We start from the raw sequence: 144,179 nt of genomic DNA on the forward strand, positions 1-144,179 counted from the left end.
TGGAAACTATAGTCGCGGAAACTACAGTCGTGGTCAGGGCCGTGGTTGTGGTCAGGGCCGTGGTCAGGCGAATCAGCATAGAGCTAAATTTGTGACTGAATCCCAAGCAACTGAAATTCAAAGTGAGGAGAGTGCTTTTCTAGTAGGAGAAATTATAGCGGCAGCAAAAGAATGGCTCATTGACAGCGGGGCAACTCGTCACATGACTCCTGAAAACGGTGAGTTCAGTACATACACAAAGTTTGACCAGCCTGAGAAAGTTGCTATAGCGGACGGCAGAGTATTGGATGCCATAGGCTCAGGTAACATTATGATATCAGTGTCCGTTAGCCGGAAAGTGAAAAGAAAAGCAACTCTCCACGATGTACCTCATGTACCAGATTTGAAACAAAATCTATTCTCTGTACAGTCGGCCGCTAGTAGGGGTATGATAGTACAATCTGGCCACAGTAGATGTTTGGTTAAGAACAAACTCCACCAAATACATGCTATGGAAACGCTCATTGGGAAACTTTACTATTTAGATCTGGAGTCGTCTGATCATAAAGCTAATCTAGCGTCGTCGTGTAACGATATATGGCATAAGAGACTCGCTCATATCAATCCTACCAGCATCGGACTTATGAACCGTGAACAGCTTGTTACAGGTGCCGATCTGTCTAACGTAAGTGTAGGTACCATATGTGAATCTTGTGTGAAAGGTTAAATGGCTCGAAAACCGTTTATAGCTAGAGATGGTATTAAATCTACTAGAGTGCTAGAACTAGTTCATAGCGATGTATGTGGTCCAATGCAGAATAAATCAATTGGTGGCAGTAGATATTTTGTGAGTTTTATTGATGATTTTAGTAGATTTTCATATGTGCATTGTATCAATGAGAAATCGGATGTATATTCTGTATTTAAAGAGTTTGAAGCCTTAGTGACCAACCAAACCGGCCAGCCAATCGGAACCCTTCGAACTGACGGTGGAGGGGAATATGTATCAAGCGAATTTGAAGAATACCTGCGCTCTCAAGGTATTCAGCATCAACTAGCCGTAGGATGTGCACAACAGCAAAATGGTGTAGCAGAACGGTATAACCACACTATATGTGAATTAGCCCGCTCGTTAGTAAGCGACGCTGCATTACCGAAACATTTCTGGGCTGAGGCCATTTCAACAGCTGTTTATGATAGGAATCGTGCCCCCCCTACTGCTTACCATGAGCCCACAACTCCATACCAGCAATGGTACAACTGTAAACCAGATATTAGTAATCTAAGGGTGTTTGGTTCTTTAGCCCATGCTCATGTACCATGTGAGCATCGTCAGAAACTGGATGATAAAGCAGAGACAATGATGTTTGTTGGCTATAGCCTTAGATCGAAAGGCTATCGTTTATATAATCCTTCTACTAAGAAAGTCGTAGTACGCCGAGATGTCGTGATAGATGAAAATAGGTTAGGGTTACCAGAGTCCGAGACTAACCAATGTGAGGGTGAAGAAAACTCCGAAAAGCTGACAGTTGAATTACCAGAACCTGAAAATCACTCAGCAGTTACACGAAAATCACAGCGAAACCCCAATCATATTGTAAGATTCGGGGTTGATGAGTATGTCAATCATGTGGCTTGCCTCACCAGCAATATAACCGAACCGCTAACAATGTCAGAGGCTATGTCTAGTCCCCAATCGAAGCAATGGATGAACGCTGCCTCCGAAGAATACACCGCATTAATCGATAATCAAACGTGGACATTAGTAAAACTACCGGCTGGTCGTAAAGCCATTGGTAGTAAGTGGGCGTTCAAAACCAAGTGCAAACCCGATGGAAGCGTGGACAGATTCAAAGCTAGATTAGTAGCCAAAGGGAATAGTCAAAAACAAGGAATAGATTACGATGAAACATTTGCACCAGTAGTGCATCGGTCATCACTTCGAGCGCTTCTGTCATATGGCACGGATAGAGGCATGTTGATACATCAAATGGATGTAGTAACAGCTTTTCTCAATGGTAAAATTTCTGAGGAATTATTTATGACACAACCTGATGAATTTGTATCGCCTGGAAATGAAGAGTTGGTATGCAAATTGAATCGCTCTCTGTATGGCCTAAAGCAATCATCACGATGTTGGAATCTAGTCCTCAATGAGTATCTGCGGCAGCTTGGCTTCTCTCCTTTGAGCGTTGAATAATGTGTCTATGTACGTAACGACCATGGCGATCAAACGATATTAGCGGTCTATGTAGATGATATCGTAATCCTAAGTGACACTGATCAATCGATGAAAATAATCAAAGAATCGTTAAGTTCAAAGTTTCAGATGAAAGACCTAGGGCAACTGCATTTTTGTCTAGGTATAAAGGCGGAATTCAAAGACACCTCAGTGAAGCTGCACCAGAAACATTATATTCAGCAGATTCTTGAGAAGTATGATATGTCCGACTGCAAAAGTGTAGCAACCCCGTTCGCTACAGATATACAACTAGTGAAGGATGACGGCAGTAAATCTGTGGATCACACTCTATATCAATCGATCGTAGGCTGCCTTCTCTACACATCTACAGCTACACGACTAGACATCGCACATTCTGTGGGAGTGTTGTCGAAATTCAATTCCATGCCAACCAAAACGCACCTCACTGCCGCAAAACGCGTTCTCAGATACTTAAAAGGCACCATGGACTATGGGATTACATTCAACAAAACTGACACACAACCCGTTGGTTATTTAGATGCTAACTGGGCTGAGAACGACGAATCTAGACACTAGATATCCGGAAATGTTTTTATGTCTAGCAGTGGGCCAATCAGCTGGTTCAGTAAATGCCAATCGACAATCGTGTATATCGCAGCTTTTGAAGCTGCAAGAGAGGCAGCCTGGCTACGGCAATTTTTCATTGACATTACTCGAGAGACATTACCACCAATAGTACTCCGCATAGACAACCAATCGGCCATCAGCATAGCAAACAACACTAACGTTAGTAAGCGCAGCAAGCATATAGATATAAAATATCATTATATTTGACAAGAAGTCCAAAACCACAATATAGTCACAGAATATTGCCCAACTGATGATATGATGGCCGATATCTTCACCAAACCCCTACCTAAAATTCGTTTCGAGAAACTTCGTGTTATGTTAAATGTGGGATAGACGCCTGGCTGGCCGGTAACTAGGAACATTATTATTACAGGGTGTACGCTTCGTATTTGCATACATTATTTTGTTGTGAAATTATCAAAATTATGTGGGAGTGTTCAAATATTATTATATCATAGTAGTTTAGATAATTTTGGATTATGTTTTAGAGTTGTCTGCTCGTCTTCATAATTATTCAACTTATATTTTACCCACAATTTTATTTCTTCTTCCCTTGCTCGATTGTATCCTGATAATGGTGGCTGTATAATAAAAGGACTCAACTATAATTCCCTTATAATCACGTATAAAACAATAAAACAAAGGGTGTCAGAATTGAAACCTCCCATGGAAAGTGAAATAGATTTTACAAGATCCGATCTGGTGTGTGGTCTGAACTCAAAGCATTTGTATGCCACCATGAAACTCTATCATTGAGCAATGCTGACCTAAATATTAGCTAGATGTTTAAGTGTAGTAGAACAATCATGGTGCTGCCAAGGAAGTAGCAGCAATATGGGAGGATAGAACATTTGACCATGAAAAGACAATGAGTGTGATTATATTTATCAATAATGCAGAATCACGTTTGCAGTTATTGTAACTACTTCTTTTTATTGTTGCACAATGTGAAAGTAGGTGATGGCAAGATTGTAATGTCTAAAACTGTAATATCATTATGAAACAATACAGCGGGGAATGATGCATAGACAAGAGAGCTATGGAAACAACCTGTATTTATGAGTGCGTGTGTAAATATAGTGTAATAGGCTATAACAGCAATGTTGTGAACATTGTGGTTGCCATATTAGTAAAATGCAATATCATATTCTACATGGCAATACTTTCAGCGGAATCAAAAGCGAAAAAAAACGAAAACCCAGAAAAAAGTCATGAGTAGATTCAAATTCATACTTAAGAGTCCCATCACGCTATTTCATCATCAATTGTTTGTACCATATCTTGGTAAGCTTTGCTTTGGCATCCTTAAAGTTTTGCCACTTCTCCTTCTATATTAGTGGCTATCCTTAGTGCTTGAGGTGTGATCTAGAGATAATATAGTAATGGGAATCTAGTACATAATGGTCCTCATGTTTAGAGACTTCGTTTTTGAGGTAATTGTCCATTTCCATCCTCTATTGATTTAGGTACAAGGATAAGTTTACCTTAAAGGGTTTCATTGGTAGTCAGTTTAGCATTGTATTTAATTTGAAAATACCACATATAGGCACAGTCACTGTATGGTACGAATTTTATACTACGACATATTTCTTGTCCTCCAGGTGAGTGTGTGATTGTTCACCCTTGAGTTTTCTTAGGTGTGTTTTCACGCCATCAAAATAATATATGGCCCTCACATTAATTGACAGCATCATCAATCCCAGGGATATGCAGTTCTTTCTCATGTACCCACTCTCAATAAGAAGGACAGGGAAAAACGTTGCGCAGCAGTCCGTTCATCTCTATAGATGAGACAGCATTCATTGGTGTTAATTTTGAACTTCTCTTTTACTAGAGTCACTAGCTCTTTGTAAGTAACCGACTTGCAGACAACAAAATCCTAGACTTGGTAACTGCTGTCCACGTACCATCCAATTTTAGTACAATGCTTCACACCACTTGTGATTTTGTAACTCTACAGTTGAAAGATAAATCTCACAGTTAGAAGGTGATGCGAAAATAAATGCAGTGGAACAAACATAAATAGATTCCTCAGGTTCAGTACACCGATAAGAAAATTTTTTCAATTTGGGACTAGTTTGTAATTGTAAACTGCAGGTAGAATGGTGTAGGCGAAATCGATATTGCAACTTGATCGCTTGCTGCCATTTTTTTCTTGGACTTTCAATGAACAAAGCTATTTAATTTTGCGTTTTCGCTCATTCGTTATGATAGTTTAGTTTTGCACAGGAAATTTTCGTGAGATGATGACTCCGCGGAAACATGAAAGTTAGATTAGGCGAATACATAAATGTCCTAGGGTAGCTTCATGAGATGGTTAAGGTGGTTATCTACATTGTCTACAGATTATAATTAACTTTCAGTGTATTAAGTGAGTAACTATTTTAACCACAAGCTGAGTCACTGTGAATACCATGAGCCGAGGAGTGTGGCTTACCACAGCATTGGCATATGGCCAAGGGTCAATTGGTAAGGCTTTAATAGGCTTTGTGCAAAGTGTTTGATTAGTGATAAGTTGATTGCTTAGCCTATCATACCTGTACTTGAGCCAAATAAAATATGCCTTGAGTGAGTGGAGTATATGTTTATATCCCATCCCAAAAAGTAGTTTCACTTTGCGAAAACTTTGTTTTTTATTGGTATTTCTTCGTAGCTGTAACTAGCTCTGTCAGGTAAACTACTGTTACAGAATTTTTACTCAATGTAGATCAATCATGGTCTTTGAGTGATTTCTATTGACCGATAATACTTCTGCCAATGATTATTTTATTGTTAGCTGTAATAATAATGATGTAATAATATTGCTAACTCGTCCAACTCTGACATGCTCACAGTAGTAGGGGAAATGGCTGAAAATGTGTCTGAGCTCATTCTGCAACATATTTGTGGTTTTTCAAAGGCATCATCTAGTATGAAAAGTTATGCTGAGTAATTTAATGTCAAAAATTTTTTTTTATAGACGGTGATGTACAAAATTAATAACAGTTTATATACCTTTGGTCAAATATTAGGTTTTACCTCTGCAATTATCTCTCATTAAGAAAATTAACTTGGTAGCAAAAGAGTTGAGCATGAAATCTTTACAATAAAAAATTCAGTGTATTTTGAAGCCGGTATCAGAAATTAAAATAAAAATTGCCCCGCACAGGACTTGAACTCATGATGTTTAGCTTAGTAGGCAGACACAGTAATACCTGCACCAATCAGTTTGCCTAGTCAGTGATTTATCATAACACTTGAAGATCTTTCACTACACTCTATAGATTTTCAGGGTACTAGTTGATATTTATATTTATTTGGAAGTTTAAGTTGAGGCTTTCATTCATTTTGTTATTGCAAATCATTTTCAAAGGACATTTTTTAATTCTGAACTATTAGCAATATATTTTAATTCATAGTATTTTTTTCAAAATTTGCGGTCAAGTGTGATTTAAAACTTTAAAAAGGTACAATGTTTATTGCATGGTTATTATATATATACTATTTTTTCATTTGTTGAAATATTCAACACAATAAAAAGGAAATTGCTACTTTTACAAACTGCTCAAGGGTTGACTGTTTATTATAACTTTTACCATTGTGCACATCTATGGGTATACATTAGAAAACTGCAGCAAAAGGCAACTCCTTTTACTAGCCAACTTTTACCATCAGGCCTGTTGGTACTAAAACAGTAAACTTTCATATCAATGTGACTAAAGGCTGTCATATGGACTCATCACTCTAATTATATTAATAACTAACACCCTGGTAGTCTGGTGTGATGTGAGAGATTGTCATGTGTAATAGCTTACTGCATGATTATCACAAATTCATTGCTATTATATACAAACTTGCTTAATTTTTTGAAATCTCTATTTTAATGAAAAGCCTCTCGCTGCTTTAAGAAACAAAGGATCTCGTCGCTTTGTTCAGCCGCAAATAAATTAGTCCACGAATATGCATGAAAAAGGCAATTTTCGCGAACTTAACTCTGCGAATAAATTCATCCTGCAGGGTATGTTTTTGTCCAATCACCGAAGGTTTCATCAAAATATCTAGAACATTAGCCGAATTTCTTTACAGCTTATGTACAAGCTAGGGCCGAATTACAATGCCCCTTTATGACAAGAATGTTTCGTTATTTTATTTATACTTATTTGGGTGTTTCAGCTGTTCATTCATTCCTTCATTCATTCATTCATTCATTCATTCATTCATTCATTCGTTCATGTTCATTGAGATTTCCTAACCAAGCTATCTACCACCGGTGCCATGTGACCACCTTGTTGCTAGTTTAGAATAGCTGTACACATGCTTAATACACATGATGGTTTCTCATAGTGGTGAGACTGCCAGTTACTAGTCTGTGATCATTGCTTCATATATGTTTATGATTTAGAAACCTTTTCTCAATTCTGACTGATAGTATAACTTGCTTACACTACATGTCTTGTTAAATACTGTAATTTGGTTGAACTAGTTCATGCAATGCTGAACAATAGCAGGCTACATATTTATGTATTTATAATTACGTTTTGGAAGTTGGAATAAAATATTGCTCTGTAGAGGATTTGAACTCACAACATGCTGCCTGGTTGACAACACCTTAAAAACTGCACTAATCGCTCATTCATGAACTTTACAGAATAATTGTACAAAAAGCTGTCGTCTAAATTTTATCGAGTGCTTGATCTCTCACAGCACACTAGCCTGTCACCGTGTCAGAGTACTTGTGATGTGTAATTTTAAATTTTTAATCTTGTATCAAAATCTTTTTTATAGGCGGCGTGGTTCAAAGGTTATGACAGCTTATATGTACCCTTGTCAGATATTGAGTTTTACCTATTCAATTATGTCTTGTTGAAGAAATTAATTTATTTTCAGAAGAGTTAGGCAAGAAATATTTACTGTAACAAAATCAGTATATGTCTGAAGCCAGGTGCTGAGACCAGGATAAAAAATTGCCTTGCACAGTACTTGAACTCATGATGTTTACCTTAGTAGGCAGACACTGTAATACCTGCACCAATCAATTTGCCCGGTCTGTGATTTATCATACCACTTGACGATCTCTGACTACACTCTAGATTGTCAGGCTACTAGTAGATATTTATATTTATTTGGGAGTTTAAGTTGAGGCTTTCTTTCATTTTGTTATTGCAAATCATCTTCAAAGGACATTTTTCAATTCTGAACTATGAGCAATATATTTTAATTCATAGCATTTTTTTCAGAATCTGCTATTAAGTGTGATTTAAAACTATAAAAAGGTACTATGTTTATTAGCATTGTTATTATATATAAACTTTTTTTCATTTTTTGAAGTTTTAACACAACAAAAAAGAAATTGCTATGTTAATCAACTGCCCATGGTTGACTGTCTAATATGACTTCTACCATAATGCACATCTATTCGTATAAACTAGAAATTGCAGCAGAAGGCAACTCATTTGCCTAGCCAACTTTTACCATCAGGCCTGTTGGTAGTAGAACAGTAAACTGTCATATCAACTTGACTAAAGGCTGTCATATGGGCTCATCACTACTAATTATATTGACAACTAACACCCTGGTAGTCTGGTGTGTTGTGAGAGATTGTAAGGGGGAATAACTAACTGCACGAAGTTCACTAAATGTGAAAGGGTGATCAATTAGTGCGGGTATTGGTGTGTTGTGCAGCTGAACTAAAAGTAGTGAGTTTGAATCCCATGGGAGGCATTCTTTTTTCATATCTAACATTTATACATTTGGATGTGGCAGCCATGTGGATAAAACTAAATCAATTATCACGCACCTACAGACTCCTGGTGATATGAATTCTACTGATAATCAATATCACAATACAAACAGTAGACTCCCTCATCTTTTTCTCTATAAGTATACATGGGTCATGTTTGAATATTTTATTATTATATAGGGACACAGCAAGCCATAGCAGGTTTTTCTATTTTCCTACTGTACCAATATCAAGTGCAAATGCTCCTTCACTAGATTATAGTGCAATAGGTCTCTTATTGTGCGCACGGAACATTTGCTCTGTAGCTTAGGGTTTGTTTTAGAAAACTAATTCCTGTCTGCACACTCATCAACCAACCATTAAACAAATTAAACAGTGAGTTGATTCAGCTGCCTTTATGGTTGTATATGATAAGAGTAGGCAACTCTTTGAGCAACTGCATGCATATTTTTAAAACACTAAATGAAAACTTTAACTCCTCTAAAAACTCTCTGGGCTTTGCAGCCTTAGGCCCCTTCATTCATTTTATTGAAATATTTTCTACTCCCAAATAAAACTACATGAAGCACTGATAGACTAAAAAGTGTGGGACTTGTGGCCGTAGAAGCAACTAAAGGACATTAAGGCATTGTGTCAGTTAGTTTGTTGGTTGCCAATTGATGAACGAACTGATATTTGTTTTGTGAAAGTTATAATTGTTTTAAATCTGTAATGCATCCAGTTATGTTAATACATTATTGACTGTGTTTTTTTTGCGGCCATCATATTTCTTCATCACTTCAATAGAACAGACAATGATTTGAGCTAGAATACAATAGCATTCACTTCAATAGAACAGACAATGATTTGAGCTAGAATACAATAGCATTCACTTCAATAGAACAGACAATGATTTGAGCTAGAATACAATAGCATTCACTTCAATAGAACAGACAATGATTTGAGCTAGAATACAATAGCATTCACTTCAATAGAACAGACAATGATTTGAGCTAGGATACGATAGCATTCACTTCGATAGAACAGACAATGATTTGAGCTAGAATACAATAACATTCACTTGAATAGAACAGACAATGATTTGAGCTAGAATACGATAGCATTCATTTCAATAGAACAGACAATGATTTGAGCTAGAATACGATAGCATTCACTCCAATAGAACAGACAATGATTTGAGCTAGAATACGATAGCATTCACTTCAATAGAACAGACAATGATTTGAGCTAGAATACGATAGCATTCACTTCAATAGAACAGACAATGATTTGAGCTATAATACAATAGCATTCACTTCAATAGAACAGACAATGATTTGAGCTAGAATACAATAGCATTCACTTCAATAGAACAGACAATGATTTGAGCTAGAATGGAATAGCATTCACCCTTTCAAGATTCATGAACTTAAAATCACTTCTATCTGATCAAAGCAAATCAAAATATTTCTTTAGCTAATTTTGACAGTCGGTTGAATACATTTAAAAAAAAAGCTTGCTGGGCTGTTGCTTGATTTACCCCATCTCTCACCAACTAAAGACCTTGTAATATCTCTAACCCTTTCACTACTGTGCTAACTTTGCTATTCTCATTAAATTAATTCAATATATCAATTAGAGAAATTGATATATTGCTAGTATTTATGGAATTTCTCGAGAATCAATGCAGATATTGCTTTACTGCAAAATGTAATATATATATCCATATTAAATTTAAAAAGAAAGCAATATTCTAACAAATGATAATGTTTTAGTTTTAGAAGTTAATAGATGAATTAGATTAATAAATTGCAGGTTATCAAGAAAATTAGTTTCAATTTTAAAAAGTTTAAGGAGTATCCTAAATATTGTTAAAAAAGAAAAAGGCAAGTTTTTGTTTTCAATGATTGCGGTATGCAAGCTGTTTGAAGCTAGCTGAGAGCTTGCACCTCAGAGGAGTCGAAGCCATACAATTGTCCTCAAAAAAATGAACCCAAGCACACTTTGATTGGTAACCGTAATCATACCATGGAATAGCCAATTGTACATGTTGTGAGATGGTTGGATATGCATGCCTATGGAATTTGCAGGTATTGGAGTTCAAATTCAGCTCACGTGTCAAATAGATTTTTGTTGTTAAATTTTATTTGCTATCACAGAATAAACAAATGGCAGATGACAAAAACTAACATTTATACATTTAGATGTGGCAGCCATGTGGATAAAGCTAAATCAAACATCATATACCTGGAGACTCCTGGTGATATGAATTCGACTGGTAATCATTATCACAATACAAACACTCTCGTCTTTTCCTCTATATCTTATATTATTTTTTCATGTTTTAATATTTTATTACTGTATAAGAAGCTCGCAAGGCGTCGCACATTTTTCATTTTTGTTTTCATTTTGTGCATGGATGAAGTGCTATTGCGTCTTCACTATATTAAGGAACAATGACTCTCTCATTCTGTGCAGAAAGCATTTGCCCTGCAGTATGAAGGTTTTGTCTGCACTGAGAAAGCACACTGTGTACAGAGCAGCGGTATGATGTGTTTAATCATTTCTGTGGCAGTTAATAAAATTATTTTTGTTGTAACCTAGTGCATATTCTTATCTTTTCGTGAAGATTAATAATGGTACAGTTTCATACAGAGTTGTACTTATAACAATCTTATAGAAAAATAGTACTACTTATATAGTCATGGGGAAACATGACAAGAAATAATTAAGAATTACTGGTCTAGACCAGGGAACAGCTTCCTGTCAGCAAACCTTTAACCAATCATATATAAAAATTGAGCCATGGAACTAATTTGACCCAGCTATCTTTATGGGTATATACGACAAGAGTAGGTAACTCCTTGAGTTATTGTGTTCATAATTTGTAAAAACAGAAAGGAAATATTTTTGCCTTTCAAGTACATTAAATATTGTAGCCTCAGGCCTCTTTTTATGAGTCATTTTATTGGAATCGTTTATATAATTAAAGGGTGCAGAGGACTGGTGTGCCACAAAGAGTTGGAAGCTTTTGAAGAGCGTTGAGGGCTAATCTTCTCAAATATGAGCGTGGAATGCTTGTGCTGGTTTGTTAGTTGGTTGCTAGGTGATGCGCAACCTGATGTTGGTGTTCTCAAACTTATATTAGTTTTAAACTTCAAGTGCACCCAGCTATATGAATCTTGAATGATTTAAATGGTAATTTAATTTCTTTGTCTTTTCAACAAATAAAAATTATTGGGGTCAAACCTGCTATGAATTACATTTAGTCTTTCACAGCCTTTCAATAACTTCAATCTACTTGAAGATAAACAAAACCTTGTGTGTTTAGTCAATTCTCACTACCAGTGGAATACATTCATTGAAATAAGGTATTATTCACAGTGTAATGGCTTCTCCCCTTCTGGGCTGTATCATTATTAACTCTGTCTCTCACAACATGAAGGCGTGTTCAAAGGCTATAGTACTACTACAGATTGAATTTACAGCAAATCACTTGGTTTATAACCCACTGGATTATGTCTGTGGTTCTATTACAATTTCTGTCAGAAGTCATCTTGGCAGTCAATCTGCTCTCATATCGGTGCTCATATCGTTCATCACAATGGCTTTCCATAGGAGTTCATATCAACATATCATATTTAAATAGAGAGCAGACATTTTACAATGAGAGCGAGTTGCAGCTCTGGAGTAGGCGACATTTCTGACTTTAACTTCACCCTTTTGAGCAGACTGTTACACACAGTTACAAGTTATGTACTAGAGTAACTAGCTCTTAGCTGTTAACTAAAGTTTACGAAGCAAACCACTTATTTTCATGAAAAATGCCAAATTAACAAAATAGTTCCCTCAAAATAAGCATAGCCCGAGGTTCTGTCCTTAAGGAAAGTCTGGTTATGTTCTGAAGTTTTGAGCTTGCCTTTTAGGCTTTCAGTAAATGCTATGACATAAAAGTAATTTCTACTAGTTGTTTACAGAGCAGTGGAAACGTTATGAAAGATAAGACTAATATTCATTTCCTGTTTAATATTATCAAAGCTACAGATACTATTATCAGTTATTAATGGTTCCAATCATCAGCCTCTACAGCAACTTCAGAACAGAGAGAGTATTTATACAATGTAGTTGGAACTGGTGATTAGTCAGGGGAGATGATTAGACTGACAACCTGGCAAATCTGATCTCAATGTTTAGTGAAATTGGTGGGCTGGTGGCAAAGATGGGATTTATCCTATATTTAGATTTCCTGGTTATGGTGTGGACAGAGAGAGAGAGAGTCATTTGAAGCTCTCACTACTGTCAGGCATTTCTTATGTTCAAAAGTTTTTCTCAAGTTTTTATAAAGCTCAGCCAAATACTAGTAAATACACGGGATATGGAACAGAATATATGCTTAGAAGAAGTTGCGATGAGTTTGCTAATAAATAGTGTTTATGGCTGATTTCAAAACCTGCAGACATCGGAAGCGGCTAAATTCATTGTCCAGATGAACATAGGCTTTTAAGGTGCAAACACATTAGTTGGAAATATCGCCGGCAAGTGCCCACACACATTTTTTGGGCGGTTCACTAGCGACACATAATGTCGGTGCGCTTAAAAACTGCTAAAAAAATTCTGTGTCACCAGTTTCTTCAGGGTTGTTAAATAATAAATAAATATGGTGTCTTCTATACAATGACATAAACATATGTGACTGTCGTGTCATTTTCAATACAAACGAAGTCAGATCACAAAATTGTTTTTTAGCTCAATGTAATAGAAAAATTCCTCAGCTTTTCAAAACTGTTTTCGGAATTGAAATCAAAGCAACCTAACCTGAGATACAGGTTTTTATCAAAAAAGGTGTTGGTCAATATGGTCATCACCACAAACTGAGAAATTCATCTTTAATGTTGATGGATTGAATTTTAAACAGTATCATTTGTTGACATTTTGGAATGTCATAGCAACCGCATGCTACAGACATTATATTTTCATGAATGTTGAGATCTATAGGGAAGAGAACATGGCGAACGATATGAAATGGGTCCCGATGATGTCACATCAACTCGAATACATAAAAACAGTGAAGTCAAGGTCACATGTTGTGTCGTTGTAAAGGAACACATTATTACGCAGTAAAAGAGTTACTACCAAAATGTGTTGCACCTTGAATTGATTATTTTGAGCATAAAATAGATGCAAACGTATCAGTGTTAGAATATATACTCAATGCACTCACAGAACTTTTACTGAGATGAATGAGTTAGCGTCTTTAGGGTAGACGGATCCAAGGCTTCTGAGCCCGGGGAGACAATTTGATATTAATGTTACCTGTTTAGTAGATAAATTAGGTTTCAGTTAAAGCAGGTTAAAATTGATTAAAACATTTTTAAAATAACATGATTATAATATAATACAAATAAAAAAAATAAATTAATAGCACTGCTGCTACTGTCCATGATTGACGTTTACATTTCCGTATCAGGGCGATACAGCTAGCCTTAGTAGACTTTTTAGTAGTCTTTTTGGATTCTGCAGTCGTTGCAGCAGATGTATTGAGCTGTGATGGCTGTTGAATGGGTGCTGGGCACACAATATTTCTTTTGCTCTCATCACATAACTCTCTGATTTCTTTGAAAAGATATTGCTGACGTTCAACACTCAGACAAGGTGGCGGAATGATTTCAGGCATGACCTGGCTGACTCTGCAGACATAAGATGTATATCTTCACTCTCCACGCTATTGGCATGCTTTTTACTTGGACACTGCCTGCAGCAAAACAACGATTACTGCACACACTGTCTATTAGTATTACATTTATTGTACAACATTATCGAATTTCTCTATGTTGTACTTTCAACTCAGATTAAGTAACCAAGATCTTCAGATAGTTTGTGTATAGATAGCGCATGCAAGAATTGCAAATTCCTATTTCACTAATTGACAAAATGAGAAACATACCTCAGCTATATCAGAAAGAGAGGAACTCGGTTAGTTCTGTATTTCCTTTTTAGCAGACCAAAGCAGTAATCACAGCTAAACTTCATGTGACCTGCGACGAGAAAATTCAGTTCAATCTCCTTGTGCAGCTCGTTTGCAACGCACCAAGCCATGTACTGTATTACTGCGTTGTTTTTGTTCTGGCCACTAAAAATGGTTTGATATGTGTACATAAATTTATCACTACATTTTCAATACAAACATGAAACTTCAAAACATTGATTGTTGCTTGCATACCAACAGTTGTCAGCCTGGAACAAAGCTTTCTCTTCACCAAGGCCATAGGTCTCTAGATAGTGATGAAAATTGGATACGACGCTGTTGACTCCTTTTGCTGTACAATCAGTCTCATCAATCAGATAATTTACTTGTGCAGGGAAGGTGTCACAGACTACTCCAAATAGCGCACACCTCCGAGGGTTTTGAAATAGAGTGGCCCAGGTTGCTGTAGGTTGGCAGAGTAGTGGACCTAAGAATTAAACAAAAAGAACATTTGTTGTTTTTTATAGGCTTGCAAGTACATTGTACATTTACTATTTTTATTTTTAATTGTACATTTTTATTTATAAACTTGATTGTTTTTATAATTCTTAATTAGCATTTGCAATTGGCAATTGCTAATGATTAAAACTCAGCAATGTTCAAACTTAAAACACTACATTTATAGCCTTAGACCCTTGTAATAGTCAAGTAATTATTATTATATTTCGGGCTGTATGTGTTTGTTTTTTACTAAAATAACGTTTACGTTTTGTAACAAGCAACAATAAATGTTTTAAGTTTTTTTGACTTACCTAAATTGGGTTAGATTGGTAATGGAAAGTGCTAGTTAATCGTTTAAACCAAACTGTGGAAGAAGATAATAATACTACAAGAGAATTCTAGTAAAATAATACCTTGTTATATCTGATATCAGCCATGTACAGATAGACGTAAAGAAATTGGCGAGTTATACCACCATACGGCTTACATAACAAACTCCCAGAGTTACGACATCCACAAATCTCATCTTTGGGATTAGTGCCATCACATGACAACCCACTCATTCCACTGTCTGAACATTAAGAACGTTACATTGGAAGGCTCAAGATTATTGCAAAAAGCCAGTAATGGAAACCCAGATTAAAATCCTAAAAACGGCATCACACCCCCAGTCAACGACAACACCCAGACGATAACAACTTTCGTCATGCGGTACGAAGATCCGCGTCTGGTGCCAAGCTACACCAGACAAGGATTAAAACTGAAGATTAAAAGTGATGAAACCCTTGCTGACGGAAATACAACAGGACATAGCTAGGAACCCCCAAAATTACAAAACCCAGAATTGAAGAATAGAAACTTATAGTTCCACCATTGGGCACTTAGGCTAACTCTCAACCCATATATAAGGACGCGTATTTACCCATATACTTCACTCTTCAATACAAGCTTCTTCACAGCGGTCAGACGTGTCAGCAGAAGAAATGGAAGAGTCAACTTTAGGAGAACAAAAGGGGGTGACTATATTCTAAGTCTCTAGAAATTACTTTTATACTTTTATAAGTTTAGTCTAGGGTGCAACTTATTATATATCTTTCTTGTTCTTAAATAAACATAAGGTATGCGAAACCCTCTTCGCATAACTTAGTGATTCCCATCTCAGAGCATAGTCTTAGATTCTCACATCTAGGAAGGTCTTTTATAAGATCCTGAATACTTAATCAACAAAACATTGGTTAACAGTCATTAGTCAGGATTAGGCCTATCTGAGTTTATTATAATAATTTAGCAGTGCATCTGCTCGTGACAATAAACCTGAGCTTACTCCCTAACCGTTGTAAGATTACTTGGTAGGATAATCCAATACTATCAATAATCAACACAACATTTCTGGTGGAGACGCGGGTTTTGAACAAATCTCACACAATTTTTTTCTAGCAAAGCGTTTACGGATCCTTGATAAATAGTTTGAATCTGTGGAAAAGATTCTTTGTAAGACGGGGAAGGACACGTGTCATTATTATTACTATTGAAACTGATTGATTATTGAAATTTATTCCTGCCCATTTCCCCCGCTATTAATTGAAACAGAAAATTATTGAAACAGAAAATTTTGAATTTATTATTTGGCAGAAGATAGCTAGCTGGAGTAGTCAAAAGTGATCGACCTCTCTAGGTCGTACACCGCACATAAAGAAGTGCCACGGTAGCTTTTATTAGTATTAGGCTCTTGTAAAAAGGTACAGTTACAACCCTACACCACCCGTACGACCTATACTGCCCTGGTGGTAGACTAGATCACTTCTCATTCGAGTACCCAATTGACTTTGACTCCCATATACATTTAAGGACACTAGATCCATATTGAACAATTTATTCGCGCATGATTACTTTTCATCCTAACAAGATTAAATACTGAGCTCATTAACAATAAACTGACAAGACGAAAGCCGCCAGAATTTTAATATAGATAGGTGACTATCAAACCTATAACTAATATTCTAAATATTTTGGGCCTACATTCAGATATTCTTGTGCACATTTCCGGAAATAACAGACAAAAAAAAAGAATTCTTTTCACTTCTATGTAGTTGGTTGAGCACCACACATAATACTTAACGCTCACTTAGCGATAAACTCTCGTACATTTGCTATTATAGCATAAAAACGTATAAATTAGATTCTTACTAAAAGTTGATTGGATAAAACATCCATACGCTTGAGTAATTAGCAGACTTAGTAAATTCCTTAACAACGTTGGTAAAATGTCTGCCATGCCATATCCTATTATTAACCTAACTATTACTTATACTTAAAAAAAAAGTTTTTTTTTCAGCAAAAAAAAACTAATTCTGTTAAGAATACATCATTTACATATTGATACATATGATACATTAACCCTTGACACTAAATGTAAAAGATACTATATTAGTATTACTACCTAGCGCGCCTAACGATATACGACTGTTAGAGGTATAGTAATAACACTAATCACAGTATTATCTTGATCTGTTAAGGAGAACCATTTGTTTACTATTTGATTACTCCAAACCCTATTAATATGTCCAGTCCTGCATTTTAAATATCTAAAACAAAAATATGTTTAAAAAAAAACAGTTCTAAAATATAGCTCTTCATTTTAACGAATTTCGTTAATTGAGTTAATTAAAATTAATTAAGTCTTGCAAGTAAACTAAATAAATTAAATTTATAAGCCTTCTTTACAATTTAATAGAGTTTCATTAAAAATTAAACTTGGTGAAATATCTACCATTATTACAGTGTGTGCTAGCAACCACTTAAATGCTCTTGAAAGTTTATCATGATTTAGGCTGTCTATCTGGCTTACTGGGCAGACTGACAATACCTAATTGTCAGTTATGGGCGGATTTTATCACGCTGTGCTAGCTGAGGCTTGATGATAGTTTCCTAATTATGAGAACCTCCCTATATATGAAAGGCTTGCTATTTAAAAGAATTTAAAGTGCAAATACCTATTTTGTGACAATATATAAAAAAAATTGATTAATTTGAGACAATGCAAAATGACGGACCCATAATAAACTGTACATTACCTACATGTACAACCCACAAGTTATTTTACAATCTTTGAACAATAGCTAGCCTACAATGAACTGCGCGACAACAACAATCCCATGTCGGGTTAATAACAAGGCAGTCATTTCTAAACTAGATTCAGTTAGATATTGAGAGCATCCTCATACAAAGCTGCGCGGAACTCAGCTGCTGCAAAAGTTGAGCACCTTAATTGATTGCATTCATTTAGCTCATGAGTATTAAATGACCATGCAGTTCTGAGACTCAAAATGTCTTGTCATATCTACTCTTACATGCATCCTATGCTGGTCAGAGAAATGCATTACGCATCATTTCAGATATCAGCAGGAAAATTAATTAGCTCTGGTACCCAGTACGGCCAACTGGGAACCACAAAGCTGATAAAACTTTGTATTTCATCCTTTATGTACTTAATAATGGTAACAAATGGATGTATTCAATACCACATCATCGTAAGCACATTTCTATTAGACACAGAAGAATGTTTATATTAGACACCCAGTTTGATTGACTTATTAATGTGCAATCATTAGTATTTAAGCGGGAAAACGCCAAATGTCTGTTTCAAGGTGATGTGTTCCTCTTGTCCCTCTAGCCAGAACCAGGTGCTATCATCCTTGGCAAGGCTCAGGTAACGTGTGTCTAAAATTCACAAAGGTCTAAAGCAGAGTTTGTAACCATTTTTTTCAGTAGTAAAATACTCCTTAAAATGCAACATTTACAAAAAAAACTGAAGTTGAAGTTAGAAATAAAATCTTTAAATAACGTTTTTAGCTAGATTGATAAAACAAACATTTTATTTGTCTATATTCTCATTAAATTCTAACAAATAGCTATGATAAACTTGCCAAAACAGCTTTTGATTAAAACTAAAACTCAATTGTTTCGATTAGTAAACACTTTGTTAATTCGAATCACATTTGCTTAACTCTAAAACTTAAACCTCGACAATTTTTCTACATAAAAACCATAAAATAATATGTTTCATTTTTGAGAATAAAATAAAAATATTTACCAAAGTTTTAATTAAACAGCCGTCTTACGTTCTTTTTGTTAAATAGCAACATGTTCATTACTTGGAAAAATTACAGAATTAAAAATAAAGGTTTCACTTCAACTGCTTAATATTGTACCAGACACTCTTACTACAAATTCATTTAAAACAAATTTCATTATCAAATTGCATATTGATGAGTCAAATACGTTGAAAATAAGTAAGGTGAAGATATTAATTCTCCTGAACATTTGCGTTAGCTTCAGGTCACGCTCAGTTTGTAGTGACAGATCAACTAATCCGGATAGTTGATCTGCCATGCCGCAGCTGCTTGGCTTGATCTCAGTTATTAATATATATAACTTCCATACTGCACATAATGCTAAGACTAAGCAATCGCTTAAAACTTTAAGCTATAACACAGTAAAACCCCAAATAAAGACTCGTTACTCAGTTGATATTAAAATACATTTCTCCAAAAGAATGTCTATTTTCAATTGAGTATAGTAAATTATGACAATCGTGTTATTAACTTTCAGTTTTATATTAATTTTAACTTGTGAAGTAGAACAAATTTGTTTTGTTTAAAACTCTTTTGCCAGGAAGTCTGTTTACATGAGACTGTTTTGACTGAATGACAAATAATACTTTCTCAATAGATTGTAAGCCAGCTCTATGTAACTTTTGTACATATATGGCTGCTGTAAAACAGTGTCACTACTGTTTTGGTTATTATTCGTCTCGATATTTCGCTTCCAATTGACAACAAATGACAGGTATTACACCTTATCAATTTATTCAGTTACACTAATTTTTGATTTTTGACACAAAATTACTTTAATTTTTCGACTTAAAAACTGTTTATCTTTTAACTGTTTAAATACTAAAACAATAATTTCTATTATTTTAAAAGTTATTTTGCTACAAGTAAAAGCCCTTACGCTTTGATGCACAATAATAGCAACCCATGGACCCCATTAAATATAAGAAAACTTTCGAACAGAAGAGATAATGTTGATAAAAGGTTTTTAGTGAAAAACTTTGAAATAAAGATAATTTTTGAATGGAAAATTTAAATTGCAGATTGGTATGTTTTCAAAAGTAAGAAAATAATCAAGTATTCTTTAAAAACAATAAAACAGTAACCCTAATTTTTTTCAGCTAAACTTAGCACAGTGCACATACCTCTATACCATTTTTAAAGCTTTCAGAATCAAAAATTATTAAAAACAAAACAGAAAAGAAACATTGTTACCATGGATAACGGAAACCCAGTCATAAATTACTAGGCTGCCAACTACTATTACAGTTTAATAATACACTTAAAAATAGTTTGAAATGAGTTTTTAGAAAGTAATATAAATCAAGAGAGTTATCTCAATGGTACGGCAAAGTAAACACTTTCGACCAAAATGTACTAACTACTCATACGGAGACAATGATTAATAAATTGCAGTGATCAGAAAAATGTTATAATAATTACCTGTATGCTCAAGAGAATGAGTGTGATGTGTGTGTATGAGAGAGAATGTATATCCATGTGTGAAAGTATGCAGAGCAGTGTATGTAAGAGATTGCATGAAGTGAATGATGAATTATGAAGATTTCAATGTAAGCACTGCATGATAAGCGCAGTGGCTTTGGATTAAAGTTATTAATCAGGCTTAAACATAATCTTAACCCAGTCTTATATATGCTTTCCATATGCTGTGAGCGTGTGGCTATGAAACAGTGATTAATCATGAGTGACAGATCTGAATGAATGAACCAGAATGAGTCAGTATAATGCGTGACAAGCTAGTAGCTTTTACTATATTAACTAGGCTACGTGCGTGATTTGATTGATTGTGTGTATACATGTATGCTCTATACAGTTCTGACTGTTAAAAAAAAGCAAACTTTTTTTCTTCCATTACAATAATTATGCTTAAAAAGCTTAAGATTTAATGATTCTATTACTTCCTTTCCATGATTTGCTTTCCTATATAGCCTTTCACAAATTAAACTTTTAAACTCGATAATTTAAAACCTTGGTTAAATACCTTGCCACGGCTACAGAAATCTAACTTTTGGACTTAACCCTTGAAAAACGTAAAATGATTATACTACATGTAATGTACTATCAAACATGAATGATAATTTTTACTAATATCAGGACTTGCCTGCCCAGTTACATTAAAATATACCGAAATGAAAACTCCAAAAACAGTATCAAATCTTTGGACTGACATCCACATATAGTTCAATAGAAATGGAAAAACATTACCTTATAACGTTTTTCAATCAAAAAAAGGAAAAGCAACTTCTCAATGGTACTTCGGGTACCCATGAATATTGCTGGATAACTGACTGGTGACTATGACTCACTGCTAACATACCCTAGCCAGATATGAAAGGATGGCATAGAATTTTTGCATGTGCTTTATTAACCAGTTACCAACCTAACACTACTTATGACTGATGACAACCTTCTTTATCACTGAGGTGACTTTGCATGTTTTACATTAATTTGCTAAACGTTTTAATCTAACACTGCTTATGAACAAACTTGACTTATTATTCCATACACAATTACTTCCATTAACTTGTCTTACAGACTCATCTGACCCTCAAAATTATTTTTGCTATCAAGCTGAATCTTTGTTACCCACTTTTCACTTGAAACTATCACAAGTCGCTTGCACAGATTTTTCTTCACCGCTAAAATTGATGTCTTTTGCCAACCAAACTCACCTAACCTTTGATAAACCTGACCTTTTCTTATTAACCCCAACCTCGTCTTTACTGCATTATATTCAAAGTTTTCTAGATTCATTTACATTCATTCTTCCTTTCACCTAACATATACACCCTACTGAAACATACAATTCTCCCCTCCCCATCGCAATCACCCCTTTAACCTTTTTTTCGCTTTATACTTGAACTACATAAAAGTTCTACCTATTATTCGATCTGTTTGGGTTATCGTGTTCCTGTAGGAACTCCCAGTAGTCTCTTAATTATGAAAATACTTGAGAAATGTGGAATATTTGAACAAAAAAACAAAAAGAAATCCAAACAGAAGAACAGAAAATGAAATTTTAAGCAGGTAAAAACAAAAACTTTTTTATACCTTCTATGAAGATTAGTGAAAAAAAATTCAAGTTAAAAATAAATAGCTACTGCTGGATTAATGATAACTATTAAAAAAAAATGCTGTATTATGACAGATCATTACCGTTCATCTTACGGTAAACTGTTGTGCAGAAACTTGTATTCTCTTACAGGTATTGTGCCGTATATTTATTTTTTAGAAGTGGCTAATTGACTGTAAATAGAAATTTACTATTAATTGATTTTCTGTTTAAAAAACCCTGTTGCCACATTAAAAGCTAGTGGCGTGCCTCACCCTAATGTTATAAAAAATTTGGTTTCCAAATTTTTAGGATAGATCCTTTGTTGTAAATAGATCGGCACATAGCAAAAAAGACGATCGCTTTATTATATTTTTTTAATTTTTATCTGTGACTTTCAAATTTTTTTAGGATAAGATAGGCTAGTCAAAATATTTATGAGTGTTTGAAGTAAACTATTAGGTAGCACCCCAAAACAAACTTGCATATTAAATCATTCATTTAATAATTACTGTTGAATAGTTTTTAAATTAAGTAAAGGCACGCCAATTGATGTTTGAAATTTATGAAGTTTCTATTTCAAGATTTAGCTCCTTTTCGTTGACCAACAACCACAGCCCACTGACAACTACCCATGCATAACGACAAATGGGAGGACCCATTTACTTTACCAAAGGAGGTACAATACAAACTGCAAAGCAGTCACAATTGACTCTGAAACAATAATTGACCGTTGCCTAAACTGCGTGGCAAACCAACTATTTTTGTTAGTAGGAATTGGGAACTTTATGTTTATCACTGCTTATGACTTTTATGACCAGTTTTTTTTATGTTTACTGTCGTGAGGCAGATAAGATGATTTAGTAACACCAAGTATCTACAACATGAAGATTGACCTCGTAATCACAGGAGGAAATTAACACTATTCTAGAAACATCGACATAACAATATTTACACATAGGACGAATGCCTCATGACACTTTTACATAATCATACATACCTATATGTGGTACATTATTCATAAAATTTGCTAATTTTTTAAAAAAAATTTTATATTTTTTTAGAAATTATCTTACCTACTATACCTATTTTATTATCTTACATTTTTCAAGACCCTTTTGTTCTCACACTGCGACAGCTATATATCAACAACACCAGAACTTACTACATTGAGGACAATGTTCTTAAAGCCGGGAAGGATGTTATATCTGATATCAGCCATGTACAGATAGACGTAAAGAAATTGGCGAGTTATACCACCATACGGCTTACATAACAAACTCCCAGAGTTACGACATCCACAAATCTCATCTTTGGGATTAGTGCCATCACATGACAACCCACTCATTCCACTGTCTGAACATTAAGAACGTTACATTGGAAGGCTCAAGATTATTGCAAAAAGCCAGTAATGGAAACCCAGATTAAAATCCTAAAAACGGCATCACACCCCCAGTCAACGACAACACCCAGACGATAACAACTTTCGTCATGCGGTACGAAGATCCGCGTCTGGTGCCAAGCTACACCAGACAAGGATTAAAACTGAAGATTAAAAGTGATGAAACCCTTGCTGACGGAAATACAACAGGACATAGCTAGGAACCCCCAAAATTACAAAACCCAGAATTGAAGAATAGAAACTTATAGTTCCACCATTGGGCACTTAGGCTAACTCTCAACCCATATATAAGGACGCGTATTTACCCATATACTTCACTCTTCAATACAAGCTTCTTCACAGCGGTCAGACGTGTCAGCAGAAAAAATGGAAGAGTCAACTTTAGGAGAACAAAAGGGGGTGACTATATTCTAAGTCTCTAGAAATTACTTTTATACTTTTATAAGTTTAGTCTAGGGTGCAACTTATTATATATCTTTCTTGTTCTTAAATAAACATAAGGTATGCGAAACCCTCTTCGCATAACTTAGTGATTCCCATCTCAGAGCATAGTCTTAGATTCTCACATCTAGGAAGGTCTTTTATAAGATCCTGAATACTTAATCAACAAAACATTGGTTAACAGTCATTAGTCAGGATTAGGCCTATCTGAGTTTATTATAATAATTTAGCAGTGCATCTGCTCGTGACAATAAACCTGAGCTTACTCCCTAACCGTTGTAAGATTACTTGGTAGGATAATCCAATACTATCAATAATCAACACAACAACCTAATAAAATAATACTCATAATAATACATGTATGTAATGCTTTTCTTAGACTACACCTACCTGCTTGCAGTAAGTATTCATCATCACTGAGATGAAACTCTACATCTGTTGGCAGAGCTGTACTTGTATCATCTGAGCAGGGCTGAGCAGCTGCATTCTTTTTAGAAAGGGTCTCTAAACTACGACTGGTATCAGTAAAATTGGCTGAGTATTCCCATCATTTTCAAGATTTAAATCGATCTCACTGCTTCCAAAATCACTATCACTTTCTTCTCTACACTGTGAATCTAAATAATCTACATCTACCTCCTCAAATTTTTTCCAAAAATCACCACCATTGACATCGCGGTAGGACTTTAAAAAAAATGATACGTAGACCGAATAACCGGAAATGAAATATCGCCATTTTTATCGTCCTTAGCAACCACTTTAAAGCCTGCAAAACGGTCTAATAAGGCATACTAGCTAATCAAACACATCAGAAAGTGATTCCTGACATATGATTCGCCCTAGAAAAATCATGACCTGAAAACACAAAAGTCTAAGCCGCATGGACGAGTTTCGCTTTGAGAGCCTATTGTGCGCTATATGAAATGTCGCGTTTGTATTGAAAATGATACGAGCCGTCACATATTCTCCTTTTGTTAGGTATCTCACTTTCAAAAATAGAACCCTACAAAAAGAAAAGAAAAAGGAACAATCTGACATTGCTAACTGCAATATTTAACAATTTTTATATGAAATAGTTTTTAGTATAATAGATATTGTATTGTTTTGTATGGAAATGCAATACCCTGCCAAAGTATTGCAGTTCTATTGCAGTTCTAAAAACCGTCAGCGTTACATAATGCCTGTCATAATACAACTGTCACTATGGCTACCCGTAAGCTAGTACAAACTACCTTCATTTGATACATCAGCAATGTTCATGACAGATAATGGTGAGACCTCCATAATTGCAATTGCTTCTTTCTTCTAAAAGCTGCCATTCCTTAGAATTAAATTTTAAGGATATTTACTTGATAAGCTCTGCTGGTTATTAGCTGTTTATCAAACTTTTTTTGAATTTATGTTATTAAAGTCATTCGAATGAAATTAAAACCAACATAAGAGTAAGAGATCAACTACAAGTTGACATAATTTTTGTCTTTGTAAATTAGCCCTGGTCGGAGAAATTCGAGTTTTAATGAGATCATTTTTCTGAGCGGGCAAATATGGAGCGAACAGTGTCATATATAATCAGCATATGTGGAAAGATACCGTAATCTATACATATACGATTTTTCTTTTGCCAAACATAAGCACAAAATTTTATACAGGTTATAATAAATATTATTGCAAGCAAACTCGTTGTTTGTGATCTTTAATATTGTCGTCGTGAGGAATTTTACTGATTTACTAGATCATGAACATTGAATCGGCAGATTTTATTGGCGGACAACTAAGAACGATGCTGAAACCACTGAATTGTTCACCTTAGTTTGCTTGACCTAATTTTCAAAGACCAACATGATCATAGTCTGGTGCGCAGATGTTTACACAGCCTTGAAGACTAATAATACAAGTTTTAATAAACTTATTAGAGACATTAGAGACTGCTAAAATAATGTGTCTGTAGCTAGACTTAACATTTTATTCTAACTATCATTAGCAAATACAAAATAAAATATATGCCAATAGAGCCGCGTAGGTGTAGACTTTTATCGCAATAGCCGATGTGAATGCGAGAGCCAGAAACAGGATACCCCACTATGTAAATCATTTTGTGCATATCTTGGTGTATCTTTTTCTTCTGAGCGTTTTTACTGGGATCAAATTATGTCTATTTTTATATTCAAATATCATGACAGGCAGGTTGCCTAAAACAACAAAACACATCTTGAATGATAAAAAAAACATTTAAACCTTCTTTTAAAATCAACTAAAGGCTGGCAAAATCACAGGTTTAAAGAACAACTACTGATTTATTAACGGAACTAACATTACAAAACTACCTGCTATTAAATCATTGCTATTCAATAATGTCAGCATCTTTGGGAGAATTTTTAGACCATCCCAAAAATGAAACTAATAATTTTAAGCATGAGCCATAATTTTAATGGTTCAGAAGGCTACAATTATTTTTTATGTTTACTATGCGAGCTTCAAAAACAGGAATTAGATAGATTAATGCTGTATTTATTTACTTCCTGTTAATAATTTAATTTCAGTCTCAGTATTTAAAGTCAGAGAATACACCCTTATGTTTTAGTAGGGACTCGATCTAGTCTTGTGAATATATGGCTTCATTTTGAGAATGAAGTCAGCTGCTTGCAGATAGGAGAAATAGGGGGATAACTCTGGATTGCCACAACACATAGTTGTAAACTAATTGGTGTGTTTAGCGGTAAGGCCACCTGATAGATCTGCGCTGTACATGATAAAAAAGAAAAATACACATCCTCAGCTTGTTGTGGATCTTTCATTCGTCAGATATGTCTGTAATGGATCATGGTAAATATCATTAGGCCATCCTTAGCCTAGCATATCTGTACTTGAACAAAATGAAATATGCATTGAGTGAATGGAATATATGCAATTTATTTGTGAGATGAGCCTTAAAGATGTAGTTGCACCAATTTTAGTTAATTCTATCAGAAATTATTGATATTATTCTATGATTTGCTATTATTTTTTTATGTTTGACTGCTCAGATGTTTCAATATTAAAATCTACAAAACTGTATAGCTGTTAAAACTTTTGCAAACTGTTTTGTATCACAATTTCTTTTTAGCAATAATCAGTCGTTTCAGACGTATTACAATCACAGAGTTCTCACTCATAGTAAATCATTAGACTGGGTGATTTATATTAAACAATAGTTCTACTTAAAGTGATTATTTTATTGTTAGCTGTAACAATATTGCTGCAATAACATCGCTAACTTGTCCAACTCGGACACACTTATTATAGTAGTAGGGAAAATGGCTGAAAAGGTGTCCGAGATCACTTTGCAACACATTTGTGGCACTTTTATCGCATCATCAGGTGTAAAACATTATGCTGAGTATTGTGGTATCAGCATGTATATTACGAGAGGTCTGGCTCAGAAGTTATGGCAGTTCATCTGCAATCAGAGTTTTGTTATAAAAAGTCTGCCATAAAATGTTTTTTTTTTAATATTTGAACAAGTACTAAGTTAATTGACATTTGTATTATTCATGAATTTCTTTAGCTTATTAATAAAAATAGCTTCCTGTCTGCACACTCTTAACCAACCATATAAAACAAATGGAGCCATGAAACTAATTTGATCCAGCTATCTTTATGTCGTATACGGCAAGAGTAGGTAACTCCTTGAACAAATGTGTGCATAACTTTTAAAGCTGAATGTAAATCCTGATTCCCTTTCAAGCTCATTGATTATTGTAGCCTCAGACCCCACAATATGACTACTTTCATTGAAACGACTTATATCATTAAAGGGCATGCAAGGACTGATGTGCCACAGAGGGCTGAAGGGTTTGGAAGAGCTTCGAGAAATAATCGTTTGCATACGAATGCGGGTTGCCTATGCCGCTTTATTAGTTGGTTGCTAAGCGACGAGCACACTGATGTTGGTGTTATGAAAATTATATTGGTTTTAAACATTGAATGCACCCAGTTTTATGATTATAATTTTGAATGGTTTAAATACTATTCGCATTTAATTGTTACTCCAACAAATAAAAATTATTGTAGTCAAAACTGCTATGAATAACTTTCAGTCTTTCACATCCATTCAATAACTTCAATCTACTTGAAGATAAACAATACCTTGTGTGTTTAGTCAATTCTCACTGCCACCTGAATACATACAATGAAAAGGTATTGCTCACGGTGGAATTGGTTCTCCTCTTCGTGGTCATAGCTTGATTAACTCTGTCTCTCACAAAATGAAGGCTTGTTTGAAGACTGTAGAATTAGTACAGCTCAATTCTACTGCAAATCATATGGTTATAACTCACTGGATTCTCTCTGTGATTCTATTACAGTTCCTGTCCGAGGTTATAGTGACAGTCCCATTACTCTCATATCGAGTCTCAAATCGTTCCTTACACTGGCCCCTTGATCTTAACCAAAACAATTCAGGGTTTACCGGTCAAAGCAATAATGTCTGGAGAAAAATTACCAATCAAACTGTACCTCGTGTACCATAAAGTTATGATTGAGCAAGTTTAGCCATATCGCTCAGCATCAACTCGCTCCGCCGAATCTAGTGCAAATTGGCACCACACAGTCTGATAAATGATATACAGCCCCCAAGGATAGCCGAAGGCTATCATATAGGCATGGCTTGATGATCGAGCTCTGTTAGGATTGTGTTAGCCTTGGTTTCGAAGCTAACACAATTCTCGCAGGGCGGTCATGTTGACTTGTTAGGTTTTGGAAAACACGACTCGCTGTTATCGTTTCATTAGCTCGTTCAGTCAGTAGACCCAGCTGTTCACAACAGCAAATCTTGAATTTCTACAATGTAGGGGTAAGAATGGAAAACGCTGACAAATGGCGATATAGTGTGAACCAGCCGTTGAACCTCTGTCTCCCTTGATTGTGAATAGAGTCTCGGTGGGCAACCACCTGTTGTTACTTGTTGATCACTTGTGCAACCACTAGTTGTTACTTGTGTGGCAGATTTGGTACTACCCATATTATACAGTTCGGTTACAGTGCATGCTTACTCATATTCTTAATCAACCCACGTGTCATTAATCCTTATATGGTCATTATTACCGTATATAGTCATTATGCCCTTACATGGGCGAGCTGCACGCTTGACATCACAACCTATATAAAGGAATGCACAGCCTGCAGTGGGGGCAGTTGTTTGTAAGATAGCCGATACAATTATACACTCTCTCTTCATTTCTGGCTTTTAGCAGTCAGTAAAAGAATTAATGCCGGATAGACGACCAGTATAGGCATCATCGGTCAGCTAGTTGACTACGGGGTCAGTAGCTAATGTGCCCTGACTGGGTCGACCTAATTAAAGGAAGAGAGGTCGACCTAAGCTAATCAGACGACGGACCTTAGGGTTGACGTGGTCTTCTATAATTACATACAATTATAGGCACGGCAAGATTAATGTAAGCCGACCTGTCGGGTCGCCATTAAGTACACTGGTAGACCAAGACAAAAAACCAGTACACTGGTGGCAGCAGTGGGATCGTCTGACCATGCCTGGAAGGCGGTCAACTAGGAGAGAGGCAGCTGAGGCGGATCTCCATCAAGCTGATCAGTATGGGCGGATGACTGATGCCATAACTGAGGCTTTACGGCAATCTCGACCAGAGAGGGACTTCAAGCCCCCTAAGTTTGATGGCAGTGATGAGGTTGAACTGTTCATCAGTCAGTTTTAGGAAGTAGCTGAAGCTAATCAATGGTCTACAGGGTCAGCATGTCTACACCTCAGAGAGATGCTGAAGGACAGTGCTAAAAGCTGTGGCAGGGGAGAAACTACGGATGCCATCTTTGCAGCCTTGAGAACTAAATTTGGTCTGACAGTTAGAGAGGCCAGGAGTCGATTAAACCTCAACAAGGAAGTCAAGGTTAGCTTGCAAGATCATGCTGCGGAAATAGAAAGACTAGCCAATATAGCTTATGCTGATCTGCCTGAGCACCATCGTGCAAATATGGCATTAGATGCTTTCTCCTTGACATTGAGCAACACCTATCTACAGAGGCATCTGTTAGCGGTGGGAGCACGGACTTTGGGAGAGGCAGTGCAGGCTAGAAATGAGTTTCTGCAAATTCAGCCATTTAATCCTCGATTGACCCAAAGGTCAACCATCATGGCTATAAAAGGGGAGGAAGAGGATGACCCCAAGGCAGCCCAGGTCGACCTCCCACAAGCTACAAAATCGGCTACGTTGGAAGATGTCCTTGCAGCCCTAAAGGAGCTGACCACCTTGACGACAGGACTGGCGGTCAATGGTAGCCAACCCAGAAGCCAAGGTCGGACTACTCCAGAGCCGCAGCAGATCAGAAGGGCGACCAGCTGTTGGGAATGTGGATTAGTCGGACATGTCAGATGACAGTGTCCTCGGATGGCAGCTACCCAGCCAGCAAGAAACCAGCAGCAGGGAAACGGACATCGTCCACCGCAGTAGGGGGACATACTGACTTTGAACCCTCAAACCAGAGAAAGCCACTTTGGCAGACCCCACGTCGGACAGGTCGACCTCAGACCCCCCATGGGTCGACCTCAGTCCTACTACAAAACTCCTTTGACTCACTAACTGAGCAGCAAACAGAGGAAATCCAAATCCCAAACCCAGTGGTTACAGAAAAGCCCCAGACAAGGAGACGGCGTAAGAGGTGGCAGCACACCGGACGGACGACTGAGCAGGTCGGTCCTGAGAGAGTGGCTGCGGACACCCTTTGGAAACCGTACAGTAGTAGATATTTCTTACCTGGGAAGATTATGGGCCGACCTGCTCATTTCCTGATAGACAGTGGATGCACCTCCAACCTACTCAGCCGTCATGTCTTTGACCGGCTTCCCGCGGGGTTGAAGGCTCAGTTGGTAGAGAGAACAGACTATGGCACGATGGCTGGCGGGTCTCGCCTAAACTTTCATGGCATGTTGACCGTACCCATCCGAGTCAGAAGTGTACAAGTGACTGTATCACTTCTTGTATGCCCCCTACAAGAAGATGCCATCATCGGGATGCCATTCTTGACAGACCAATGCTGTGAGATGAATTTCCAAGAGTCCACATTGGTAGTGAATGGTCTGAAGCTGATCTGCACAGATCAGGACGGACGACCCTTGGTGAGCAAGGTGCAGGTTGTCCGTACCATGACACTTCAACCTCGGTCGGAGATGGTGGTTACATGCCGCCTCACGACCCACACATACCAACCCTTAGGAATGGTAGAGAGATCCGGAGATCGGTACATGGTGGCTGCCAGCCTCCACCTACCTGATGAGAAGGGAAGAGTGGCCCTGCGTTGTTTGAACCCGACAGATTCCCCTGTACAGGTAGCGTCGGGAACTGTGATTGGCAGCTACACGGGAGTCGATGAAACTGAAATCGGCCAGCCCTGGACAGAGGGGGGCCAAAGGGAGCGAGACCAAGCCAGGATACCCGGCCTGACCCAAAGGTGGCTCCTCACGTGAAAGAGCTATATAGCCAAGCTATAGTGCACTGTAGGAGTGACTACGACAGACAACAGGTAGTTAGGCTCCTTGATCAGTATGCCGATTTTTTCAGTAAAGGGGATGGAGATGTGGGTCGGACTACCTTGGTCCAACATGAGATACCCACGATAACGGATGCTCAACCCATTCGGCAGACCCCATACAGGGTTGGCCCTGAGAAGGAAGCGGAAATAGATCGGCAGGTGGCCAAACAAGGAATGATAGAGCAGGCATATGGAGCTTGGAGCTCTCCTGTGGTCCTGGTCAGGAAAAAGGATGGAACCTGGAGACTGTGCATTGATTATCGGAGGTTGAATGCGGTCACTAAACAGGACGCATATCCACTTCCTCGGATCGATGACAGTCTGGATGCTCTGTCAGGCAGCAAGTTGTTCAGCACTCTCGATTTGATGAGCAGCTATTGGCAGGTACCCCTGTCGCCGGGAGCGCAGGAGAAATCAGCCTTCATCACGAGAAGTGGGCTTTGGAGATGGAAAGTGCTGCCTTTCGGGCTGACGTCGGCCCCTGCCACGTTTCAGAGGCTTATGGAGCGAGTGCTGCATGGGCTCCACTGGAAGACGCTCTTGCTGTATCTGGACGACATCATAGTCATGTCAGCCGACCTCCAGAGTCACCTGTCTATGCTGTCAGAAGTACTAGACAGGCTTCGACAAGCCGGCTTGAAACTAAAACCATCTAAATGTACCCTCATGCAGACAAAAGTGAAGTACCTTAAACATGTGGTGAGTTCAACTGGTGTAGCCACAGATCCAGAAAAAAGTGGAAGCGATCCACAGGTGGTCAGAGCCAACTGATGTAACTCAGCTGAGGGCTTTTCTCGGCACTACCGGTTACTACCATTGATACGTGCCCGACTACGCTTCGGTTGTCAAGCCCTTGACACTACTCACGGCAGAAGGGTCCACCTGGAAGTGGGGTCAACTTGAACAAGAAGCTTTCAGTCATCTCAAGTGGCTCTTGACGCATGCCCCTGTACTAGGCTACCCAGATCCGACCTTACAGTACATACTTGACACAGATGCCAGCAACGTCGGAACTGGGGCCGTATTGTCTCAGGTCCAGCAAGGACAGGAGTGAGTTATTGCCTATCACAGCAAGACGCTCTCCCCTGCGGAGAGGAACTACTGTGTCACGAGGCGAGAACTCCTGGCGGTGGTATTAGCCGTGAAACATTTCCGGCCCTATTTGTACGGTCGGGAGTTTGTCATCAAGACCGACCATGCTTCCCTAGTCTGGCTGCACCGAAGGAAGGAACCTTCCTGTCAGATAGCCCGGTGGTTGGAAAGCTTGTCGGAACACAGACACAAGATTGTGCACCGAAAGGGAGAGAAGCATGGAAATGCTGATGGCTTGAGTAGGCAACAGTGTGAAGACTGCAAGCAATGTGCCTCAATAGATAGACGAGATGGTGGGCCTCCCCGCTTGGAGATCTGTAAAGAATTACAGAAGGGGACGATTCCACCAAGTCGAGTACCCACGGGAAATCTGAATGAGATTGAGTGGCCACTTCTGCCCCGACAACCCCAGAGATGGAGGAACCAAGCAGTGGGCGTCCCGGCAGATGTAGAAATCGACCAGGTCAGACCCAACAGCGGGCCTTGGAAAGACAAGGAGGCCAGCCCCAGGCAAATCCAAGAGGGCGACCCTAGTGTAAACAAGAAGGTCGATCAAGGCTTAGGTCAGCATCTCCCTATTATAGAAAAACGGCCCCCTGCACAGACGAAAGCTGGCAAAATTGTTGCACTGCAAAAGAGAGCAGAGATGGTAATCGGGAAAATTTACCAGGCAGTGTTGACTGGTAGACCCATAGATGCCCAAGTTTTACAACTTGGCGACCCAGAGTTGAAGAGGCTAGCCAACATGTTTTCGCAGCTACGGATCGATCCCGACGGGGTCTTGACAGCGACAATCTCAGGAAATGGTAGAAACAAAGCAGTCACCGTCTGCCCTTTACCTGTGCGGCAAGACCTAATCTGGGAGACACATAGACAGGCCCACAGTGGCATAGATCGGACACTAAAAAGGGTCCAGTTGGACTGGTATTGGCCAGGAATGACCAGTGACGTACGTCGGACGGTAATGTCCTGTGAAGTGTGCCAACAGGCCAAACATGGCACTGGTGCAACAACCTCCAATAGACAGAGGCTCTATGCTGGTCGACCGTGGCAGAGATTGGCTGTAGACCTGGTCGGACCCCTACCCTTAACCACCCGAGGAAATATCTGGGCTCTTGTGATGACCGACCACTTCACTAGGTGGTCGGACGCTATCGCAATCCCAGATGCCACCGCTCCTACCGTGGCCAGTACGCTGGAGGAAAGGGTTTTCAGTTATTTCGGATTGTCAGAAATAATCCATACTGATCAGGGGGCCCAGTTCGAATCCGACCTATTCCAGGAGCTGGTTTGACTTTGGGAAGTCGAGAAGTCAAGGACGACTCCATACAGGCCTGAAGGTAACGGTATAGTTGAACGGAATAACAGAATACTCGGAGACTCCCTGCAAGCCCTCCTTACTGGAAGAGGACTGGAGGAGTGGGATCTCGTGTTACCACATTTAATGAGAACACTGAGGGGGATTCCCCATTCAGCCACCAAAGAAACTCCAAACTACATGATGCTCGGTCGGGAGTTGCGCCTCCCTGACCAACTCCAACATGGGAGTTCAGTGGAATCTTTTCAGAGTACGAATGAGTACGCTATTGCAATCCAAGATCGGCTCTTACAAGCACATGAGATTCTCAGGCACAGGCTGTTAGAAATCGTGGCTGAAGACACCACTGAACCACCACTGTTCAAGGCTGGCGACCTGGTCTGGATGACCCGCAGACGTCGACGGAAGGGGGAGAACTCCAAGTTGTCGGCCAAGAGAGTTGGGCCTTACCGGCTAATCCACAGCTTTCCAAATCATACGTACACAATCGAACACCGGGGACAGCGTTCTGTACAGTCTTCAGAACACCGGTTGAGAGCTTACAAACCCTGCAGTAATTATCATGGAAAAACCCCAGTCTTGCTTGAGCCTAGTAGGAGGCCTAACATGCGTGGAGTAAGGAAAAACAACAGAAAAACTCAGGCAGAGCCCGTCTTAGAAGCTGAAAATGCAGAAAAGGCAAGTAGGAAAAACAACTCCAAAGGTGACGATGGGACAACTCCTAAGAAAGCTTTTGACAACCCAGAGGGCCAGCCTTCTAATGAACTAAGCCGAGATACAGAAAACTGCACTCCAGCAAGTGCGGGGGCAGGAGAGTCAGCTGTCCACCGACAGCCAGACAATGTTAGCAGGCCTCAGAGGAGCAGGAATCTGCCTCCACACCTGAGGGAGTATGAGTTGAACAGTATCCAATTAAAAAATTCGGGAGCGATTTCGTCATCGGCAGCGGCTAGTTTAAAATGTGCTGCCATGCCCCAATCATTCAGTCAACACCAGCCTCAGATTTTCGTTCGGACTGTGAGTGTATGTCCAGAGAGGTTGGAAATCTCAATCCCAAGGAAGTCAATATCAGCCGCTGACCGGTTGAGGTTAGAGGCTCAGCATTTGCGTAGGATGGCCGCATACTTAGAAAAGCTGGCCGACCAGCAAGAGGCCAGCCCGTAACTGTGACAGTAACAAGCGGTTTAGACTCATTTCCTTCTCTATTTTATCACCTCATTACTATTCTTTTTTTATTTTTAGTATTATTTTTATATATGTCTATATAGACGGATAGCCGTCTATAGGGGCGGCCTATGTGGCAGATTTGTTACTACCCATATTATACAGTTCGGTTACAGTGCATGCTTACTCATATTCTTAGTCATCCCACGAGTCATTAATCCTTATATGGTCATTATTACCATATATAGTCATTATGCCCTTACATGGGCGAGCTGCACGCTTGACATCACAACCTATATAAAGGAATGCACAGCCTGCAGTGGGGGCAGTTGTTTGTAAGATAGCCAATACAATTATACACTCTCTCTTCATTTCTTGCTTGAGCAGTCAGTAAAAGAATTAATGCCGGATAGACGACCAGTATAAGCATCATTGGTCAGCTAGTTGACTACGGGGTCAGTAGCTAATGTGCCCTGACTGGGTCGACCTAATTATAGGAAGAGAGGTCGACCTAAGCTAATCAGACGACGGACCTTAAGGTTGACGTGGTCTTCTATAATTACATACAATTATAGGCACGGCAAGATTAATGTAAGCCGACCTGTCGGGTCGCCATTAAGTACACTGGTAGACCAAGACAAAAACCAGTACACTTGTCTATCATTGATTTCTTTTATACTAGCCAGCCTATTCAGCTAGTATTGTTACTGTATACATGTAAACTAGATTATCAGAAATTGTAATGTTATACGCTTATAGTGATGAACTGAGGAAAATTATTATTTAGGCAGCTAACTTCTCCTAGCTGCCCAATCGACTATAAGCTAAGGCAATTGAATTTTCTTATTATTTAATATTATTTCCTGCCAACGACCTATCATTATACAATTACCATACTGATATGCGCGACTAATACAGCCGTGATGAGTGGTAAATAAAACATATATAGTTTATGAAGATAATATCTTTCTGTATCCTTCAGACTAAATTAAAGGTCAATAGCCATGACTGGCATCAAAACTTTAAACTTCCAAAACTTTGATTGTATGGAATCATATGCTAATTACCATTAATATTTTATTAATCAGTGAGAGCATCTCTTTACCTTTAAGCCTGGTTTCCATATACGCCACAAGCCCTGGCTATCAGCGGCGAAATGTGAACCTAGGCACCGGGTACCATCGGTAGTTGCCGGCGGTCAACATAAGAGTCTAGCGCGGTTCAAATTTCGCAAAAAGCCGCAGGCAAACCATTCCCGAAATGCACTGTATAGGTGAGCATTATTTAAATGGCATGGCGAGCAAAATTGTTTTTAAGGTTATTAGTGATTAAACTTTATGTGAGCAGAAGCCGCCGAGCCTAGCGTTGCAAGTGTTTGGCTGCACAAGATTACCCCGAGGTCTTGCAATCGATATGGGAACCAAGCTTTAGGCTTCTTATGTATACAATCCACGTCAATGACTGTTTTATCAGAGCATCGCAACACCCATAATGCCGGCTGTTGTTAAGAGATCATGAGAATAATATACTTTATCTAAACCATTTGTGTCAATAATTCCACCCTCTTATGGTGACAGGAAGAAGCAGCTTTTAACCCATTTAAAAGATATGTGACAGCAGTCAGGTCTTTGTATTTCACATGAACAGTCAATTTTAATCTGGAGGATTTTCTCATGATATAACCTTCAAGTTATATTTATTTGTAAAAAGAACCAGACATATTGCTGGGTATGTGACAATATCTTGTAACATATAATTAATGGTGCAGTCCATGACGGCCTCAGGTCATCAAAAAATTCCTCATGGTTTACTAAACTAAAGGCTATTTTCGAGGCTACCTCAAATTTTAATTCTGTTAGGAACTATTAGTCATGCTCATCAATTCAACATCATTACTGCCTCATATAGCGAAGTTACCAGTTTTGAAATAATTTACTTATATAGTGTGGTTGTTTAAGAAAGGCTTACCGTGCAATATTTACGGATGAAGAGACAAAGTTAAAAGAATAAGTATATTTAATCAAGCATAAATAAATAAAATCAGGGCGTGTTACAATATAGAGAAAGAAATATGATCACTTTGATGATACGTGTTTAGTGTGTCCCAATACTCTATAGGCCTGCTCTTCCGGCTCTAGGACCGACTGGTCATTTTTCTTTTAGCGGGAGTTTGACCGGTTCGAATCGAGTCGACTTATCGGTTTGGTTTGTCCAAATCGTAGTTCACCTGGCAGTTTCAGTGTCTGTCTGGGTAGATTTTTAGTTGCGGCTACCACACTATGCACTGTCTGGGTCGTGATATTGACTGTCTGTCAAATTTGTATCACCTGGAGTCTGTAGGTATGCAGCAAATTGTTCCATTCTCCTCTGAGTAGCAGACAGTTCTGAATAAACAGACATGTCTCATTATAATTAATAAATAAACGAGGGTTACTTTTACAAATGAGCGGGGAGATATCAATGACAAATCTCTATCAACATGCAAAAGGCAGTCTAAAAGTCAAACTGCTGCCATTTTTATTGAACACCTTGAGCTTAATTATGCAGTAAACTCTCACATACTATGTAACTCAAGCAGCATCAACATATCTACATAAAGTTACCAGCAGTGAGCCACGATTGATCAACCACAGCCTTATAGAATCAGACCATCAGAGCAATACCACAGCTAGTATAATATATACTAGTAGGTATTTTATAGGTTACTAGCATTGGGTGATACTAGATAGTCAAGATATGAGGTGGAGAGTAAATCATTTTATAGGGCTTATAAGAAATAACAGCACCTGCTCTCTGCTGTCTAGTCTCTTGCTGTACTAATGACAACATCCTTTCGCTGTCTTCCTGAAGCGTTGTTACTTGCTGTCTAGCCTCAACCAATGCTACAAAAGTGAGCGTGAAAAACCATCTATTACATGTGCCACACTGTTACTGCTTATATTTGAGCTTGGATGTAAATAGATCTGCCAACTCTGACATGCAAAGCCAATTACAAAAGTAACAGAATTCTCTCCCTCAGTACTATACTAACAATAAACTAGTGAAACAATAGCATAGAAAGTTACCTTCTTCCTGCTGCTGACTATGTCTCTGTAGAGCTGATACTTTCTGGCCGCATTCTCTCTGTAGAGCAGTGAATTTCTGGTCACTTTCTCTCTGTAGAGCGGAAAGTTTCTGGTCGCTTTCTCTCTGTAGAGCGGAAAGTTTCTGGTCGCTTTCTCTCTGTAGAGCGGAAAGTTTCTGGCCACTTTCTATTTGTAGTGTTGTAATTTGTTGTCTAGCGTCATCCAAAGCTGCAGCAGAGTGAAAATATACTTGCTGATAGATAGTCAACTGTTTCATTGCTCACATTTGACAATGACACCAGTTGCTGAACAAATTGGTGCTTAGAATTACCTTAGCACATTTACCTGCTAACAAGGCAATCATGTGCATTGTTAATTACAGAAGTAACAGAATTTTCTTCCTCAGTACTGTACTAACAATAGAATAGTAAGACATTTGCATAGAAAATTACCTCCTGCCTGCTGCTCAGTTTTCTTTTGCAGTGTTTTAATCTGTTGTTTAGCGTCATCCAATTCTACAACATAGTGAAAAAAGAACCAGCAGATAGTACAAAGAACAATAGAGACACGGGTAAATGTAGAAGCACAAAGAGAAAAGGGGTGTAAAGGCCGAGTTGTGTAGAGACAAGCGCGCTCAGAAACAGGCTGGCCTAGCAGATATTGACAGCAGAGCACAAACTTGAGCCTCGAGAGACAAGCTTCAAAAATCAGCTTGATCACGCGAGCTATTTGGCTGGCAGATATTCTCGCAAGCTAGCTGAACGAGACAGACAGGCTGATAGACAGGTAAAACGTGAGCACAATAGAGGCAAATACTTAGCTACAAAAACATGCAGTCGTAGACGACTTGGCGGCGAAAGAGTGTGACCACTTGTTGATTCAGCGTAGAAAAGTTATCCTGCTTATCTTGTTTTTTTTATGCTTCCGATATTTTTCACTCAAATTTAATTATGGTCTGTTCCTACGAGGATGATGAAGTGATTACTTTCCTGGACCTTGTTATCGATACCAACACTTTTAAAAAAATAGGTTGCAAGTCCTGAAGTAACATTAAAATAATCTATTACTTAAAAAAATATTTATTGAAAGTATATTATTTGTAAATATTATGTTAAGGTTTGTAAAACATTGTGAATGTGTATAGTAAAAAAAAGTATAATGACGACAGAATCATAAAATGACCGTTTCTGACGTTCGGTATCCATGATCGATTCCATGTATCCATCCAGCGATTCGATTTATACAATTTCTCTTCTCTGCCTACTTTGCTGAAAACCACTGCGCAGCATGTAAATGTACAATCCCCTCGACTTCGGAGGAGGCTACATCGAAGCACTGCGCATCATGGAAACATAGTGATTGTCTCAATGATAGCTGGCAGGCGAACTGACATTGCCAGGCAGACACAGCCAGATGCAGGTATACAAATACGCAAGCACCGGCAGATGCTGCTGGCAAGCAGGCGCAGGCAGGCAGCAAGGCTGGCAGGCGGGTTGTTAAGCTTGCCGCTTTTTTGAGAGGCGAGGTGCTGCGCAGTACTAGTAGCGGCTGACCTATTCAGCTAGCCAAAAGCTAACTATTTGCTCAGGTTTCTCAAAAGGTAAGACTTGACGATGATTTTCGCTTGACGATGATTTGATTGACAAAGGTTCAATACACCTTCCTTAATTTGAACAATAAGAGAGCATGCCTCTTTATCTAGATGAATAGGAAATATCCACACTAGATGTATTGAAGTAGCGCCTAGTCCTAGTGTGTAGCGCTCAGAAGACATTCGCAATTGCTCAGGAGAAATAAAATTTTAAAAGTTATAAAATTTTGTAATTATTATCAACCAAACCAAACGTACCACAACATTTGCTGTGTAGTATGAAAAATGAATAAAACATCGTTTCATATCATATCTAGAGGTGTTAATGGAAGATAGATTTAAGGCATCTGATAAAAATAAATTTTGATGTTATTTTGTAACAAGTCCTCTAAGCAGCACCAGCAAATATGAAATTCAGCCAAAACTCGATATCACACTAGTTGTTCCTAATATACCTGCCTTAGAAAATGAAACCACACATTGTCTTATAGTCCATAACAACAGCAAATCGACTAATCTAATTTTGATCTTTATATTGAAGATTAGTATTGTTAAAGATTTAAAGCCTGAATATTAAAGCAAGAGGCTGCTACAATATGTACTTTAGTCCGTCATTTAGTTTACTACTAAACATGAAAAATGATAGAATCTTAGCAAACTTGAACTATTTAACAATTAAAATACTGTGGATAATACAGCAGTGTAAAATATAGTTGTAATACTTTATACTTTCTCTCAAAAACTGCTGCATAGATGATTAGCTATTCATAAAACTAAATGTTCCTAATACAGAATTCTGTCGATTACAGAAGTAATTGACTTCTCTTCCTCAGTACTGTACTAACAATGGACTAGTAAGACAATAACATAGGAAGTTACCTCCTGCCTGCTGCTCAGTTTTTTTTCTGAAGAAGCAAGAGTTTCTGCTCGCTATCTCTCTGTAGAGTGGAAAGTTTCTGGCCACTTTTTCTCTTTAGGGTGGCAAGTTTCTGGTCGCTATCTCTCTGTAGACTGAAAAGTTTCTGGTCATTTTTTGCTTGCACTGTCTTTATCTGTTGTTTAGCGTCATCCAAAGCTATGATAAAGTGAAGGAAAATTGCCGATAGATATGCAACACTTTCACTGCTCAAATTTGATTATCACAGCAAGTGTTGAACGCATTGGTGGGTAGATGTACCTTTGCACATTTACCTACAAATAAGACTTTGATATGCATTGTTAATTACAGAAGGAAATAAATGATTGGCATGATTGCAGGGGTGTATGCAGTAGCGTAGAGGCCGAGGGTTATAGAAGCAAGGAACGTATGTGGAAGCACAGAGGCAGTGGGTCATAGAGGCACGTGCCTAGGGAAAGAAGCAAGCTGGCCTGGCAGGTGTGGGTGGCTGAACTCAGACTTGACCTGTTATATAAACATACTCTATTTACATAGTGTATAATAGTGTAAAGGATGGATGGCGATCACATGCAGGCAGGGACAGGCAGACAGACTCTGTGTAGTGCAATCAAGTCAATGACTCAGAAGTGAAATTGCATAATATCCCTCTACTTAAGAGCAAAAGTGCACAAGCATCATGGACTCGGCTTGAGCTGGCAGACTTTCAAGCAGGTGGGGGCAGGCAGGCTGCTTGACTTTGCGCCTTCCTTAGGAAGGCACAAAGTCAAGCACAAAGTCAAAGTGTACTACTAGTTAGTATTAGCCAAACTGCTCAGCTAGCTGAATGCTGCCAGACTGCTCAAGCTTGTGTACAAGGGCAAAATAGCTTCTTTCGTTGGATGAATAGCGACTAACCACACTAGCTGAATCGGAGTAGAACTTAGTGTGTAGCGTGTAGAAGCCATTCGCGATGCTTCAGAAAAAAAAGAGATATTTTAAAAGATTATAAAATTTTGTAGACTTTGCCAGCCAAACCAAATATACCACAATATCTAATCGTTGTACCAGAGCACTCCGGCAAACTCGAGCTTGACTATGATTAGATTGACAAAGAATCAATACACCTTCTGTAAATTCGAACAATAAAAGAGCAAGCCTCTTTCATTGGCTGATTAGTAACTAGCCACTAGATGCATAAGAGTAGCCCCTAGTTTGTAGCGCTCAAAAACCCTCCGCGATTGCTCGAGAAAAATAAATTTTGAAAAATTTATAGAATTTTGTAGTTATTGCCAGCTAAACCAAACATAGTACAATATCTGTTGTGTAGTATAAATACAGAAAAGATCCTTTAATATGTACAGGTGGTAATGGAAGATAGATTGAATGCATCTGATAAAAACTTTGAAGTTATTTTGTAAGAAGTCCTCTGAGCAGCACCAGCAAATATGAAATTCAGCCAAAACTCAGCATCATACTAAATGTTCCTAAAACACCTGCCTTAGAAAATGGAACCAGACATTGTCTTATAGTCCATAACAACGGCAAATCAACTAATCTGATTTTTATCTTTATATAGTAGATATTAGTATTGTAATGGATTTAAAACCTGAATATTAAAGCAAGAGGCTGCTACAGTATGTACTTTAGCCTGTCATTCAGTTTACTACTAAACATGACAAAGGATAGAGTCATGTTATGTTAAGAATTTAAACTATTTAACAATTACAATGTTGTGGATGATCTACAGCGGTGTAAAATATGGTTGTAATACTTTCTACTTTCTATCAAAAACAACTGCAGAGATGATTAGCTATTCAAAAAAGAGTGTAATGTTTAACCTCTAACCTCAGCTTGAAGGAATGGTTCACTAGTCTACCACTACATACAATAATCATAGTATCATTACTATTGTGTTAAATTCTTCACATCTCAGACATTTCAAACTACATAAATATTAACAGACATAATAGTGTGGAACACGAGAGTCAAGCTACTGAGTCTGCCACAAGGAGTTGATATTTAAAGAGCTGCTAACATCACTTCAATCTTACCAGTTTTGAATTTTAATATTTATTTAAATACTCAGACTATAAACTGTTCAGCTGGAGGCTGGAGACAAGCAGTACTCTGTCTATGCAAGACTCAGTGAGTTTACAGGAAAATAGAGATGCATTTATCCAGGGCATGTCCAAGGGTTCAACAGTGAAGGTATACAATGAATGAATTACTAGCATTTAGTTTAGATTTTCAGTAGAAAGTTGCTGAGACTGGATAGTTTAGCAGTAGAACAGTTCAAGTGAGTAGCTGGTATCACACTGTATAACAATCCTACCTTCTACTACTGGCTGCTTCTTCCATCTCTTTAATAGCTCTGATGATTCCTTCTTTCCCATGTACTCAGCTTCCTCCAATGGAGTCCTTTTGTCACTATTCTTTATGTTGAGGAGTGAAGATACAGTCACTAGAGACACAGATCCTAACATGACCTTCAGAGTAGTTGTCTCTCCTCGGTATGCTGCCCAGTGTAGTGGAGTGTAGAGGTAGTTATTCTGTATGTTTAATAGGGAGTCTCTCTGTAGTGAGGAGAAGCTGTAGAAGAGGGACTCTAAACACTTGCTACTTCCATTCAATGCAGCCACTGCTATAGCTGTGTTACCATATTTATCCTTCTCAGTTACAAACTCGTACTTCCTCTCATCACTCACTGTGTCCATCAGTAACTCTACACACTCACTCTCTTCACTACATACAGCAATATGTACTACTGTATATCCATCCTTCTCCTTCATCCAGAGCAACTCGTCTGCTGTTCTTCTGATTGGTGAGAGAAGCAGTCGACATGCTTCTGTGTGGCCTTCTTCTGCAGCTACCATAACAGCTGTGTATGAGTCATGCTTGATAGTAATCAGTAACCTCAGTAGCTCAGCTGGTTGGACCGACTCTAAGGCTGCCCTCAACGCACGCATCTCTATCTTTCTATCGTTAACATAATCCTTCAACAATCCTTCCATGTTTAACTGTAACACATGTACTGCACTCTATTAGCTGCTGCATACAGTAAAATATGATAGAGAAATGAGTACAATATGTGACTCAACTGCAGAGTTGGAAAGCTGCCAACCATAACAGAGTGGCTGCAGGTGAACACTGGATATTTACAGAGTATAAAAATAAGGCCACGGATGTCAGACTCTTGCAGAGCTGAGAAACATGAAATATCTGCAGTAGAACTGTTTGCTGGTCTGATTATAACTGAGGAATGAGACCAGAGCCTCCTGACCTTAACTTAACCTCACTACATGACAGACTCTATGAGTCTCCTCAGGGTAGAGAGTGATAGTCTCAGGAGGTCAGAGTTATATTATAATCACACTGACTCAGTGTCTCTCCTCATCTACTCTATTATTCCCAGTAAGTACAATATCAACAGATGCTAATATAATATATAAGTTATACTTACCTGTTGCTATTCTGTTTGTCACCTGCTCTGACTACTACAGGCTTCTTTATAGCTTGTAGCTAGTTATAATAATGTTATCTGTCTCCTGATTGGCTGAGCTGAATAAGAGTTATTCAAACAGTGATTCATGATGAATTTATCAGATATTGAAAAAAGGAACAGGAGTTAGTTGTTACTGCAGCTTCATGATTGGCTGGTAGTAGTATAGTGAGAGCAGATCTACACATTTGTGCACTTAAAGTTGGATTTTGGGTACATTTTAGCCCGAGAACCTCGGAGAATGGTGTTGTCTGATGGAAAGTTTGGGGGGGTAGGTGTGTGAGTGTTGGGAGCTAAGGTTATGAAGTTTGAGAGGAATTGTGGGAAGGATGCGGTGCTGGTCGAGAGGAATTGTGGGAAGGATGAGGTGAAGAGGGCGATGGTTTCGGGTTTCGATGCGATGGGTTTGGGGTTCGGGTGTCGACGAGTTGAGCGATCGATCGTCGAATGGTTGGGGTTGGGTTGGCGACCGGTGGGGTGAACGGTGTTATGTCGTTTCGGTTGAATGAACGCTGATGTTGGACGAGTTCGGGCGTGTCTATTCGTGGAATCGATTAACTGTCCATTCACTATTTATAAGTTAAGAGTTTTATATATATGAACATTATATCATTGAGAAGTTCAACTAGAAGGAATATAAAATTATGGAAACTATTCATAAGGATAATTCTAAAGTTTACAATTCTTGTGAAGAAGAAAAAGATGAAACAGATGGATTAGTTGAAGAGGCTGTATTATTACATAATCATTTTGATAACATCACTAAATCTACATCAAAACCGCTTCGACAAAGTTTGCTTCAATTTTTTGGAGTGGTTTTAATATTACTTGCAATAACTGTAGCTTCATCTTTGATTGAATATTTTTTTATTCGGATTACAGGAGAAAAGATGAATGCTACTGTGAACTATGTAGAAGTATTTTTTCAAAATCTTGTGAATAATGAAAGTATGATTTTTGAAACATCTCCTCATCATTATAATTAGTTTAAATGAAAACTTCAAATGTTAGTAATTATCAAAACATGGAGAAAGACGGACTACAATCAATTGATGTGAGGTTACATTCTCCTTTCACATCTATGATAACAGGACCAACAGGATCAGGAAAAACTCAACTCGTTAAACGGTTGATTGAACAATCTCAATTAATATCTACTCCTCCTCCAATCGAAATTATATATTGCTATGGAATATGGCAGGAAGCTTTTGAGGATATGAAAGGAGTGGAATTTCATGAAGGATTGAAAGATCCGAGTACTTTTCCCAAAGATGGAGAAAATAGATGGATGATCATTGATGATCTAATGGAGGAATTATCATCAAATATCAAGATGGCTAACAATTTGTATACTCGAGCAAGTCACCATCTAAATATTAGTATTTTTACTATTACACAAAACTTATTCTTTAGTAAACTTAGAACAATTTCGCTGAATAGTCACTATTTTTTTATAGGAAAAAACCCCAGGGATTCTACATCAATCACATTTTTAGGAAAACAAGTTTTTCCTGGACAAGTTAAATATTTTCAGGAATCCTACCGAGATGCAACATCTTCACCATATTCCTTCATGAGACTGGACCTCCGACAAGAAACCGATGATACAATGAGAATTATGGGAAATTTCCCTCCTGTTGACTCTACGCCTATGATTATTTATAAGCCTAATTAAGCAAACGATTTTGATTTGTATTCCATAATTAAATAAAACAAGTATATATTCCAAGTTCTCTTTAAATATTCACCATACCACTTCTGTATCTTCCTCTGAGTGATTACTATAACATCACTAAAATTATCACATAGATATGGCTGAAACAAAAAGAATTCAACGAAATTTACTAACTTTATTATCTCTAGTTGGAGATTCTATTTCTTCTCAACAATCGATTATTAAAAATGCTAAAACGGATTTAATTTTAGCAATTATTGATTGTGTGAAATTACTCATTAAAAGAAAAGAACGACTAACTGATGCTCAGTATAAAGCTTTGAGTCGACAAAGTAAAAACATCGCTCGACTGATTAGTCCTAGAACATCGAATTTGGAAAAGAAACAACTTTTGCAAAAAGGAGGGTTTTTATCGGCTTTACTAGGTCCGATCGCGGGTGCTGTACTCCCAGGATTAGTTGAACCATTGCTCGGAGGATTGTTTAAAACACGAAGAAGAAAATAATTAAGTTATCATGGATAATTCTCCACTTTCTAAGAGAATGAAAAAAACAGAGTAATTCTGCAAATACTGAACAGTCTTACCGATGAACTTGCAAGTTCTGCTTTACCTCATATGAAAGAAGAAGTAATTAGAACATTACTTGAAATTGTTCAAAATATTATATATGGGAATGTACCTTTAACGAAAAATCAATACCATTCTCTGAGTCAACATAAAAAGGAGTTGATGAATATTATCGATGAAAACAAACCTCTTAAATATAAACGAAAGATTTTGCAAAACGGAAAAGGATTATTGAAACGGATTATAAAGCCATCCCTCAACTTGTATTAATCATTCAGCAGGAAGATGAGCTTTCCTAAGTATACAAAAAAATTTTTTTTGGTTTCTGAAGACGAGTACAAAAGGAACCAATTTAAAAGTCAACAGGATTCAAAAATTATCAATGATGGCTATAGTTCGTCACTTCGTTTCAATCCATTAGAAAATCCAAGAGTAAGTAAGGTTAAGAAAACCAGAGATAGGATGCGTCAAATTAATAACGATAACACTATTTCAGACTATAACAAAGTTAATTTGTATGCAGCTGAACTTCAAAAATTTTTAGATGAAATGAATTCAATTCGGAGTTATCCAATTCAACAGTCTCCGACTATTCGAAATCCGATTTCAATGATGTCACAAACACCTTCAGCTCCACAAAATTCAAAAGAAACTCTAAAGAAAGATACACCTGAATTACCAGAAGATAATTCGTCTCAAGACTCTACAGTTTTAAAAGAATCGCCAAAAAAAGAAGACACATTATTACCACCGAAGTTAAACGAAGAAGAACCATCGTCAAATTCTTCTAGATCTTATTCCATTTCTTCAATAGTTGAAGACTTCGGTTCGATTCAGGATCGAACTAAAGTGAAAAATTTTCTGGAAAAATTGAAAAAGTCTGGAAATTATGATTCTTTAACCGGGAAAATAACAGGATCTACAGGAAAGATTAAACCTGAGAACTTACGAAATCTTCTTGAAAGAAAGATTCGAGTTAAAGATAGTTCAATTGTATCTTCTCCCTTTTCTCCAAGTTCATTTGAGAAACAATATAACTTATTTGAAAAAATTATCAAGGAGTCGAACTCGAATTTATCAAATAAATCAAAATCCAATTCGAATAGATCGTCTTCATGAAAACCTTATGTAGGAACAAGAGGAAAATGGACGACTTACTAAATGAATTCTATTATACCCCGGATCTACCATCTTCATTAGGTGGAGCACGAAAACTGAATGAAGCACTTCGGAGAAAAGAAAGCGAACAAGAAGTTAGAGATTGGTTAAGTGGTGAAGATGCTTATACGTTACACAAACAAATAAAAACGAAATTTAGAAGAAGACCTACAATTGTTGCAGGAGTTGGTGAACAATTACAGGCTGATTTAATGGATGTTAGATCTCATCGAGCTGAAAATGATGGAATTACATTTTTACTTACAATGATTGATGTTTTTTCAAGAAAAGCATGGGTAGAGCCTCTTGTTAACAAATCAGGTATATTGGTAGCAAAAGCCTTAAAAAAAGTATTGGATGGAACTAATTATAGAGTTTTTCAAACAGACAAAGGAAAAGAGTTTAATAATCGAGATGTCAAAAAAGTTTTGAAAGAAAATAAAGTAAAATGGTTTACATCTGAGAATGAGACAATTAAAGCTTCCATCATAGAACGATTCAACAAAACATTACGGGTGAAGATGTATAGATTCATGACATATTCGGATGATCGTAGATATATTGATGTTTTACCACAAATGGTAAAAGCATATAACAATACTATTCACACAACATTAGGAATAAAACCGAATGATGTAAATTATGAAAATCAAGAAAGAATCTGGAATAGGATTTATGAAAATGGAGAATATAGTTCTGACAGTACTCCCAAATTCAATATTGATGATTACGTTCGTATTAGTAAAGCTAGAACAGTTTTCGAAAGAGGTTTCACAATAAATTGGACAGTTGAAGTTTTTCAAATTACAGAAGTGCTTGATTTTGAAAGACCGATTATCTATAAATTACGTAATTTAGCAAACGAACCGGTTGATGGAACTTTTTATGAAGATGAACTACAGAAAGTAAAAAAACCAGTATTTTTTCGAATTGAGAAAATTCTCAAATCTCGGAAACGAGGAAGAACAAAGGAAATACTCGTTAAATGGATGGGATATCCTGATTCATTCAATAGCTGGGTCAATGAAAGAGATTTTGTTAAATAAAAGAGGATGATAAGGAATTGAACTTCATTGAAAGAATTGAAAATGTCGGAGTTCGTAACTCTTCCTTCTGATGCTAGTTTTAGTGACTTTCCTAAAAATACTAATTCAAACTTTACAGTTAGACTAGCCAGATATGTAGATTTTACAAAAGGACAATGGGAAGTTGCTCTAAAAGATATATCGTTTTTAAATAATTGGCCAAATGTAGTAGAAGGAATAATAAGCATCACAAAAGCGGAACTTAATGGGAGATTTCGTCGTTTCGACATAAAAATTGGAAATGGAAGATACGAAGATATAGATGAAGTAATTCAACGAACTCATGATGTTCTAAAACCCTTCAATCTCCATCCAACTATAGAATTCGAATACGACAAAATATCCAACAAATCTATGTTGTATGTAAGAGATTCGAGTGTTCAGGTTTCGTTTTCACAAGATTTCGCAAATATCTTAGGATTAGATCCGAAGATAACTTATAATGTGGGAAAACACGGAAACATCACATCTCCGGATATCAACTATGAATTTACATCATTATACGTATATTCATCAATTGTAAGTAACAGACTCGTTGGAGATGCAAATGTACGATTGCTACGAGTTGTCCCAGTAAGTGGAAAGAAGTTCTCTCGAGTTTATACAGAATTTAGTCAAGCGCATTACGTTGAAGTGGATAAAATTTCTACTGATGTGATAGAGACCCTTATAACAAGTGATGATGGAGAAAAAGTACCATTTGATGGAGGGAAGGTTATACTAACGGTTCATTTCAGAAAGAAACAATGAATTCCATATTAATTCCATATACTCCAGAAGACTCAAAAAACTTTTACATTCAATATTACACGTCTAATCAATCAGGAAATGGCGGATTGACACCATATAAAGGAAAGAGAGTGATGGGAAATGGACGACTATCAGGAATATTTAAAAAATTAGCAAAAGCTGTTGCGCCTCTAGCAAAAAAAACGGCTATCTCATTAGGGAAAAAAGGGTTAGATGCTGCATCCAATTATCTTAATAACATGGTAGAGAGACCAAAAGAAGAAGAAGAAGAAACAGATGAAGTAGTAATTCCAAAAGTTAGAAAACCTGGGAAAAGAAAATTAAATAACCGTAGCAAACCTGCAAAGCGACGGAGAAAAGCCACTCCAAATACTTTTTAAAATTTGAAAATGCTTTATATATTATTATCTCAATATTTTTTAGTTCATTTCATTGACATACATCAATAGTGAAAGATGAGTTCTGGAGAGATTGGTTCAACAGGTTTAAAAATATCGGGTTCTCCTTTTACGATAAACGAAAGTTTGGGTATATTTGATGTTCCAGGCACACATAGTTCGGTGGAGCGCGGATATTATAGTGAATTAGCTCCGTCACGTCTCAGTGAATATGGGCCAATTGAAATTGAAATACCTGGAGATGTAGATCACTATCGATTTAAGTAATTCATATTTGCAAATCGAAGGAAAAGTAGTCAAGGACGATGGTTCCAATTTAGACAATACTGCTGCTAATGTAAATTTTGTACCAGAGGATGCGTTTTTTCATTCGCTAATCAAAACAGCAACATTCAAAATTAATGGATCTGTTGTTGAACATTCAAGTGATTATCCTATGAGATCGTTCATAGAAACCCTTCTCAATAATAGCAGAGAAGCAAAACAATACCAATTAAAAGCAGAAGGATGGTTTCAAGATGATAATCTTGCAAAAGATGGTGCGGAATTCGATAATAGTGTGGCTACAGCAAGAAAGAATCTTATTAGAGGTTCAAACTCATTTGAGTTTTTTGGACGACTCCATCTTAGCATTTTTCAACAGGAAAGATATCTCATTCCAGGATTGAATTGTAAATTAGAACTAGACCGAAGTAAACCAAGTTATTGTTTGATGGCAGCAACAGCTACTCCTGGAGGAGGGGGAAAAGTAAAGTTGACGAAATGTGTACTTCATCTTCGAAAATTAAAAATCAACCAAACAATTCAGCTTTTACATAACGAAAAACTACTTAATGGTGTTAATGCAAAGTATCCTCTTTCTCGGGTATACACCAGATCTTATAATGTGAATACTGGATTAACCCATACTCAAATAAAAATTGCTGATAACACACTTAGACCAAATTTAATACTTGTTTCACTTTCATCACACGATGGAGAAAATGGATCATACAATCGTAATCCTTTCAAATTTGGTCATTACGATGTGAGTCATGTAGAACTACAAATTGATGGACTACCTTTTGGAAAACGATATACTCCAAATTTTGTAAATAGAATGTATACTCGACCATATGTACAGCTTCTAAATGCAATGGGAAAAGATCTTTCTTCTGAAGGAAGTGGAATTGGACTGAGTGCATATGAAACTGGACTTGCAATATACGCTTTCGATTTGACAGGAGATCTCTCATCCGAAGGATTTCATTTAATGAGACATGTTTCACTAACAATCGATATCGGTTTTCGGGTTGCAACACCAGAAAATGTCTATCTTAATACATATATACAAAAAGATGGAATGATGGAAATCGCTTCTGACTTTAGTGTTCGACTCAGTGGTGGAAGCATATTCTAAGGATGAATACAGCAAATATTTTCGATGTTCTTTCCCAAGATCACATGACTAATAATCATTTTTTTGCTGTCTGTGCAAGAAATGAATTTATAGAACAATTTTTATCGAATGAAGGAATATATATTTTTAACACACACTATTCTTATCAACCAGGAGAACACTGGATAGGAGTTATTCGAACAAAATCCGAAATTAATTATTTCGATTCAACAGGACGAGATCCTTCAACATATCCAGATGTCGCTCAAATTTTAAAACTTTCTGGAATAAAGTTAATTAAATGGAATGATGTTCTACTCCAAGGTTTTCTTTCAACAACATGTGGAGATTACTGTCTTCTCTTTGCAATATTTTGGAGCAGAGGATGTTCAATAGAAGATTTTCTAACAGTTATGCTAAAAATTTCTGAAAAAGATACACGAGATCATGTAGTTCGAAAAACTATACTAGATAGATATGATTGGAATGGAAAAATTAGTAAAAGTCTTAATAACGAAGAAAATGAAGGTATTGACAATGTACATATTCAAGGAACTTCCCAAATTGTTAAATTACTAGAAGAACTGACATAAAATTTTTTTCTATATTTTACAATTGAATATACATATATACTTTATATCGAAATAAACTTGGTAAAAAATACAACCGAATGTTATTTACTTTTTTGATATAAGTTTTATATATTGATATACTCACGCTGAGTTGGAGTTATCCTCAAAATAATCCACATATTAATCCATGTATGCCTCTTTACTAGTTCATCATCTTCATCTATTTACTGGTCGAGAGGCTGTTATGGAATGGTTAAGCCAAACCAAACAGGAGAATTCCATAGGTAAACCTAGGAAAACAATCAGGTCGAATGCCAAGGCGCTTGTCCACACAACAGCCCCTGAAAACAGCGACACTCAACGAACTTAATCGCGAGTAGTCGACTAACAGAATGCTAGCTGAAGCATACAAGCCTTATGGTATCAACGCTCGATCGACCCAAATTCTCAAATATAAGTAGGCATCAAGAGATGGTTAATGAGGCAGAATATTCCATCAGATCATGCAATGCTTATATAGTGAATTGAAGAATGATGGGTGTGTCCAAAGGAATTAATGAGGCGAAAATAGCAAACAGATTTTCGCGAAATTGAATTTCGCGAAAGTTGACTATAAAATATATATGATGTGAAATTTCGCGAAATCCAATTTCGCGAAAGTCACTTTCGCGAAATTCAATTTCGCGAAAGTTGACTATATAATATATGATGTGAAATTTTGCGAAATCCAATTTCGCGAAATTCACTTTTCGCGAAATTCAATTTCGCGAAAGTTGACTATATAATATATATGATGTGAAATTTCGCGAAATCCAATTTCGCGAAATTCACTTTCGCGAAATTCAATTTCGCGAAAGTTGACTATATAATATATATGATGTGAAATTTCGCGAAATCCAATATCGCGAAATTCACTTTCGCGAAATTCAATTTCGCGAAAGTTGACTATATAATATATATGATGTGAAATTTCGCGAAATCCAATTTCGCGAAATTCAATTTCGCGAAAGTTGACTATATAATATATATGATGTGAAATTTCGCGAAATCCAATTTCGCGAAATTCACTTTTCGCGAAGTTCAATTTCGCGAAAGTTGACTATATAATATATATAATGTGAAATTTCGCGAAATCCAATTTCGCAAAAGTTGACTATATAATATATATGTGTAATTTTGCGAAATTCATTTTCGCGAAATTGTAAGCATAGAGAAATGTTTTGTAATCTATTTATAAATTTTCATTAAACTCACTCAAGCGTTTTACAGATGCTCAACTTTATAAAAGCTATCGAGAACAAATCATTATTATCATAACACTCTTCATAAGCTAACAGAATTCTGAGAAGGGTAAAATGTCAGAAGGGAAATGTACAGATAGTTGTGTTCAAATTTGGGCTACACCATGGGAATATTGTACACACGGACTACTTTCCTGTACATGTGGACATGTATATGATGGATTAGCACAATGTGTACATTGGTAAGTACATTTTGAAATTTTAAATTCTAAAGTTTTATATGAATATATAATTATTCATTTTATATACATCATCTTTTCTCAATTTTCAATGGATTTTCAAAAAATTAAACAGGTATCAAGAAGATGGTGAGGAAAGTGATGAAAAAAACATCTCGAAAGAAACAAACTCTCAAAATAGTGAAACGGAGTTGCAATTGGATTTACCATTGGATTATCCTATAGACAGATTACCTTCCTGCACATGTGGACAAGACGTATACGATGGCTTAGCTCAATGTATATTTTGGTAAGTAGATTTTGAGAATTTTAAAACCAAAGATATATAGTTATCCATTTATTTCATCCTTTCTCATTCCTCAATGTTTTATATATTTAAACAGTGATGATGCAAAACAAAAAGAAGATGATGAGAAAAGCGAGTCAAGCAGCACATACTTCTTTCTCGATAAGAAAGAATTACAATATTCTGAAGTGATAAGCTCTTCATCTCCACAGAAAACTGACAATTAGTATTTATAAAAAAGATTTTTTTTTTTGAATGAATATATATGCAAATCAATAGAACCTTTAGAAATAAAATCTTCATCTCCAAAGATGGAGAATTTATATTTTATTGTATATTTTAAGATACTATTATTAAAATAAAATCAATACAATATTCACATATCATTTTCATTGTGGAATAAAAATTTAGGAAAGCATGAAAATTAGATTACAACTTTAGCAGCAGCATGTGATTATGATAAAAAATTTCGACATCCTGTAATTTGTCTACAGAAAAACTTTCATTTCCATAGCCTCTTTCTTTATTACTTGGAGGGGTATTAGTTATATTTCCCTTAAGATTTTCAGATGATGGAAGAGTTGTGATTCCACTTGCTAGAATGATGGTAGCGAGTGTAGTTGTGGTGGTAGTAGGAATTGTACTAGCGAGTGTAGTTGTGGTGGTGGTAGGAATTCTAGATGTATGTGTAGTTCTGATGGTGGATCGAGTAGTGGAAGAATTAATTGGAGCTGTAAATCTACCATTATTTTCTTCGAATTGTGGATGATAACAAACAAACTTAATAGGCATTGATCTCCATCCACAAAAGTTTGAACGAGCTGAGTTGCCTATACAATATCTCGCTGATCGTGAAGATGGATTAGCCCATTGAACAAGTCGTTCAGTAATTCCCAACCTTTGAATAATTTCATAACTAGCTATACCATAAGTACAATCCGAGGGGTTATGTTCAAATTGAATTAAATTTCGTAAAAATTCACCGTTAACCGGAAAAAATCCAAAACTAATAAATAGTATTGGAGAAATTTGAATTATATCATCTAGTTTTCTATAAAGACTCTTCATGTCTTCTCAAAAGAAATTTTATTACTCATCTTTAAAGAGTTTTATAACGAAGGGAGACTTAACCGATTCCACGAATAGACACGCCCGAACTCGTCCAACATCAGCGTTCATTCAACCGAAACGACATAACACTGTTCACCCCACCGGTCGCCAACCCAACCCCAACCATTCGACGATCGATCGCTCAACTCGTCGACACCCGAACCCCAAACCCATCGCATCGAAACCCGAAACCATCGCCCTCTTCACCTCATCCTTCCCACAATTCCTCTCGACCAGCACCGCATCCTTCCCACAATTCCTCTCAAACTTCATAACCTTAGCTCCCAACACTCACACACCTACCCCCCCAAACTTTCCATCAGACAACACCATTCTCCGAGGTTCTCGGGCTAAAATGTACCCAAAATCCAACTTTAAGTGCATAAATGTGTAGATCTGCTCTCACTATACTACTCACAGTGATTAATCTATCAATGACCTTGTGCCCTGGGTCATGGCTATTGTTGATTCATCATTCTGTAACACCCATGTCCATTGTCACCAGACCAAACCCAACTCAGTCATCATGTATTACTGTGTACCCAACTTAACTAAGCTTAACTTAGCTAGCTTAACTATATGCATGTAATTACATATATAACATCAATACATTAGCCTTGGATTCTAAGGTTGATAACTACATTAAATGAAAAAGTAAGACATATAACCATAAGCATATCATAACAACTAAATACACTTAAGTTATTGTAGGCAACTATAGTTACTAAGGTTAACATATTATTTTGTTACGAATTTGTAATATGTTCAGTACATGTATAAATTTTAAAGCCCATTGCCAGGGTTTTGCATTAAATAGTCATTATTACGGACATTTTCACCCTTTGATGCCAAAACAGGAACAGATTGATGTCGTATGGCAAGGGTCTATTGTGGTTCCATCGAAGTGATTTTTGACGTTGCGTTTCTAGGAATCCATAAGCAAGCATTTGTCCCAATCTATGCAATGATCTAAAACCTGGTTCCCAAATACGTCACAAAGCACGAGCAACATCCCTGCAGGCTATTAGCAGTGAAATGAGAATGTACATGCCGGGTACCGCCGAGGACCGCCGAGGACCGCCGGTAGTTGCTAGGGGCAACGCAAGAGTTTAGCGTTGTTCAAATTTCTCAAAGAGCCGCACGCCAAACCTTCCTGAAATGCGCTGTACAAATGAAAGTCAGCATTATAAAAACGGCATGGCGAACATAAATTTTTAGGCTGTTATTAGCGATGCAATTTAAGTCAACATAAGCCGTCAAGCCTAGCGTAGCAAGCGTTTTGCTGCGCAATATTACCGCCGAAGTCTCGAAACCGATATATGAACCAGGCTTTGATTTTTACTTGTCCTGGCTGTGTTCCACTGTTCTATAAATAGCCTCGGATGGCTAATTCCTATTTGGTTAGCTGCCATGATTACAGCTTGCTCTTTTTTGTAGCCTGTGGTCTAGTTGCTATTTAAACTCTCTATTATAATGATAGTCTTGTCTCTTTTTGTTTTTATCACAGGTAAGTCCATAGTTATACGGATTTGAAATAATATCTGTAGTTTTTCTGTTTTGTTTTTGCAGCAGAGCTCTTTGTGTCTACTGAAATCTCCTCTTTAAATATATACAACTAATGTGGAGCTCTGACCAGTCGCTATTCAGTAGAAAATACCTACAAACCATGATTATGACAAGGAAGTAGATGACAATCATCATCATAATTGATGCTGATGTCCGCAGCAGAGGTGAGTTATAAGTTCAGGCAGGCTGTTGTGAGAATAAAGGTACAAACACACTTGACAATAATTCAGCCATATTGTGCTGCTTGGCGCTAATCTACACTAGAAATCCCTCAGCCAGCTCACGCAGAGCAATATCACTAGACATTCTTATCACAACTTTATCGCTTGTGAGGTGCATTTTTATTGGTTGTTCTCATAATCCAATATGGTGGGTATTTATTTCTTATTTATGTTCACCAAAGTATAACAGCAACATTTTGCTATTTTTGGTTACGATTGAAACATCATCAGAACGAACACTGAAATGTTCATAAATTTAATAAAAGTGCTCCAGTCCTGTATGATATAACACACAAAAATTACAAACAAACAGTTGAAGGCCAACATTTGGAGTAAATCATTGCACATGTTGACCATCTTGAAAATAGTTACCTACTATAAAGTAAACTATACATATAAAAATAATAAAATATTAAATACTGTTGAAAATGCAGGAATCATATTTTCTTGTCTTCTCATAGTATACAATCCAAAAAAGTGAGATAGGCCTAAGAAGCTAATGATACTTAATTTTATTAGCAGTATGTAAGTGTGCCCACGTTATCGTGCCCACGTTATCGTGCCCACGTTATCACCTGCTTGTGAACGACTCATGTGTGTTTAGGCAACCCCAGTGATATACCAACGCTCCTCATGACGCAATTGATAGAAGTCATAATTAGAAGTCATAGATGCATCTATGCTGAGCCATGGCTCAGCATACTGATAAATCTTAGTAAGATGCAGGGTTCTCCCTAGGGAGGCTGGGGGGTGCCAATTATTTATAAAGGTACTTATTTTATATAGACTATTACCCTGGCTGTTTAGTTTGCCATGAGAGATTGTCAGGTGTATTGTGTCTACAATACTCAGAGAATAAGCAACTACTCAATTACCCTAGGACACTTATATTTTGCTAGTATTTAGTTTCGTGAGTAGCATATAGAGTAAAATTTTGCTGCAACTTAATTTCGCAGCTCTGATGAGTGCGAAAATATAGTGATGTGAAAATAAATGCAGTGGAACAAACATAGTTAGATTCCTCAGGTTCAGTTTACCAGTAGAAAAAAATTCAATTTCGGACTAGTTTGTAATTGTCAGCCGGAGGTAGAATTGTGTTGCTAAGATCGATAATGCAAATTTATCGCTTGCTGCCATTTGTGTCTTGGACTATCAATAAACAAAGCTATTTAGTTTCGCGTTTTCTCTCGTTTGTTATGATAGTTTAGTCTCGCTCATAAAATTTTCGCGAGAGGCTGTTTCCGCAAAAGCGTGAAAGTTAGATGAAGCGAATACATAAGTGTCTTAGGGTATTCAAAAAGACTTGAAGGCGACCGATGGGTGCAGGTGTTACAGCGTCGGTCTACCAATCTGAATGTCATGAGATGGAATACTGGCAAAAGCTACCTTTTATCATAACTTCAAACTCTGGTGATGGATAGATGGACAGACGGATAGAGACCAATCTGAGTTTAGTAAAGATATATTTGTGTTTTACCTTGTTTTAAACCAAAAATATTATTTAGTACCTTTCCGCTATGAAATAGATCTGTTCCTGTGTAGAAAAAAGGAAAAGAAATATGTATAAATCGACATTCAAGGTGTGAGCTCCCCTTAACTTCTTGTTAAATTACAATAATCATAGACCATTAATCAGATGAAATTGTTACGAAATAGGAGAAAAGTTGTCAATATAAACCAATAATACTGCAATTATGCTAGTCATTAAATTAAAACATTATGTCTGGTTTCCCTTTTTGAAGGACCAAAGAGTTGAATTTGAAAATATTTGAGAACAGATTAGGCTATTTACATGTATTTTACTGTTCAGGTAACATAACATTCATATAATATGTACGTTCCAGGGATGGATTATTCGCATTGTAGGAGCGTCTGCTGTATTGTACTGATCCAATTTCTCTCGGTGCTGGTATCATGTCAGTCTCTCTCTGTGTTTTACTGATCTAATGTATTGACCTAGCACTATAGTATGATCGGTCCCATGGACAGTGGCTCATATACATAGAGACCTTACTGGTAGTGGGTGGGCCTATGGTTCCCTAGTTCAGTATTTACAACGGTAGCCTGAGATCTTGGTAATAGGTAAACTTTGCAGGCTGTGACAATCAAGCATCTGTTTGCTTCCCATGGGTTTGACTTAGAAAACATCTCATTTAGTTCCTTTTGCTAGCGAATCAGCAGACCACAAATGTTTTGTTTTTATTTATTTGACAGTTTGGAGTTATGGTATATGTAGCATACATGGGAGGACAACTTTTGTCTTTTGACATTTAAGTTTTGTGTTCTCTAAATGATAACTGTTTTTCAATTGTGCCCGTGGGAAATACTAACAATTTGAATTTTTAAGCACCCTTATCCTGAAACAAACCGAGACAGCAATACAACACCAACGTATTCTGACCACTGTCAGAATAGCAGAATAGGTATGCTGCCAGTTTTATGCACTGCGAGAGAATATCATGTGCAACAACTATGCACACAATTAGTTTTAGTTGTGCAAACTTTGTGATATTCAGTGTCTGAATATCTGTGTTCTATTCTTGTGCTGTGCTATCTTTTTTCTTCATACACTTAGTGTGCTTTTCGACGGACACGGCACTTATTATAGTAAAGATCAATATGAGTATATATCATGTTCATAGGCTGGTCTTATATATATTCATATATGGTTCATAAATGTTCCCGAAATGCATTGTATGGGCAAAGGTCACCATTATAGAAACGGCATGGCTAGCAAACATTTTATTTGCTTACGCGATTATGTTTAGCGATGCAGCTTATATGTGAACATATGCCACCAAGCCTAACGTCGCAAACGTTTTGCTGTGCGTGTTACCGCCAGAGTATCGCAATTAATATGGGAACCAGGTTATACGCTAGCTATGAGTTTTTCAGCTGTGATCAATTGAAAATAAAAAAGCACAAATACTGAAAAATACTAAAGTTTCTAAAGTTATACTAGACTATCACTCACATCAATCACTCACCATCTACGATGTTAAAGTTATTGTAGAAATACTTATTATCTGTGTTTTTTTTGAAATACCTGACTGTCTCTATCAGCACACCTGACTGCTAGGGTACTAGTAATTATAATAATATATAATAATTATAATTATAGCAAGTATCTATGCGTCTGGCTAGCTTCTGTCATAGTAAATAAACAAAAGGGTAGCTTAAGTGTAAGTTCAATATGATTTCTAATCACTTTGATTTAGGATCTTAGTCTATATTTACTTGCAGGTTTTATAGAATCAGTAGCTAAGGCAGATAACTATAATTTGTTTCATGAGGAAATCATCTTTGATTAAAATGAAATCGTTTTCTCTGCAACTTTTTTACCCCAATTCCCTTGTATATGCCTCTAAAAGCTGCTTTCAACAATGAATTTCATATTCTCCTCAACCTAATTTATTATCAAACAGGTAGATAGTAGCAGGTGTTTGAATGTTGGTCCGCCACGCCAACAGTTGAGTGTTTGAATCCTGTTGAAAGTAATATTTTTTCCTAACCTTCAGGTGGAGCCTCATATAGACAGACCCGCACAAATCTTATTATAGTAAACTTCATTAAATGGCGAGCCATGAGTTATATTTTAAGTTAACTATCATTTCTTCTTGATTTCCAATAAAAATGTTAATTAGAAGTAAAATTACGTTTTTCAGTGATCCCTTTGGCTTAATATGAACATTTTAATTTTTAGTAACCAAAAAGCAAAAAATCCTAGAATAATTCAAGAGTGCAGAAATTCCTAAATTCCTGGTGCACACAGACCAGAATAATACATGGCATATGTATAGTATAGATATTGCTTGGGCTATACACATCAGCCCTATTAAATGTTGTCATGTTGACAAGTGAATTGACCAATGAGAATTGACCTCAATCGTGAAGGCCAATGGTATCCTCTATGAATTTTTCAGCACTGGTATCTAATTAACAATCAGAGTGTTTGTATTCTAATATTGATCATCGATACTGTTTCTGTAGCTATTTGTGTTGCTTTATTTTACTTGGGGAAAAGTGCTCCACTTTTATTATGAAAACGGAAATGTAAAAATTTACTCCAGGTCATGACAGAACTGTAAAATATGGTATGTTGAGTATGTATGAGTGAGAATATCATTGTCCATATAAAATAGTTGTGTATAACAAGTACTGTAGTCATTATTCTAAAGTCACTCTCAGATTCTACTAGCTTGTATTGGATATGAATAACATGGAATCCAGGTGGTTATAATACAGCATTTCAGCCAATCACAGATGCATATCTTTATCTCCTCTGATGCAAACCAACACATTTATTTTGAAGTGAATTCTCGCTGATGCGACCATGTTGGCAAATCATTAGCAAGGTCTGAAGGTCACGAAACCAAACTGAAGGTCACGAGTTCAAACCCCGCACAAACCAGCTTTTTATAAGACTTATTAAAATTTAATTTGCACAAAATTTTAGTAGATTTATCAGAAAGTGTTGATATTTTTTATCATTTGCGATTGTTTTTCATGTTTGAGGTCACCTGATTGTCAGAATGTTTCAAGATTAAAATTGATAGAACTTGATTGTGGTTAAACACTCGTATCAAGCAAAAGTGCGATTATGGAGTCTATAGTTGTAAAGAGACAGAGCAGAGACATGTTACGCTGTAACTTGAACACAATAGTCGGTATCAACCACCACAACGATAACAACATATGACATCATTTTGCACGTATTTTTCTTCTGAGCGTTTCAAGTTTGAAGTTTTGTCAATTTAAATTCTGAAACATGCTAATCAAATCGTCTCAAGAATCAACAAAAATTTCAAATTTGAAAAATATCCACACATTCCGATGAAATATACTAAAATGTTGTGTAAGTTCAACATTAAAGGTTGACTTGTAATAAATTCACACTACAGTTATTTGGTATCAAAATATTCACCATGTCTTACTCCATTGTGTTGTAGGTGCAAAATATGTGAGAATGTGTTTACAAGCTCCAAAAATTACAAAAATGAACAGTTAACAAAACGACGGAAGGTTGGAATCCCATCATTCCGATGACGTACTCAACTCGGCGTTGTTATTGTTTTGACATGATGTTAGTATGTGAAATGAAAAGCCAATAGAAGGCACTAGTTTATGACAAACACTTTGGCTTCTACAGGAAAACCTTCATCAAAATCGGATGCTCGCTACTTTACAGTTTCATTTCAGGTCTACTCATCTAGTCATAATCTGATCATGTGCCCCACATTTCCGTCTAATTGGTGCGAACAATTTTTGCAGCGCTTTCGGACATTCCACTTGACCAACAGGCTCTTTATGTTTATGCGAGGGTGGTGTGCACTAGTGTTGGGCCGGTATTGGGTTATCCGCTCTTACCGATACCGAGGGACTCTCGGTATCCGAGGAAACTAATCATTTTCGGTGTCAGCTAGGTATCCGCGGCTGGTTTGATATGATTGGTATTTATCCGTAAAAGCCTATCGGTATATGGTTATACAGATAGCCGTAGAGATTTTTAAAATCTTCATGAAGGTTGTGCCAATCTCAGCATGCATTGGCGAACAAATTCAAGGAAATTTTCACACTTACTGTATCTACTATTATATTACGTTACATTGATAATGCCACAAGCCTCAAAGGTTTGGAAGTTCTACAAAGATGAGAGAACGTATAAAGACTCTAACGGGACTGGACTCTAATTGGACTGTGTATAATTATTTGATTACATTACCTGATTACAATATGTGATAGTAAGATTTTTTTAAACCGTTTCAGTATATTTAACAAAGAGAGCCCATTGCCATTATCTACCTGTTCTTTATTATACATGTACATAACGTTTGTATCAATAACGATATTTTTTAATAGATTATACAATAAAAACATCTATCATGAAAATTATATTTCCATCTTTCTTTGTTGGCTTTCTAAAACAAGGAGTCTCTTTGCCGTAACAATATACTGCTGACTAAACAATGTTTTTTGCACAGGCTACTTTTTGCACAACGATAAAAGTTGCTCGAGACAATTATGATTTAAAGTTTAAACCATGTAAAGACACACTGATAACCACATACCGAACAATAGTACCGACAATACCGAACTTTCTTAGTTAGCAAAGGATACCGAAGATGGTAAATACCGAGGATACCGATACCGGAAAAACCGATAAAAATGTGCAAGGATATCTTATCCGGCACTAAATTAGATACCGGCCCAACACTAGTGTGCACCACCTCAGGCTAAGGTTAAAAAATCGAACTGATTTTTAGTCTAGGTTTTGAGATATCAGTTCTCAAAGTAACAGCAGTACAATGATGATGGAATAGACGTGTAAGGACATTAGACATTGTTTTATTGAATGCGTGAAGTTTATTTGTGAAAATATTTCAGTGAATGAGTTTGGATAAAAGTGTAAACAGAAGCACATCGTGTTCAACTACATCACATTTGAGCCATTTTGAGAGGGATATCAACCTATAGCTGTGTTAGTGATGGCTGCGATTAACTGTTCGTTTTTGAGCTTTTAAGACCTTGTAATCACATTTCCACATATTTACTACCTACAACACAACAGGGTAAGACATGGGGAAACTTTTGATACCAAATAACTGTAATTTGAATTTTATTGCAAGTAAACCTTTAATGTTGCATCAGAATCAAGTAATTATACATAAATTTGACTTGCTGTAGTCATGAGGAGTGTGAGAAAGCGTGTTAATCTAATTCAACTACCACCTTCTACTTCTGTCTGAGCAACAACCTGTTGACACATGCCAGCTTCTCTTAGTGACTGAATTGCACCTGGCATACTTGCTGTCACTGGGCAATGAGGGAAGAGTTGTGTCAAGGGAATTTATGGAGGATCAGAGGGAATGAGAGCAGATTCACGTAAGTTAAATTGTTATTTCCTGTCTGTATCTACACCGACCCAAAGACTATTGATTGTCATATTAATTATTTTTTGTTAAAATTTAACAATAACTATAACTATAGCTAACTATAGCACCATGAGATGGATAGGAGACTATCTGCATTGTCTACAAATTATAATTAACTCTCAGTGTATTAAGTGAACAACTATTTGAACTATGAGCTGAGACAATGTGAATACCATGAGCCGTGTAGTGTCGCTTGCCACAGTGTTGGCATATGGCCAAGAGTCACATGGTACGGCTTGAGTAGGCTATGTGTAAAGTGTTTGATTAGTGAGTTGATTTATTGGCCAATCATATCCGTACTGAAACAGAAGGAAGTATGCGTTGAGTGAATGGATTATATGCAATTTATTTGTGAGATGAGCCTTAAAGATGTAGTTGCACCAAATTGTAGTTGATTCTATCAGAAAGTATTGATATTATTCTATGATTTGTTATTATTTATGTTGTCTGAAGTGGCCTGACTGCGAAGTTGTTTAAAGATAAAATTCTACAACATTTTATCGCTGTTTAAACTCTTCAAAACTATTTATATTACAATTTCTTCTAAGCAATAACCAGCCGTGTCAGACACATTACGGTTACAGAGTTTTCACTCATTCTACATCAATAGACTTTAAGCGAATTTTATTGAACAATAGTACTACAGAAAGGGATTATTTTATTGTTAGCTGTAATAATATTGATAACTCCTTTGACTTGGACATGCTCACAGTAGTAGGGGAAATGGCTGAAACAGTCTCCGAGATCATTATGCGACACATTTGTGGCATTTTCATGAGATCACCTGCTGTGAAATTTTATGCCGAGTAGTTCGCTATTTAAATGTTGTTTAGACTACGGGCTAAAGTTTATGACAGTTTATATGCATCTTTGTCAAATATTAGTTTTCATCTATGCAATTATGTCCTGGTATATAAATTCCTTTGGTAGAGAAAGAGTTAAGCATGAATTCTTTACTATAAAAAGTTCAGTGCATGTCTGAAGCCAGGATCAGAGATTAGAATAAAAAATTGCCTTGCACAGGACTTGAACTCATGACATTTAGCATGGTAGACAGACACTGTGATACCTGGACCAATCAACTTGCCCAGTATGTTATTTATCATAACACTTGATGATCCCTCACTACACTCTAGATTGTCAGGGTACTAAAAAATATTTATATTTAGTTGGGTATTTCAGCTGAGGCTTTCTTTCATTTTGTTATAGCAACTTATCTTCAAAGGAAAATTTAAACTTTCAACTAGCAACAAGTATTTTTTGTTTTTATTTTTCAGTATTTGTTTTAATTTGGTGTAATTTTGTTAGTGCAAATAGAGTTTTGCTATCAGATTTTGCTATCAAATGTGGTTTAAAACTTTGAAAGAGTACTAAATTAATTGACATTTTTATTATTTATTAATTCCTTCAATTAATTAAAAGAAATAGCTTCCTGTCTGCACACTATTAATCAACTGTATAAAACAAATTGAGTCGTGGAACTAATTTGCTCCAGCTATCCTTATGGTTGTATAGATCAAGAGTAGGTAACTCCTTGAGCAATTATGTGCATAGCTTTTAAAGCTGACAGTAAATTTTGATTCCCTTTCAAGCTCATTGATTATTGCAGCCTCAGGCCCTACAACGTGACTACTTTTATTGAAATTATTTATATCTTTAAAAGGCATTCAAGGACTGATGTGCCACAAAGAGCTAAAGGTTTTCAAAGAGTTTTGGGAGCTAATCCTCTCAAATACCAGTATGGAATGCCTATGCCGGTTTGTTAGTTGGTCACTAGGTGATGAGCGCTCTGATTTTGGTGTTGCAAATGTTATACTTGTTTTAAACTTTAAATGCCTCCAGTTACATGATTATAATCTTGAATGGTTTAAATGCAAAATTCATTTCTTTGTCTTTTTAACAAATATAAATTATTGAAGTCAAACCTGCTATGAATAACTTTCAGTCTTTCACATCCTTACAATAACTTTGATCTACTCAAAGATAAACAATACCTTGTATGTTTAGTCAATTCTCACAACCACCTGAATACATTCATTGAAAATGTATTGTTCACGGTGTAAAGGTTTCTTCCTTTCTTAGCTATAGCTTGATTAACTCCGTTCCCCGCAAAATGAAGGCGGCTTAGAAAACTGTAGAAATAGTACAGCTAGATTCTACGGCATGTAACTTGGTTATAACTCCATGGATGATCTTTGCTGGCCTATTACAGTTCCTGTCAGAGGTTGTATTGACAGTCGCAACGCTCTCTTATCGAGGCTCACATTGTTCCGCACACTAGCCCTTTGATCTGAAGCTAAACAATTCAGTATTTAGCTGCCAAAGCATTAATGTCTGTAGAAATCATAACTGTGCCAATCAAACTGTACCTTGCGCATCATAAAGTCATGATTGAGCAACTTTAGCGTGATCGCTCAGCATACATGTAACTCACTCAGTGGAATCTAGTGCAAATTGAAACAACACTGTATGATATAACACTGAATATTATCATAAGGTAGCCTTTATAATTATATGGCCTGTAAGAATAAAGGCACAATGATATACAAACACAGGGGGACAAATATAGATGACAAATTCTAAAGATAACACTAGGTTTTGAGCCTCATGAAAAGCTAACTAGACCTTCGGCAGCTCTAACAAAAGGTATTTGTTACTAAAAAATTCCTGTAAAATTTGGCTTTAGGCTTTTTTATTATTTAGTAATTTAATTAAAGGTTCAACGTAATAAAAAGGCAGTTTTTACTTTAATAAACTGCCCAAGAAATAACTATTTATTATGACTTGTGCCATATGCACGTCTATGCACATCAATAGGAAACTCACAGCAGCAGGCAACTCCTTTTACTAGCCAACTTTTACCATCAGGCCTGTTGGTACTGGAACATTAAACTTTCATATCAATGTGACTAAAGGCTGTCATATGGACTCATCACTGCTAACTATATTAATAACTAACACCCTGGTAGTCTGGTGTGTCATGAGAGATTGTCTTGTATAATAACTAACTTCATGATTATTTCCAAATGTATCAATTTGGTCGCTTAGTGCAGGTAGTGGTGTGTTGCACAGCTATTCTAAAATTTGTGAGTTCGAAACCCATGAGAAGCAGTTTTTTTCATATCCAACATTCATACCTTCAAAAACAGCAGCCATGCAAACTAGCATTTGTCATGCAGTATAAAGATTTGTCTGCATTATGCATGCCCAAACTAACCCTTGCATCAAACTAATTGGATCCAGCAATTTTTATGGTTGTATGTGGCAAGGGTAGGTAACTCCTTGAACGATTGTGGGCATAATTTTTAAAAATTGAAAGTGTATTCAGATTCTCTTTCCAGTTCATTGACTATTGTAGCCTCAGGCCCATTCTCTCATGAGTCCTTACAAGGAAATAGTTTATATATTTAAAGGGTGTGAAGGACTGGTATGCCACCAAGAACTAGAGGCTTTTGAAAAGAGTTGCGGGCTAATCCTCTCAGATGCGAGTGCAGAATGTTTGTGCTGGTTGGTTAGTTTCTAGTCTCCTTCATATGTTCTTCCAACAAATAACCATTATTAGAGTAAAACCTGCTATGAATAACTTTCAGTCTTTTACAGCCTTACAATAACTTCAATCTACTTCAAAATAAAAAATACATTTTGTATTTAGCCAATTCTGACAGCCACCTGAATACATTTATTGAAAAGGTATTGTTTACGGTGGAATGGTTTCTCCCCATCCTGGCTATAGCTTGATTAACTCTGCCTCTCGCAAAATGAAGGCTTGTTTGAAGACTGTAGAAGTAGTACAGCTCGATTTTACTGCAAATCATCTGGTTATAACTCACTAGATTATCCTTGTGGTCCTATTACGGTTCCTGTCAGAGGTTATAGTGACAGTGACACTACTCTCATATCGAGGCTCACATAGTTCTTCACACTGGCCCTTTGATCTGAAGCTCAACAATTCAGTGTTTAGCTGCCAAAGCATTGATGTCTAGAGAAAAATGACTAATCAAACTGCACCTAATGCACCATAAAGTTATGATTGAGCAAGTTTAGACATATCGCTCAGCGTCAACTCACTCAGCGTAATTTAGTGCAGATTGGAAGCACACAATCTGATTATCCAAATATAGCCTTTATAATTATATTGCCTGTAAGAAAAGAGAAAGAATGATATACAAACATATGGGAGGACAGTGTCTAAAGAAAACAAGGCTTTTGCGCATCGCCAATAGCTTAGACTCGCGGCAGCTCTAACAAAAGATGCTTAACAATGATTCCTGTGTAAATAGTTGATAGTCAGCTGAGTGTTAAAATGTTGATGGGAATTTTTTGCACTGAATCCCATTCTGTTGCTATAGTCAGCCTATATGTTCATGATGACTGGCAGCGGTACTATCTGTACTAGGTCTGCTGGAAGCCTAGCAGAAGATTAGTAACAATGATTATGCATCTAAATATTTAATAGAGAGGTAATTATTGAGGTTTGAAGGTAATTGTTTAACCAAAGTCATTGGTGCTGTTCAGTTCCACTTATCTAGTCATGAAGACAAACAACCTTCCTATAGATGCCTCAGATGCAAGAATTGTAAGGCATGCAAGTATCGTAGCATAATGAACCTAATGCATTAGTAAATGTACTTTCTTTAACCAGTTTCAGAGCCATTACTGTTTCTAATCTGAAAACAGAGCCATAGCTGCAAATGTGTTCAAAACAGCTCAATTCTTTGTCAGTGATTGGGAACCTGTCATGTGTCACCCCTAACACTGATGAATTTGGCATAAGTTCTGTATCTAAATTACTTTAAGCCGACTAAGTTAGGGGCAAGAGTTACAATCTCTATTTTACTCCTTTGTTCTATTTGGTTCCACTTTAAACAGTATTCAATAGTATTACTTTATCCTCATCTCATTATAGCTAAAATAGTTAACAATGTTGGTAGAATAAATTAAATACACTTTGTCAATCCTTAATCTTTAACAACTGTAGCCTAGTATAGTCCTGGATGCCATGAGTTTCATCAGTCACTATTGCTAGTAGCCTAGCCTTAGAACTCAACTAATATCTGGGGCTCTAGCTAGATGTAGCCATGGCATGAGTTACAGATCGATCTGGATAACTTTACCTATGAGTCAACGAGCTGATAGAAGACAATTCTAAACTCCTTGATGTTGTAATATCACCTAGCCAGGCACCTGTAGCTTTGACAATTACACTATCCATAGGTTTAGCAAAATAATAAAAGATAAATTTATCATTTTGATCCTTGAGATTATACATTAATCCCTGATGACTTCAAACCAAATCTTTCAAATAATTTAGGTTGTTTCAACATCTTTTGATTGCAACATTATAAATACCTGCTGTTTTTTATTTGCTTACTTTAGAGTCTAGAAAATGAAAAGCCATGTTAAAAAGCTTCAGCGTTACATAATGCCTGATGCTACACAAACCAACCGTTGTTATGGCTACATGTTAGCTAGTACAAACTAGCTTTACCTAATAATTCAGCATGGGCACTGTTCATAGCAGAGATTGGTGAGACCTCCATAACTACAATCACTTATCTCATCTTCGTTCTGCCATACCCTAGGACTATTAATTTTGTTTTAAGGATGTTTACTTGATGAGCTTTGCCGGTTATTAGTTGTCTATCAAACGTTTTACACAGAGTTATAAAATAGGCCTATACTGCTGGAGTACACACCTTTGGGACAATAGCAAAATATCTGGCATACCGGTTTGTTTGTTGGTTGCTAGGTGACAAATAACTTCGTATTTATTTTATGGAGGCAATATTTGTTTTAAGCCTGATGTGCACCAGTTTACATTATTCAGATACTGAATGTGTTCATGTGCTGATCATAATCATTTGTCTTTCTATCCGAAAAACAGGAGATCTAAGGTCAGCCCGCTATGTGTTACTTCCAGCATTTCCTAGGTTATTAACTTACAATAACTTTCATCCACCTGGTAAACAAAATATATGTAGGTAATACAATTAATATCTTTTCGTAGCCTCAGTATAAACTAAAGGTATATTATCCATGACTGGTATCAAGGCTTTGATAAAATTGATCACACACTAACTACATGTTCAATCGATATCTTACTATTCAATGAGCATACCTCTTTACCTTTAAGCCTAGTTCCCATTTACGCCAAAGCGATGACAGCGCTGCAGACGCTGCCGGTTTTAGTTTACATTTCTAGATTCTGTCGATTCTAGGTTCACAATTCAACGGTGAAGAGTGAACCTAGACACTGAGTAGCGGCGGGTACCACGATCAACGCAAGAGTTTAACGCTGTTTAAATTTTGTGAAGAGCCGCAGGCAAAAACCTTCTCATAATGCACTGGATAGGTGCAGGTCTGCATCATCGAAAGGGCACGCCAAGCGAACATTTTTTATGCGAAAATTTGCGATGCGGCTTTATTTGAACAGACGCCGCCGAGACTAGCTTCGCAAATTTTTTGCAGCGCAAGATTACCGCCAAGGTCTTGCATTCGACATAAATAACCAGGCTTTAGGTTCCTTATGATTACAATCCACATCAATAGTTGCCTCATCATATGGCATCGCAAAAACCAGAATGCTGACTGTTAACAGGCAATCATGAGAATATTACATTACATCTGACCCATTTGTGCCCATAGTTTCACCTTATCATGGTGACAGGAAGGAGCAGCTTTTAACCCAATTAAAGGATACATGACAGCAGTTGAGTTTATGCATTTTACCAAAACATTCAATTGTAATCTAGGATTTTTTCATGAAATAAGTTTCAAGTTTTATTTAGATTGATAAGGAACCAGACTTTACATTGCTGGGTATGAGACAATATATTGTAACTTATAACTAACGGTGCACTCTGTGACATAGCCTTGGGTCATCAACAAATTCTTCAAGATTTATCTAACTGAAGGCTATAATAATACCCCAAACTTTATTCTATGAGGAATTATTAGTCATGTTCATCAATTCGACATCATATCTGCCCCATATAACAAAGTTATAAATTTGAAAAGAATGTATTCAGTTATATATTGTAATTGTTTAAGAAAGTCTAACAGTGCAATATTTACGGATGAAGAGACAAAGTTGAAAGAATAAGTATGCTTAATCAAGAATAATAAAATACAAGCACGGTGTATCACAGTACAGAAAAAAACATCATGTGATCACTTTGATGATACATGTCTAGTGGGGCTCTTGTGTGTCCTTATATACTATAAGCCTGCCCTCTGGCTTGAGGGCTGGCTGCATGGTCATTTCTCTTCCAGCTCGAATTTAGCCGGTTCGGTTTGGTAGGGCCAATTTGTAGTTCACTCGGGACCTTTAGTGTCTGTCTGGACTGATCATCAGTTGTGGTTGTCACACTATTAACTTTCTGGGTCATGCCATTGATTGCCTGCAAAATTCGTATCACCTGGAGTCTGTAGGTACGCAGCGAATTGTTCCAAGCTCCGCTGAGTAGCAGCCAAATCTGAATAAACAGAAAACCCTCATTATATTTATTATATAAATAAGGGTTACTTTTACTAATGAGCAGGAAGATATCAATGACAAACCTCTATCAACCTGCTAAAGTCAGTCTAAAAGTCAAACTGCTGCCATTTTTATTGAACATCATGAGCTTATGCAGTAAATTCTCACATACTATGTAACTCAAGCAGCATCAACATATCTACATAAAGTTACCAGGAGTGAGCCATGATTGATCAACCACAGCCTTATAGAATCAGACCATCAGAGCAATACCACAGCTAATATAATATATACTAGTAGGTATTTTAAAGGCTACTAGCATTGGGTAATACTAGATACTCAAGATATGAGGTGGAGAGTAAACAGTCTTATTGGGTTTATATAAAATAAAAGTACCTGCTCTTTGCTGTCTAGCCTCTTCCCTTACTAACGCCGACATCCTCTGGCTGTCCTCCTGTAGTATAGTTACTTGCTGTCTAGCTTGAACCAATGCTATAAAAGTTAGCATGAAAAACCTTCTGTTATATGTGCCACACTGTTACTGCTTATATTTGTGCTTGGATGTAAATAGATCTGCTTACTCTGACTCTGATCTGCATTGTTAATTGCATAAGCAACAGACTTCTCTCCCTCAGTACTATACTAACAATGGATTATTGAAACAATAACATAGAAGTTACCTTCTCCTTGCTCGTGAGCATGTCTCTGTAGAGCTGAGTATTTCTGGTCGCTTTCTATCTGTAGAGCAGAAAGTTTCCGGTCACTTTCTATTTGCAGTGTTGTAATTCGTTGTCTAGCATCATCCAAAGCTGCAGCAGAATTAAAAAAACTTGCTGATAGATATTCAACACTTTCATTGCTCACATTTGACAATGACAGAAGATACTGAATACATTGGTGAGTAGATGTACCTTAGAACATTTACATGCTAACAAGGCTTTCATATGCATTGTTAATTACCGAAGGAACTGAATGACTGGGCATAAAGGCAGGAATGTAAATGGTAGCGCAGAGACTGAGGGGGGTAGAAGCAAGGACGTATGTAGAAGCACAGAGGCAGTGAGTGAGCACATAGGCAAGTGCCTATAGGCAAAGGCAAGTGCCTAGAGACAGAAACAAGCTGGCCTGGCATTTGTGGGTGGCCGAGCTCATTTTTGAGCAGTTCTATAAATATACTCTACTGTATGTACATTGTATATAGTAGCGCAAAGGCTGGCGATCTTGCACACAAGTAGGCAGGCAGATTATGTGGAGTGAGATAGAGTCGTGTACTCAGTGGTGAGATTGCGCAATCGGCCTTTACTTGGAAACAAAAGCGCATGAGCTTCACGGACTCCGTGCAAGCTTGCGACAGGTTGGCTGGTTGACTTCCAAGCAGGTGGGACAAACAGGCTGTTAGATGCTTTTCGTAGGAGACGAGGCCAGCGTACTACTAATAATAGCTTGACTGCTCAGCTAGCTAAACGCTGCAAGTTTGATCGAGCTTCTTGCAAGACAAAACATTCGTGAACATGCATTCCTATGCAATCCTATGCTTGATGAAGTTTCAATACACTCACTCTAATTCAAAAGTAAGCTTATTTCCCTGGCTGAATAGCGACTGGCCACTAGATGTATGGTAGTAGTACTGAGTGTTTCACGCGCAGAAGCCATTCGCGCTGAAGAAAAATGAAACTTTTTAAAGAGTTGTAAAACTTTGTAGTTATCGCCAGCCAAGCCAAACATGCCACAACATCTGATCTGTGGCATGAATAAAAATAACACATGATTTCTCATCTTCAGTTGTTAATGGAAGATAGGTTGAATGAATCTGGTAAAAAATAAACTTTGATGTCATTTTGTAAAAGGTCTTTTAAGCAGCACCAGCAAATATTAAATTCTTCCAAAATGCAACATCACACTAGCTGTTCCTAATACACCTGCCACAGAAGAGATAACACATATTGTCTCATAGTAAAGAAGTGTAATGTCTCATATCTAAACACCAGCTTGAAGGAATGACTCACTAGTCTAACCCCACTGACTCCTCTTCCTCACTACTATACTAACAATGGACTAGTAAGACATTTACATAGGAAGTTACCTCCTGCCTGCTGATCAGTTTGTCTCTGTAGAGCTGAAAGTTTCTGGTCGCTTTCTCTCTGTAGAGCGGAAAGTTTCTGGTCACTTTCTCTCTGTAGAGCGGTAAGTTTCTGGTCATTTTTTTCTTGCAGTGTTTTTATCTGTTGTTTAGCGTCATCCAATGCTTCAATATAATAAAAAAGAACCTGTGGATAGTACATCGAGCCACACGAAAGGTGTAGAGACAGAGGGGTGTAGAAGCAGAGGGTTGTAAAGGCAAATGAGTGTAGAGGAAGGTAGGCACAGAGGCAGTAGCCTACTAGCAGAGGCAGGCCGGCCTGGTAGATATGCTCAGCAAAATTCAGACTCGAGCTGCAAACATAAAGAATTGTCTTGATCAGCCCGGCTATATGGCCGGCATATATTTATGCAGGCTGGCTGACAAGGGCGGGCGGTTGGCAGACAAACTCCATATTAGTGCAATCAAGTCAAACACTCAGCACAAAAAACACGCAATCGTGGTCGATTTGGAAGTAAAACGTGTGATCAATGTGAACTTGGCAGCATAGCGTGTGATCATTTGTCAACTCAGTGAAAGTGAGCAGGCTTTCTTGCAGGTAGGACAATCAATTCGTCTATTTAGTGACCTGCACATATAGCCATTGTCTACTAGGAGGCAAAAGCGATCAATCATTGTCAGCTCAACTGACTCAGCTAAGCTGGCAGGCGAACTGACTGGCAGGCAAGCACGGTCAATCAAGCGGTGGACACAGTAAGGTAGACACAGAAATAGCAGGTGCCAGCAGGTGTGGCTGGTAAGCAAGCACACCGGCAAGCAGAGAGGCTGGCAGGCAGGCTGCTAAGCTTCCCGCTTGCTTTAAGAGACGAGAGCTGCAATATTAGTAGTGGTGGAGCAAACCAATGGCTACCTATTTGCTCCAGCTTCTTGAGAACTGAAACTTACTGCATGCATGCACTTGCGCCCTCCTGCAGGCGGGTCGCTAAACAATCATTTGATCAACAAGAGGTTGGTACACTGTTTGGTATACCGAAAAATAGCTGTAAAAGTGATTAGCTGTTGCCTACCAAACCAAACAAGAGACAGTATCTGATGTGTATAAGTGTGGCTTGAATGAAAGCTTGTAAGATAAAGAAGCTCATTTCACATATATCAGTTTTATTGGAATTCAAACTAAGGTTACATGCATCTAATAGAATTTAAATTTGATGTTGTTTGGTAAGGAATTCTCTAAGCAGCCTCATCATAGACAAACACAAGCAAACTGTGAGACACAAGCAGGGGCAAGCAGGTAAAGTGAGGTGAGCATGACCAAGCTGAGTACCCAGTAAGCTTTTGACTTAACTCAATATCAGGCAAAAACTGTTTAAAATAGTTGTAAAATATTGTAGTTATTGTCTGCCAAGCAAAACATGACACAACCTGAAGTGTGGCTTGAATAAAATAAAAGCTCATTTCACATCTACCAGTCTCATTAGAACTAAGATTACATGCATCTGGTAAAATTTACTTTGATGTTGTTTGGTAAAGAATTCTCTATGCACCCACCAATAATGAAATTCTAATAGAACTCAGCACTATCGTAGCTGTTCCTATTAGCATCTGCCATAGAAAATGAAACCACACATTGTCTTAGAGTTTGTAAAATAAAAAATAGTTAACCTAATTTTAATCTTTATATCAAATATTAGTATTGTTATAGATTAAAAGCCTGAATATAAAAGCAAGAAGCTGCTTCAATATGTACTTTAGTCTGTCATTCAGTTTACTACTAAACATGACAAACGATATTAAACTATTACTATTGAACATGACAGAGGATAGAGTCATGTTATGTTAGGAACAATTAAAATGCTGTGGATAATCTACAGCAGTGTAAAATATAGTTGTAATACTTTCCATAAAAACTGTTGCATAGATGATTAGCTATTCATAAAAAGGAGTGTTATGTTTAACCTTTAACCTCAGCTTGAATGAATGACTCACTAGTCTACCACTACATACAATAATCATAGTATCATTACTATTGTGTTAAATTCTTCACATCTCAGACATTTCAAAATACAGAAATATTAACATACAGAATAGTGTGGAACACGAGAGTCAAGCTACTGAGTCTGTCACAAGGAGCTGATATTTATAGAGCTGCTAACATCACTTCAATCCTACCAGTTTTGAATATTAATATTAATTTAAAAACTCAGACTATAAACTGTTCAGCTGGAGGCTGGAGACAAGCAGCACTCTGTCTATGCAAGACTCAGTGAGTTTACAGAAAAATAGAGATGCAATTATCCAGGGTATGTCCCAGGGTTCAAAAGTAAATGTATACAATGAATCAATTACTAGCATTTAGATTAGATTTTCAGTAGAAAGTTGCTGAGACTGAAGAGTTTAGCAGTAGAACAGTTCAAGTGAGTAGCTGGTATCACACTGTATAACAATCCTACCTTCTACTACCGGCTGCTTCTTCCATCTCTTTAACAGCTCTGATGATTCCTTCTTTCCCTTAAACTCAGCATCCTCCAATGGAGTCCTGTTGTGTTTATTCTTTATGTTGAGGATTGAAGAGACAGTCACTAGAGACACGGATCCTAACATGACCTTCAGAGCAGTTGTCTCTCCTCTGTATGCTGCATAGTGTAGTGGAGTGTAGAGGATGTTATCCTGTATGTTTAATAGGGAGTCTCTCTGTAGTGAGGAGAAGTTGTAGAGGAGGAACTCTATACACTTGCTCCTTCCATACGCTGCAGCCAGTGCTATAGCTGTGTTACCATATCCAGACTTTTCGGCTACAAACTCGTACTTCCTCTCATCACTCACTGCGTCTATCAGTAACTCTACACACTCACTGTTGTCTCCCCTCCATACAGCAAGGTGTAGTGCTGTACGTCCATCCTTCTCCTTCATCCAGAGCAACTCGTCTGCTGTTCTTCTGATTGGTGAGAGAAGCAGACGACAGATTTCTGTGTGGGCTCCTGCTGCAGCTACCATAACAGCTGTGTATGAGTCATGCTTGATAGTAATCAGTAGCCTCAGTAGCTCAGCTGGTTGGACTGACTCTAAGGCTGCCCTCAAAGCACTAATCTCCATCTTTCTCTCTCTAACATAATCCTTCAGCAGTCCTTCCATGTTTAACTGTAACATATGTACTGCACTCTATTAGCTGCTGCATACAGTAAAATATGATAGAGAAATGAGTACAAAATGTGACTCAACTGCAGAGTTGGAAAGCTGCCAACCATAAGAGAGTGGCTGCAGGTGAACCCTGGATATTTACAGAGTATAAAAATAAGGCCAGGGATGTCAGACTCTGGCAGAGCTGAGAAACATGAAATATCTGCAGTAGGAAGTATTTGCTGGTCTTATTATAACTAAGGAATGAGACCAGAGCCTCCTGACCTTAACTTAACCTCACTACATGACAGACTCTATGAGTCTCCTCAGGGTAGAGAGTGATAGCCTCAGGAGGTCAGAGTTATATTATAATCACACTGACTCAGTGTTTCTCCTCATCTACTCTATTATTCCCAGTAAGTACAATATCAACATATGCTAATATATAATATAAGTTATACTTACCTGTTGCTATTCTGTTTGTCACCAGCTCTGACTACTACAGGCTTCTTTATAGCTTGTAGCTGGTTATAATAATGTTATCTGTCTCCTGATTGGCTGAGCTGAATAAAAGTTAGTCAAACAGTGATTCATGATAAATTTATCAGATATTGAATAAAGGAACATGAGCTTGTTGTTACTGCAGCTTCATGATTGGCTGGTTAAACAGCCTTGTAATTGGCTAGCTTCACTTGCTGTTTAGTATTTAAAATGAAGTTTATCTGCAGAAGTTCATATAATAAAATAACAAACATTATGTTACTTCTACTAGTAACAGAATAGCCTTGGTCACTATAAATATTCACATTGTGACCACTGGCAGTAATGTGACGAATAGCAATTTTTTATCAAATAAACCTTTATACAATTTGTGTTGCTACAATTAAATAGAACTCAAGATAAATATCCGTCTTTGATTAACATGTAGGTACTGAGTACAATGTTTTATATTACATTTTAGTAATAATCAATCACAAACTGTAAATAAATCATGAAAATATTTAAAAACTTAATTAAGTACATGTATGTTAAATATCCCAGCATATCAGCTACTTACACTGAGCTAGCAAAAAAAGTGCATAACTTATAGACATTTGATAGCCAATGTCACACATATTAATATAGCTAGTGGCAGGTGCTAGTCGAGGTCTACTACCCTAGAAAACTTACGTATTTGCCTCATCTAACTTTCGCGTTTTCGCGGTGTCATCCTCTCGCGAAACTTTCATGTGCGAAACTAAACTATCATAACAAACGAGCGAAAAAGCGAAACTAAATAGCTTCGTTCATTGATACTGTAGAATGGAATTTTAAAACAACATTTATTTAAACGTTTTAACGACCACTATAGCATCGTTAAAATATAAACCAACCAAATAATTTGACCGTCCAAATTTATTACGTTATTATCTTGCAATAAATTATAATTATTTTCCCATTAAGAATGATTTATCATGATAGGAATTTGTTGTCAATGCACATGCATTAGTAGCATTATCGTTTGTTGGGGGACATCAATCAACGCAGTGAGCAACGCGTGTTGAAAGAAAATAAGACACACTGACACTCACAGTACTACACAAGCAGCATGGTTCTGGAAAGGTTTGGATTTACCATTAACACATCTTCAAAAACTTGTAATGATTCAGAAGATGAGGCAATAGAGAAAGAGTTAGCTGTGATAAATAACACTAATGAAAAAGGAAGAGAAGTCATAATAACTACACACTGTGCTAGTATCTGTAGCTGTAGTATTACTAGCAGCTGTACCATGTATGTATTTGTATACAACTTGTAATTACTGTGATAAAGATGTTCAGCAGTTATTAGCAGCAGTTGAGTGTTTGAAGAAACATTAAAGTTAACATACATAACACCGCTGATCGTTAAAATAAAAATATGTTAATATAAAAAAAAGCTAAATTGTGACAAAAACGTTAAGATTTTCAGCGTGATTAAATTCCATTCTACAATAGTCCAAGAAACAAATGGCAGCAAGCGATCACATTGCATTATCGATCTCGGCCATACAATTCTACCTGCGATTCACAATTACAAACTAGTCCCAAAATGAAAAATTTTTCTTACCGGCGAACCGAACCTGAGGAATATAATTATGTTTGTTCCACTGCATTTATTTTCACATCATTATATTTTCGCACTCATCAGAGCTGCGAAATTAAGTTGCAGCAGAACTTTAATCTGTATGCTACTCACGAAACTAAACACTAGCGAAATATAAGTGTCCTAGAGTGATTAAGACAAGTGCTTTTCAGATAAACTCCCAAATACCAAACACTTAGTTTAAGGGCAGATAATAAACAGCATTGAATTCAAGGATGCTTGAAAACTTGTTACACTTTTCAAAGACACACCTTATTTCAAGTTTTGCTTGAAATAAGAATTTGTGTGCCCATTGCGAAATGTGGCCATAGTTGTGATAAGGTAATCCGGCATAAATGAATAAAATTATATATTTTATTTTTGGTCAGTTTATCATGTGACAAGGCAAGCTAGCGGTAAGTGAACACTATTCAAGCATTATTACAACTTTTCTAAAGACAAAGTTTGATACTAGCAGCTGCAATCAAAAAACAGTATAAAAATTCTTTTCAATTTATTTTAACTTACCGTAAAACCTTTAAATGAACGCTACCTCCATTTGAACATCACTTTGACATTCTTTTAACTTTACAAACCAATAACAGTAAGTGAACAGTAGAAAAGTATTCTCAAAATTGTACTAATAATGACTCAGTTCCAGTAATAACAATAATTATAATTAACTTTAAAAGCAACACCATAGAAATGATTAATAACTAATATCAGACTAATAGTAATTCCTTTGTTTGACACGGTCTGATACTTTGATGTATGTAAACAACGGTTTATATTTACGATGGTATGTGAGCGACTAGTTTTAGTCTAAAAGTTGTGCTTAGCGATGCCGCTATAGGTTTATAATTTGTGGGAAATGCAACACGTAGGTGTTTTGATCTGCTCAAAAAATTGTTTGATAGCTAATATCATTTAGTTCAGCGGCGCAGAAGGAGAGTTGAGTTCAGAAAACATTATGGAAGTATTGAATAGCCAGAAGAGGTTTGTTTTATCGGATGCAACAATCAGAACGCAATTGGCAAGGCTATCAAGCAAATATTCAGTTTCAAAAATCTTAATTTTTGTTTCTGCAGATAGTAAGTTGGTTTGTTTGTGTTACTTGTTCGTGAATGTATACATTTGTAACATCTGATAAATTATTACTATAAAGATTGTAAAGTTCCAGATTTATAGCATATTACTTAATATAGCATCCTTGCAGTTATCCTAACACAGCTTGCAATGGATCAACCTTCATAACTCATCTTTTATTGCATGTAAATGTCAGTTTTGACTGCAAACTGTAGCAAACATATCGATGAATGCAATGAACCCTTATGAGCCAATGTTAAATATAGCAATAACAAATTGCAAGACAACAGAATCACATGCTATACGTATCATCACGGGTTAATTGCAAGCAATAGATATCAACTGGTAGAGATATTACTCAGCTTCCCATGTTTGTTGTTTAGAGATCCTCAACAAGTTATCAGATTTATTGCTTTCAAAAGGGTTAATGACATTAAGGGTTAAGACATTGGCTTCGCCTGTAAAAGGGTCAAACTTTTCTTCAAAAATTCACGGAGCTATTTGTAAAATACAACACCACCATCTATTTGACCGCCACTATAGGAAAAGGGTTAATAAATGGAATGCAATGCCATTCAAATAAAGGTTTCACAGTAATTTTAGTAGTAAACAATTCTAAATTATAAACCAAATATCCTCTGACATACCCTCCAAGTCAACTCTCTCTGTCATTCAGTTAAAGTTCCTCCGCAGATGACATAGTTTTATTCGAGCAAAGTACAGAATAATCCCCATGTATAGTGAGTGTACATTGTCAACCTTTAGTTGGTTGTATCTAATCCTCAGATAGTTATCGAAGAGTAATAAAATTCTTGATGATATCAAACTTTTTATTCCGTCGACCTGAAATTGTAAAAGAAGATGGAACTGTCCTGGAAGATTTAGCATGATTGTTACTCGCCATGATGCGCCTTAGATAAAAAATTCCATATAAACACATAAATTCTTTAATAAATAATACAGGTTTGATGCAGGACGGAACTAAAACATGTGATACCACTTCTCTATATGTTTAGAAAACAAGAGAAACAGAGCTATAAACAAAGTATTAATAATAAATTACTAGTTATAGTTGATAGCTAAAAAGTACATAAAATACTATTATTACTATGATAAGTACTATTATTACTTGTTACTATTGTCTTACTGAGAGTCTCACCATAGAGTTGAACTCCAGCCCTCTGTATCACACTCAAGGCCCACCTACTATCCTCTATTGTTGAACTCAAACTGACAGTTTTTAGCTATTGCCACACAAGAAGAGACCATCCAAGTTGAGCTATTTTAAAGCAGTGAATGGAAATGAAGAGAGCACTCAACCAATGTGACCAGCTGGCATTCATCAGATTGTCTGTCACATAATATAGCTTGTAAGCAAAATCTCACAGAGCTACTATATTGCTGACCCTCACCTCTTCATTTTGTGACAAACACCACCAAAATTAGGTTATCTGACACTCCTTGATAAACTAGGTTAAAAAATCAGCAGTGAAACCTGCTAGTGATGACAGAATTTTTGGTAATCTATTTAGTAATATATTATAGTACAAATATATTCTTAGATAGCAATATTAATCTTATGTGAACATCCACTCTCTTCCTTTGTGAAACGAACAATAGAAACACTGTATGCCTCGACAAAAGAGCATTCCAACTGGTAAGAAATTTGAGACACGAGATGAATTCTGAGCCAATACATGCCTTGAGATATGAAATAAATTAGAGGTACTAGCATACGAGACAGTTTCAATGCTTACGAGAACAGCATCACTCATTCTTTCTCCTCTGATAACAATGATAAAGAAAGTTAGCTGTGAGTGAAAGTGATAAACTTGTTCCTTCTACTTCTACAAATTAATTCCTATTTATTAATTACATAAGGAAAAATGTCTTGAGATATAAGAACTGAAATGGGAGCTAAGTTCCAGAACACACGAAGCTGGTATGTTGAGGTATGACTCTATTTCTATTGATGAACCAGAAGATACTAAACGGAAAATAAAAATTAGTGAGGTATCATTATGTTAAGCACTAGTCAAAGCATCTCTAGATGCTTTGACTAGCAATACATAAAAGTACGTTGGTATCCTAAAATAACACTCTCCCTATAACAATTCTAATCTGATATACCGTAAAACCTCTGAACGCTACCTACATTTGAATACCACCTCTATTTGACTGTCACTTTGACTTTCTTTGACCTTTATGAACCCATAATATCAAGTGATCAGTAGAAAAGGGCCCACAAAACTGTGTTGATAATTAATCGCTAACAATAATAAAAATCGTTATTAATGTAAACGATACGATTATGTTTAATAGTCATAATATTTGTTTCGCTTTGCCCGTAATAGGGCTAAATTTATCTTTCGCAAATTCTGACAAGCCATTCAAGAAAATACAATCCCTGCTTTTATTTGAAAGCCGCCTCCAATTGACCCCCACTGTAAAAAAGGGTAGACAAATAGAGCGCCATGGCGTTCAGTTAGAGGTTTTATAGTAATGTACTTTAATGCACTAAGTGAAAATTAAAAATAGGAAGAATCTTTAAGGCCATAAAATCTGGAAGTCAGAACATTTCCCACTCTTGTTTTCTATTGAACATGACGTGTACTAAGTCTTCTCTAACGGAAGTAATAGGATGCTGAAACTGGAACCAACCACTAACCTATTTGGCGTGACACTAGAACTGCCAGAATAAGCGAGTAACTGGGAAGGGAACAGCACACATTGTCACAGAAAGGCTACACAAGAAATACGGAAGCTATATGTAGTTGTGATGTTCAGGGTACATGATGAGCTGAGATAAGTGAGTCTTGTGGATGGTGAATATGTAAACATATTGTCAGGGTTTGAAGCAATAGATGACCAAAAGCCAAAAAAAATAATAAATTGTGGGATCACCTAGTACCACAACTGCTGCAAAACATTGCAGCAAGCACTGTGATACATTAATAAGCAGACCTGAAATATATGGCAATTGCTATGCTGCTGGAAATATCAAGCGTGGGAGTTGTCCAACTATCACAGCTGATGCAATATGAATATATGGGACATCAGTTCGATTGGGAGTTGTCCAACCATCACAGCTGATGCAATGTGAATATATGGGACATCAGTTCGATTGGGAGTTGTCCAACCATCACAGCTGATGCAATGTGAATATATGAGACATCAGTTCGATTGGGAGTTGTCTGATCATTATAATGAAAAGCTTAATGAATGAAAAACAGCATAAAATTGTTACTAAATCACGATTATTATTGATCAACACCACTTAATATGAAAGAGACTAACTAGTTACAACAATTATTAATAGATATTCAGCGAAGCAAACAACTCTACAGAGTATCAGGCAAAAATGGAGGTATATCGCCAATATTACAGGAGCCAGCCACATTAATGACTTGTTGGAGCGAAGAAGCAGCCGGCGCGCACCAGATCAGCAACCAGCCACCAGTGACAGAATCATTTACAACACTTTATTTAGTATATTTAGTTATAGCTTATAACATCATTATAGTCTAGAAAATGTTGTATTGTAGAGCAGTAGAAAAATATAGCATAATTATTCATTAGCTCAGACATTGTATTTTATGAGAAAATATTGACGAAATGGTTGTAAAAAGAATGGCATAATATGATAATAGTTTTTCTTGCCTCATATAAATTAGCTAGCTAGTAGCGTCTTAGAACGAGGATTACTGTAAAATTAATTTTATAATGCTGCCATTGTTAGTTTTTGAGTTATGGCCAGTTTTGTACAATTTGTTACCGGACTTAGAATACTTTTCACTTCTCATTCGCTTGTCGTCATGGAATCCCAACCACAGTAAGGAATTTTAGCTCACCGAAAGGAATCTGAAATAGAAATTACACAAAAGCTTACGCAAAGACCGCAAGTAAAACACAACCAACCAATGACATTCGACAATGGCTCAAGGACAAGTATAAAAGAGGGGCAAAATCAAGGGAAAGGCAGGAGAAGCTGGCAGCGAGCCAGACGGCAAAGGGGCGCCGCAAAGAAGAGCCAAGATAGGAGGATTAACATAAGCCCAAGATAGCCAAGGAGCCAGTAGCAACCAGCTCGCCGAGGATAGACTCAACAAACACGATTTACCCAAAAAGAGGTGGCAAGCCAGGAAGCCATAAAGCCCTGAGAGAAGAGAGCTAATTCAGCCGCCCCTGTTTACAGTAAGAGCTACTGCTACACGCCTAATAGATACGTACTCATTTAACCTAGTAAGGCCATAACAAATAGAGCTAAGTATATAAGCATATTGTTATTTTTGCTTGAGCTGGTAAGCCTTGACAGAATAATTGTTATTTTTTTGGGCGGTATTTTTTTGCTATCGGGTCAACGTAAGTTGGTCAGATCTCTGTCAAGGGAGAAATTTTAAGTAATTTAATTTTTTTTACTAATTATGTTTTTTTTTAATTTATTATAACAATGAATATAAAAGTAGGCTAATAATGATAATTTGATGTTTAAATAATAATATGAAATTTACTGTTTTTGTGAGTTTCCTTTGAGTGAAATACTACAATGGTTCTATGGTTTTATGGTTCTATGTGTAATGGTTAGCCTGTGGACCTTGAGTTCAATTTCTCCCAAAACAAATTTTGACCGCAGACAAAGTGGCACTTCTGCCCAACAAAAATCCGACCGTTGCTATAAAGCAAAATTGAGATAGCAACTCAATCAATGGAGGTGGGCACTACTATAGTTATCCTTGCAATTTGTTTTGACAGTAAGGCGTTGCTGTATCGATGAGCCTAAGCATCAAGTATTATTGAGATTATGAGGCCTACTATCTCTTGTGGGCAACTCTCTGCAGGTAATTATCTTATAATTGACAATAACACGCCAGTGGTTTGTTTCTAAGTGTCTGTGAGCTCTATTTTTCTCCAAAGGTCCAAATAACAATTATTCTGTCAAGGCTTACCAGCTCAAGCAAAAATAACAATATGCTTATATACTAAGCCCTATTTGTTATGGCCTTACTAGGTTAAATGAGTACGTATCTGTTAGGCTGTAGCATTAGCTCTTACTGTAAACAGGGGCGGCTGAGTTAGCTCTCTTCTCTCAGGGCTTTATGGCTTCCTGGCTTGCCACCTCTTTTTGGGTGAATCGTGTTTGTTGAGTCTATCCTCGGCGAGCTGGTTGCTACTGGCTCCTTGGCTATCTTGGGCTTATGTTAATCCTCCTATCTTGGCTCTTCTTTGCGGCGCCCCTTTGCCGTCTGGCTCGCTGCAAGCTTCTCCTTTGCGGCTCCCCTTTGCCGTCTGGCTCGCTGCCAGCTTCTCCTCTGCGGCTCCCCTTTGCCGTCTGGCTCGCTGCCAGCTTCTCCTGCTCTTCCCTTGATTTTGCCCCTCTTTTATACTTGTCCTTGAGCCATTGTCGAATGTCATTGGTTGGTTGTGTTTTACTTGCGGTCTTTGCGTAAGCTTTTGTGCAATTTATATCTCAGATTCCTTGCGGTGAGCTAAAATTCCTTACTGTGGTTGGGATTCCATGACGACAAGCGAATGAGAAGTGAAAAATATTTCAAGTCCGGTAACAAATTGTACAAAACTGGCCATATCTCAAAAACTAACAATGGCAGCATTATATAATTAATTTTACAGTAATCCTCGTTCTAAGACGCTACTAGCTAGCTAATTTATATGAAGCAAGAAAAACTATTATCATATTATGCCATTCTTTTTACAACCATTTCGTCAATATTTTCTCATAAAATACAATATCTGAGTTAATGAATAATTATGCTATATTTTTCTACTGCTCTACAATACAACATTTTCTAGACTATAATGATGTTATAAGCTATAACTAAATATACTTAATAAAGTGTTGTAAATGATTCTTTCACTGATGGCTGGTTGCTGATCTGGTGCACGCCGGCTGCTTCTTCGTTCCAACAAGTCATAAATTTGGCTGGCTCCTGTAATATTGGCGATATACCTCCATTTTGCCTGATACTCTGTAGAGTTGTTTGCTTCGCTGAATATCCATTAATAATTGTTGTAACCAGTTAGTCTCTTTCATATTAAGTGGTGTTGATCAATAATAATCGTGATTTAGTAACAATTTTATGCTGTTTTTCATTCATTAAGCTTTTCATTATAATGATCAGACAACTCCCAATCGAACTGATGTCCCATATATTCACATTGCATCAGCTGTGATAGTTGGACAACTCCCAATCGAACTGATGTCCCATATATTCACATTGCATCAGCTGTGATGGTTGGACAACTCCCAATCGAACTGATGTCCCATATATTCATATTGCATCAGCTGTGATAGTTGGACAACTCCCACGCTTGATATTTCCAGCAGCATAGCAATTGCCATATATTTCAGGTCTGCTTATTGATGTATCACAGTGCTTGCTGCAATGTTTTGCAGCAGTTGTGGTATTAGGTGATCCCACAATTTATTATTTCTTTTGACTTTTGGTCATCTATTGCTTCAAACCCTGACACATACTGGCCCTCAGGTGAAGCCAGACCCTGGCTTAAACATTTGCGACCCATCTATCTTGATCATCTGCCATCTAATGCATGGGGTAGCTTTGTGTGTAGCCTTTGGTCTTTATCAGCCTTTCGCAACACTGATCGTAATATCAGTTCATTAACATTAAAAGATCACCTCTGTGTCGTGTCTTTGGTGTCGCTAGGGAGTAGGCTTTATGTGGGCGTGTCTTATCGCAGTGTCTCACTCCTTATTCGTGGTTAGTTTTACTGCACGTCAGTTATTGGATGGCTTTCAGTTGTTTGGCCAATTTGTCTCAGTTTGAAGAATGTCAACTATCCCTCTATCAGTTGTGGCCTGGTCACCTCGGGATGCTTACTGGCCTCTGTAATTATATTCACGCGCAAGGCTAAAGTTGAGTAATTTCATTATGGTAGTAGCAGCTGTATTGGATATGGGCTGGCGTGTCCTCTCACGTAAGTTGCCTGTAATCATTCGGAATTTGTATATTCTTAGTGGCTTATAGATATCTAGCTGTGTATATGCTAAAGCGTCGAGCATTAAATTATTATTTTTTTGTAGCTTTATGTTTAGTTTTGTGTGTGTGTTAAACTGGGTACTGTCAGCTATTTCCATTCATACTGTCCATCTTCATAAATATAATCTGTCGTCAGCTTCTTCTTTGGAATGTCTTGTTGATCATGCATTCTACTTGTTCTTGTCAAATTTCCAAACAAGTTTTCTTCTCCATAATTTCTGCTTCCTGATTGCATTTTGGCTAGCATTTCAGACATATCACAATGCCTTGTCGCTAGCGCTTTTAACATATTTAGGTGCTGTTGGCTTGTTGGTGAGTAAAGTAGGTGCTGTAAATCCAGGTATTGAGTTGAGAAAGTTTGGCCACTGCATTTTCTACCCATCTTCAGTTGCAACAGATAGCATCTACTTCCTTTTTTAAAAGGCATATTTGTTGCTTGCCAGTCATAATTCTTATGCATTTGTAGATTCAGCAGTGTTGCCTCTGGTGTAGAGTCTTTAGATTTGGAGCATATCATTTCTTCAGGTAAGTCCAGTATTAAATTTGTGCGCAATCTGGTGTGATCTGCTGTGTGGCATAGCGTGGGGTGATCTGTATACGCGTTTGTTCTGTCAAATAGGTTGCCAGTCAAAATAATTATGGCTGCTAGAGTAATCAGTCGTACTGCTTCTTCCATAGCGGGTGTTAGCCTTCCTGACTTTTGTCTTGTGCTAAATCGAACAGTGTTATTCTGTGGTAGCTGCTGAATCTTAAAATATCTGTCTTTAGCGCTTGCTGACACTTCCCATGTATGTTTTTTCTGTTTGGCTTGTTACTTGCTGTACTGCTTTTGTTCCGTTTGTGGCTATTGTTTCAATGTCTGGCGGCTCTACTCGTGGCTGAGGATTTGTCTGCTCTTCTTTGGCTGCTGCAGCTCTGGATTTTTCTTCTGTGTGAGTCGTTGGTGTAAGTAGGTCTTGAGTTAAGGCGTTCACCATTCCTATTCTATTAATGTCTTGACCTCTATGGCTACTCACTTTATTGGTAGCCCTAAACTGATTGTTGGTGTCTTCAAAGCCTACCATGTGATTTTGTTGCGTTGGGCACTCTTCTGGCATAGAGTTAGCTGTTCTTCTGCAAAAGTAGTGCTGATGGCCAATATCATTGCAATTTCGGCAAATGGATCGCCCATCCATTGTGAACTCTTGTCCCTCATGCTGGCAGTTGTGCTCCCGAGCTCTTAGCATCTGGTTCTCTCTCCATGATTGTCTCTGAAGTGCTCTAGAAAAGTTGGCATTTCTGTGGTTTCTCCAATTATTATTAAATCTTCGACCTGAAGAGTATCCTGCTTGATTATTTCTATAGCTGCCATGGAATTGTCTGCCCATTGGCCTGTTCCATCTTCTGTCTCTCCAGTTTGTGTTGGCTGCCGCACTGCCACCATAATTTCTATCTCGTTCGAACCAGTTGTTATTGTTATTCCTTCTGCTTCTATTCTCGGCTACTCTTTCAGCTTCTCTTAGCTCCAGGTTTTTCAGGCTTTGCTTAATTGCTTCCAGTTGCTCTTCCTGTTGTATGTCACGACTTACTACGCTAAAATTTGCATGTGCTGATTCATTAGATAGGATAGCATTGGTCTTTTCCATCCTCTGTGCTGCCTTGAAGGCGCCATCTGCTGTGCTGATGCTAGGATTGTTTAGCAAGCCCCTCTTGAAAGTCACTGGCAGGCCTCGAACAAATGATGATAATATTATTTGGTCTAGTTCATCAGCATTCATGGTGGGAAAGAGTCTTTTAGCCATAGTGGTGATGCTGGCGTAATGTTTACCAATGCTTTCAGACTCCTGCTTTATTCTGTTATTTAGGTCCACTGAGTTTGCTATTCCATCTGTTGCAGCAAATTCTTCAGCAAGTTCAGCTGTGAGCAAGCTGTAATTTTCTTTGATGTATGGGTTCCTTGCTATTATAATACGATAAGTGATGAGAGCACCTTCGGTGAGATACAGTGGAAGTATTTTTCCCCAATTTTCTCGTGGAAAGCTCAGGGCTTGGCAATTAAGCTCATAGTTGTCTGTCCATTCACTGAAGGTGGTTTCTGCTGAGGGTCTATTTGAAAACTTCTCTACTTCAGGTAGTTTTGTGGCTACATTTATTATGTTTGTGGCTAGCTTATTTGACTGTTCCACAGCTTGTTTTGCAGGTATTCTGCTATATTGCTTGGTAGGCAGTCCTTGTGTTCGTTAATTTTGACAATAATCTAGGTCAGAGCTGTCAGATTCGTAGTAAGGCACCCATGGCTCCTGCAATGGCTGACTGCTTTTTCTATAATGCTTCTGGCTTGAGGCAATGGGCCAAGGTGTTGATTCACACGTGTCTCGCTCTGGTCTAGCTTCTCTTCCCAATTGCATCCCTCACTGGCTATGTTTCATCTCACACTCTGGATAGTTTACTCCCTGTCTCATCTGTGATTTGTAGCGTAATCTTTCCTCATTCAACTCCCGCTGTCTTTGCTTTTCTAGCCATGCTAACTGCTCTTGTTCAAGTCTTTCAAATCTTGTTGAGTATGGCTCTTGTAGGAGTTGTCTCCTTTCTTGATCTAATGCTCTACCATACTCATTGTTTGCTTCGGCCATGTGATACTGCTTTGGTTTGAGTATGCTTTTCCTTGGTGTTACATCGCATTGATAATCATAACACATTGCTTGTCGAGGCTGGTAGCATTCTTCATCTAATTTTACTTGTTCTTGGTATCCTAGTTCTAGCCAATCTTTTGGAAGTTGTCTCCTTTCTGCGCATGGTGACTGATTTCTGCACTCTTCATATCTCTCCAATCCATAAGGCCATGTTAGTTTTGGGTTGTTTTTCTTGTAATAATTCTCACTATGTAAGTTTAGGTTGCTCATCTCTGACCTTTTGACTCGCACTTCTTCCGGCATGATTTCTTGTGCCCTTCGCCATTCTCGTTGCTCATTCAGTTTTTTCTCGTGTTGTGGGTTTCCCATGTTCTGTAGAAGCCGTCCTTTCTTGTGGTGGGCCAGCTGTTCTTCTTCATATTTATTCGCTCTTTCTTCTCTATAATTTCGTATTGGTTGCTGGGTGTCAGCTGCTTGTTGTGTGAAGTCATGTTTATTATTACTTGCTCTGCTACTCTCTATTTCAAAATGGCTTTGTTTGGTATTGTGCTTTTGCTTGCTGGGCTCTACGCTTTTGCATGTGCAGCTCTCCTCGTCTGAGCTCTCCATACTAACTATGATTGCATCGTCACTAAATAGTATGCGAGTTGCTAGTGGGCTGGTTTGTGAGCGCTTTTCTTTTGTGTTATTTTGTAGGTTGTCTTTATCCTTAGCATTATAACTTGCCAAAATGCTTTTTGCTAAAGGTCTCTGCATTGCTTGTGGCGTTTGCTCTATTTCCCTGTAACTGGGCGCTGGGGATAATCCATGTCTCGAAATTGGTATTTCATCATCATCTGTGCTTATATGCAAGGGTGATGAGAACAAGTCAGCATGACGCTCAAGTTGCTTTGCTCTCCTGTGTGTTTTGAAGCTCTGGTGTTTGGCTCCGAGGTCTTCATCCCCGAGCATATCACATGTCAATCTATTTAACCAGTCATTGTATCTTGCTAGCTCTGCTGGCTTGTTTATGGCTGTAGCGTCACTTCTACGCTTTGATGGTTGTGCTAAAATCGCTTGCTCTCTGCATTCCTCACCATCATCGCTGTTTTCTATTGCAGGTGGTCTGGCAGTAGGTGCCCTCCGTATTGTTGAAGTCGAAGCAAAGGGATCTGTGTCTTCGTGCTGAGCTCTATACTCATCCAAAGTAACAAACGTCTCATCGCTCACACCTTCTCTATTGTGTGTCCAACTGATCTTGTCTGTCAGCTAACTGGAGAAGCTCTTCTTCTTGCTGTAAGTTTTCAGTAGTCATTTCGCTGCCCTCTCTATTTTCTTTAGTTGCTTGTGCTTCTGATTCACGCTTCCTTTGCATCTCTTCTGCTGGCTCCTCACTCCTGCTCCTTCTATTTCTTGGAGGCTGTACTCCTATTAGATATTTGGCTGTCTCTCGTAGTCGGCTCATTATGGCATAAGCTTAATATAATATGCAAAATACAGATCAAATATTTAAAGCGGTACTGATTAATTAATAAAGCTATTTTTGTTTGTTAGTAATATCAAAATAATGTTTCAGAAAGAATAAAAGATAAGTAGCGTCAAAGTAATATATCCTAATACTAGACAATTAAATCCAAACAGAAATTTTTTTTCAAATAAAAATGTTCGATTTAATCTCGGGTTTCAAGCTCCACTTTGTCAAGGGAGAAATTTTAAATAATTTTATTTTTTTTTAATAATTATGTTTTTTTTAAATTTTTTATAATAATGAATATAAAAAGTAGGCTAATAATGATAATTTGATGTTTAAATAATAATATGAAATGTACTGTTTTTTGTGAGTTTCCTTTGAGTGAAATACTACAATGGTTCTATGGTTTTATGGTTCTAAATGTAATGGTTAGCCTCTGGACCTTGAGTTCAATTTCTCCCAAGACAAATTTTGACCGCAGACAAAGTGGCACTTCTGCCCCACAAAAATCCAACCGTTGCTATAAAGCAAAATTGAGATAGCAACTCAATCAATGGAGGTGGGCACTACTATAGTTATCCTTGCAATTTGTTATGACAGTAATGCGTTGCTGTATCGATGAGCCCAAGTATCAAGTATTATTGAGATTATGAGGCCTACTATCTCTTGTGGGCAACTCTCTGCAGGTAATTATTTTATAATTGACAATAACACGCCAGTGGTTTGTTTCTAAGTGTCTGTGAACTCTATTTTTCTCCAAAGGTCCAAATAACAATTATTCTGTCAAGGCTTACCAGCTCAAGCAAAAATAACAATATGCTTATATACTAAGCCCTATTTGTTATGGCCTTACTAGGTTAAATGAGTACATATCTGTTAGGCATGTAGCAGTAGCTCTTACTGTAAACAGGGGCGGCTGAGTTAGCTCTCTTCTCTTAGGGCTTTATGGCTTTCTGGCTTGCCACCTCTTTTTGGGTGAATCGTGTTTGTTGAGTCTATCCTCGGCGAGCTGGTTGCTACTGGCTCCTTGGCTATCTTGGGCTTATGTTAATCCTCCTATCTTGGCTCTTCTTTGCCGCGCCCCTTTGCCGTTTGGCTTGCTGTCAGCTTCTCCTTTGCGGCTCCCCTTTGCCGTCTGGCTCGCTGCCAGCTTCTCCTCTGCGGCTCCCCTTTGCCGTCTGGCTCGCTGCCAGCTTCTCCTGCTCTTCCCTTGATTTTGCCCCTCTTTTATACTTGTCCTTGAGCCATTGTCGAATGTCATTGGTTGGTTGTGTTTTACTTGCGGTCTTTGCTTTGCGTAAGATTTTGTGTAATTTCTATTTCAGATTCCTTGCGGTGAGCTAAAATTCCTTACTGTGGTTGGGATTCCATGATGACAAGCGAATTAGAAATGAAAAATATTGCAAGTCCGGTAACAAATTGTACAAAACTGGCCATAACTCAAAAACTAACAATGGCAGCATTATAAAATTAATTTTAAAGTAATCCTCGTCCTAAGACGCTAATAGCTAGCTAATTTATATGAAGCAAGAGAAACTATTATCATATTATGCCATTCTTTTTACAACCATTTCGTCAATATTTTCTCATAAAATACAATATCTGAGTTAATGAATAATTATGCTATATTTTTCTACTGCTCTACAATACAACATTTTCTAGACTATAATGATGTTATAAGCCGTAACTAAATATACTTAATAAAGTGTTGTAAATGATTCTGTCACTGATGGCTGGTTGCTGATCTGGTGCACGCCGGCTGCTTCTTCGTTCCAACAAGTCATAAATTTGGCTGGCTCCTGTAATATTGGCGATATACCTCCATTTTGCCTGATACTCTGTAGAGTTGTTTGCTTCGCTGAATATCCATTAATAATTGTTGTAACCAGTTAGTCTCTTTCATATTAAGTGGTGTTGATCAATAATAATCGTGATTTAGTAACAATTTTATGCTGTTTTTCATTCATTAAGCTTTTCATTATAATGATCAGACAACTCCCAATCGAACTGATGTCCCATATATTCACAGTGCATCAGCTGGGATGGTTGGACAACTCCCAATCGAACTGATGTCCCATATATTCACATTGCATCAGCTGTGATGGTTGGACAACTCCCAATCGAACTGATGTCCCATATATTCATATTGCATCAGCTGTGATAGTTGGACAACTCCCACGCTTGATATTTCCAGCAGCATAGCAATTGCCATATATTTCAGGTCTGCTTATCGATGTATCACAGTGCTTGCTGCAATGTTTTGCAGGAGTTGTGGTATTAGGTGATCCCACAAGTTATTATTTCTTTTGACTTTTGGTCATCTATTGCTTCAAACCCTGACAGTAGGAGGGGGGTGACAGTTCTCTAGTGAGAGTTAAGTTTATGTTCTGAAAAAGTACCAAAGAAAATGGTCTATTATAATGATCAGCCAACACATGTGTACGTCCTGTATTATTTTTTCGAACGAGTTCTCAACAAATAAACTATTATAAGCGACTCCATTTGAAATTTTTTTGTGATAAATGCGCTGGCGGCCGCATTGAAACCTCTAAATATTTGCCACGCGTTTTCCATTCCGAACCAACTATGAAGAACACTATCACAAGTTATCACAAGTTATTTGGGAAGGTCAAGGTCGATCATAGCGACGGGGTTAAATTTTTATCGCCAGTATCGATTTTGAAAATATATTTAGGTTTTTCTATAAATGCCGGCTGCGGGCATTGAAATGATTGACGATAATATAGATGACATCAAAAAAAATCTACGAGCACAAAGTTTTATGCGGTAGCCAACGGCCACAAGCCTGGTATTTATGACAATTGGAACTTAGCTGAAAAGCAAGTCTACCGCTATTGTGGACAGTGCTTCAAAGGCTTTTCTACTTTAGCTAAAGCCGAGGAATTTATGCTAGCCAAATCAAAAATTAACCCTCCTGCCTACTATATTAAGGACGATTCTATTCTCAATCTCAACTCTACAATGAACAGCTTCAGCTTAACAGATAGTCCCACTACTACAAAATTTACTGATGCTAACTCCTGTAGTAACTGCTCAAAGCTGGAAAAGGTCATCAGTCAGCTGACAGATAGAATCTGTAAAGTATAAAATCAGCTGCCACCACGAAACAATATTCTACCGTCATCTAGGTTTACAAAACTAAAAGAGCTTGAAGCCAAAATAACCTCTTTAACATTTCAACTAACTGGGATAAAAAACAAATCAAACTTATGCCAATGTTTGCACCACGCAAAACAAACATCCGAATCATAACACTCACACACAACCATTTGCACTCCAATATCCGCTAATCAACAGGAATACTAATATCAATAGAAATCCTGTAGTAAACTCTACAACTGTCCCTGCTACTACTACATCTCAAGCCAGCAGAAACAACGCTAGTATTTCTGTATTAGTAGAAACAACTCAAATCAAGTAAAACATCTTCTAAAGTATTTCAACCTGAAAATTGTATTGTCATAAGTCCCAGTGAAGAAAATATCGACAAAAATCTGTTCAAACACACCAATCAAGACACAATACGCCGTACGTTATCTGTTAACCATGGTCCTCTGATTATAGACATGGTCAACAGGTACAAATTTCACTCGTCCAATCCGAGATTTATAGTACAACTTGATTCTGCAGAGATAGCAGCTAAGATCACCAGAGACTGGAAAACCGATAGTTTTGGTGGCTCTGTTATTAGAATGACTATCGACCCCAAAGGCTCATTGGAACATATTGGTATGGTAAAAGGTGTTTCTAGGGATATACCTGACTCAGAAATATTCGATGCTATACAAAATAAATATTCCGGTGCCTCATTTTCTAGGCTTTTCAAAGACCAGCAACCACTATGTACACTGAAAATAACTTTCAAAGATGAACTACAACTAAAACAAGCAGTAAAAGATAGCCTATTACTTTCCAACTTGAACATGATCTTCAGAGTAGAGCATCTCTGTGCCAAACCAAACCTCAATAGACACAACAATGTTCGTTAAATTGGTCGGATTACCCATCGCTCACATAAACATACGAAGACTTCTTAACAAAATGGACGGTCTAAAATATCTAATCAATAAATACAATTTTATAATTTTTCATATTTCTGAAACACTGTTAAGCAACTCAATAAGTAGTAATTTGTTATATATTCCTGATTATGTAATGCAGCGTAGAGATAGAATAGGTAGGCAGGGTGGTGGTGTTTTGACCTATGTTCACTCATCTATTGACTTCATCTCGCTACCTGATCTTGATAACATTCTATCTGAATCTATTACTATTAAAATCTCTCAACCATACTCGAAACCATTTCTCACCTCAGTTGTTTACCGGCCTCCCAATTCTCCTGGTACATGGTCAGACACATTTGAAAATTATATAGCAAATTGTAAAGACATCTGTCATGAACTTATCATCTTAGGTGACCTTAGTATAAATCTAAATGCTCCCAATATCAAACGGAATAATATTTTAAAACAACTAGCTCTGGTTCAGTTAGTCAAACAAAACACTCGAGTCCAAAAAAAATCTCAATCACTTATTGACCACATATACACAACAAAACCAGATAACGTTCATCAATCAGGTGTACTCAAAACTGGTATGAGTGATCATTATCTAATCTTTGCATCTCGTAAGTTGGGCATCTCAACTACAGGACCTAAAACACGTCAAAGACTAACTTACTTTGACTGGAAAAGCTTCTCAATTCAAGCTTTTCAAAAAGAATTAAAAGAAGCTGACTGGTTAACTCTTTACCAATCACCTTCCATTGAGACTATGCTTAACTCATTTACTTCTAAACTAAACTCGATTATCTTGCATCACTTAAAAACCAAGACCAGATTTGTCCTCAGCTCTTCCTCCCTGGTTGGACAGTGAAATTCTGAAAAATATGGAAAAGAGAGATAAACTTAAAAGTCAGCAGTTATGGAACGAATATAAAACACAGAGAAATTACACAACAAATCTAATACGTAAAAAGAAGAAACTTTATATTTCTAACCTAATTTCAGAGTCAAATGATAAGCAAACCAAGAAGCTGTGGCAAGTTATGCGCAACGCTAACAAAAACAACACTAATCCAGATATGTCATCAGAAACTGATACCCCGGAATGCTCATTGGGTAATGCATTTAACAAACATTCTGTCAATATTTCTAGAAATTTAAGTATCGAAAACGAAAAAAGTTGGACTCCTAAATCGCATAGCTATTCACATGCTTCAGATACTATTTCACCTATACATACAACCGACGTAGTAAACATACTGCATCATATCCGTTCAAACAAAGCTACAGGTATTGACAATATCGCAATTCGAATTCTTTGCATATCACTGCCATTCATAATCATCCCACTCACAGATATCATTAATAGAGCTATTAAGGAAGTAAATTTCCCTGAACTATGGAAAACTGCTATAGTTACCCCACTACACAAGGGTGGAGATAAAACAATTTATCTAATTATAGACCCATATCTGTGCTTCCTATACTTTCTAAAATTTATGAAATGCATATACTTACCGCGCTTCAAATACACTTAAATAGTAACAAAACTATGAGCAGCTCACAGTCAGGATTTAGAAAAAAACACTTGCATCACTACCATTCATCATCTTTACTCCACTTGGTCCAACATGGTCAAAACAAAAATACTTTAGTCATTATTTTTCTTGACTTTCAAAAAGCTTTTGACATGGTTAATCATAATATACTTATTTCAAAATTAGCAAACATAGGAATAGCTGGTAAATTTCTTGACACCATCAGGTCATATTTGAATGGACGGCGCCAATGTGTGAAGATAAAAAATATCTGCTCAGATGCTCTTCCTATAGCTACTGGCGTTCCACAAGGTTCAATTCTTGCACCCACACTGTTTCAAATTTTTATAAATGTTCTACTTGAATTACCACTCCACAGCACACCTCATGCTTATGCTGACGATACCTCATTCTCTATATCCGAAACTGACCCTTCTTGCCTCCAATCTAAAATAAATTCAGACCTACATGTAAGACTTATCCAACAATGGTGTGTGGCAAATCAGATGCCTCTTAACATTTCAAAATCTCACTATATCTTAGTAAATACACCATTGAATTTCCCTCTGACAATTTCTATATTTGACAGTACTATAACAAGACAATCTACTTCTAAACTACTTGGCTTCATCATTAACGACTCTTTATCATGGCTAGACCACATCTCATTCATTTCAAATAAAATATCATCTAACCTACGTTTATTTTATAACATTCGTCATCTTATGAACCTTGATACTGCCAGACTATATTACTATAATTTTATCCATTCCTATCTTATATATGGCCTGCATGTGTTTTACCCTACAACACCTGTAAAATATACCAACACACTATTTATTTTACAAAAAAAAGCTTTACGACTTATATGCAAAGACCTAAACATACCCCATAAAAACCATCACTTACCATCTACCAACTTAATAACAAGCACTACCAGTGTTCTTCCCTTACCTAAGCTATCAAATTACTTCACCTGCCTCGCTGCTCATTCAATACTCCACGATAACTGCCCTAAATATCTCAGCTATAGCTTTCAAACCGTAAACCATAGTCACAAAACCAGAAACAGATTCAAATTACCTAGTGCCATAAACCACAACAAACTCAACAGTAACCTGCTAAATTCATTTAATAATCTCTGCACACATTTAAGAACTCTTCCTCTGCAATATTTTAAAACGAAACTCAAACTACATCTACTATCCTCTGACCAATAATACCATTCACCATATAGCCTTACCTATTTTAACCATTTCATATTACACTTTGTTTTCATGACTAGAAAACTTGTCATATATTTGTATACCATTTTCACTGAGCTATTGTTTGTCCACTTTTTGTTTAAACAATACTCATATCAATCCTCAAGCTTGTGTTCTACATATTTTATGCATTCAGTTTTAATATTATTATATTAGTTAGACTATTCACTAGTTTTTTAGTTCGACTATAGTTTCTTTGCGGTCCTTTTTATTTTGTTGTTGTACACCGCTTTTTAATTAGTTTACTTGCCGTGGTACCTTGTGGAAAACATATTGTAAAATATGACTATTGATTACCACAATAAAGATTGCTCATATATAAGTTATGAAGGCAGGTAGTTAAAATGTACGGATATTCTTTTAACTTGCATCTATTTGTATAAATATAACTATACACAAGTTTAGGCTCAACTGTAAGTAAGCATAAGTTTAATTGTACGATGACAGCCCAAACTAAATTGATTGGAATTGGAGAATCCCAAGTACCGGCCAGTCCCATAAAAAAAAACATTGCTTCATTATTGTAAGCCTAGTTGGTTGATCTAGGTTTCGAATAATTTTGTTTTGAATACCACTTTTGAACAGTCTAAAAAGAACAGATTGCACAACCTAGTTTTTTTTTTTCGTGATTCGAAGCTTGAAGTGGACGAACGTGTTTTTGCGCGCGCTCTCTGCTGTGAATTCTTGTACTAGCTTATAATTATTATTTACTATTATTACCCTAGATATGTACTACTACTAGCTTATATTATTGTAGTTTATTTAGCGGGTCGGCCGCTTCAGGCCCCGCTTTAGTTAGCGTGTTGAAGGTTTTCATTTGTCTTTAATTGACTACTTGTATTTTTGTTCCATTTTGTCTTTGATTTGATTCCATGCCATTTTGTCTTCTTGTCTTATTTTGTCTTGTTGGATTGGTTGTAGCAGAGCATTTGTTTGTTTTGGTTGGTTTTCTTTTCATGCCTTAAACAATACATATACTAGTACTCTTCATTTTGTTTTCCCACTTTTATGTGAAAAGCATATTGTCATAATAATGAGTCAGGACAAGAGTAAAAATACTACTCCTGTGAGAAAAGTCAGTGCTAGCCTGGCTAATGCAGTGGTAACTGGCACTGGTAGTAACACAGGTACATATTCTACATGTTCAAGAAAAATTACCAAAACAGGCAGTATTAATTGCAGTAGTTGTTCTGGTCAGTTTCATGCACTATGTCTTGATTGGTCGACCTCCGAGTTGCTGATACTTAGCAAGCCTGGCTTACGATGGTATTGCCCAGAATGCACTGATAAAATACCTGACTATGTGTATGTACCTAATCTCATGACCACCCTAAAAACCGTTGATTCAAAAATTGACTCCTTGTCGGGCTCTTTCAAAACATTGAATGATAATAGTGAGTCAATTAGAGAGGTTGTAGTAACCAAAAATCAAGAACTTGTGTCAAAAATGGACTCAGTGTCAGGTTCCTTGCAGACACTGAGGGAAGGCAGTGAGTCAGTTTGAGAAGTGGTTACTCAAAATAACGAACTGAAGGAAAAAACAACTCGTGCACTACTTGAGTCTATGGAGACTCTACAAAACAATAGTAGCTTTGATGATGTTGTTAAACAAAATAGTGAGATCACTCAGATTGCTAAAAGGGTTGAAACAGGTATTAATAAACAAACTACTATTTTAAAAAAAAAGTCTAAAAAATTCAATGCGATAGTTCACAACCTGGAGGAAATTAGTTCTAGACCTCACAGCGATGAAATTCATGGCATTCTCACAAATATTTTTTTTAATGGTAGAGACCTTAAAGATAGTAGAAGGTTGGGAAAAACAGGTGGTAGCAAACCAAGACCCATTAAACTAGAGATCTTCACTGAATCTGACAAGTGGGAGTTTCTTAGTAGATACAACAGACTTAAGCAAGCTAAAAACTCCTTTGCAACATTAGATCTTACTCGAGAGGAAAGGGCAATTGAGTTTGAATTACGTAAAAAGAAAAGGGAACTTGCTGAGAAGCATGAAGGTGTGAAGTTTCGGGTTAGAAATGGTGTAATTCAAGAGTTTGAAAAAGATACATGATCAACTACTACAAAATAGGCTCATTAAAAACAAAATAACTTTTCTTTTATGGAATTCCAATGGCCTAAGAAACAATACAGATTATTTGCAACTTATAATTGATAACCTTCATCTATCCATTCTAGCAATCACTGAAACAAAATTGACAGCTAGCATAGGAGATGCCGAACTTTGCCCAGGGTATACATATTATAGAAAAGACTAGCTGCATTACCCATGTTCGGGAACAGATATACGTAAAGCAATAGTTTTATAGAGAGTTGTCTTTCATACCGTAAAACAACTCCAAATATGCAATCTACTGAAATTTTTGTGCTGATCTGACTGCATACACATATGCAGTTGTACATGTCAATAATGTTGGAGAGCCCATTGGAGATATGCAGTGTGTTTTACAGCTAGTCTACAATGCATCAGTCTCGAACTACTCAAATCGGCATTGTCCTAATTTTGTACACAGAACTGATAATGAAATTGACATTGCTAGGCAAACTGACGCTGTTCAAACTGGCAGTATAAAAAAGTTTTACATATTTTAAGAAATTCTAGAAAATATTTTGCTGTTGCACTGCTTAGCTATCGCCAGCTTATATTGAATTGAGACTTCTGCATGCTTGAAACACTAACCATGACTCACCAGTTTTTCGTCTATAGCTTGTGTTTTGACATGGTATAATATACAAACTGTGCAGCAGTAATGCGGTTGTTGATAAAATTTATTATCAATAAAATCTACTATATAAACTACATATATGGCCTTTCGCCTTTTCAATGTAAGGCGTTACATCCGGAGCATTTTTGGACATTCGTCCCATAAAAAAAATTTAACCCTATACTGTGTTGCATGACTGTAGTCAAGCGCGAAGATTTCTGTCCATACACGGCGCCTGGTAGCAGCTGCTGTAGTTAGTGCATTTCGCTGTTGTCGCCGTTTCATCCGCTCCGAAAATTCAGCTCGGTGAGCAGCTGTTGTAGCTAGTGCATCATGTTCTTGTCGCCACTGCATCCGCTCGGAGGTTTCTGCACAACTGGCCAAGTAGCGGCTGCTCTGAGCCGTTTGAGTTACTGCTGGGGTCGGTCCAGTAGTCTCTGTACTTCTAGCGCCTGCAGCATCTATTCTGGCCTGCTCTCGGTTTCTGCTCTTCTAGCAGCTGCAGCAGCAGTTCCGTTTCATTGTAGGCGTAGCTGCGTTTGCTCTGCAGTTTCTGCTCGTCTTGCTGCTGCTTCGCAAATTCGATTTCTCTCTACGGGAATCAGTCTGTTTTTGCGTTTGGGCAATAGGCTTTTTGGAAGGCATTGTACTGCTTCAAGCATTTCTAACATTGAATGAGATGGTGTGCTTTTTGTAATATACGCTGCTCGCTTTCTTCTCACCGCTGCCTATCGCCAGGCTCGGAGTGCCCGTGCAAGTTCTGTAGTTTCTGTAGTTCTCGTAGCTGGAAAAAAAAGTAAAAGTAACTCAGCTGCGGAAGGAAATGAACATGTTTATTATCACAAACAGTGGCAAATCCAACGTTTTCAACCCTTTCACTGAAGTAGACTCCCTCATGCGTTTTCTATGGTCGACCGCCATAGACACATTTTTGACACTTTCCCAGCAATTGCTAGTAACTGAATTTTATTATTCGTTGATAACATAACCAAGGATTTTCAAAACTTGTATGAAGTGACAGTGTTGTCCAAAGATTTCTCTATAAAATTAGCCTAAAATTTAATTTTAAATATTTGTTTGAGAATTTCCAACTTAACCACTTCGGGTGCATGCACCTCTATAGCGGCTTCGAGTATATTCTTCTCAAGTTCATTAGCCAGTTTAAGGCTTTGCGTAGTTGCATTACTCTATATTTAGAGTAATCCATCCATCCATCTATATTTAGAGCCTGCTTACAGTTACACTCTATCTACAAAGCTAAGCATGACCTTCAGACATGTTTGCAGACATCAGACTGGTCAAACAGCTATGGTCAAATGAAAGAATTTCGAGTAATTTGGGTTCAAAGTTCAACATCTAGATCAGTTAGTAACAACGCGTAGTAGTTGATGCGCATAGGCTTCAATTCAGCGATAGAAATGGCAGACTTCCAGTAGAGTGGTGATGAAGATAAGTTAACACCTATGGAAGAGACTGTAGATTGCATTTTATACACAGTATGTTTTAATTGTTTGTTATTATATATAGTTTTATACATTTTCATGCTACCCTTATTAGTCAAAAATGTTCGTAGAACACGAATTTTAATAAAACCGCTAGTTCATGCTACTTTCAATACTTATTATTTTTAATTTTTGAAATCAAGATAATACGATCAGATACAGAATTTTCTTTGCTTTCCAAAAGTATAGGTGTTCTATGTAAAAATGTGAGTGCTTCTACGGTTAAAATGACTTTTGTTGACCCATGTCATAATCTGTAGAGCATCATGATTTAATTGTACCTGAACGCGAACTTGGATTATGCAATTGTACCCGAAGTGGTTAAAAACAACCATTTCTGTGTAAGTTTTGAAAATGCCATCGAGTTAGAAAACAATTACTTATGTTGATGACATAGCTGATTCAGATTTTTGTGATTACACATATAATTAAAATAGCAATAGCAGTAATAGCAATAACATAGTAAATAGCAATAACATACAACAATACTAACCTTTTCGATGTAGAAATTTAGTAGGTAAAACGCAGTAGCAGTACCCGTGCAAGTTCTGTAGTAGCTGCAGCACTCGTAGCTGGAAAAGAATAAAAGTAACTCAGAACGAAGTGAACATGTTTACTATCACAAACAGTGGCAAATCCAACGTTTCCAACCCTTTCACTGAAGTAGACTCATTTATGCGTTTTCTATGGTCGACCGCCGTAGACACATTTTGCAATTTTACCAGCAATTGCTAGTAACTGAATTTTATTATTCGTTGATAACATAACCAACGGTCTTTAAGACTTTTATAGTAGTGACAGTGTTGTCCAAAGATTTCTCTATAAAATTAGCCTAAAATTTGATTTTAAATCTTCGTTCGAGAATTTCTAACTTAAAAACGAAGATTTTTTGTGCGAGTTCATTAATTGCGTCCGAGTTAAAAAACAAATAACTACTTATGTTGATGACACATGACAGATAATTAAAATGCACAAAACATAGATACAACGATTTTTTGTATAGCAGTGCTTGTTAACATGTTGGCAAAATGAAATATATAACCAAAACAAACAGTATAGATGGAGTTTGAAATTGAAAAAATATCGTATAGATATTAAGCAATATCGGCAAAATGGCTGGCAGTAGGCCGATAGCTAAATTTGTACATGGACGGCAGTGAGAGGTTTATGTAGTGGAAGTGTGGCAATTCATATACAATACAACATTGATTAAGAAATACCTACCTTTTTTTATGTAGAAATGTAGTATGTGAGAACTGCGTTTTCCCGTGACCGCAAGAAATTAACGTTCGTGTGACTTTCTCATTACACGTTGGCAGTAAATATTAATCGCATGTAAATTACTATTCATTAATTTATTTTATTTAATGATTAGTACATTTGTATAGCTGTATAGGCTGCCGAACTCAGAACGGTGCTATTCCACGCGACCGCAATTTTGCTGTGCCGAACGCGCCAATGTCGTTGGTCGCCGTAAAGAGGCGCGCTCACCAGATATGACGTGCTCTGTGTAAAACTATGAATAGGTTATGTATAGTAGAGGCATGTAGTAACCGGAGAATCCCGTTAACGCGCCCTATAGATACCTAGTAGCGGCTAATAGTCGGAAAGGTACGGTACTCTATAAAGCGGACAGACAGATACACAGATAGATAGATATACAGACAACGATTGCCGTTTATATAGTAGATAGGCAAACAGGTATTGGTTTGGGAGGTGGGGTGTTGATTGCTGTATCCAATGATTGTCCATTAATAGTCACTGATTGCTTTATATCTGACAGCTCAGAAATTTTGTCTCTGTGCTTAGACTGCAGTGGTTACCGTTTCAACTTTGCCTGCTATTATAGACCACACAGGCAGGCTGATTTTAATGACCTTTTCTATGGTATGAAGAAGTAACCTACCCCAATATTATATTAGCTAGGGATTTTAATCTTCCAGCAATAAAATGGTCTGATAATAAAAAGGGTGTTGCTAAGCTCAATGATAGAGTAGCTTTGCACCAAAAATTTGTTGATTTTGTTGATATTAACTGCCTAACTCAAACAATAACAACACCAACACACATAGATGGCAGTGTACTACAACTGGTTATATCAAACTTGGATATATATGTTACATTATGTGAACCTAGTATCAGCGATCATCACATAATATTCAACAAAATAACGATTCCTAGTAAATATTTTCAGTTTAACAGAGCAGACCAAGAAAAATTAGATCCCTTTTTGAAGGACCAAATTGGTGAATTTGAAAATATTTGAGAACAGATTAGGCTATTTGCATGTATTTTACTGTTCAGGTAACATAACATTCATATAATATGTAAGTTCCAGGAATGGAATTTTCGCATTGTATGAACATCTGCTGTATTGTACTGATCCAATTCCTACTGGTTCTGGTGTGATGTATGTCTATCCCTGTGTTTTTCTGATCTAATTTATCTACCTAACAGTAGTATGATCTGTCTCATGGACTTTGGTTCATATACATAGATACCTAACTGATAGTGGGTAGGCCTATGGCTCCCTGGTGCAGTATTCACAGCGATAGCCTAAAATCTTGGTAATAGGCGACCTTTGCAGGCTGTGACAATCAAGCATCTGTTTGCTTTCCATGGGTTTGACTTAGAACACATCTCACTCAGTTCCTTTTGCTAGCGAGTCAGCGGACTACAAATGCTTTGTTCATATTTATTTTATGATTTGGAGTTATGGTATATGTAGCATACATGAGAGGATAACTTTTGTTTCTTGACGGCCAAGTTTTGTGTTTCTGTATGATAACTGTTTTTCGATTGTGCCGCTGGGAAACGCTTTCAATATGCATTTTTAAACACACTTATCCTGAACCAAACCGTGACAGCACTACAACACCAACGTATTTTGACTGCTGTAGGAATAGCAGAATAGGTGTGCTGCCAGTTTTATGCACTGGGAGAAATTATCATGTGCAACAACTATGCACGCAATTAGTTTTATTTGTGCAAACTTTGTGATATTTAGTGTCTGAATATCTGTGTTCTATTCTTGTGCTGTGCAATCTTTTTTCTTAATACACTTAGCGTGCCTTTAGACGGACACGGCACTTATTATAGTAAAGATCAATATGAGTATATATCATGTTCATATATGTTCCCGGAATGCATTGTATGGGTGAAGGTCACCATTATAGAAACGGCATGGCTAGCAAACATTTTATTTGATTACGCGATTATGTTTAGCAATGCAGCTTATACGTGAACATATACATGAACATAGAATAGGCCACCGAGCCTAAACGTCGCAAACGTTTTGCTGCGCATGTTACCGCCAGAGTATCGCAATTGATATGGGAACCAAGCTATACACTAACTATGAGTGTTTCAGCTGCGATCAATTGAATATAAAAAACCACAAATACTGAAAAATACTAAAGTTTCTAAAGTTATACTAGACTATCACTCACATCAATCACTCCCCTTCCACGATGTTAAAGTTATTGTACAAATACTTAATCTCTGTGTTTTAATGAAATACCTGACGGTCTCTATCAGCACAACTGACTGCTAGGGTACTAGTAATTATAATAATATATAATGATTATAGTTATAGCAAGTATCTATGCGTCCGGCTAGCTTCTCTCATAGTAAATAAACAAAAGGGTAGCTTAAGTGTAATTTCAATATGATTTCTAATCACATTGATTTAGGATCTTAGTCTATATTTATTTGCAGGTCTTATAGAATCAGTAGCTAAGGCGCATAACTATAATTTGTTTCATAAGGAAATCCTAACCTTTCAATGGGGCCTCATATAGACAGACCCGCACAAATCTTTTTATAGTAAACTTCATTAAATGGCGAGCCATGAGTTATATATTAAGTTAATCATCATTTCGTCTTGATTTCCAATAAAAATGTTAATTAGAAGTAAAATTACGTTTTTCAGTGATCCCTTTGGCTTAATATGAACATTTCAACTTTTAGTAACCAAAAAGCAAAAAATCCTAGAGTAATTCAAGAGTGCAAAAATTCCTAAATTCCTGGTGCACACAGACCAGCATAATACATGGCATATGTATAGTATAGATATTGCCTGGGGCTATACACATCAGCCCTATTAAATGTTGTCATGTTGACAAATCGACCAATGAGAATTGACCTCAATTGTGAAGGCCAATGGTATCCTCTATGAATTTTTCAGCACTGGTATCTAATTAACAATCAGAGTGTTTGTATTCTAATATACGTAGATCATCGATACTGTTTCTGTAACTATTTGTGTTGCTTTATTTTACTTGGGGAAAAGTGCTCCACTTTTATTATGAAAACGGAAATGTAAAACTTTACTCCAGTTTATGACAAAACTGGGAAAAAAGATGATATATTGAGAATGTACGACTGAGAATATCTTTGAATATATAAAATAGTTGTGTATAACAAGTACTGTAGTCATTATTCTAAAGTCACTCTTGGCCGCTACTAGCTTGTATTTGATATGAATAACATGGAAACCAGGTGGTTATAATACAGCATTTCAGCCAATCACATATGCATAGCTTTATCTCCTCTGATGCAAACCGACATGTTTATTTTGAAATGAATCTTCGCTGATGTGACCATGTTGGCAAATCATCAGCAAGGTCTGAAGGTCATGACACCAAACTTAAGGTCACGAGTTCAAATCCCGCACAAACCGGCTTTTTCTAAGACTTATTAAAAGTTAATTTGCACAAAATTTTAGTAGATTTATCAGAAAGTGTTGATATTTTTTATCATTTGCGATTGTTTTTCATGTTTGAGGTCATCTGATTGTCAGAATGTTTCAAGAATAAAATTGATAGAAATTGATTGTGGTTAAACACTCGTATCAAGTGAATGTGCGATTATGAAGTCTATAGTTGTAAAGAGACAGAGCAGAGACACGTTACACTGTAAATTGAACACAATAGCTGATATCAACCACCATAACGTCAACAACATATGACATCATTTTGCATGTATTTTTCTTCTGAGCGTTTTAAGTTTGAAGTTTTGTCCATTTAAATTCTGAGACATGTTAGTCAAATCGTCTCAAGAATCAACAAAAATTTTAAATTTGAAAAATATCCACACATTCCGATGAAATCTACTAAAATTTTGTGTAAGTTCATCATTATAGGTTGACTTGCAACAAAATTCACATTGCAGTTATTTGGTACCCAAAGGTTTACTATGTATTAGTATGGTGCGTTGTAGGTGCCAAATATGTGGAAATGTGATTACCAGCTCTTAAAATTACAAAAACGAACAGTTAAAAAAACGACGGTAGGTTGGAATCCCATCATTTCGATGACGTACTCAACTCGATGTGGTTATTGTTCTGACACGTGATGTTATTATGTAAAATGAAAGGCCAATATAAGGCACTAGTTTATGACAAACGCTTCGGGTTCTACAGGAAAGCCCTCATCAATACCAGATGCTCGCTACTTTACAGTTTCATTTCAGCCTGGTCTATAGACCAGGCTAGATGAGTATTATACTCATCTAGTCATAATCTGATCATGTGGCCTGTGTTGCCCCACTAATTGCCGCGAACAATTTTCACATATCTTTTCGACCATCACAGTTGACCAACAGGCTATTTATGTATTTATGTATTTATCTGAGGGTGGTATGCACCACCTCAGGCTAAGGTTGAAAAATTTAACTCATTTTCAGGCTAGGTTTTGAGATATCAGTGCTCAAAGTGACAGCAGTATAATGATGAAGAAATAGACTCGTAAGGACAGTAGACATTTTTTATTGAATGCGTGAAATTTAAATGGGGAAATATTTTGATGAATGAGGTTGGATGAAATAGTAAACTGAATCACATCGTGTTCAACTACATCACATTTGAGCCAATTTGAGAGGAATACCAACCTATGGCCTTGTTCTAAATAGCTGTGATTAACTGTTCGTTTTTGAGCTTTCAAGAGCTTGTATTCACATTTCCACATATTTAGCACCTACAACACAGGAGAGTAAAACATGGTGAAACTTTTGATACCAATTAACTGTAATTTGAATTTTGTTGCAAGTAAACCTTTAATATTGCATCAGAATCAAGTAATTAATCATAAATTTGACTCGCTGTAGTCACGAGTAGTATGAGAAAGCGTGTCCTCTTAATACAACTACCCCACTTCTATTTCTAGCCCAACAAGAACCTGTTGGCACCTGTCAGCTTCCCTTAGTGATTGAATTGTACCTGGCATTCTTTCTGTCACTGAGCAATGAAGGAAGAGTTGTGTCAAGTGAATTTATGGAGGATTGGAGAAAATGAGAACAGATTCATGTAAGTTAAATTGATATTTCCTGCCTGTGCATCTACATCTACCCAATGACTACTGATTGTCATATTAGTTATATTTATTAAAACTTGACAGCTATTGAGGTGGTTAGGAGACTATCTGCATTGTTTACAGATTATAATTAACTTTCAGTGTATTAAGTGAGTAACTATTTTAACCACAAGCTGAGCCACTGTGAATACCACGAGCCGAGTAGTGTGTTTTGCCACTGCCCTTGCGTATGGCCAAGAGTCACGTGGTACGGCTTTAGTAGGCTTTGTGCAAAGTGTTTGATTAGTGAGAAGTTGATTTATTAGCCTATCATTTATGTCCTAAACAAAAGGAAATATGCATTGAGTGAATGGATTATAGTCAGTTTGTTTGGAGATGAGCCTTGAAGATGTCGTTGCAACCAATTTAGTTGATTCTATCAGCAAGTATTGGTATTATTCTATGATTTGCTAATGTTTTTGATGTTTGAAGTAGTCTGACTGCGAAGTTGTTTCAAGATAAATTTCTACAATACTTTATCGCTATTAAAGCTTTTCAAAAACTATCTGTATCGCAACTTTTTCTTAACAATAACCAGCCGTGTCAGACGTATTACGGTTACAAAGTTTTCATTCAATGTACATAAATAGACTTGAAGTGAATTTTATTGAGCAATAGTAATACAGAGAGGAATTATTTTATTGTTAGCTGTAATAATATTGATAACTCTTTTGACTTGGACATGCTCACAGTAGTAGGGGAAATGACTAAAAATGTGTCCGAGCTCATTTTTCAACACATTTGGGTTTCTTTATGGCAGGGATTACGTGTATGTCACAATTTCCATTTCCATAACATTTCCCTACTTCATTTCCATATTATTTCCATTTTCATATCATTTCCATATTTCTAAAATAAGATTTTCATATCTATTTCCATGAAATTATGGAAATCTTTATGTTGATGGAAATGGATATGGAAAAGTGAACATTTCCATTAACACTGTTTCCATGATGCGCAGTGCTTCGGAGTTGCGCCCTCTCCGATTCATGGAAACGACGTCTTCGCACTGAAATCACTGTGCAGTGATCAGTACAAAGCCAGTGCAAATTCGAAACAAGGAAACAGCAATTGCGCAGTGGCTGTTCATAGCTCTCAAGCCGTGGAGACAGATTCTTCGAAGGCCATAAACTAGTACAAATGTTATCCCGCTAATCTTGTTTTTTTTCTGTTGTTTCGATCTTTTTTCATCTAAATTTAATTAAGGTCTGCTCCCACAAGGATGATGAGGTTATGACTTTGTTATCAATGCCAACACTTTTCAAAAAATAGGTGGCAAGTCCTAAATTAACGTCTAAATAATAAATTACTTAAAAAATACTTATTAAAATATATTACATTGTAAAAATTGTGAATCATTTGTACATCATTGTGAATGTGTATTGTAAATAAAAGTATAATGATGACAGAAGCATAAAAAGACTTTTTCTGGTGTTCGGTATTTATGATCGATTCAATTTCTCCATCAGGCGATTCGATTTACACAATTTCTCTTCTCTGGCTAATTTGCTGAAAACCGCTGCGCAGCATGGAAACGTACAACCCCCTCGACTTCGGAGGGGGACTGCATTGCAGTACTGCGCACCATGGAAACATAGTGAATATGTTTAGCGATCCCTGCTTTATGGCATCACCTGCTGTTATATTTTATGCCGATCAATTTGCTATTGAAATGTTTTAAGACTACGGGCTAAAATCTATGACAGTTTATATGCACCTTTGTCAAATATTATTTTTCATCTATGCAATTAAGTCCTGGTATATAAATTCCTTTGGTAGAGAAAGAGTTAAGCAAGAAATATTTACTATAAAAGTTCAGCGTATGTCTGAAGCCAGGATCAGACATTAGGATAACAAATTGCCCTGCACAGGACTTGAACTCGTGTCAGTTAGCATGGTAGGTAGGCACTGTAATACCTGCACCAATCAACTTGCCCAGTCTGTTCTATAGCTTAACACTTGACAATCTCTCACTGCACTCTAGATTGTCAGAGTATTAGGATATATTTATATTTACTTTGGTGTTTCAGCGGAGGCTTTCTTTCATTTTGTTATAGCAAAGAATCTTTAAAGGAAAATTTAAACTTCAAACTAGGAGCAAGCATTTTGGTTTTTATTTTTCAGTAGTTGTTTTAATTTGGAGTAATTTTGTTAGAGCAATTAAAGTTTTGCTATCACAGTTTGCTATAAAATGTTGTTTAAAATTTTGAAAAAGTACTAAATTAATTGACATTTTTATTATTTGTTAATTCCTTCAATTAATTAAAAGAAATAGCTTCCTGTCTGCACACTCCTAATCAACCGTATAAAACAAATCGAGTCGTGAAACTAATTCGATCCAGCCATATTTATTGTTGTATAGATCAAGAGTAAGTAACTCCTTGAGCAATTATGTGCATAGCTTTTAAAGATGACAGTAAATTTTTATTCCCTTTCAAGCTCATTGATTATTGTAGCCTCAGGCCCTACAATGTGACTACTTTCATTGAAATTATTTATATCTTTAAAGGGCATTCAAGGGCTGATGTGCCACAAAGAGCTAAAGGTTTTCAAAGAGTTTTGGGAGCTAATCCTCTCAAATACGAGCGTGGAATGCCTATGCCGGTTTGTTAGTTAATCACTGGGTGATGAGCGCTCTGATTTTGGTGTTGCAAATGTTGTACTTGTTTTAAACTTTGTGCCCCCAGTTACATGATTATAATCTTGAATGGTTTAAGTGCTAAATTCATTTCTTTGTCTTTTCAACAAATAGAAATGATTGGAGTCAAACCTGCTATGAATGACTTTCAGTCTTTCACATCCTTACAATAATTTTGATCTACTCAAAGATAAACAATACCTTGTATGTTTAGTCGATTCTCACAGCCACCTGAATACATTCATTGAAAAGGTATTGTTCACGGTGCGAGTATTGTTCACGGTGTTTACGGTGTGAAGGTTTCTTCCTTTCTTAGCCATAGCTTGATTAACTCCGTTCCCCACAAAATGAAGACAGCTTAGAAAACTGTAGAAATAGTACAGCTAGATTCTACGGCATGTAACTTGGTTATAACTCCATGGATGATCTTTGCTGGCCTATTACAGTTCCTGTCAGAAGTTGTATTGACAGTCGCAATGCTCTCATATCGAAGCTCACATTGTTCCGCACACTAGCCCCTTGATCTGAAGCTAAACAATTCAGTATTTAGCTGCCAAAGCATTGATGTCTGTAGAAATCATAACTGTGCCAATCAAACTGTACCTTGCGCATCATAAAGTCATGATTGAGCAACTTTAGCGTGATCACTCAGCATACATGTAACTCACTCAGTGGAATCTAGTGCAAATTGAAACAACACTGTATGATATAACACTGAATATTATCATAAGGTAGCCTTTATAATTATATCACCTGTAAGAATAAAGGTACAATGATATACAAACACAGGAGGACAAATATAGATTACAAAATCTAAAGAAAACACTAGGTTTTGAGCCTCATGAATAGCTAACGAGACCCGCGGCAGCTCTAACAAAATATATTTGTTATTAGAAATCTTCTGTAAAATTTGGTTTTAATCTTTTGTTTAAAATTTAACTGAGCTTTTTATTATTTAGTAATTTAATTCAAGGTTCAACGTAATAAAAATGCAATTGTTACTTTAATAAACTGCCCAAGGGTTAACTATTTATTATGACTTGTGCCATAGGCCCATCTATGCATATTAAATGGAAACTCACAGCAGCAGGCAACTCCTTTTACTAGCCAAACTTTTACCATCAGGCCTGTTTGTACTAGAACAGTAAACTGTCATGTCAATGTGACTAAAGGCTGTCATATGGACTCATCTCTGCTAACTATATTAATAACTACTGTAACACCCTGGTAGTCTGGTGTGTCGTGAGATATTGTCTTGTGTGATAACTGACTTCATGATTATTTCCAAATGTATCAACTTGGTGGCTTAGTGCAGGTAGTGGTGTGTTGCGCAGTTATACTAAAAGTTGTGAGTTCGAAACCCATGGGAAGCATTCTTTTTTTTCATATCTAACATTCATACATTTAAAAACCTCAGCCCTGCAGACTAGCATTTGCTCTGCATTATAAAAGTTTTGTCTGCATTGTGCATGCCCAAAGTTAAGGCTTGCATCAAACTAATTGGATCCAGCAATTTTTATGGTTGTAAGTGGCAAGAGTAGGTAACTCCTTGAACGATTGTGGGCATAATTTTTAAAGATTGAAAGTATATTCTGATTTTTTTTCCAGTTCATTGACTATTGTAGCCTCAGGCCGACACTCTCATGAGTCCTTTCAAGAAAATAGTTTATATATTTAAAGGGTGTGAAGGACTGGTATATGCCACAAACAACTAGAGGCTTTTGAAGAGAGTTGCAGGCTAATCCTCTCAGATGCGAGTGCGGAATGTTTGTGCTGGTTGGTTAGTTTCTAGTCTCTTTCATTTGTTCTTCCAACAAATAACCATTATTAGAGTCAAACCTGCTATGAATAACTTTCAGTCTTTCACATCCTTACAATAACTTTGATCTACTTGAAGATAAACAATACCTTGTGTGTTTAGTCGATTCTTACAACCAGTTGAATACATTCATTGAAAAAGTATTGTTCACGGTGGAATTGGTTCTCTCCTTCATGGCTATAGCTCGATTAACTCTGCCTCTCACAAAATGAAGGCTTGTTTGAAGGCTGTAGAAATAGTACAGCTCGATTCTACTGCAAATCCTCTGGTTATAACTCACTGGATTATTTCTGTGGTCCTACTACAGTTACTGTCAGAGGTTATAGTGACAGTCACATTGCTTTCATATTGAAGCTCACATCGTTCCTTACACTGGTCTCTTGATCTGAAGCTAAACAATTCAGTGGTTAGCTGCCAAAGCATTGATATCTAGAGAAAACCGAATAATCAAACTGCACCTCATGCAACATAAAGTTATGATTGAGCAAGTTTAGCCATGTCGCCCAGAATCAACTCGCTCAACAGAATCTAGTGCAGATTAGCACCACACAGTCTGATATAATACTAAATATTATCAAAAAGTATTTTTAATGATTATATTGCCTGTAAGAATAGAGAAAAAATGATATACAAACATATGGGAGGACAGTGTCTAAAGAAAACAAGGCTTTTGCGCATCGCCAATAGCTTAGACTCGCGGCAGCTCTAACAAAAGATGCTTAGCAATGATTCCTGTGTAAATAGTTGATAGACAGCTGAGTGTTAAAATGTTGATGGGAATTTTTTGCACTGAATCCCATTCTGTTGCTATAGTCAGCCTATATGTTCATGATGACTGACAGCGGTACTATCTGTACTAGGTCTGCTGGAAGCCTAGCAGAAGATTAGTAACAATGAATATGCATCTAAAGATTTAATAGAGAGGTAATTATTGAGGTTTGAAGGTAATTGTTTAACCAAAATCACTGGTGCTGTCCAGTTCCACTTATCTAGTCATGAAGACAAACAGCCTTCCTATACATGCCACAGATGCAAGAATTGTAAGGCATGCAAGTATCGTAGCATAATAAACCTAATGCATTAGTAAATGTACTTTCTTTAACCAGTTTCAGAGCCATCACTGTTTCTAATCTGAAAACAGAGGCATAGCTGCAAATGTGTTCGAAACCGCTCAATTCTTAGTCAGTGATTGGGAACCCTGTCATGTGTCACCCCTAACATTGATGACTTTGGCATAAGTTCTGTATCTAAATTACTTTAAGTAGACTAAGTTAAGGGCAAGGGTTACAATCTCTATTTTAGTCATTTGTTCTATTTGGTTCCACTTTAAACAGTATTCAATAGTATTACTTTATCCTCTCATCATAGCTAAAATAGTTAACAATGTTGGTAGAATAAATTAAATACACTTGGTCAATCCTTAATCTTTAACAACTGTAGCCTAGTATAGTCCTGGATGCCATGAGTTTCATCAGTCACTCTTGCTAGTAGCCTAGCCTTAGAACTCAACTAATATCTGGGGCTCTAGCTAGATGTAGCCATGGCATGAGTAGCGGATCGATCTGGATAACTTTACCTATGAGTCAACGAGCTGATAGAAGACAATTCTAAACTCCTTGATGCTCTAATATCACCTAGCCAGGCACCTGTAGCTTTGACAATTACACTATCCATAGGTTTAGCAGAATAATAAAAGATAATTTTATCATTTTGATCCTTTAGATTATACATTAATCACTGATGACTACAAACCAAATCTTTCAAATAATTCAGGTTGTTTCAACATCTTTTGATTGCAACATTATAAATACCTGCCGTTTTTATTTGCTTACTTTGGAGTCTAGAAAATGAAAAGCCATGTTAAAAAGCTTCAGCGTTACATAATGCCTGATGCTACACAAACCAACCGTTGTTATGGCTACATGTTAGCTAGTACAAACTAGCTTCACCTAATAATTCAGCATGGGCACTGTTCATAGCAGAGATTGGTGAGACCTCCATAACTACAATCACTTATCTCATCTTCGTTCTGCCATACCCTAGGACTATTAATTTTGTTTTAAGGATGTTTACTTGATGAGCTTTGCCGGTTATTAGTTGTCTATCAAACGTTTTACACAGAGTTATAAAATAGGCCTATGCTGCTGCGGTAAACACTGTTGGAACAATAGCAAAATATGTAGCATACCGGTTTGTTTGTTGGTTAGTTGCTAGGTGACAAACAACTTTGTTATAAGTTATGATATTTGTTTTAAGCCTGATGTGCACCAGTTTACATTATTCAGATACTGAATGTGTTCATGTGCTGATCATAATCATTTGTCTTTCTATCCGAAAAACAAGAGATCTAAGGTCAGCCCGCTATGTGTTACTTCCAGCATTTCATAGGTTATTAATTTACAATAACTTTCATCCACCTGGTAAACAAAATATATGTAGGTAATACAATTAATATCTTAATGTAGCCTCAGTATAAACTAAAGGTATATTATCCATGACTGGTATCAAGGCTTTGATAAAATTGATCACACACTAACTACATGTTCAATCGATATCTTACTATTCAATGAGCATACCTCTTTACATTTAAGCCTAGTTCCCATATACGCCAAAGCGATGACAGCGCTGCAGACGCTGTCGGTTTTAGTTTACATTTCTAGATTCTGTCGATTCTAGGTTCACAATTCAACGGTGAAAAGTGAACCTAGACCCTGAGTAGCGGCGGGTACCACGATCAACGCAAGAGTTTAACGCTGTTTAAATTTTGTGAAGAGCCGCAGGCAAAAACCTTCCCATAATGCACTGGATAGGTGCAGGTCTGCATCATCGAAAGGGCACGCCAAGCGAACATTTTTATGCAAAAATTTGCGATGCGGCTTTATTTGAACAGACGCCGCCGAGACTAGCTTCGCAAATTTTTTGCAGCGCAAGATTACCGCCAAGGTCTTGCATTCGACATAAATAACCAGGCTTTATGTTCCTTATGATTACAATCCACATCAATAGTTGTCTCATCATAGCATCGCAAAAACCAGAATGCTGACTGTTAACAGGCAATCATGAGAATAATACATTACATCTGACCCATTTGTGTCCATAGTTTTACCTTATCATGGTGACAGGAAGGAGCAGCTTTTAACTCAATTAAAGGATACATGACAGCAGTTGAGTTTATGCATTTTACCAAAACATTCAATTGTAATCTAGGATTTTTTCATGAAATAATTTTCAAGTTTTATTTAGATTGATAAGGAACCAGACTTTACATTGCTGGGTATGAGACAATATATTGTAACTTATAACTAATTGTGCACTCTGTGACATAGCCTTGGGTCATCAACAAATTCTTCAAGATTTATCTAACTAAAGGCTATAATAATACCCCAAACTTTATTCTATGAGGAATTATTAGTCATGTTCATCAATTCGAAATCATATCTGCCCCATATAACAAAGTTATAAATTTGAAAAGAATGTGTTCAGTTATATATTGTAATTGTTTAAGAAAGTCTAACAGTGCAATATTTACGGATGAAGAGACAAAGTTGAAAGAATAAGTATGCTTAATCAAGAATAATAAAATACAAGCACGGTGTATCACAGTACAGAAAAAGAAACATCATGTGATCACTTTGATGATGCATGTCTAGTGGGGCTCTTGTGTGTCCTTATATACTATAAGCCTGCCCTCTGGCTTGAGGGCTGGCTGGTCATTTCTCTTCCAGCTCGAAATTAGCCGGTTCGGTTTGGTAGGGCCAAGTTGTAGTTCACTCGGGACCTTTAGTGTCTGCCTGGACTGATCATCAGTTGCGGTTGTCACACTATTAACTTTCTGGGTCGTGCCATTGATTGCCTGCGAAATTCGTATCCCCTGGAGTCTGTAGGTACGCAGCGAATTGTTCCAAGCTCCGCTGAGTAGCAGCCAAATCTGAATAAACAGAAAACCCTCATTATATTTATTATATAAATAAGGGTTACTTTTACTAATGAGCAGGAATATATCAATGACAAACCTCTATCAACCTGCTAAAGTCAGTCTAAAAGTCAAACTGCTGCCATTTTTATTGAACATCATGAGCTTATGCAGTAAATTCTCACATACTATGTAACTCAAGCAGCATCAACATATCTACATAAAGTTACCAGGAGTGAGTCACGATTGATCAACCACAGCCTTATAGAATCAGACCATCGGAGCAATACCACAGCTAGTATAATATATACTAGAAGGTATTTTAAAGGCTACTAGCATTGGGTAATACTAGATACTCAAGATATGAGGTGGAGAGTAAACAGTCTTATAGGGTTTATATAAAATAAAAGTACCTGCTCTTTGCTGTCTAGCCTCTTCCCTTACTAACGCCGACATCCTCTGGCTGTCCTCCTGTAGTATAGTTACTTGCTGTCTAGCTTGAACCAATGCTATAAAAGTTAGCATGAAAAACCTTCTGTTATATGTGCCACACTGTTACTGCTTATATTTGTGCTTGGATGTAAATAGATCTGCTTACTCTGACTCTGATCTGCATTGTTAATTGCATAAGCAACAGACTTCTCTCCCTCAGTACTATACTAACAATGGACTATTGAAACAATAACATAGAAGTTACCTTCTCCTTGCTCGTGAGCATGTCTCTGTAGAGCTGAGTATTTCTGGTCGCTTTCTATCTGTAGAGCAGAAAGTTTCCGGTCACTTTCTATTTGCAGTGTTGTAATTCGTTGTCTAGCATCATCCAAAGCTGCAGCAGAATTAAAAAAACTTGCTGATAGATATTCAACACTTTCATTGCTCACATTTGACAATGACAGAAGATACTGAATACATTGGTGAGTAGATGTACCTTAGAACATTTACATGCTAACAAGGCTTTCATATGCATTGTTAATTACCGAAGGAACTGAATGACTGGGCATAAAGGCAGGAATGTAAATGGTAGCGCAGAGACTGAGGGGGGTAGAAGCAAGGACGTATGTAGAAGCACAGAGGCAGTGAGTGAGCACATAGGCAAGTGCCTATAGGCAAAGGCAAGTGCCTAGAGACAGAAACAAGCTGGCCTGGCATTTGTGGGTGGCCGAGCTCATTTTTGAGCAGTTCTATAAATATACTCTACTGTATGTACATTGTATATAGTAGCGCAAAGGCTGGCGATCTTGCACACAAGTAGGCAGGCAGATTATGTGGAGTGAGATAGAGTCGTGTACTCAGTGGTGAGATTGCGCAATCGGCCTTTACTTGGAAACAAAAGCGCATGAGCTTCACGGACTCCGTGCAAGCTTGCGACAGGTTGGCTGGTTGACTTCCAAGCAGGTGGGACAAACAGGCTGTTAGATGCTTTTCGTAGGAGACGAGGCCAGCGTACTACTAATAATAGCTTGACTGCTCAGCTAGCTAAACGCTGCAAGTTTGATCGAGCTTCTTGCAAGACAAAACATTCGTGAACATGCATTCCTATGCAATCCTATGCTTGATGAAGTTTCAATACACTCACTCTAATTCAAAAGTAAGCTTATTTCCCTGGCTGAATAGCGACTGGCCACTAGATGTATGGTAGTAGTACTGAGTGTTTCACGCGCAGAAGCCATTCGCGCTGAAGAAAAATGAAACTTTTTAAAGAGTTGTAAAACTTTGTAGTTATCGCCAGCCAAGCCAAACATGCCACAACATCTGATCTGTGGCATGAATAAAAATAACACATGATTTCTCATCTTCAGTTGTTAATGGAAGATAGGTTGAATGAATCTGGTAAAAAATAAACTTTGATGTCATTTTGTAAAAGGTCTTTTAAGCAGCACCAGCAAATATTAAATTCTTCCAAAATGCAACATCACACTAGCTGTTCCTAATACACCTGCCACAGAAGAGATAACACATATTGTCTCATAGTAAAGAAGTGTAATGTCTCATATCTAAACACCAGCTTGAAGGAATGACTCACTAGTCTAACCCCACTGACTCCTCTTCCTCAGTACTATACTAACAATGGACTAGTAAGACATTTACATAGGAAGTTACCTCCTGCCTGCTGATCAGTTTGTCTCTGTAGAGCTGAAAGTTTCTGGTCACTTTCTCTCTTTAGAGCGGTAAGTTTCTGGTCATTTTTTTCTTGCATTGTTTTTATCTGTTGTTTAGCGTCATCCAATGCTTTAATATGATAAAAAAAAACCTGTGAATAGTACATAAAGCCACACGAAGGGTGTAGAGACAGAGGGGTGTACAAGCAGAGGGTTGTAAAGGCAAATGAGTGTAGAAGAAGGTAGGCACAGAGGCAGGAGCCTGCGAGCAGAGGCAGGCTGGCCTGGTAGATATGCTCAGCAAAATTCAGACTCGAGCTGCAAACATAAATAATTGTCTTGATCAGCCCGGCTATATGGCCGGCATATATTTATGCAGGCTGGCTGACAAGGGCGGGCCGGTTGGCAGACAAACTCCATATTAGTGCAATCAAGTCAAACATTCAGCACAAAAAACACGCAATCGTGGTCGATTTGGAAGTAAAACATGTGATCAATGTGAACTTGGCAGCATAGCGTGTGATCATTTGTCGACTCTGTGAAAGTGAGCAGGCTTTCTTGCAGGTAGGACAATCATTTCGTCTATTTAGTGACCTGCACATATAACCATTGTCTACTAGGAGGCAAAAGCGATCAATCATTGTCAACTCAACTGACTCAGCTAAGCTGGCAGGCGAACTGACTGGCAGGCAAGCACGGTCAATCAAGCGGTGGACACAGCAAAGTAGACACAGAAATAGCAGGTGCCAGCAGGTGTGACTGGTAAGCAAGCACACCGGCAAGCAGAGAGGCTGGCAGGCAGGCTGCTAAGCTTCCCGCTTGCATTAAGAGACGAGAGCTGCAATATTAGTAGTGGTGGAGCAAACCAATGGCTACCTATTTGCTCCAGCTTCTTGAGAACTGAAACTTACTGCATACAGGCACTTGCGCCCTTCTGCAGGCGGGTCGCTAAACAATCATTTGATCAACAAGAGGTTGGTACACTGTTTGGTATACCGAAAAATAGCTGTAAAAGTGATTAGCTGTTGCCTACCAAACCAAACAAGAGACAGTATCTGATGTGTATAAGTGTGGCTTGAATAAAAGCTTGTAAGATAAAGAAGCTCATTTCACATCTATCAGTTTAATTGGAATTCAAACTAAGGTTACATGCATCTAGTAAATTTAAATTTGATGTTGTTTGGTATAGAATTCTCTAAGCAGCCTCATCATAGACAAACACAAGCAAACTGTGAGACACAAGCAGGTGCAGGCAGGTAGACTGAAGTGAGCATGACCAAGCTGAGTACCCAGTAAGCTTTTGACTTAACTCAATATCAGGCAAAAGCTGTTTAAAATAGTTGTAAAATATTGTAGTTATTGTCTGCCAAGCAAAACATGACACAACCTGAATTGTGGCTTGAATAAAATAAAAGCTCATTTCACATCTACCAGTCTCATTAGAACTAAGATTACATGCATCTGGTAAAATTAACTTTGATGTTGTTTGGTAAGGAATTCTCTAAGCAGCACCAATAATGAAATTCTAATAGAACTCAGCACCATCGTAGCTGTTCCTATTAGCATCTGCCATAGAAAATGAAACCACACATTGTCTTAGAGTTTGTAAAATAAGAAATAGTTAACCTAATTTTAATCTTCATATCAAATATTAGTATTGTTATAGATTAAAAGCCTGAATATAAAAGCAAGAAGCTGCTTCAATATGTACTTTAGTCTGTCATTCAGTTTACTACTAAACATGACAAAGGACAGAGTCATGTTATGTTAGGAACAATTAAAATTCCGTGAATAATCTACAGCAGTGTAAAATATGATTGTAATACTTTCTACTTTCCATCAAAAACTGCTGCATAGATGATTAGCTATTCATAAAAAGGTGTGTAATGTTTAACCTCCAACCTCAGCTTGAAGGAATGACTCACTAGTCTACCACTACATACAATAATCATAGTATTATTACTATTGTGTTAAATTCTTCACATCTCAGACATTTCAAAATACAGAAATATTAACAGACAGAATAGTGTGGAACACGAGATTCAAGCTACTGAGTCAGCCACAAGGAGTTGATATTTAAAGAGCTGCTAACATCACTTTAATCCTACCAGTTTTGAATATTAATATTAATTTACATGTAAATACTCAGATTATAAACTGTTCAGCTGGAGGCTGGAGACAAGCAGCACTCTGTCTATGCAAGACTCAGTGATTTACAGGAAAATAGAGATGCAATTATTCAGGGTATGTCCCAGGGTTCAAAAGTAAATGTATACAATGAATAAGTTACTAGCAATTAGTTTAGATTTTCAGTAGAAAGTTGCTGAGACTGAAGAGTTTAGCAGTAAAACAGTTCAAGTGAGTAGCTGGTATCACACTGTATAACAATCCTACCTTCTACTACTGGCTGCTTCTCCCATCTCTTTAATAGCTCTGATGATTCCTTTTTCCCCATAAACACAGCATCCTCCAATGGAGTCATGTTCTGTTTATTCTCTATGTTGAGGAGTGAAGAGACAGTCACTAGAGACACGGATCCTAACATGACCTTCAGAGCAGTTGTCTGTCCACTGTGTGCTGCATAGTGTAGTGGAGTGTTGAGGTAGTTATCCTGTATGTTTAATAGAGAGTCTCTCTGTAGTGAGGAGAAGTTGTAGAGGAGGGACTCTATACACTTGCTCTTTCCCCACACTGCAGCCAGTGCTATAGCTGTGTTACCCTGTCCATCCTTCTCAGCTACAAACTTGTACTTCCTCTCATCACTCATTGTGTCTATCAGTAACTCTACACACTCGCTGTTGTCTCCCCTCCATACAGCAAGGTGTAGTGCTGTCCATCCATCCTTCTGCTTCATCCAGAGCAACTCGTCTGCTGTTCTTCTGATTGGTGAGAGAAGCAGGCGACAGAGTTCTGTGTGGGCTTCCCATGCAGCTACCATAACAGCTGTGTATGAGTCGTGCTTGATAGTAATCAGTAATCTCAGCAGATCAGCTGGTTGGACTGACTCTAAGGCTGCCTTCAACGTACTAATCTCCATCTTTCTATCTCTGACATAACTTTTTAGTATTCCTTCCATGTTTAACTGTAACATATGTACTGCACTCTATTAGCTGCTGCATACAGTAAAATATGATAGAGAAATAAGTACAAAATGTGACTCGACTGCAGAGTTGGAAAGCTGCCAACCATAACAGATTGGCTGCAGGTGAACCCTGGATATTTGCAGAGTATAAAATAAGTCCAGGGATGTCAGACTCTGGCAGAGCTGAGAAACATGAAATATCTGCAGTAAGAAGTGTTTGCTGGTCTGAATATGACTGAGGAATAAGACCAGAGCCTCCTGACCTTAACTTAACCTCACTACATGACAGACTCTATGAGTCTCCTCAGGGTAGAGAGTGATAGTCTCAGGAGGTCAGAGTTATATTATAATCACACTGACTCAGTGTCTCTCCTCACCTACTCTAGTATTCCCAGTAAGTACAATATCAACATATGCTAGTATAATGTATAAGTTATACTTACCTGTTGCTATTCTGTTTGTAACCTGCTCTGACTACTACAGGCTTCTTTATAGCTTGTAGCTGGTTATAATAATGTTATCTGTCTCCTGATTGGCTGAGCTGAATAAGAGTTACTCAAACAGTGATTCATGATGAATTTATCAGATATTGAATAAAAGAATAGGAGCTGATTGTTACTGCAGCTTCATGATTGGCTGGTTATACAGCCTTGTAACTGGTTAGCTTCACTTTCTGTTTAGCATTTAAAGTAAAGTTTATCTGCTTAATTTCATATAATAAAATAACAAACATTATGTTACTTTTACTAGTAACAGAATGGCCTCGGTCTCTATAAGTATTCACATTGTGACCACTGGCAGTAATGCGATGAATAGCAATTTTTTTAATAAAATAAACCTTTATACAATCCGTGTTGCTAAAATTAAATAGAACTCAAGATAAATATCCGTTTTCGATTAACATTTAGGTACTGAGCACAATGTTTTATATTACATTTTAGTAATAATCAATCACAAACAGTAAATAGTTAATGAAAATATTTAAAAACCTAAATAAGTACATGTATATTAAATATCCCAGCATATCAGCCACTCAGACGGAGCTAGCAACAATAATGTATAACTGATAGACACTTGCTAGCCAATGTCACACATAGCAAGATAGCTAGAGGCAGGTACTAGTCAAGGTCTACTAATTAAAGCTACTGTCTCTCAGATACATTCCCAAATACCAAACACTTAGTTTAAGGGCAGATAATAAACAGTATTGAAGTCAAGAATGCTCAAAAGCTTGTTACACTTTTCAAAGACACGAAGTTTTGTTTGAAGCAAGGATTTGTGTGCCCATTGCAAAATGTGGCCATAGTTGTGATAAGGTACGCCTGCCTAAATCAATAAAATTATATATTTTATCTTTGGTCAGTTTATCACGTGACAAGGCAAGCTAGCAGTAAGTGAACACTATTTAAGTATTGTTACAACTTTTCTAAAGACAAAGTTTGGTACTAGCAGCTGCAATCAAAAAGCAGTTGATAAAATCTTTTCAATTTATTTTAACTTACTGTAAAACCTATAAATGAACGCTACCTCCATTTGAACATCACTTTGACATTCTTTTAATTGTACAAACCCATAATAGCAAGTGACCAGTAGAAAGGTTATCTCAAAATTGTACTAATAATGACTCGGTTCCATTAATAACAAATAATTATAATTAGCTTTAAAAGCAACACCATAAAAATGAATAATATCTGCATTAGACTAATCGTCAGGGCTGTATCATCCTATACTGCAGCTACTGCCATGGTAGTACCATTTTGTGAAGATCGAAATCCCGGAATTCATGTCATTTTTGCTTGATTTTAACACTTTGGCTGGCGAAATGACCAAAATGTCGTTTATCAGTTGCGTGGGGAAATGGCATTTATTTCGCTTTCGGTAGACGTTTATTAAGCTGCCGTCTTGTAATGTTAAACAAAGGATATGAATGCTAGTAAGTTTTAAATATCATCAACAATATATTAGTCGATAAATTAAGATATGAAACGATTACCCGAAAGGCGTTGCTTTGTGCTAAAGAAATTGCGCCTCCTTGGAAAAGAATAAAAGCTGAAAATACCAGTCAACATCGGCTTGACTTTCCAAACGGTAAAATAAAATATTATTTAATCAAATATTATTTGATAGCTCAAGCTTAAATCTACTACTACTTGCTCAGTATTATAGACTATAGTATAAGTGCATTATTTTTAACATGGTGCTCTATTAATTTTACCATTCAACTCTAAAATATTATTTAAATAAATTATTTCATAGGAGACCACTCGTCTTCTACACCATTCAGCATTGTACTCGGTGATAATTCTACCTCATGCTAGCAGTGGCCAACCACTTTAGCAGCTCTCATTCACATTGTATTTTTAATAAGCGTTGTTAGAGACAATCTCAATAAACAGTTTTATATTTATAAAAATTTGATGTTAGAACATGTGCCCATCAGGAGCCAAGTGTGCTAGATTTGCACCATTTTGACTAGTTATACATGTACATACTAAAGATTTTTCCGGAGGAGGATCCCAAGACCCCCCTCCCCCAACTGAGAGGGGATTCGGTACCTCTCTTAGACTTTTCCTGCAGTACCATTTTCAAACAGGTGGATACTGCCCTGCTAAAAGTAGATCGTTGGTTTGACATGGTATTGATACTTCGATGTATGTAAAAACGGTTTACATTTATGATGGTATGTGAGTGACTAATTTTAGTCTAAAAGTTGTGCTTAGCGATGTTGCTATAGGTTTATCATTTGCACGAAATGCAATGCGTAGTTGTCTCGCTCTGCTCAAAAAGTTGTTTGAACGTTAATATCATTTAGTTCAGCGGCGCAGAAGAAGAGTTGAGGTCAGAAAACATTATGGAAGGTATTGAATAGATAGAAGACGTTTGTTCTATCGAATGCAACGATCGGAACACAATTGGCGAAGCTAACGAGCAAATATTCAGTTTCAAAAATCTTAATTTTTGTTTCTGCAGGTAATAAGTATGGTTTGTTTGTCGCTTGTTTGTGAATGTATACATTTGTAACATCTGATAACTTATTACTATAAAGCTTGTAAAGTTCCAGATTTATAGCATATATTATTTAATAGCATCATTACAGTTATCCTAACATGGCTTTCAATGGATCGACCCTCATAACTTCTCTTCTATTGCATGTAAATGTCAGTTTTGACTGTAAACTGTAGCAAACATATTGATAAATGCAATGAGCTTGTATGCAACTATGTTAAATATAGTATAGCATGATATTATACCTCCAAACTTATAAGAAAATAAAAAATTCGAAGCACTAACAAATTGCAAGGCAGGGCAACAGAATCACCTGCTATACGCACCATCGCGGGTTAATTGCAAGCAATAGATATCAACTGGTAGAGATATTACTCGGCTTCCCCAAGTTTGTTATTTAGAGATCATCAACAAGTTAGCAGATTTATTGCTTTCAAAAGAGTTAATGACATTAAAGGTTAAGACCTTCACTTCGCCTGACAAAGGGTCAAACTTAGCTTTAAAAATTCAGATGAGCTATTTGTAAAATACAACACCACTATCTATTTGACAGCTATTATAAATAGGGGAAAGGTTAAAAATAGAATACAATGTCATTCAAATAGAGGTTTCACAGTAATTTTAGTAGTAAACAATTCTAAATTATAAACCAAATATCATATGACATACCCTCCAAGTCAACTTGATCTGTCATTCAGCCAAAGTTCCTCTGCAGATGACATAGTTTTATTCGAGCAAAGTACAGAATAATCCCCATGTATAGTGAGCGTACATTGTCAACCTTTGGTTGGGCGTATAAAATCCTCAGATAGTTATCGAAGAGTAATAAAATTCTTGATGATATCAAACTTTTTATTACGTTGACCTGAAATTGTAAAATAAGATGGAACTGTCCTGGAAGAATTAGCATGATTGTTACTCGTCATGATGCGCCTTACATAAGAATTCCATATAAACACACAAAATCTTTAATAAATAATACAGGTGTGATGCGGGACGGAATTAAAACATGTGATACCACTTCTCTATCTGTATAGAAATTAAAAGAAACAGAGCTATAAACAAAGTATTATTAATAAATTACTAGTTATAGTTGATAGCTATAACATACTATAAACTTTACTAATGTTAATATTATAATTACTATTATTACTTGTTACTATTATGTCTTACTGAGAGTCTCACCATAGAGTTGAACTCCAGCCCTCTGTATCACACTCAAGGCCCACCTACTATCCTCTATTGTTGAACTCAAACTGACAGTTTTTAGCTATTGCCACACAAGGAGGGATCACCCAAGTTGAGCTATTTTAAATCAGTGAATGGAAATGAAGAGAGCTTTCAAGCAATGTGACCAGCTGGCATTCACCAGATTGTCTGTCACATAATATAGCTTGTAAGCAAAACTTCAAAATCTCACAGAGCTACTATATTGCTGACCCTCACCTCTTCATTTTTTGACAATCACCACAGAAATTAGGTTATCTGACACTCCTTGATAAACTAGGTTAAAAAATCAGCAGTGAAACCTGCCAGTGATGACAGCATTTTTGTAATCAATTTAGTAATATATTATAGTACAAAAATATTCTTAAATAGCAATATTGATTTCATGTGAACATCCCTTCTTTTCCTTTGTAAAATGAACCAAAGAAACGCTGTATGCCCCGACAAAAGAGCGTTCCAACTGGTAAGAAATTTGAGATACGAGATGAATTCTGAGCCAATACATGCCTTGAGATATGAGACAAATTAGAGATACTAGCATACGAGACAGTTTCAATGCTTACGAGAACAGCATTGCTCATTCTTTCTCGGCGGATAAAAATGATAAAGAAGGCTAGCTATGAGCGAAAGTGATAAAGAGTCGAAAAGTGAAGCAAAATTATCTTAATCGAAAAAGATAAAAAAAGAAAACTAAGACAAAATTCGAAAAGGTTTACTTTTAAATTAAAAGTTATTTTTAATTGTATGCGTAATGTATAATGTATAATAAGCTTAATGTAAAATAAAAACTTATTCTCAATTGTATGCGTAATCAGCTAAATTAATTTAAGTTAAATGTAAAGTTTATTTACTGTTGCGTAGACAAAAGTGTAGTGTTCAGAATGAGTTGTAGTCAAGTATTTCCTGAACCACTGCTAGCCTCTACTGTCTGTCTCAAAGGTGACAACTCTATACAGTACTGCATATAAATATGTTGTTTTATTGTAGACCATACCCATTAGATAGGTACTTGTTACTTTGTGACTGCAGGTGGTGAATTAAACCAATGAAAAACACATTTCCATTGTAATATCCACTTTAGCTTCTTTATTCTACTGGAAGGAACCAATTAATTCCTATTTATTAAATACATAAAAAAATTGTTTTGAGATATGAGAATTGAAATGGGAACTATGTTCCAGAACTAATTATGCTCGTATGTTGAGGTATGGCTCTATTTCTATTGATGAACCAGAAGATATTAAAAAGGAGACCAAAATTAGTGAGGTATCATTTTGTTAACATCTCTAGATGCTTTGACTAGTGATACATAAAAGTATGTTGATATCCTAAAATAACACTCTTCCTATAACAATTAAAATCTGATGTACCGTAAAACCTCTGAACGCTGCCTACATTTGAATACCACCTCTATTTGACTGTCACTTTGACTTTCGTTGACCTTTATGAACCCATAATATCAAGTGATCAGTAGAAAAGGGCCCACCAAATTGTATTGATAATCGCTAGCAATAAAAAAATTGTTATTAATGTAAACGATACGAATATGTTAAATAGTGATAATATTTATGTTTCGCTTCGACCGTAATAGGGTTAAATTTATCTTTCGAGGATTCTGATGAATCATACAAAAAAATACAATGTCCGCCTCTATTTGAATGCCACCTCCAATTGATCCCCACTGTAAAGAAGGGTAGAAAAATAGAGTGCCATGTCGTTCAGTTAGAGGTTCTACGGTAATATATTTTAATACACAAGATGAAAATTTAAAATAAAAACCAGGGAGATTCTTTGAAGTGAAAAAGTTCTAAAAGAGTCAAAACTTTTCTTACTCTTGTTTTCTAGTGGACATGACATGTACTAAGTCTTCTCTAACGGAAGTAATGGGATGCTGAAACTGGAACCAACTACTAACCTACCTGGCACGACACTATAACTGCCAGAATAAGCGAGTAACTGGGAAGGGAACAGCACAATGTAACAGGAAACCTACACAAGAGACACGGTAGCTACATGTAGTTGTGATGATCAGGGTACATGATGAGCTGAGATAAGCAAGTCTTGTGGGTGGTGAATAAGGGAATATCTCTTTAAAAATAAATATTAGTAATGACATGAAATCTCTCTAAATAGGTAAGGCATAAATGTTCTGATAATGAAATGCTTGTTGTAGAAGATTCATGGTTGATGAACGTGACAAATGCTCTTATTAGTGTCACTAATTGATCATTTTCTAATCATTAGAGCAATATGCATTTGGGGAGTGTAACTCCCAATTTACAGACAGGTGCAGGTCTATGTGATAGATAATCAAGTATTCCTAATTTATGATACAAATTGTTGCACCATAATTGTTCTATTCCTTCTTCTAGTTAATGAGGCTGAACAACCAGATTATTTGAACATTGAGGAGCACATAACTCCTGAATGTAAAAACAGTATAATATCAATACCTTTTTGATGCCAGCTGTCATATTGGAGACTGTAAGCAACTAAAGGGACATAATAGCCTTGAACTATGAGAAATTTATAAAAAATACACTGTTACAGTGGCAGTCAGAGTAAACATAGTCATCAGTTCATGGTTTGCTCCAATTTTAAAATATGGCTGGCAGCATCAAGCAGCAGCACTGAGAATGTAAACATCGGGTACAGCTGTATGTAGATGCTTCAAATGAATGAAAAGTTCAAAATTTTAAATTTGAAAATAGGAGTACAAACGCAAATAAGATGACATGTTGCTTATGTCATGTGACTTAACACCACAGTCATGGACTATTGTGTTGATAGTCTAAAAGTAGAATAGGGTAAACTGACTAAATAGATGATAAAGAGAAGACAACTGAATAATAGAAAGCAATCGAAATCTGAGACTAGAAAATAAACTGATATGTTTCTCCTTTTATCTCATCAGACCTTAAAAGCATGAAAACTCACAGTGAAGATTAAAACTGATGATGAGTGAAGAATGAGACAGCAAAACCACAACTACTAAAGAATATAGAAATACTGTTTGACAAGTGTTTTGACATCGCCCAAAGCCTCCAGCTCAACTTGAGGTTTCAACAGAATCCTTTTGATATTAAAGCTTGCATACAATTAATGAACATAGCTTGACTGGTTGTGACTGCGTGTACACTGCAAATAGCTTGAGGAAAGTTTTGGCTTATTGGAATGAGGTCATTCCAATAAATAGGGAATAACAAAAGCACTGACTGAAATGGAAACTAGTGTTTGGGTGTTGTGAATGTGTTGGAAACTAATTTCACTTACTTATTCATAACATATTCAGGAGTATATTAATGAGCTTATAATGGTAGAGCTAGCTGAAGGACTTGGATGAAATGTACCTGATCATAGTTCTGCAAAAGTGTATATCCATATATATATGAATTCCAATGTTTGTGGTCAGTCCAGTTATTGCGTTTAAAAATTAGGAATAAAAAATCTGCCTCGCAGATGATTTGATCTTAGAACCTCCCTGTCGGCAGGCCAGCAGTCTAATCCACTACACTATGATAGCAAAACTTTCAATAGCTGCTAGCATTTTTATTGCATTGGTTAAAATAATCAAGCTTGAAGCTCATGGAGTCATTAACTAAACAGTTGATTATAGTTACGCAAAACAACTATTATTTAGCCATCTGCAGACGCGGTCATTGTTTTAGTAAATATAAGTTTACTTTCACTAGCTTACCAAGTATGTTACTCAAATTCATTGCGTTGTTGTTTATCCCTCGTACGACTCTGCCAGGCATTTGGCTAAAATACATTAATGTGGGAGTCGGCCTGTCCAGTGATAGAGATCAGATTTTAGTGACAAAAATACACTTCACAGAGGATCTTGGCACTTCCAGTTCTAGAGGCCACAAGCTTACCCATTAGATTATGCCTTCAACTGAGTACAGCAATCAATAATAGTGAAGATATTAATTACGTTGGTTATAATATGCATTACGACATTACATCTCATGCTGGGCTCTCAGCCTCACCAGATGAATGCATGGTGTAGCAGGAGTAACAAAAGCAACTTGTAAACAGTTGTAGGTAGTGTAGCGTGGGGATGGCATTTGTTGTTTGAAAAGGTGTTATTGACTATCATTGGAGTTGTCCCACCGATAGTGATAGTATCGAATTATCAATGAGCAGACAGAGTTCACCGATAGTTATCAAGTGACTTGGCAGCTGGTAAAACTATCGAATTATCGTGCCTGAAAAGATCGAGGACTGTGGGAAGGAATAGGAAAAGGTGATCAAGTTATCAGAGCGTTCAATTTATCAGAACACTGTCACAAGTCCATGTATTTATTAGTCGATAAATGTACAAACTACAGTCAAACATGGATAATTCGAACTTCAAGGGACCGAGCAAAAGTGTTCGAATTATCAGAGCGTTCAAGTTATCAGAGCACTGTCACAAGTCCATATATTTACTTATTTATTAGTAGATACATGTACATATATAAACTATAATATAAATCAAAAGCACAAATGGCTTGTTTCAAATTAAATGCTTCTAATGTAAAGTTTAAAACGTTTGTATCACAAAGTATAGAGATTTTTCTATCACTTGAGATTGGTTTGTTGTTTGAGGTGATGTTATTGCCAGGACGTTTTTCAGATTGACATTGGCAAAACTTGATCGTTGTTGAAATGCTCAAAAGAAAAGACATTTTTTTTCTTTTGGGGTTTTACCCACGATCAATTTTGCCGTTTTTCATGAAGTTTATGCAGATTACCTTACTTTACCTGGGATTCGTTAAGAGCAACACTCCGAAGCAGTTCAATTAGAAGTTTTACGAGGTTTTACGGTACATTCTATATCACTCACGCTTTTTTAATAGATACTTATTGAATGTACACACATATTCTGTGTTTAGGTCAAACGATGAATAGTTTTTTTGTAGCTCAGACAACGTATACGTTTAATTACAAGAATTTTTAAGACGATTTAAACATTCAACATTCCGACGTTGATTCAACACGGAATCAACGTCGGAAAACTATTCATCACGGGCTAGCTGGGTTACGCCACGCACTCAAGGATTTTCGCCACGCACATACAAAACAAAAACAACATGCGATTTTGGTTTTGTATGTGCGTGGCGAAAATCCTTGCACGCGTGACCCGGCTAGCCCGTGCTATTCATCGTATCGCAGTATAAATCAAATTTCACCAAACTTTTAGAAAAGTCGTTGACAAAAATATTTTGCCGATGGTGGTAATAACGACGCTTATGAATTACGAAAAAATGAAGTTTACCTCTATGGCTTTGAATAAAGTGATTTTCTAAAGCGATAACAACCGTTTCGGTAGCCGTTGGGCAAAAAAACAGTTCGAATTAACAGTGTTGAGTTCGAGTTATCTATAGCAATTTATCATTACGTGGGAACGGACCGAAGGAAATGTTCGAATTAACCATGTGTTCGAGCTATCCGTGGACGAGTTATCCATGTTTGACTGTATATATAAATCAAACGCATAGATGGCTTGTTGCAAATTAAAAAGCTTCTAGTGTGAAATTTACAAAAATTTCATCAGAAAGTATCGAGACTTTTCTATCACTTGAGATTGGTTTGTTGTTTGAAGTGTTGTGATTGCCAGGACGTTTTCAGATAAAAGAAGCCAAACTTGATCGCTGTTGAAATGCTCAGAAAAAAAGACATCTTTTTTTGAGCGTTTTAACCAATGATATACAGCCCCCAGGAATGATATACAGGGGACTGTTTTAACCAAGATCAAATTTGCCGATTTTCCTTTAAGTTTATTCGAAGGTTAGCTCACTTTTCTTAGCTTTTGGAGGGCCATCGCTAATCAGATGATTGGCAAAATTTGATTTTAGCAAACCTTTAGAAAAGTCGTTATCATAAATATTTTGCTGATGATGGTAATAACGACGTCTAAGAACTACTAAAAGTTGAGGTTTGACTCTATGGCTTGAAATAAAGTGATATTCTATAGCGATAACAACCGTCGTAGTGGCCGATGGGCAAAAAACTGTTCGAGTTAATCAAGTTGAGGTCGAGTTATCTAAAGCAATTTATCATTGCGTGGGAACAGACCAAATATATCCGTTCGAGTTAATCACGTGTACGAGCTATTCGAGGGCGATAACTATCAAGTTATATTTTTTTTTATTATTCGATAAAGATATATTTGTTTCGGATCTTTCGATAGGCTAAAAATAGGCAACAAATTCATATCAAGAAAGACAACTATCGACTATCGAAATCGACTATCGAGCTATCGCGCAACCCTAGTATAGTGTAAAAGTAATGTGTTAGGTAATATAGTGTAGGCATTGCAATTTCAATTGTAATGTAAGGTAATGGTAATGTAAAGGGCATTCACTTAGTATTATATGAGTTTAATACGTTACACAAAGGCTACAGTTTAGACACCCAAAAAAGTTCTCACATGTCAGGCAATGTCTCAGCATCATGATTTTCCTTTTGGCCATTTTTTAAGGAAGACTAAGAACTGACCAAAGTATAGCCTATATGATTAGATCACACTTTTACAAAAAATACCAGGAGTACAATGACCGATGATGAGAGTGGAATGAAAAAGTGAAAGGTCTTGACAGTTTAGAATATTTTTAATCTTTCATTTATTTTTTATAACTTAAATGTTTGTTGGTTACAATTAGTCTGTTTCTGATTACAGATACAACATGTGTGACTATTAAAATTGAATTAAGGAACTTTGCATTATTCTCTCCTATTATGTCTCCTACATTATTGCAGAGAAAGCACAAAAAACTGTTTTAAAATACCCAATATTTGTAGCTACGGCGGGTTCATGATGGCGGCGATTAACTGTTGGTTTTTGGGCTTTTAAGAGCTTGTAATCACATCTCGACATATTTTGTACCTACAGCACAGCATAGTAAGAAGTGGTGAATATTTTGATACCAAATAACTGTAATGTAAATTTCGTTGCCAGTATGCCTTTAACACTAACCCCTCAATCAGCTATTCAAGTTTTTGCATAAATTAGGTTTGATTAACCATCATTTTTTTTGTTTAGTTCACAAAACAATATAATAATTTTTTATAACTTATTATTGCCTCTAAACTAGTAAAACTAGAATTTAGCTATTAAATTAAGGCACTTTGCTCACATCTTATTGCAGAAGAAAAAGCACCAGGAAGCTGCTATGAAAATACCCAGTATTTTTATAACAGGAGGCGGTGAGAAGAAAGAAAGAAAGGAATATTACAAAAACATCGCACCATCATATTGACGTTTCCAACTGTACACATTTTTTTGACAAGTGATAGCGGGCCTAAACTGAAGCCTACTGTAGCCTGTAATATATCAAAATTTGACTTATAGCAGCTACTGTAAAATATTATGTTAAGAAATCTTAACCTCTCCACTGGGCTGGTTACAAACACATGAATCATCAATGCCTTAATGATTGCATTTGCCCAAACACATTTGCACCCATACAACATCAAGGTTAAAAGGTTAAAATAATATGTTCATCGTGAACATATTCTTTCACTGCAGCCGCTACATCTATATATCAAATTTTGGTATATGAAGATCTGCAATGGACTTTTTCTGCCAGACACCGACTTTTGAAAGTTGTGTATTATTGGATGTTTTCAGCGCTAAACCTTCCTGTTTCTCGGTTATTTGATGTCTAATTCTGTTGAATGTCATTGAAGAGTAAATGAGATGTTGCAATGTTTGAACTGCAGACTTCTCTGTTGCTTCTCACCACCACCATTCACAATGCATGTATTGCTGGCGATATGAGCCCGTTTTTAATTTCTGTTCTCTCATGTACCACCTATGCTCATGAAATGATGGCCGATACTGATGAAACTACCATATACATTATCATATTATAAAAAACCTGGAAGAACCAAGTAGCCTACTCGTGCAAACAGGTAAAACAATTGCACTACTTCAACAATTTCAGACGTAGATATTTATGCAAAACCTTATGCAGTGAAACTAGGCTGGCTTTACTCTAAGTGTTGTCTTCCTAGCTTATATTGTGCTACTTGTTTTAGTTCATTACATCGGCGGTCATTCATGGCGCAAGTTAACACTAATCAACTTCGAGTGAAACTGCAATTCTTCAAGTACAAATTTAGCCACCGAATCATCGCCAAACGCAATAAAACTACAGTGAAGAAATCAAAACAAGTTCTTAGTAGAAACAGCTATTTTTAATTACCAATATTTTATGTTCTCCCACACTTTTACGCGCTGGCCAAGTTGTAGAAAAACCAATTATAACGATGACGATAATAAGAGACCTGACTAACTTACGTTTACCCAATAACAAAAAATACTGCTAAAATAGTATAACACAACAGAAAAAATACATTGTTGCACAATTATATTCATTGAAAATTGGTTATATAATTGATTAAACACATACATGTACAGTCTCACGGACAACAGGTGTATATTCTTTTTGAGACATATGGCTTGTGCGTAGCCAGAGCGTAAAACGCAATAATAAAAGATCATGCGCTCGCGGTGAAGTTGTAAACTAGTGCTAATCTAGTTTAGTGAGTTCTTAACAAGTATCTACACTATACACTACACTATCGTACAACTTAGCTCAATCACAAACGTATTACTCTTCTCCTGTAAGTAAACACTCGTGGTACCATGTAAACTAGTGCTAATCTAGTTTAGTGGGTTCTTAACAAGTATCTACTTAGCAGGAGGCAAAACAAACACGTTAACACTCACCGAGCTTCTAGTCGTAAGAGAGCGATGACCGGTTTTTCCTCAGCGGTCTCGCGTCTTTTTCTCGTTTCCGGTCAAGCCGGAGTTCTCGCGAGCCGAGTCGATGATATCACAAAGTAACCTTAGTTCAATATGTTAGCCTAGGTTGGTGCGTCGTGTCATATCACTCATATCACCGCAAAATCAGAATTGCTACTTTGGAATCTGCGTTATAAGTGCTTGCGGCTGCGTTTAATTACTACATCCGACGTCATTTATGAATCGTGAATGAAAAATTCCAAGTGGTTAGGTATTAAAGTTTCTGATAGGTTTTGCGTCACATTGTTCTATCAGTTGCATCGTTTATCATGTACAGGAAATTTCTCTAGTAAGAGTTATGTCTATGTTCTGAAAAAAACCCCAAAGGAAATTATCTATTATAATGATCATCAAATACATGTGTACGTCCTGTATTATTTTTCGAACGAGTTCTCGACAAATAAGCCATTATAAGCGACTCCATTTGAGCTTTTTATGACAGATGCGCTGGCGGCCGTGTTGAAACCACTAAATATTCGCCACGCGTCAGCCATTCCGAACCAACTATGAAGAACACTATCACAGTTATGAGGGCCAGTAGTTAATATGTACATATATTTTTAACTGGCATCAATTTGTATAAATATAACTATACACAAGTTTAGGCTCAACTGTGTGTAAGTATGAGTTTACCAGTACGATGACAGATGGGACACTTACGATGAGACACTTCCGGTGTCATTGCGTCCACACGTTTTTAGATTTTGAGTGGGAACTTATTCGTAAATTGATCAAAATTTCACCTCTAAGGTAGGGTTGCCTCAATAGGTTAGCTTGAAAAAATTCGCTAAACGGACACAAATTCAACTAGTATAGATTTTACCAGCACATAGGCCCGGACTACTGTTAGTGCAGTACTAACAACCAAACCATGCCTGATATCAGAGATGATATTGAGAAACAAGAGACTGGTGAGAAAAAATGCAAATCTTGTGATCAAAATGAATGCTTTATGAAGAATCACAAAGGAAATCCTCAGAAGCACACAACCAAATGGATAAGTTGTGACCTGTGTAAAGAATGGCTTCACGGCGCATGTCAAGACCTTCTGAATCATGAAATCTCAAATATTATCAAACTAGATAAAAAGAATGTCAAGTGGTACTGTGATGAGTGTATTCAACAAATTGAAACATCCACACATGGGAAAGATAAAGGAAGACTGCAGTCCTTAGCAGAGAATACAACAATCAATACCAAATTGAAAAGCATCAAATCAATAGTCAACAAGATGGCTACTGCAATAGAAACCAGCCAGTTTGCTTTGAATGAGAAAATAGAGAAAATGGAAAGCTCATATGCTGCTGCAGCAAAAAGCAACACAGAAGGAGTAAAGAAGAGCATTGAAATCAACAACAGTGCTAAGACTCTACTGGCAAAGAACATTGAACACAACCAAGCAGAGACAAGAAGAAACAACGCTATTCTATATGGTATGACAAAAGATGATGACAAAACCGCCATAGAACAAGTGAAGGAGCTACTACAAAAGGATTGCTTTCTACATACAAAAGAACCTGTAAAGGCCATCCGACTCCAGACAACAACTAACACAGAGTCCTCTAAACCAATCAAGTTAGAATTCGCAGATGAGCCAAAGAAATGGGAATTTCTCAAAAGAGTAAATGCAACCCAGAGAGGCCAAAATATTTTCTGCAAATTGGATGAAAGCAAGGAAGTAAGGGACCAACAGTATGCACTGAGACAGCAAATAAGGGATATGAAAGCAAATAGTGAAGAGGGAACACAATACCGAATTAGAAGCCTGAAAATCCAATCAAAATCTGGGTCGGGGGAATGGATGCACCTGAACAAATTAACCAAACACACTGCATGCTAATGCTTTTTTCAGCTAACACAAGATCCCTTAAGGGCAAAACAGAAGAACTCTCAGCGGAAACGTCAAGTTTTGATATAGTTTGTCTTACAGAAACTCACATAGACTTGACCATACCAAATCATCAAATCTTTGACTATAACCATAAAACAATATACAGACGGTTCCCTACTTACGAACATTCGAGTTACGAACAACCCGTACATACGAACAGGTCTGCGCGTATGTCCGCCGCTAATACCGACGGTATTACCGACGTATTAGCGGCGGAAATAGGCACTACTCAGAAGCCCAATCCAGCATCCACCTTTCTCTGCCCAGTTCGTTGCAGCGCATAAGTGCGTGAACGTATCTCCAGTGCGCAAAGAACTTTTTATTTTTACTGTACGTATTGTAAAGGAATTTGCCGGCCTTTACTTTATTGGTTACCCTACTAATATAGCACTGAAGCAACTTACGAACAAATTCACCTTACGAACAATCGTTCGGAACGTAACTCGTTCGTAGGTTGGGAACCGTCTGTATAGAAAAGACAGAAACCTACACGGAAGAGGGGTACTGATAGCTATAAACAAAAAATTCAGAACGGAACAACTAAATCTTGCAAACACAAGCAGCGAACTACTATTTGTGAGAGTACAAGAATCACTCATCATCGGATGCTACTATCGTCTACAAACTGATAGAAACCTTTCTGTACTGGACAATACACTTGAACACCTACAAAGACAATTCCCAGGCGACCATCTTGTTTTGGTAGGGGATATGAACCTACTCGGCATTGACTGGAAACAAAATATGAACAAGCTAGATTCCCAGGACAGAGCTTTAAATAACCAATTCTTATAGATCTTGGCTGGCCAAAACATCACCCAACAAGTAAAAGAACCTACACATATTCACGGCAATACCCTCAATCTAATATGTACAAATAGGCCAGAAAACATACCACAACATGACATTATATACCCTGGTCTAAGCGATCATTCTATTATCACAGCCATCATAAACACCAATATATTGCAAGATTCAGCATCACAAAAGATTATTAAACTATATCAAAAAGTTGACCTAGTAAATTTCCAAATTGCACTTGAAAAAACTAAACTTAATCTCTCCAACATGTCAGATGTAAACGAAATGTGGTTACTTTTCTCTAAAGATATTAGAAGTGCCGTTAGAGACAACGTTCCAACCAAACTAGTAGATGTCCACTCTAGCACTATGCCATCCTGGCCTACAAAGGAAACTCGAAAACTCATTAGCAAACAGAGGAAACTCTACAACAAGTCAAAGCAAAGCGGAGACTCCTATGATCAGCAAATGTATAACAAAGCACGAAAGACAAAAAAAAAATCATAAAGCAAGCCAAGAGAGATTATATAAACAATCGGATCTGCAAACCTTTACAAGAAGGAAACAGTAAGCCCTTTTATAGACACCTCAAAGGAAGCAAACAGACCAAAAACCACATTAGACTGAAAATGAACCACTCTTCTATTACTGACATCCCTCAGGAGTGTGCAACACTGCTTAACCAATACTTCTACAGTCAATTTAACAAAAATCTTCAACTAGCTGAACGAAAAATCAGCAAACCAACCGAAGTACCAATCATTGAAATAGGTGGAATTATAAAACTAATATGTGACCTAAAACCAAGAAACGCTCTGGGACCAGACGGGATATAAAAAGAAGACCTTATTATCGACATTGAACTTGCCGCATCATGTCTCACTACTATCTTTAACAAGTCCCTAGAGCAAGCAATACTGCCGAAAGAATGGAAAACAGCCAATGTGACACCAATTCACAAATCAGGGAGTACCGACACAGTTAGCAACTACCAACCCATCTCACTAACCAGCATCTCGTGTAAAATACTAGAGCATCTAGTGCTAAGAAACCTACTAACAAAAGTTGATAAAGTACTACACAACCGACAGCATGGATTCCGACAAGGTCTCTCCTATGAGACGTAACGGTGTGCGACACTGAACGATATCCTAAAGTCAGTAGATAACCAAAAAAGTGTACATGGAGCAGTTCTGGACTTCTCCAAAGCTTGTGACCGGGTCCCCCATGGGCTACTCATGGAGAAGCTCTCATCAATTGAAGACATCGATGATTATCTTCTTGGATGGATACATGACTTTCTGCACAACCGATCTCAGTGTGTCATTCTGAATGGATATAAATCGGAACAACTTGCAGTAACATCAGGCGTCCCACAGGGATCTGTCCTAGGACCGGTTCTTTTCCTCCTATTTATCAATGATCTGCCAGAAAGTATCAGCTGCCCAGTATCTCTCTTTGCTGATGACACCCTGGTATACCAGGAGGTATCAAATGCTAATGACATAGACTCATTCCAAAACAGCCTCAACTCACTAGGTTTGTGGGCAAACAGATGGGGTATGACCTTCAATGTGAGTAAAAGCAAGATCATAATCTTCAATGCAAGCAACACTATTCCTGTACCAGCCTATAAACTTAACAATATAACTCTGGAACAGGTGTCTGACAGCAAGTATCTAGGTGTGACACTACAAGACAATGTTTAATTCACCAAACATATAGACTCAAAAATCAACACCGCCAAATGGCAACTAGGGATCATCAAGCGTGCTTTGTACTGGGCACCACAAAGAGCCTAAATACTAGCGTACAAATCACTATGTCTTCCCCACCTAAAGTATGCTGCTGCTGCTTGGGACCCTACAAACAAGCGCGAAGTAAATAATCTAGTGATGGTACAGAATCAAGCTATTCGGTTTATTGCTCAAATTAAAGGAACTAGAGGAGTAAGCGAAGCACGAGAGAAGCTTGACTTGCCAACTCTGGAGATAAGACGACAGCACCAGCGCTTAAGACTTCTGATGAGAATACTCAGCAAAGAAGAAACTCACCCGGCATTAGTTAAATCCTATGACGAGCTGATGAACGTGGAGAGCAACATGATAACCAGAGCTAGATCCAAAGGACAACCCACTTCCATACAGACCAATAAAAATACATACCACAATAGCTTCCTACCACGGACAGTGCGGGAGCTCAAAGGAACGAGCCATCATATAACAGGTTAACTCTACCTGTACTGACACAAAACAAACATTAATATTGTATTAACTACTAAGAAAACTGAATTAAAATAAGCAAAACATATTTTATCATATGAGGCATACCCCTTACACCCCTAGGTGGTCCAGTATGATGTATTCTACGAGGTAACGAGGTAACAGCCCAAACTTAATTGATCGGAGTTGGAGAATCGTAGGTACCATGAAAAAAAGAAACATTGCTTCAGAATTGTAAGTCTAGTGGGTTGCTTTAGGTTTTGTATAATTTTGGTTTGATTACCACTTTTGAGCAGTCTAAAAAGAGCAGATTGCACAACCAAGTCAATAGAGTAAACCTAATAAAATAGTTCGTAGGAATTGGCTAAGGATTTAAATTAACCGATTATTTTAACAGCTCTAGTTGAGGCAAGAATAATTTGTATTCATATTTTGTTGTGCTTATTTCTTTAATTTTAATTTATATACTAGAAATTCCCCTGTCATACAGCCCACTACCAATGTGATAATTGAAAAAGAAAGGGTACTGCCGGTTGAGAAATGCAATATTAGCAGTCGAATGACACTGCAGTGCAATAGGAGAACTGCAAAGGTAGCTGTAATGTACTGGGTGTTAAATTGTACAGCAAACAGCAATAATGAAAGGAAAATGTTATATGTTTATATCTTTCCCCTGCATTGGGAGAAATGCAATATTAGAAGTAAAATGGCAAGCTGCTGTGTAATATACACAGGATGGGGGGCTGTATATCATTGGTCATAGCAACCAATACCAAGAAGTTGTGATGCTCATCTAGATTTCTGCATTTATAGCTATACAATTGTGCTGAATTCAAAAATTTAAACAGATTTTAGCTGGTTGTCACAGAAATAGATATATATATATATATAAGAAAATGTAGGCCTATTACTTAATTTTGCAGATATTAAAAACGGCTTGGCAGTACCGCGATATTGGCCACAGCCGCAGTATCATCAACAAAATCTTAACAAAAATAATAACAGTAACATATTGCCCACCATCGGTCACTATAGGCCTACTTTGATCTTGTAAATTCGAAAGGATATTCTTACAATTAAATCTTATAATAATCCTATAAAACCGAATAATTATTTTTATAATTAAATATTGTAATAATCTTATAAGAATCGTTAGAAAAAATATCACTGTCATTTTCTTTACTTTCACTGCTTTGGACATCAATTGGAATACCGAAGTACTCATTATAATTGTCCAAATTTCATAGTCCGGTATAATCGACAAGAAAAAACGATTACTTTTCAGTACTTCTACGTTGATTACAGAAACCTTTGACAATTGGACAATGCCATAGACTGGTGAAATGTGCAGGTCTTTCTTGTGAAATGCGCACAACTTTATGGTTCTACTCTTTGTTGCACGGCCTTACCAGCGTTTCGTTGGCCGGTCTTGATTTTGATTAGAAAAACTTGTCAAGTTTTTATCGCGATTTTAGGCCAAACTAATCTGTTTATTTATGTATAATCCGATCAGATGGGTCAGTTTTAAGATATTGCAGAAACTTTTCAAAGACTTAGTAACATATTTAAATATGTTTATACGTGTTTTGTATCCTTAATAATTATTATACTTGAACGACTCTACACAAAAATGTTTAATATTTTTGATGGGATTATTGTACCAGGGTTTGATAACGGCCGTGGACGAATAATTTTTGGGAGTTGTGTGCGCATATGCATTTATCTTTAAGCTCCCAAACATTTGCTTCGCTCGTGTTTGGTTGTGGGATAATTGACAAGGTTTAATGATGGAGAAAAAATAAATATATTGTATTCATTGAAATTATTATTATTTTTTCATAAGACAAACAAGACAGAAAAGGACACTAAACGTCAAAACAAGTGAATTACCTACACCAAAATATTTCACAAGAAACATAATGTCCTACAGCGGGTTATAGTAAAACACTAATTGTTGGGAAAGAAACTATGCGGATAAGTGAATCATAGGCTATTTTTTCATTTTATTATTATTATCAGTTATTATTATGTTATAAGTACAGCTGTAGCCTGTGGTCTGTTACAGTTACAACAGGTAGAAGCGGCATTCCAAGCTGCTGTGACTAAAGATGAACACTTGAAGCTAAAGAACAACTTGATCCAAGTGATAGAGTTGACTAATGGTATGAGGTCTTATAATAATTTGAACCAATGGTATGAGGTTTTACAGTGAAGCTAACCAATAGCAAATAGTGTTTCATGGCTGTACTACTATTGGAGGTCTTACAATATTTCGAAGACTTTGTAATGAGGTAGCCGACCTTCAGGAGAGTTCTCATTCAGTAGTAATTTTACACTGTGGCCACACTATACACTCTATACTCTAGCTGCAGTTTTCTTGCCTTTTCCTATCTGGTAATTGTCTTTCCTATGATAGGGCTTAGTTTTCTATAAACAGTCGAAGGAGAAAGTGTGGCAGAGAGAGAGAGAGAGAGAGATGAAGAGAGAGAGTGTGCAGGAGAGAGAGTGTGCGGGAGAGAGGAAATGAGAGAAAGACAGAAAAGTAGAGAGTAACGGGGAACAGAGAGTGGAAAGGAGAGGAAGGGAAAGAGGGAGTGAGAATGAGTAGGAGGGAGACCGAGAGAGTAAGCGGGAGAGAAAAAGCGGGAAGGGGTCTGAGGGAGAGGGAGCCGAAGAGAGAGTGGGAGCGGGAGAGAGGGGAGAGCGGAAGAGCGGGAGAGAGTCAGAGAGAGGCGGAGAGGAGGGGGTGAAAAAGAGAGAGTTGAATAAATAATATAGTCAAAACCATAATCAAAGAATAAAGATTGGGTTGAGACAAAAAGTGAACAGACAGACAGACAACAACCAATACTTTTATAGATAAGGTAAAGATGAACTGCATCTATTGCTGGGAACCTAAATATCAGACACAGTTATTCAGCCAAATACTCCGATGATGACTTTTGGTACTATAGTTGACAATCTTGGTGACATCTTTCTACAGGTTCTCTATAGCAGCCCTGAAAATGCAAAACATGTGCTAAAAAGGCATGATATCATTCCTTTAGATAACCAGTCAGGTGAGTAGTGAACTGTTTCCGAAAGTATTTAAGCAAACAAGAGAAAATATAAAGTCTGAGATGGTCACTTAATGACTGGCTCACTAACAATGACTCAGGGTTATGAGACTAAATATACTTGTACTATATCAGAAGGCATGGAGCATATACATACAAAGTTTGGCTGAAATCAGTCAAACTTCAGAATCATAATCTATGTGCTTTCGAGTGTGGAAATTAAGGAAACGCATGGTATTTGTGCAGACCAACAGACACACACTTAATAAAAAAGTGGGGATTGTTAATATAATACTGGGTACTATTTTAATATAAATATTAATCTTTTTTACTAAGATAAGAGCTGTGTCTGTCTCCCTGCAACCACTGTTGCAGGTTGTGAAAAAACATTGCAGCTTATGGGATTTGAACTCCTCACATCTGGCTCAACAACTTTTTATGCTTTCAAAGGTCATGATCTGTCTTCTAAAAAATTTGGAGTTTTAAGTGATGTGATTGTCAGGACGTTTTCAGATTAAAATTGGCAAAACTTGATCGCTGTTAAAATGCTCAGAAGAAAAGATATATTTTTCTCTCGAGTGTTTTAACCAAAATAAATTTTGCTGATTTTTCTTTAAGTTTATTCAAAGGTTACAGACAAGCTGTTTGTACAGACAAGCTGTTTGTACAGACAAGCTGTTCGTACCGACAAGCTGTTTGTACAGACAAGCTGTTTGTACAGACAAGCTGTTTGTACAGACAAGCTGCTTGTACAGACAAGCTGTTCATATTTGCCGTGTTACCATTTTTATTTAAATATATACTGTTCAAACATATAGGTATGTTGTTAATATGTATAGACATGCTGTTCACATGTATATATATGCTGTTAATACTTATAGACATGTGGTTCATATGTATATACATACTGTTCATATGTATATACATGCTGGTCATTTGTATAGACATGCTGGTCATATGTATAGACATGCTGATCATAAGTACATATATGTTGTTAATATGTATACTTTTGCTGTTCATATGTATACTTTTGCTGTTCATATGTATACTTTTGCTGTTCATAGGTATACTTTTGCTGTACATATGTACTGTCTAGCAGTACAAATGTACAGATATTCTGTATGTAAAATTTTCTTGCTCATTTCTACAGATGTATTGATCATATACATAGATGTAATGTTCACATGTATAGATGTGAACACATGTATAAATATAAATATAGCTTGTATGACATTTGTCCAGTTTGGCACTTTTTGCATCACTTTTAGCCAGTTTGTTCAAAAAAACTTTCTTAAACTCATCGGAAAAAATAGACAGAGTGATGCCGTTCTCTAAAGCTGCCTCTCATATTCTAGGGCACCTTGTGGTTGCTTCGACCGCCCTCTCAATGCTTGTGGCTTATATTTCTCGTATGTTAGACACTCCTATGCTGAGATATGACTGTATTGATAATAGTCACCATAATAATCTAATTTCTACTAACTACTTTCTTAGAATGTATAATTTTTATTAATCAATCACTCACTATTAATTTTCAGAAGACGATTTCCAACCAACTCCTCTAATTTAGCCTGTGTACCATGAACCTAGAGAAGACAAGTGTACTGGATACCAAATAGTAAAGTACTTGAGGTTGCAGCTAGGAGGCTAGTAGCACTGGTACTACTTGTGCTAGTAACTCCCCTCTGCTATGTGGATTGTAACTATTGGCTATTTTATTAGCTCATATTGATTGGTATTTAGTGTATAGGATGTTTGTATACTAAGGCTAGGAAATGAGTGGATGTATGTTACCTAATTCATATCTTAATAAGGTTCAATATTTCCTGTGTGCTTAAAGACATTGCTACATGCCAGACCAAATATGTCTTTTCTGTAGCCAACCTTTGGAGACACATTTAGAGTGGAATAAACTTGGAATCCTTTGGAATAATGCCAATTGACCAATTGAGGTCAATT

At 37.0% G+C, this 144,179-nt stretch overlaps 2 protein-coding genes across 2 annotated transcripts; one reads left to right on the plus strand and one right to left on the minus strand.

Moving 5' to 3' along the window:
- The first annotated feature begins 2,269 nt into the window (after positions 1-2,269).
- On the plus strand, positions 2,270-2,758 carry LOC137397607 (uncharacterized). The gene has a single exon (XM_068083901.1). The coding sequence runs from the start codon at positions 2,270-2,272 to the stop codon at positions 2,756-2,758; it is 489 nt and encodes a 162-aa protein (XP_067940002.1).
- A 34,633-nt stretch (positions 2,759-37,391) lies between these two features.
- Positions 37,392-76,018, minus strand: LOC137397608 (ankyrin repeat, PH and SEC7 domain containing protein secG-like). The gene is made up of 5 exons (XM_068083903.1): positions 75,333-76,018; positions 38,632-38,694; positions 38,180-38,407; positions 37,901-37,996; positions 37,392-37,498 (listed from the first exon to the last, which is right to left on the minus strand). The coding sequence occupies exons 1-5, from the start codon at positions 76,012-76,014 to the stop codon at positions 37,392-37,394; spliced, it is 1,176 nt and encodes a 391-aa protein (XP_067940004.1). The 5' UTR covers positions 76,015-76,018.
- Positions 76,019-144,179: the final 68,161 nt, after the last annotated feature.

Source organism: Watersipora subatra, chromosome 5 (genome assembly GCF_963576615.1).
Source record: "Watersipora subatra chromosome 5, tzWatSuba1.1, whole genome shotgun sequence".
NCBI lineage: Eukaryota > Metazoa > Bryozoa > Gymnolaemata > Cheilostomatida > Watersiporidae > Watersipora > Watersipora subatra.

Excerpts from the sequence above, each read along its gene's own strand:
- LOC137397607 (XM_068083901.1), top strand. The coding sequence starts at position 2,270 with ATGAAAATAATCAAAGAATCGTTAAGTTCAAAGTTTCAGATGAAAGAC.
- LOC137397608 (XM_068083903.1), bottom strand. The coding sequence starts at position 76,014 with ATGGAAGGACTGCTGAAGGATTATGTTAGAGAGAGAAAGATGGAGATT. Across the intron at positions 38,695-75,332 it reads GAAGCAGCCGGTAGTAGAAG|AATTGGATGACGCTAAACAA; the intron begins GTAGGATTGTTA and ends ACTATGTTGTAG. Across the intron at positions 38,408-38,631 it reads AACTGAGCAGCAGGCAGGAG|CTTTGGATGACGCTAGACAA; the intron begins GTAATTTTCTAT and ends ACTCTGCTGCAG.